This window comes from Anabrus simplex, chromosome 3, assembly GCF_040414725.1.
Source record: "Anabrus simplex isolate iqAnaSimp1 chromosome 3, ASM4041472v1, whole genome shotgun sequence".
NCBI lineage: Eukaryota > Metazoa > Arthropoda > Insecta > Orthoptera > Tettigoniidae > Anabrus > Anabrus simplex.
Genome location: NC_090267.1, coordinates 341,670,279 through 341,814,457, shown reverse-complemented (window position 1 = coordinate 341,814,457; position 144,179 = coordinate 341,670,279). Strand labels below are relative to the sequence as shown.

Genomic DNA, 144,179 nt, shown 5'->3' with positions numbered 1-144,179 from the left:
AGCGTGCTTGGTGATTCTAGTAAGGTGAAATTTCATAGATTTCACCCCAGCTTCCCAAAGACCTCCGAAATTTGGTGCTCGTGGAGGAATGAATTTCCAGGTAAATCCTTCTTGGATTCCAACATTATCAATTTCACGTTGGTGTTGCTCTGATTGGAATAATTTGTAAAGTTCTCGAAGTTGATTTCTGGCTCCGATGAATGATGAACCATTGTCACTGTGAAGTTGAAGTACCTTTCCTCTCCGGGCTATCATTCTCCTTAAGGCAGCAATGAAGGCTTCGGTGGTTAAATTGCTTACAAGTTCCAAGTGAATGGCCTTGGTGGCTAAGCAGACAAAAAGTGCAACGTAACATTTTACTCTCGTGTTACTACGTGGAGAACCTTGTTTAATGAAGAAGGGTCCCGCAAAGTCTACACCGCTATATAGGAAAGGACGAGTGGGTTTAACTCTTTCAGCAGGCAGCTGGCCCATCAATTGCGATGAGCTCTCGGCCTTGAACCTGTAACATGTCACACATTTGCGAATGACACCTTTGACAGTTGTCCTGGCGTGAGGAATCCAATACTTCATTCTAAGTGATGCAACTAGTAGCTGTGTGCTAGCATGTAGTAATCTTAAGTGTTCGTCACGAATAATTAATTTCGTGACATGGTGATGCGCTGGTAGTATAATCTGATGTTTCTGGTCATATGCTGCGTCTGCATTACGTAATCGCCCGACCACTCTGAGACACTCATCTTTATCAAGAAATGGAGCGAGAGATTTTAACTGACTTCTCTTGTCAACTTCTTTTTTCAGTTGAAGATATTGAATTTCCTTCTGAAATTCCTGGTGTTGAATATATCGTACACAGCAAAGTAGTGCATTGTTGCATTCTTCCGTGCTTAGATTTCCTGTAATCTTCGCATGTGAGTGCTGTAAATTGTAGATGAATCTTTTACAGTACGCAAAGACACGTTTCATTCTTGATAACGAGGAAAACCGTGTAGTGATGTCTTCATTATCGCAGCTGTTGATTGCACATGTAGTGGGTTTGGCTTCAAGTGCTTCTGAGGTACATTCTGCAGTACTGATTGGCCATAATTCTTCAGGCTGGCACAACCAGGACGGTCCATGCCACCAGAGGTCATGTGATTTTAATGCTTGAGGCTCGCTTCCTCGTGACAATATGTCAGCTGGATTCTCTTGTGTAGACACATGATGCCATGTGCAGTTTTCTGCCGTGTCCTGGATTTCAGAGACCCGGTTGGCGACGAATGTTTTCCACCTCGTCGACGGTGACGCAATCCATTGTAAGACAATTGTAGAGTCTGTCCACGCATGAATAGAACTTATATCCAGGTTGAGACTCGTGAACGTTCGCTTAAGTAATCTTGCTAACAGGAGAGCGCCGCACAATTCTAAGCGTGGAATTGACAATTGTTTAAGTGGGGCGACTCTTGATTTAGAACACATCAAATTGCATGAAATAAGCCCTTCTTCATCTGTGGTACGAATGTACACGCAAGCCCCGTAAGCACGTTCAGAGGCTTCGCAGAAACCATGTAATTCACAATTTACAACTTTAGTCTTACTTAAAATGTACCTGTCAATTTTGATATCGTTAAGTTCTGGTAATTGCGAGTAAATAGCATTCCAAGTGTTAAGAAGCTGACTCGGCAGGTCTTGATCCCATTTTAATTGAAAGGTCCAGAGTTGTTGCATGAAGACCTTGCATGAGAGAATAACTGGACCCAATAAGCCCAGAGGGTCAAAAATTGCAGCAATAGTTGAGAGTACACTTCTCTTGGTTGCATGGGAAACCCTTTTAACAGTTATGTCGAATTGAAACTGGTCCGTAGAAGGGTGCCATAGTATTCCCAATGTTCTTACTGTGTCTGCATTGTCGAGTTGAAGTGGTGATTTGGTTTCTCTATTTTCTTCTGGTATTTTTGACATGACCTTACTGCTGTTAGAACACCATTTCTTAAGTTCAAATCTCCCTCTTAACAGTAATGTCTCTAATTCTTGCTGTAAACGAATGGCTTCTGATTCAGTACTGGCTCCGGTTAGGAGGTCATCAACATAAAAATCCTTTCTAAGGACAGCTGCTGCTTGTGGAAATTCCTTTGACTCGTCATCGGCTAACTGTTTCAAACACCTCACAGCGAGAAAGGGAGCACTTGCCGTACCGTAAGTAACTGTCGTGAGTTCATAACACTGGAGAGGCTCGGTGCTAGTGTTTCTCCATAGTATTCGTTGTAGTTTCATGTCCTTGTTGTCAACTTGTATTTGTCGATACATTTTTGTAATATCTGCGACAAGAGCAATCTTGTGTGATCTGAAACGTAGTACAATAGAATGCAGGTCGTCTTGTATGGTAGGACCTACGAGTAACTTGTCATTCAAAGATACGCCACTGTCAGTCTTAGCAGACGCATCAAAGACAACACGAGTTTTAGTGCTGGTACTTGTTGGTTTGAATACGGCATGATGTGGCATGAAGTATCCTCCATCTTCAGTGCACGTGGGTACCGGTTTCATGTGGCCAAGTTTCAGATACTCATTCATGAATGCTGAATATTCTTCTCTTAATTTGGGATCACGATTAAGTTTCTTCTCAATACTGTAGAATCTCACTACTGCCTGAGGGTATGAATTCCCTAACTGCGATGAAGTCTGTTTAAGTGGCAGTCGAACTCGGAACCTTCCTGTAGCATCTCGCGTTGTGTTCTTAGTGAAGTGTTCTTCGCAATCTCTTTCTTCTTTGGTGATTAGTGGCATATTCAGTTCTTCTATTTCCCAGAATCTTTTAAGTTGTGTGTCTAATTGGTCTACCTGGATGAATAGTGATGTTGCATATTCCCCTTGGTGTTGTATGGGTGCCTGGCCAGCTACTACCCAACCCAGTTTCGTATTCTGCAATGTTGGATACCCATCACGAGTTTTCTTGCCCTCCAATATAACCTTAAAGAATATGTCTGCAGAGAGTAGCAAATCGATCTTGCTTGGAATGTGGAAATTTCTGTCGGCATATTTTATATTGGTGGGTAGATTCCATCTTGAAATGTCGATTTTTCTACTTGGCAAATTGTTTGTAATCTTTGGTAGCACTAAGCATGTGGCATCTATATTGAAAGGGCTGACCGCAGATTGCAAATGAACTGTAATGCAGTGTGAGGTTTGAACTCCTGCACCGTTAATTCCAGTTACTGGTGTAACATGTTTTTGTTTTCTTAGACGTAATAATTGAGCTAGTTCTTCGCTCACGAAATTTGTCTGAGAACCTGAATCCAAAAGACATCTAGCCTCATGCATATTACCGTGAATGTCCTTAACCTTGACTATCGCTGTTGATATCAAGACTGTAGACAGATCGGATTCCTTGACAGCGCAGTGAGTAACATCTGTTGAACGGGTTGTGTGATTAGCTACTGCTTGGCGTGAGCTGTGTTCTCTCTCTGTTTCCCGTGAGCTAAGCATTGGCCTGCTGCGGTCACGTCTGGTGTCATCATGCAATAGTGAATTGTGATACTTTCCGCACATCTTGCACGAGCCTGATTGGCACTGATTGACATTATGATTACTGCCCAAGCAGTTAAAGCATAATTTGTAATCTCTCACAACATTATGTCTCTCATGGACATTGAGCCTTTTGAAGGACTCGCACTTAAATAGGTAATGTGAGCCCTTGCAGAGTACACATTGGTAATTAACACTAGCATGCACATTGCTTACTTGATGTTTGGGTGTAGATCTAATCGACTGTTTAATCTGTTGAACTTGAGTACCTGGCTTGATTGCCTCAAGTGCTAAACATCTCTTTTCTAAAAATGTCCACAACACCTCCAGAGATTCTAACTCAGAACCTGAAGTGTGTATTTCCCATGCCTTCCTAGTCGCTGGGTCTAGTTTGTTGATTAACAATTGTGACAATAATAAATCTTCAATTGAAACATCTAAGTCAAGGGCTTGTAATGCTTTTACATTGGCCTGACTTGTGTTTATAGCCTCTCTGAGAGAACTGGCATTCTCTTTCTGGATTGAGTCTTGCTCTAATATCCGTTTAATGTGGATTGACGAAATTAATTTGTTGTTTTGAAACCTGTCTATTAACCTTTGCCAAACTATGCTGTAGTTTTCAGCAGATAGAGGGAGACTTTGTGCAATTGAAAGAGGTTCGTTTCTTAGACTGCTAATTAGGTAGTGAAATTTCTGTATATCATGCAAATCTTGATTGTTATGGATCATAGATACAAAGGAATCGTGAAATCCTCTCCAGTCTTCGTACTCGCCTCCAAATGGTTTCAGTGTAATAGTAGGTAATTTGATGTGCGCCCCATTGTAATTATTGCTTACTGAGATATTCCCTTGACTGGAGTGTCTGGAAAGACCTGTTATTTCATGCTGGGTGATTATTCTGTCTATGTCGACCTTTATCTGATGATATGTGTCTTCAAATATTTCTCTATCTGCTTCGTATGTTTCTCCCTCCTCACTGATTTCTAGCTGGGATTGAATGTCCTCATACCTTTGTTTCAATTCCTCTAAACTTTCCCTACGAGAGATAATAGCCACAATTCCCTGCTCACTGTTAAACCCATCTACGAAGTTTTTAATACGTGTTACGCTGCCCTTTATTACACCTCGTTTGCGTATTAGAATTTTAATACTCTCCTCTGCCATAATGAAAGGATAGGAATAAAGATATGAATTGGATCTGACCTTGTAAGGTGTGGGAAGTAGTTGTTGTCATCAAGGAGCCATCTTGATATGGCTCAGGGTTGCTACTGCCAACAGTCCACAGGTTGTATTCCACAGCGCGGAAGATTTGACCGGCGCGGTTGGTAGCTCTGATTTAGCGGCGTGAGTTCGCGCGTAAATCAGCCATGTGGCGAATTGCGTCATAAATTGCACCACGATACATCACAATATATTATCGGCATAATCCAGTCACTGTAAATGCACTATGTTTGTTGTCACATAAAATGAAAGCTCGAAGTATCCGGCCCGTTAGGACCAAAATGTTTGACCGAGATGAAAATGTTGTTTATTTTTTGATCAAAACCTTACCTCTGGAGGTCGCGTATGATAACCACACATAAAAACAATGAATTACACTTTCGGAGGACCACTTAAATGTTATTAAGGCAATACAGTATATAAAACATAAAAAGTACACAAGTCACATATATTCAGATGTACGTGAACTACAAAAGGCACTAGTACTGAACGTACTTCTTGTACATATACAATAAAATTTTATTTACACATGCGGTACGTACTGACACAAATTAACACTCGAAATATTCTTTACACTTGTGTTCCTAATTGTTATTGTGCCAATGGTTTGGCTGCACCTGAAAGGTTAGCACTGTTGTGCTAGTATTTTGTGAGACTGCTGTCTCTACATGTTACTAGCGGCATGTCTGACGCGCTACTCCCTTTTCTCTCGCCAGTCACTTGCGCCAGAAAACAGTCCCGGTAGCCAAGTGCTGCCCTCTATTCACAATTTCAAGAAATATAAATAAAACACTACAATAATGTAAGTTACACAAATAAGTCATAAAATCACTCAAATATAACTGTTAATGCGATATGCAGTAACACGTACCATTCTCTCCAGACTGGTTTTGTGGTTGTTAGTATTTTGTTTCCGTCTTAAGGACTTCAGGCACCGCTGGTCATCGATTTCGGGCACTGGAGGTGTATCGAATTGTCGATGTTAATGCTGGTTCTTTTGTTCTTACGTCGTTTAGAGGAGTGTGACATCTGTGGTCATCAGCCCCATTCTCTAATGAGTATGGAAATTTCCTGATAACCTGTGTCGGTGTGAGGTGTGTAAGGGCCTTTGATGTAATTTTTCGAGCGTAAGTTTGGGATAGGCACTCCGGGACGTAAGATATAGTACGATCCCCGTTTTGCATTGCGTAAAGGTAGAAAAAAAAAGACAAAATCGTGTTGACGTGTATGTAAACAACGTTTTTTACGTCAAAGAAAGAATGCATGGAATAGGATTTCCAAATGAGTAGTATCGGAATTGAATTATCTAAGCACATAAAATGTCTTGTTTCAAACGAATAATGGACATGTTATAAAACTAAATACATTAAACGTACCTACATTTCGTGCTTCCTGCCGAGCTGAGTGGCTCAGACGTTTGAGGTGCTGACCTTCTGACCCCAACGTCACAGGTTCGATCATAGCTCAGTCCGGTGGTATTTAAAGGTGCTCAAATACATCAAATACATACAGATAGATTTACTGGCACGTAAAATATCACTTGTGGGACTAAATTCAAAAACATCGGTTTGTCAAAAACGCGTAAAAATATTTGGTGTGACATAAAGCAAAATGACATTAAAAAGATGATTGGTGCAAGTAACCGACCTCTTACTATACCCATCCAAATATTAATTAATTGAGAACCGGTGCTGGAAGTTGCCTTGACGTACTGCGTGGGGATGTCCCACAGCCCATGAGTGAGTGTTATGCATATTGAACATACCTTGTCGTGTGAAAATTGCCTCATCTGTCACGAATACACTCGACGGAAAGTGTGCATTGCGTGCTAGATCAATTAACCAGCGGTAGAAATCCACTCCCGAGTGATCCATTGATTCTTACTTGATCTTACCTTCCTTCCTAACTTCCTTACGCAGACCTACTAATCTCATTCTTCACGACTAACCACTCTCCATATATTGAATTTCATTAAGCCTTTTAATCTAGTCCTTATGCAACATGTTCTTTAAAACAATTCCTCACATTCTTTCAACTTATCTAGATCCAATCTTCTTGCGTTCCTTTCTTTCTTCATGTTCTTCAACTTCAGGTGACATTTCAAGTTGTGGTCAGAGTCCACGTCTTGTCCTGGGAATATCTTGCAATCCACCACTTGGTTTCTGAATCTCTGCCAAATCATAATGAATTCTACTCGATACCTTCCTGCGTCTCCAGGTCTCATCCACGTGTACAGCGTTCGTTTGTGTTGTTTGAACGAAGTATTAGCAAGGACTAAATTGTGATCAGTGCAGAATTCAAGTAGCCATATTCCTCTTTCATTCATTCGCCCCTGTCCAAATTCTCCTACGGCATTACCTTTCCTTCCTTGGGCTACCACTATATTCCAGTCTCTTATCACAGATTCTCGTCTTTTACATATTGTATTCAGTCCTGTCGATTTTCATATATTTTTCGATTTCTTCATCATCTGCTGAAGTAGTAGACGTATAGATCTGCACTATTGTGGTGGGAATAGGTTTGGTGTCTACCTTGACAGCAATAATTCGTTCACTATTCTGGTCGTAGTAGCTTACCCGCAGCCCTATTTTATTATGCATTATTAAACTAACTCCTGCATTTCCCATGTTTGATTCTCTAGTTGCTTGACCAAAAATCCTGCTCTTCCTGCCAACGCAATTTACTTACATAAACTAAATCTAATTTTAGGCTATATATTTCTCTTTCCAGCCACAACGATTCAAGCTTCTAACATTCCACGCTCCGACTCGCAGAATATCAGTGTTCATCTTCCTGATGATTGCTCCCTCTCGTGCAGTCCCCACCCGGAGGTCCCTATGGGGGTCTATATTACCTCCGGAATACTTTACCCGGAAAGAACCTTTCATCCGTACATCATTCACTCATACAGAAAGAGCAGTATGCCCTAGGGAGTTAGTTACGGCTTTAGTTTCCCGTTACCTTAAACCAAGTAGCAGTATCAACACACCTAAGCCATGTTAAATATTATTACAAGGACATATCAGTCAGTCATTCAGAATGCCGCCCTAGAATAATCGAACATTTTCAAAATACCCTGAGGGGGCCTCGCTGGAAGTCTCAAATTTAGGGCTCAGCATAAGAACATAGTTGGATATATTTACCAAAAACTATAACCTATAAGTTTCATGGGCTTAAAAGTTTCCTGAAAATCCTAATTTTTAAAACTCCCCAATTCAAGATGGCGGCCATAATCTGCCAGACGACCTAGAAAATTTAAATATTGCATAAGTATACCTTTTAGCCTGTAACGGACGGAAAAATTACGAATTGTTTAAGTTTTTTCATTTTTAACCCCGAAAACTTTTGAAATATGAAGGCAATTTTAACGACGGTTCAGACCTTCATTTCAAGTTATTTGGTGGCTAAACGGTAAGGCGTATCACAAAACTGATGGCACAATTTCCGTTCAATTTGGAGTGATCTACAACTTTGGTCCTATGTCTTTTTGTCGTAGCTCTATCCCTAATACGTTAAAATTTGGCTCTATTTCTGGATTGTACGTAAATTTTGCACTTTTTACACGTGTAATTGGTAGTTTGATTCATTTATCCGAAAGGTAAGGATCATCAAATTCTACGCGAACATTGGCCCACCCAGTAGCTATATGTGAGCCAAATTCTATGTTACCGAGCTCGATTGCTGCAGTCGCTTAAGTGCAGCCAGTATCCAGTATTCGGGAGATAGTAGGTTCGAACCCCACTCTCGGCAGCCCTGAAAATGGTTTTCCGTGGTTTCCCATTTTCACACCAGGCAAATGCTGCGACTGTACCTTAATTAAGGCCACAACCGCTTCCTTCCCACTCCTAGCCCTTTCCTGTCCCATCGTCGCCATAAGACCTATCTGTGCCGGTGCGACGTAAAGCAACAAGCAAAAAAATATATATATGTGTTTGTAGCTGTCACATATACATCCGAAAAATAATGCACTGTGAGAAAAACTTACCCAATCGTCACTCTATTCAACGTTTCTAAATAAATCTTACCCATAAATAGATGAGATACCAGGACAAATCATAGGACCAGCCATTTAGACCGTTACATGTGGCATCTTATCGCACAATCCGTTTTTCGATATGTTGTACCGTTTAGAGCAGTTGATCTTTAAATGAAGGCAAAAATGCACATACTTTCGTGTGTCTATCTAATTTATTTCTTGAAGTTGATTTGTAGCGATCTAGAAAGTGGTGTGTGCCTTTGTAATTAATAGTTTACAAATCGATAATGACTCTCAGAAGGAGGGCCTCTGCTATTGTAATCAGTACTCCGCACATCGACTTTGACTGGCAGTATGAATGGGGTCCTACTCCAACTACACTACTGTGTACCATTGTAATGAATAATTTCCTTCTCGATTTGACTGGCAGAAGGCTAGTGTGCCCGCCATTATAAACAAATTTACCTATCTAAAAAGTGGCTGATGTTAGGCATAGTTGCCTGCTTTTATAATTGAAACTCACCAATTCAGTGTGACTGGAATTAAGCTGACTGGCATTAGGAAACGGGGCCTATCATTATATTGATAACAGCACAACTCAATTTTGACTGGCAGTAGGGAAGGTGCGTGCCATCATAATAAAAGTTCGTCAATTCTTGTCCGTCTGGAATTCGGAAATGCGGCCTGCCATTGCAACGAAAACTCCCCAAATCGATTGTGACCACGCAGCTGGCAATGGGGCCCGCCATTATAATGAAAATTTCCAACTCGATTGCGAATGGCAGTAGGCAAGTGGATCTGCCGTTTTCGTCAAAATTCCGCAACTCATATTTTACTTTGGAAACAACGTACGTGGACCTGCCTATGCTGTTTCTCGGATAACGCTAAGACACACGGAATTAAAAAAATATTTTTCACTGCATGTGCAGTAATTTACTTCGATATCCGTAACAATACTGAATACCGTAGCGAAGCACGGGTACATTTCCTAGTAAATAAATAAATAAATAAATAAATAAATAAATAAATAGTGCTAAGAAAGTAAACTCATGTCCTCATTCCTCGTGGTGAAACTGTTTTCGTTCACTCCCCGAAGTGGAAGCGACGTGTATGTATCATTTTTGAGCACATACTATCCCTCATGCAATTCTTAAATATCTGGCAGTATCGGGTATTGAACCCGGAACTGCGAGGACGGCAGCTATGCAGGATGCAACATAGATGATCATAAATTATGCTACAACCACTGAACAGACTTCTATAATTGATACCTGAAATAAAGACGTTGTATTTTAGTAGCAGTTCGAAAATTGTGTTCCAAAACGAACTCAAGAACTGAGTCAAGGCTTCTTCTAATTATCAGTTCAATGGCTTGACGTGGTCGAGTCTTAGAGAAAATCACATAATCACCCGATAGTTGGCTGTTTCACATCTAAGCGTTGGAAATTCCCGTCTCACACCTATTACAGGTCTAACGTCGGAGCACCAATTCCTGGTGCCTTGTTCCTGTTTAGAACACACAAAGCGTTGCCAAATTGTAATTTCAATATTGAGTCTTCCATCTCATTAGCAATAAAAGCTTCTCTTTGTAATAAGTGACCATTAGCGAAGTCAAATAGAACTGTAACAATAATATTTACCAGTTTTCGAGTCATTCAAACATGTTTCTAAACGTATTGTACCGATTGTCCAGCAATAATAGACCATAGAATTAAGTAATCAGGAATTGTGTAGGATCTTTCTGCAATTGTACATTTCACCCTGTTGAACAAAAATAGATGTAATAACAAATCCCATCCTGTAAAATTACCCAGAAAGTGAACATTTACAAATATTGATATTATTTCACAGGCTGCTGGACATGTGGAGAACTTTGATCAAATTGTACGGCCACTTGCGGAGGACTGTAAGAAATACGTAGGAGCTAGTCATGGTAAGTTATATAGTTAACACTGTAAAGTAATTTTAACATCGACATCTTAATCTTCATCTTGTCGATAAATATATTACTTCTTCAGTTAAGTTTCTTGTTGATCCACCTTTCAGTACTTTTTAGTTTTCGCCGGATATTCAGCGATGAACTATACTTTACCGTTCATATGGAGATAGCAGGAACATGAGTTTCGTTCTTCAGGATCGCTTACAGGCTCTTCATCACTTGCCGATATGTCCTAAGGTGTTCAGGATTTTCTAACTACTCGGAGTTATTAAATAAATAGAGAAGAAATTAAATTGTATTTGCTAACACATGATAACAATTTAATAAAGCTGGATGGCTTCTGGAGTTTAAAAGAATGAGGTTAAAGTATTAAAACACGTTGGAAATTATAAAAACGCTGGCTTGGTTCAGGAGGCATTTACTTAACTGCATGAAAGGTAAATTTAATGGAAAACCATTCTTGTAATTTAGGATTATCAAGAAAGGAAGTTCCTAATTTCGATGTCTATGTGAGACGGCATATAACACCATTTTGACACCTGGTAGTCCAACTCTTGTGACACGAGCTCGGGACTCTTGGTATAATTAAGGACATCCAATCGGCGTACGCAACGCGGCATGGACCCTTAGTTGAGTCGGCGTGACCTGCGCCTTTCATGGACAGTTATCTGTCAATATTTCATTAATCATTTAAGTCAGTGGGATTAATGAGCAAAGGGAAATACGTTACTGTTGCTGATGGACCAGTTATAAAGACACTGAGTTAATGGGCCTGATAGCGAAAGTATCTATTTAATAAATCCTCTGCACTTCTGGTGCTCAACAAATTCAAATATTAAAATATAAAGCAACAAATTCACAAAATCATAATTGGCAACAATGTTCCTCAAATTTGAACAGTTCCTCTTAATATTACTAAGTTACTTCCCCACAACAAAAATCTAAAACTTCCCGAATGAACTTCAAGGTAATTACATGGATTTACGTTATTATTCTAAACGCGATTTAATAAGATTTATTAGAACAATTAAGCTATTTGAATTCTTCTCATATTGGTTAAACAAAACTATATAATAAAGAAATGGTTTCCTTAGAATCTGTCGATTTTTCTAAATTGAAATAATCTTTTATATTATTCTGATCTTTCTGAATATGTATTGATAATTTCATTAACATACCTTTTTCACTTTGTCATAATTGTGCGTAACTGCTGTTAGTTTCTTGCAGTTCCTATAAAGAAGCATGAATGTGTATGACTACCCATTACTGGCTTTGCTACATATGTCACTGTTTTCCCTATTTACATCTTAAACAATAATAAAATTAATTATTACAACCTACATTCCCACCAAACTATTCAGACGTAAACAATCCTACACGAAAAGACTAATACATCAATCCATCTCAACTATGTGTAACTATTCGAGTAATCTTTGGACTAATCCACAGCACCCACGTCCAAATGGTTCCATATAGAAGAGAGTTAAGCCTTAGGATGCACCTCACCTAAAATCTAAGACGGGTGCACTTACTGCACTAATAACTTCTACGTTTAGGATCCACTACCGCAATGAACCAACAATATTTGCTTTAACTAGCCAATGATAACAAACATAAACAAGTCAAATATGTTGAGCAACGAAAATCACGTAAGCATCATTAATAGATAAAATATTGAGAATCATATCTGGAAATCCCTCTAATATAAAACTAAACACAAATGTAGCCACTTGGGCATCCCTCGAAACAAACAACTTAAAATAAAACATCACTGCGTTATCCCATTCACATCAAAATAATGAACACTAGACCCCAGACTAGTGCTTTATCCTACTAGCAATTATATTTCCCCATTAAATTACTGATGCGTAGAACGAAATAGAATCACGTTCCCCTATTAAATATTCTGTAAATGTGATATGGACCTCGAAGTCCCACTTCGCAAAGTTACAGAGATACAAACCCCCCCTCCCTACCAAAAGAAAAATGGTTAGGCTACCTGGGTTTCTTTAATCCCCGGTCTCCCAGCACGGAACCTGCTTCTTCCAATCTAAACAAATGACACTAAACAATTCCTAACTGTCACGAAATGAGATTCCTGCGACGGTTACACATAGAGTAGCTTTAAATAACATCAAATGAATTGTTGTATATGCGAAGGGATTCGACTTAAAATGTACACCATCACCCAGACCGGTCGGAACAGGCTTGAGACTGCCAGAAACTGAATTCGTGCCTCTTAAACTTACGAAGGGAAATAGAAAAGGCATGTACCTACAATAAAAGATTGGCATCTCAAGAATGGAGTTTATTAATATAACATGAGATACAAATTAATATGCAAACAGGAAAAGAAATAGAGGATACAGACAAAAAGGTATGCAAATTTACAGACTCAAAGAGCATTGTGCACGCAGAAATGCTTTTTTTTCCAAGCACAGGATTCTGCTTTGTAAACATCAGCGAGGCTGTAACAGAAGCGTTACGAAATGTGTTAACAATAGTGATCAAAATAGATCTATCTTGGAAAACTAAATTAACACTTGACGCACAGCATTCCTTTCTCCAGAGTGAGAAGTTGGACAAGCGTGAAAGAAACAAACATATACTTTAAAAGTCGCATAATCCAAGCATTCGGAAATGCTTCACTTGAACTCCAATCATACATACAAAGACGCGAACACAACAATTATGTCCAACGAGATAGCAACTCCAGAAATAAAAACACCGAGAAGTAGCCCAGCAAAGAAAACAAAACAAAACAAGGAGACTGAGAGGGTGCCATAGTTATGAGATCAATAAGCTTATCTAACAATTAAACAAATGAAACAGAAATAAAATCTATTAAAATGAACAAGTATTCGGGCATGTAAAGCCGAGAGTAAAAGTAATAAGAGGGATAATGATGGTTTAAAAATAACACCTGGGAATGCGGAAAAATAACATAAATCTAACCAGCCAATCCACACAAAGGCAAGCACGCACAACGTAAAGACCAGAATGTACAAGACTAAATAGTAGTGTTATCAAGACACGCTACGAGACAATCCGTACAGCATGACAAGCAAAATCAGAGGCTCCCGAGCTTGATTCAAATTCCCAGCTCGTAACCCTGGATCGCCGCATAGTAGGTCAGGCTCATCCAGTTACAATTGTGACCGTCAAACAGTATACGCGCTACATGACATATTCATATCGCATTGCCCAAGGCGAACATGAAATGCATTGTATTAGCGAACAATATCAGCACCCAAACAAGCTTAGCCAGTAGTAGACACGAAGAAAAATAAGAAATGGTCTCAAATCACAGGATCATGGCGTCACTAACGACCGTCAATAATTCATTCACACAGAACGATGTTATCCTCCGCTCTCACCTATGAACAAATGTACGAAAAACAGATGCACAAAACGAAATATACATAAGGTCTGCAGCAAATGAATAATGAAAAGCCTGCAGAGCTAGAATTTCAGAACAAAATGTCAGCATAACTATGACGAACCAAAAAAGTTATATAAATATCTTAAACCTCGTAAGATAGAACCCGGCGATTCTATATAAGTATGAACATTGATTCTAGATACAGAGTCGTGTAGGGCAATTAGTAAATCAATTTATAATACAATTTAGCATATTCATTTCACAGCCCGACCCTTACATTTTCTCGACACCAGTCATTGTTGACTCTCCCAGAGAGTAAAAAGCAAAGAGTAGCAAGAGAGATATGCTTCGTCAATCTCTGATGGCAAGAGGCGCTATTTCTCTAATAGAAGCGAATTAAATGTCACGTTCGAGAATATTACCTTATTATATGTATGTGACATCGCCAAAGAATGCGATGTTAGAATGGTGCAACACAAGGCAAACTTGGTGTGGTACAAATATCAGACTGGGATACTATCACGACTTAGACCAAATGACTACAGCTTCATATAAGAACATACACATAGCTACGTTGTACTCCCATACCGTTCGACACACACACACACACACACACAAAATCCTCCTCGGTTTATTTTCCAAATAGGATCCCGGCTTTACTACTACCTCAAATACATCAAGTTTCAACCTAGTGCCACATCTCATAAAAAACTGCAGGACTTAAATGTCTGAGCTACAACATCTCATCAACACAACAACTGCATGGAATATACAACTCACAAAAATCCGCTCTACTTGCCATGAAATACCTTGTGACGGAACACACTCGTTTCCCAACCTAGCATATAAATCTGAGAACCGAACCATGGAACTCACGCTCACTTCGCAAGAATCTACGTAATTTTCAACAAACCAAATTTTCAAATATTATCACATAGACTCTCGGATCACAACATCCCCCCTGAAATAACCCACTCTATAACATAAAATTTTATCATCGGAGACAATACAGCTTTCTCATTAGGCAACACATGAGCACATAGACTACGACGCGAGGACTTGAACCCGATCTCTGAAACAGTAAACATGGAAAATTTCACAAAATCATAACCTCAGAAGTGAACCTACCCAATGTGGATATCATAAAACAGTGAATTTGATTCGAAACATGAATAAAAGATCCCCAAATGTAACTACGGATTTCAAAATTTCTAAATAATTCTCACAGAACTTCACCTGCCTAATAAGGCCTAATATAAAGTACGGAGTAACACAGCTTTCCAATTACGAGGTAATCGTCCCACTAATGGTTAATATATATATATATATATATATATATATATATGCGTTAGGCCCTCTAAGGAGCACGTAGAACCATTAGTTAGCATTCTTCTTCTTGTTTCTCTTAGCCTCCCAAAACGTCTTCACCCTCGCACTGTGAGTCTGTCGTCTTTCTTGAGTCCATGCCTCCTGGAGTTTCAAGTTTCTTGTACATTGTCTGGCTGCAAAGCTGTGCAAGTTAATTTTGTGTCTAAATGTAGCCCGTGTAGTTGTCAGTGGTTCAACGCCGACTTCTGCGAGATCTTTTTGGGTGTCAGTAAGCCACCGTACTTTATTTTGTCGGGTTCCGCTGATAATGAGGAAGATTTTCTTGGTCAGTCGCGAGTCGTCCATTCGTGCTAGATGTCCATAGAATTGCATACGTCTTTTCCGGGCGATTGAAGTGAATCTTTCGGTCAGCGAGTAGAGTTCTTCCGAGCTTATTCGCATCCATATTCCACCTTGGATCTTTGGTCCAAATATTTTCCTAAGTATTTGCCGTTCCATTTTCTCGATGCCATTGATATTGATGGCCAGTGTTGATGTTTCAATCGCGTAGAGTGCTTCAGGAAGAACTACTGTATGGTAGTGACGCAGCTTGGCTTGGATGGAAAGGGATTTCTTATTGTAGATATTCCAGGTGACTGTGTAGGCTTTGCGTAATTTTCCGGCACGGGTTTTGTTGACTATCCTGTCGTTACCAGTGCTTCCGATAATTTCACCTAAGTACTTGAAATGTTTAACTCGTGTGATATTGCCATATTTGGTCCCAAGTGATTCCACACTGGTGTTCTTGGAGTCTATGTATTGTGTTTTCTCATATGATATTTGGAGGCCAGTCTTAATAGCAATCTCATGCAGATTCTCAAGAGCGGTTCTGGCTTCCTCGGGAGTGCGGGTGATTATTGCTAGGTAGTCAGCAAAGGCAAGACACTTAATATTGATTCGCTTATCTCTCGTTCCCATATTTATCCCGTGTACTTCTTTCTCCCATGTTCTAACGATCTTATCTAGTACAATATTATAAGTACAAAAACAGCTGCCTCTGTGGATCAGCGGTAGAGTGTCGGCTTCCGGATCCCAAGATAGCGGGTTCAAACCCGGCAGAGGTAGTCGGATTTTTGAAGGGCGGAAAAAAAGTCCATTCGACACTCCATGTCGTACGATGTCGGCATGTAAAAGATCTCTGGTGACACATTTGGTGTTTACCCGACAAAATTAATTAAATCTCAGCCATAGACGCCCAAGAGAGTTTCGGTTTACTCGGTCTGCCATCTAGCGGGGGCCTAGAGTGAAACGGAACGTCGAAATTGACGAGCAGACAGCCAGATGGCGTCACATTGAAATGCCTGCACACGGTAGCTGAGGCCGTACGATTATTATTATTATTATTTATTTATTATTACAAAAACACAAACACAACATCTTGCTGTTTCCGCGATAGATTACCCAAACATGAATAACAACGATAAATCACACATTTACATTACTGACGAAAGGGTGGCCAAAATAAGCCACAGAGAAGATGGAAACAGTGACCCTGCAAAGAAAGCATTATTTACAACATTATGGTAAGTCACCAACCTCCATTGTTGTACGTCCATCTCCATCGTAAGGAATAGTCAGCGGCCTCTATTTAAATTACCAAGCCATCCTGACAAGGTTAATGGTATTGGGATTTATTATCTCCCTCATTCGGGATTTCTATCACATAATTTTCTGAGTTTTGGTTTAAATTTTTATGTCACCTGAAAATCATCATCATCATCATCATCATCTGTTTACCCTCCAGGTTCGGTTTTTCCCTCGGACTTAGCGAGGGATCCCACCTCTACCGCCTCAAGGGCAGTGTCCTGGAGCTTCAGACTCTTGGTCGGGGGATACAACTGGGGAGTATGACCAGTACCTCGCCCAGGCGGCCTCACCTGCTATGCTGAACAGGGGCCTTGTGGAGGGATGGGAAGATTGGAAGGGATAGGCAAGGAAGAGGGAAGGAAGCGGCCGTGGCCTTAAGTTAGGTACCATCCCGGCATTCGCCTGGAGGAAAAGTGGGAAACCACGGAAAACCACTTCCAGGATGGCTGAGGTGGGAATCGAACCCACCTCTACTCAGTTGACCTCCCGAGGCTGAGTGGACCCCGTTCCAGCCCTCGTACCACTTTTCAAATTTCGTGGCAGAGCCGGGAATCGAACCCGGGCCTCCGGGGGTGGCAGCTAATCACACTAACCACTACACCACAGAGGCGGACTTCACCTGAAAATAATGACATAAAAATATACTCTCGCACGCAATTCTTGTCTCTTGAAGAAACGCACTCGGGTTTTATCAGGAATAGGTCGACACGAACACGGAATATCTCCCGTACAAGATACCTGGTGCTTTGACTGTTTCGTAGGATCATGGCGTTACTGACGACCGTCTATAACCTGACTGTTCAACGCCATGTACAGGCTTCAATTGAAACTTCTTGAAACTTCATTAGAGATTTCTTACCTTAAATTCCTGATCACGTAAATTTTAAACAGTTCTTTCTGCTAAAAATGACGTGTGCCGTTAACATGATCCCGATTAGCGTCAAATTGACGTCAAACAACTACCTATTTACTCTGGCGTTTTAATCCGCAATTGTATACTCTCACATTGAGATATCTCAAAAATTGTCCGACTCGTTGGCTGAATGGTCAGCCTACTGGCCTTCGGTTCAGAGGGTCCCGGCTTCGATTCCCGGCCGAGTCGGGGAATTAACCTTCATTGGTTAATTCCAATGGCCCGGGGACTGGGTGTTTGTGCTGTCCCCAACATCCCTGCCACTCACACACCACACATCACACTGTCCTCCACCACAATAACACGTAGTTCCCTACACATGGCAGATGCCGCCCGCCCTCATCGGAGGGTCTGCCTTACAAGGGCTGCACTCGGCTAGAAATAGCCACACGAAATTAAAAATTAATTAATCTCAAAAATTTTAAAAGTCCCACATTGACTCTCATTGTAAGTTTACTTGTATCGCATTTTTTGACTAGTTTCTTTCCTTGCGAATTGCCCAGGGAAATTCCCCAAAACTGGACTTAGCAAACAAAATGAGGTTTTTCAGCCTTATGCAACACTACGTGGGTTCACCTCCAAATCTCGGACAATACTGACAAGAAATCAACATGGCTCCCCTTGTCTTGTCAGCTCACCAACTCCCTTCAAGTCCAGCCAACGATGTTTCCGACGGACAACGAACAAATCTTTTCTTCTCGAGTTTCACGAATAACAAACATACCACTATCGTAGATAAATACAATATCCACAGCTCTGTTTTGGAAATAATTTAAGGGGTTGACTTTATGTGATTTGTACTTGAAAATGCATTGTTCTACGGACACTACCTTCTGTTCTGGTCAAACGGATGCCATAGAAATGCGTTGACTTTAGCGCGCAACATCGAAATCTTCTTTCTGTTGACAAGTTTGGGCCTAACCTTTCAACAGGCATTCGTAATAAATTACACTTGTAATTTTCTGAACTTTTTCCTTTCTAATTCTTCCCCAGATTCAATTACTGCCAAAATAGCTCCGCGCCAAATTCCTTTGTAGTCCTACATCTCCCACACGTGGCAATGACGTAAATTGATATATCGTGGGAGCATTTGATCTACCACCTGTTCACCACGATTCTCTCAGTCCGAAATAAATAAAATGGAGCTCCCAGTCTCAATATTCCAGCTCAGTCAATGTTAAAACTGTTCGTAAGTTTTGGCTCTGGTTCAGTTTGTACCAGAGGTTTTGTGTTCCCTATACATACATGTTTCACCCTCTTGAAAGGTTTCCTCAGCGTGATTCATTATATCAACCTCATATGAAATGCGTAGTACAGTCATTACGTCCGTGGACTGGACATGCACTGGTAGGTTGCACCATGGGATGCTGCAGTGGCAATACTTCACTCGGACCGGCAAGATGTGGTTGCGTTCATATAGCATAAGCAGAAACAGGATCAACTGTAAAGAAGGACAAGTAGAAGGCGGTCATTCACCATCTACGCGTCTTAAACCGTGGCGTGGGAAGAAATGTCTTGTGAACATGACGATGCCCCTGCACTCCGCTCTGTGCTTGTTGTGAAGAGTGGTTGGACACGAGCAGCGGAATGCGATAATTTCGCAGTCTGAGTAGAATTAGTCAAGTCTGCTAAGCGAAGTGTTTCAGGTGATAAAGCTAAAATCGCGCGTACCACCATGACTAGAAATCCCTAAACAAGACAGGCCAAAACGCAAGTGATACTTGAACTGTTTAACTAATAGGAAATTGAACCCTTGGAGTTCAATCGCAAGGAGCAACTGTAGAGAAGAACGGCCAACTACGCGATTGAATTCGCCGTAAGCACCCTAAGCTGAGGCGTTGTCTACTGAGCGTATGCTTCGAAGCAGTGTATCGATTCATTCAAATGTCCGGGTGAATAGAATCACAGCAGTGGCGAACTCACGGTACACGAGCCAGCTGACTCAAAGCAGACCGCGCTGTGTGGCGCACTCGCGGATCAGTGAGACACAACACTCACACGGTTCATAGTCGGAACACTGGACATTGGTGGGGAGCGAGACAAAGAGTCGTTGCTCACTGGAAGAATCGTAGACTTGTGGCTTTATTACGGACTCTCTCTCAGAGCTCATTTGAAAATAATACACTCACTTGAATTTCAAATTACAGGGAGGTTTAATAAATAGTCGGATTCTTTTGCAGAGTTGTAAAAGCGGCTAAATTATAATTCCGAAGTAGATGATCAATTATAGATTCTTCTATTTTCTTAGGTAAATTAATCTTGGTATTATAACTTAGTTGACATTCGACAGTTAATTCTACTCAAGTCTCTAGCCTCCACTATGACTGTCAGTCATGCTCATGACCACTCAGAAATACGAGGGCAGATCAGAAAATAAGTTGCACATTCCCAGTTATGGCCATTTATTACACCACCTATACAACAGCAACACGATTATAACGACATACACCCTAACGTTACTTTTCCACATAGTTTCCAAGAGACTCCAAAGATTTCTGCGAACGCACAACCAACTTGTCGATGCCGGATGCATAGAAATTTCCTCCAGCGTTCTGCAACCACTCGAAGACAGTGGCTTTCACCTCCTCATCGGTCTGGAAACGTCGAACACCGAGCTCCGGTTTGAGCTTACCGAACAGATGAAAGTCACATGGCGCTAGGTCGGGACTATAGGGTGGATGTTGCCAGACCTCCCACTTAAACGCTGCAGCAGGTCTCTCGTTTGGCGGGCCTTGTGAGGTGTTGCGTTATCCTGCAACAAAATCACACCGGCGCTCAATTTCCCCCGGCAATTCTCTTTATTCGCTTTACGCAACCGATGCAAATGGCAACAAATTTGTAAATAATGTGATTTTTACGGTCGAAGCAGAATATACTTCAATCAACAAGAGTGTTACAATAATAATAATACCGAGCTCGATAGCTGCAGTCGCTTAAGTGCGGCCAGTGTCCAGTATTCGGGAGATAGTAGGTTCGAACCCCACTCGGCAGCCCTGAAAATGGTTTTTCGTGGTTTCCCATGTTCACACCAGGAAAATGCTGGGGCTGTACCTTAATTAAGGCCACGGCCGCTTCCTTCCCACTCCTAGCCCTTCCCTGTCCCATCGTCGCCATAAGACCTATCTGTGTCGGTGCGACGTAAAACAACTAGCAAAATAATAATAATAATAATAATAATAATAATAATAATAATAATAATAATAATAATAATCACCGAAATAATAGGGAATACGTTTCGGACCGTGCATTCGGAAGATGTTCGGTTCGCTCCTTACTATCAGCACCTCTGAAGACAGCTAATGTCCGTAGTTTTCGATTTTCATATAAGGAAAATACCGAGGATGAGGCTGTACTTTAGATAAGACCACAGACGCTTCCTTCCCAGTCCTGGCTAATTTGCTATCCCATCACCGCCAAAAAAACTATCTGAGCTGTTACGAACCACTGGCGATAAAGGTCTGTTTTAATAGATTTTTTCCCTTGTATGTTTCAGTGGATGTGGAGAAAGTGTCCAGGCTAGAGGTGTTGACTTCTCAGAGCCAGAATGTAAGTAGAGGAAACGTCTATATTCTTTCAGTTTTTACCTCATTTGAATATTCCTCCTTCTATTCAACTGTGATGTATTTGTGCCGTGTTTAATTGGACAGGCCTACCTCTCAATCAGTCTCCACTGATTTGCATGTAGGACAGTCGCCCACGTAACAGATTACCCATCTGTTGTTCACCTACATTTTTCTTAAATAATTGCAAATTTATTGTACATAGTCCGAATGTACAACTCCTCTTGTATCTTGACTTTACAGCCCAAAACGCAACCCTGTTGGAGGCATCTGTGCTACCTCCAGAACAGCCTCTCCACACTTGAACCTTGATTCCACAGTGGACAATTCAACTTACGTTAATAAGTGTCATGCAACGAAAGCAAAGCGAACTCACGTCTGTACAGGGGTATCCGGACATTTGCGGTCACTGAGATAAACTTGTGCCTACTCACAGAAATTCCCCAGTTGTCACAGGACATTTGCGGTCACTGCAGCAGGGGGTGGGCCTCATTAGCTTACTATCGGGGTATCTCCGCTAACCTGCCCGAGCTCCTGCTCGCTCCTTGCAGATGAACTTTTTTTTTGTGGGCATTATTTAGAGACTGATACCTTCTGACACAAACACAATTCTATACCTATATCGAAATTCTAGTGTAAGTATTTACTGTTGTGTGCTGTAATGGATTTGACAGTACCCCCACGATAAGCGAGAGCAAAAACCTTAGGTATCACATCCTGAAAGAACATAGCCTGTGCGAGACAATAGAAGTAAATTAAACTGTTCTATTTCATGGGTTTCGCTTACAGTTTTGCAGAAAATCTCTTACGAATGCTAGATATATTTCAAAACAGAGTTTGTAAACAAGCCTTATCTAAAATGTGAAATATGGCCCATCACACAGATACTGTCTGCTCCGCATGAAATCTGTAAACATGAAGGTAAGGCTTTCGGCACAGAGTGAAAAGGGAACAGTTACATTTAAAGGAACATCTTGGCAGATACAGTTGAACTGAAAACTAGTTCACTCTTCGTCAAACGCATCATCAAGGCACTGAGAGGAGAATCCTTTGATTTTGTGTTTGGTAATGTGAATGATCCTCACAACTTTCTAAGATCCCGCAAATTTTTTGCAAGAAAGCTGTAGCTATTAACGGACATCTTTCGCGTAACCTAGGCTAGACAGCACCTTTGACCAAGTTAAGAGGCTCTACAACTTCTTTCTTCAAGGAAGAAATTTCGAACCAATCATTCAACTAAAATACCCCACAGGAACATAGAAAATAACCTGGAGAATTACATGTAACCAATGGTTACCCATACAATGACTAGTTTCAGTATATATAACCATGTGAATCGGATCCGTACTAGTGAAAAATTGAGGAGACACGAACAGCTAGTGTATGACAGATGTCCTCTATGTAATTTTGCAGATGCGTTGGTTCACTGGAGAACTACGTATGTAAATCTTGATGTAATATGGAAATGGACGTTGAAGGTCATGGAGAAAGTACACGATTCAGAGACTAATGATCTCCTCCAACGAGAGATCCTGAAATTTGACGATCCACAACAATCGAGCAAGAAAAGGAACGCAATCCTATGATTTCTAGCTGCTACCCTTCACTGCAATCTGTCTGGTTGCAATCAACCTATGTTCCGCATCCGAACTAGTCATCTGGACCATCCGAGAAAGGAACCATGGAGATTTTCCTGACATCTCTACGCAGCCTTTGGATGGCATATATGCTGACATGCCAATAATTATGATATACCGGTTTAGTGTCGTGTAGTCCCTCCTCTAGCTCGGTCAAATTCTGTAGCTCGACGTTGCACCGATTCCACAAATGGATGTAACGTGTCTGGTGAGATTACCATTTGCTTCCTGCTATTTGTAGCTGCATGTTTTCGGATGTGAATGATTCTCTCTTCCACGTCCCATGAATGTTTGACCTGGCAAATATCACGCGAACGTAGGGATGCGGGTGGGGGAGGGTACAGCAATCGTTGAAACTCTCCATAACGCTCCTCGGACCATTTCTCGACACCTTTGGCCCAGTGGGACGCTGTATTATCTTGCTGGAGAATAACATATTGTATGGTTGCGTGAAGCACACAAAGGGTTGCAAGTGGTCACGAAGCAGTTGAACGTAACACTTTGCTGTTCAAAGACGTGCTCGGGTGGATCAGTGGATCCAACACATGCTGCATCAGTACACCTGACACCATTACGATGCTAACACCAGGGCGTATGGTGCCTTGTTGACAACTGGGGTCCGAACTATACTATCAGCTATCAGCTCGAAAAAACTGGAACAGTGACTCATCGGACCAAGTTACATGTTACCAGGCTTCGAAGAAACGTTACGTTTCCAGGTCAAACGAAGTAACCGGTGCTGTGATTTTAACAGAAGGACTCTGGTAGGCCTTCTGCTTCCATATCCCATTGATGTTATAGAACGCTGCACTGACCTGCTGGATATGCATCTGGTACCTTCTATACTGAATGTGGGTGTGATCTGAGCCAGTGTGGCTTGTCTGTTACCATGGAGAATTCTAGCCATACGGTGCTTGTCACGATCATTGAGAATCTATCGTCAGCGACTGCGCAGTTCACTGTGGGTGGAAACGCCTTCCATGAAGTATTCTCGACATACATATGATGCCGTCGATCGAGGAATGTTAAATATCCGCACAAATTTGACAATGGAATGCTCCAACCACCTGCCCCTCTCTATAATGCCCCGTTTGAAAATCGATAAGTCACGTTGCCTTGCCACAACCAGCAGAGACGGTGTTTCATACCAAATGTTTGGGCACTTCTAAGACGTCACGAAATTATGGCGCCACAGACTATTATCCTTAAGTACGACTATCGCATGACTTTTGACATGTTAGCGTATATCGCCTTTGACATTCACAGCATTCCCTCGCGCACAGGCATTTCTCTGTTTAGAAATTGAACTGCATAATTGCCAAGTGTATGTTCTTGTTCTCCCCTTTATTTGTTTATTAGCTGTTTTCAAATTGATACTGATGTTGAAAGAAAAAAAGGGCAATTGAGAATTGTTGTTTTATTTTCTGTATCTATGAGTGGATGAATGTTCACCTTCGGAAGTTGCTTGCAATGAAATAATTATTTTCTTCGGTGTGGTTCATCATTGATATTTCATTTGGTCCATTGACTAATATAATATATTGCACCGTTGAAACTGCATGTTCTGTGGTGCAACATTCTCAGATTTCTGCCTCGGCTGCAAAAGAATAATGTACCTACCGCAGATGTCTCTCTTCTCAGGGCGTAACTCATCCGCTGGACTAGCCTTCACGGTGTGCTTAGGAAAAAACCGGACTCTAGCCTAATCTACTCCACAAAAGAACTGATGATGCACACTGGTTTTAAAAGTATGTATTTATTAACAAATGCCGGATCAAATAAACAAACTTAATGAAGACTGATTTAAAATCACTTAATACAGCATAATCGTGGAAAAATGTGCAGTTAACACGTATAGTGATGATGCCACAATAGAGTGCACCGGTGATTGTCATATTTATGATATCAATTGTCAAAAATATAAATAAATTAATCATAATAATTACTTAATTACATTATCATTCAGAGTAAGATTGTCTTATTGTTTCCCGTGTCACATAGCATCTGCAACGCTGTCACAAAAAGATCTCTTAAAGTAAGACTGATTTACCTAATTAGTCAACTGTAATTAATTAATTAATTGTTATTATAAAGACATGATTACAAACTGTAATATTTGAATATGTAATGGTATTGTAAAACTTCTCTATACTGCTATTTTTTGTGTTTATCGTCAGAAATCTCATGGCCATAGAGTCACTACTCCCATTACTATTATAATCTCACTCTCAATGTTTACATGACCTCTGTGAGCTTTCATGGTTTTGTCTCTGCATCTTACAAAAATTTACAAGAAATGCTAATCCAGTAGCTATGAGCATTTTAATTACATTTATCACACTATTAATATTACATCAGAAAAACAACATTAATCTGTGGAAACCTCCGTATCATTTCTGTAGACTGCCAAGGTCATTTACCTCGCTTTTTAATTTATACATTTGGCAACTGAACAGGCATTAGTTTACACATAACTATTACTGGTTGGTCCTATCTGGTCTAATCTGAACCTGAATATCTGAAATATATGACGACCGTAAATACACTTTTCCTCATGACCAACCATTCTGCAAGTTCGCACAGAATGAATTTCATTAATTGAAGCGTGTTGCCGAATAGGGGTCTATGTTACATTTTTACCCATGTTGATTATTTGGCGGAGTCGGGTCTATGGAGACGATTTCCACAAGTTATGTTAGAGAATTAGATTTTTCGGAATAAGTGTCTATGTGTGCACTTACACACCGCCAGGCATACTGAACCTCTCCGACCTTTTCAAACTCATAACTGGAACCACACCGGGTGTAACATAGACCCATATTCGGCAGCACACTTCAATTATGTACTGTTCAGTGACGATTACATTGTGATTGTTGCCAGTATAATAAGTGAAGCTAAGATGTTGTTTACCTAAGGCAGAGCCTCTCAGGGTGCATGCGCGTGGTGCATGCACTGTGCACGGTGCAAAAGACGACTTGGTTTGGTTGACCAGAGTGCAGACCCCCCACTCCTCGATTTGGAGCAATAGCGCTTACTCTCTCTTTCCTCACGCCTGTCTCGCTCGCTCCGCCTGTCTCCCTCTGCCCCATTTGCGCCGTAGCGCTCCAAATCCGGGCTGACTTGAGCCGAGCATAGGCGAGTTGAGCCGAGCTTAGCCGAGTAACCCAGAGACGAAGCGTTGATCCGAGCCATGCCGAGCGGCAGCGATGCACAGTGCACGGAGCTCTTGCGCCTCTATCTGCACGCGTGAGATTTTGGCCGTTTGAGAGGCCCTGACCTGAGGTATCGCTACTTGCCCTTTTCCATATTTTTACTATTTATTGTGGGTTTCTCTCCCACCTTCAATATTACTATAATGTACTGGCAGCTACAGTCAAATCATAGGCTATTTTAAACATCTAAAAAAATCAGACAGTTGAAACAAAATACATCCCAATATAACTTACTATGCTACTTTATTTAGAGAGGTATTCACGCATAGGTTTATTTACAAAAAACAGAGCATAGTGAACTATTTAATTACGAAATTTTTAGACGCCGACTAGTTTCAATGTCTATTAATTACCATCGAAATTGGCGTCGGCCATGACTTGAATAACACATCTCAATGACTCTCAATAGACAAGACCTAACTGATGAAACTATCGCAGTCTCCACTCCATAACATAAACATGATACAATACAATTTCCTAAAAACATAAAATTCACATTACCGGGGATTATTATTAAAATCTCTTACTAATTATTTCCTATAGAATGTAACTAGGTAACAATACGCTTGACGCGTTAACGCTGCGTAAGATACCTCTCAGCTTATTTTTAATATTGCATGTCAAACGTGATGGTGAGTTGCCTGTGGTTATCTTCCATTTATCTGGTCCTCTTTTAATGGCATTTGTCGTTGGACCGTTATATCAACCATATCTCCGTATTTATTCTCAATATCTCTACTTCATTATTTCCTTGTAGACTTACTTTATTTCATATTATTATTATTATTATTATTGTTATTTGGAGTTACAAAAATTACCAATAATAATCTAACAGTAATTTTCTTTCTTTCTTAATCAGTTTACACCCCAGAGTTGGTTTCTTCCTCGGACTCAGCGAGGAATACCACCTCTACCGCCTCAAGGGCAGTGTCCTGGAGCTTCAGACACTGGGTCGGGGATACAACTGAGGAGGGTGACCAGATCCTCGCCCAGGCGGCTTCACCTGCTATACTGAACAGGGGCCTTGAGGGGGGATGGGAAGATTGGAAGGGGTAGACAAAGAAGAGGTAGGAAGCGTCCGTGGCCTTAAGTTAGGTACCATCCCGGGCTTTGCCTGGAGGAGAAGTGGGAAACCACGGAAAACCACTTCCAGGATGGCTGAGGTGGGATTCGAATCCACCTCCACTCAGTTGACCTCCCGAGGCTGAGTGGACCCCGTTACAGCCCTCGTACCACATTTCAAATTTCGTGGCAGAGTCGGGAACCGAACCCGGACCTCCAGAGGTGGCAGCTAATCACGCTAACCACTACACCACAAAGGCGGACAGTAATTTTCTTGCGAAGTCAATAATACTTATCCTTCAAAGCGAAATTTTAATACGTTCATAATCTAAATTAGAGCTAATGTTGACCAATTCTTTAATTCATAATATTATAATTATTGTTACTATGCGTGAATCACAAAATCTATTATTTACATGATGAGCTTGACTGCGCTCCTAACCTACATGACTGACCTTTATTATTACAAAAGATAACGACGGACAACTTGTTATTTAGAAACACTCATTTCTACATTGCTAGGATAAACAACATCTTAGACTGGATCGCTTACAATGTGTTGACAGCCCTTGGTCCCATCGGCATCCAATTCCTGGGGTTTAGACCATAGTGAAGGATGTAGACAGCATTTTAAGATAGTTCGCGTATCCACACAAGGTTGTTTTCATTTAACACTTTATCGGGCGAGTTGACCGTGCGGTTAGGAGCGTGCAGCTGTGAGCTCGCATCCGGGAGATAGTGGGTTCGAACCCCACTGTCGGCAGTTCTGAAGAGGTTTTCCGTGGTTTCCCCATTTTTACACCAGGCAAAATGCTGGGGTTGTATCCTAATTAAGGACACGGCCGCTTCCTTCCCATTCCTAGGCCTTACCTGTTCCATCGTCGCCATAAGACCTATCTGTGTCGGTGCGACGTAAAGCAAGTAGCATTTAACACTATTTTTACACGACACACTATCTTGTCGCACTTACACACTACCTAATAGGCCTAAATTTTTTATCTAACACACTTAAATCAGATTCTTATTACTATCTGTGATACAATATTTTTACTCACATTTGTATGTCTCTGCGTCTAACTTACCATTCTTAATATTATTTCCTGTTCTAGTTTCGTACTTCACCGAGCTCGATAGCTGCAGTCGCTTAAGTGCGGCCAGTATCCTGTATTCGGGAGATAGTAGGTTCGAACCCCACTGTCGGCAGCTCTGAAAATGGTTTTCCGTGGTTTCCCATTTTCACACCAGGCAAAAGCTGTACCTTAATTAAGGCCACGGCCGCTTCCTCCCCACTCCTAGCCCTTTCCTGTCCCATCGTCGCCATAAGACATATCTGTGTCGGTGCGACGTAATGCAACTAGCAAAAAAAAAAAAAAAGTTTCGTACTTGACAAATATGCGGTGCGTCAGGCGGTGACATAACTACTGCCATGGGCTACATGAACGTCACCAAATGTTTATCTATGGCTGAAGGTCGTTCACCCTAGTATTTCTGGCCGAACTAGGACACTGTCTACCTGCAATTCTGTCTTACCTGCCTGTGCGGCTAACCTGCTTCAAAAGGAGAAGTTTGCTTGCCAACTACAATAATTGTTCCTTTATCTGCTTGGCACAAAGTTCCTTCTCTCAGTATTCATAAAATAACTGAATTTTCTTCCTCCTAATTTCTGGCTAATATGAGCTGCGTACGAATTGCCGAGATAAAATGTCTGTGTCATAACGGGCAAGTAAGGGTCATACATACTATAGTCATGAATACGATGGCTCATATCTAGTGTGCAAGTTCTGTTCTAAATAATAGAGTTCTTAGTGCATAAACTTACTCTGACCGTCCTAGGTTCACTCCTCTGCCACTGACATACTATCTAAATCGCTCGAGATTCTTTTATCAAGCCTAACAAAAAACGGTGTGGAATAACTACGTAACACATAATGACAGACTATTCACGGATGACACTCCAAGATAATGACACATACGAATGATCGGCGACTTTTCGAAGACTGAATGTAGACCGAATGCAGTCTGTATGTAGACTGATCGTAGACTGATGCTTGCTTCTCTCCTGCACTGTCTTTTACATCTTTGCCGGGACCACTTTCTTCACGCCACGAGTGACGCCTGTCGGACCTCTAACTTATGAACCATTTGTCACATCGCTTCACTAAGCATAGTCCTAGGTTCACAAAAATGTTCCAAATACACTGCTCACGCTTGATTTAATGTTCTCCGATCGTACAGATTTACTTAAACTGCCCTGCTTGGGTACCGCTCTGTCGACTTGTATGAATTGTCGGTGGCTGTTCCTAGGGCACATCTCGTCATCCCTCGGAAGAATACATTGATATGACGCACTTGCTATTATTTAATCACGCAGAACCTTATTAGACTTAGAACCTGTCTCTAAATTATACTAATTTTCACTCGAGTTCGGGGCACACCTCTTCTCCTCTAAGTCACGTCGAAATTCAAAAATGGACTGAATAATGTTGTCCGCTAATTTTAAACTGGGAAAATGGAGCATTTTTATTGGCTCCTGGGATTATCTTCATGGAGCAAACAATTTTTCAGGAAGTGTCGGGCATCATTTCATCCATTGTTTCTCATCATCTTTCTGTCTAGCCTTATTTGTCGTTACTCACCTTTGAGGCGACTTTCTCACCCTATCTTTCTGGGAGAAAGCCTCGCGCCCTAAATGTTGAGCGGTAGTTTTATAACTTAATATTTTTATGACCACAACAACTTGTGATTTTAACTGAGTTGACGAGCATAGCGGTTCTCCTTGTTCAGCCTTTGATCCTGCCCGCAAAATATGTACTGTGAATCTGCTTTGTTCTCAGTATTCCTGTTAGATATTCAATAAATTAAATATATCTTATCAAAATCGATCATATTCATGAAATATAAAGGTGTACAGTATATGGAGTTCAAATAAATATACTTAAATGTAAAGAAACTGAGCCCTCCTTCTAGATCTCAGTTCAGAATTAACTGAGTTTTTGAATGTGATCTAAATTGATGACTAATCGACTATTAAACAAAGTCATTTCCATACAGTTCTTCAACACTCCTGGGGAAGTGGAAAGTAAAGATTTCTGCTTTCCATGACCTGTCAGGCTGAGTAGCTCAGACGGTAGGAATGCTTAATGGCGGACAGTGCATAGACGCAGAATACGAGGCTCGTGGCGAACGTGGATTTAGCAGGTGAATATTCATAGTGTGGCAGCTCAGAGTGTATAACATTATCTCTACCAGTGCAGTGGTTCTGAGTGAGTGTTAGTGAAGTGATTGGGGAAAGTAAAAGGCAAGAAATCCAATAAATTAATAATGCCACGCAAGGTGAAGCAAGTGCCAATGGAAGCCATAGTTAAGCAGGCCGTACAGGAAGCGCTGAGCAGCAAGGAGACACTTGGCACGCTTGCCAACCTTATCCAGGACCAGGTAACAAAGTCAGTTGTTGACCAATTAAAAGAAACTATCAGTTTTAATACGAGTGTAATTGAAGAACTTAGGAGGGCTCTAGAGGAGCGGGACAAAACAATCAGTGATTTAAAAACTGAACTGCAGGATAAAACTGACTGTTTAGAACAGTATCAGAGAAGGCAGTGCCTACGTGTGTTCGGTATACCGGAAACTGCGGACGAGAACACTGACAATTTAGTTCTTGACATTGCGAAAGAAATCGGGGTCAGTCTTTCCGTGGATGACATTGATAGGTCACACAGGGTTGGGAAAAACCAGAATGGGCGTCCGCGACCTATAATCGTCAAGTTTGTGTCATACCGTAAGAGGAACGCTATGTTCACGAACAAAAAGAAACTTAAGGGCACGAATAAAACCATCCGCGAGGACCTAACTCCAGCAAGACTCCGACTTCTTCAGGACGCTGTCGCAAAATTCACCGTCCAGAACGTATGGTCTAGAGATGGGATCGTATACGTAAAACAAGGGAACCGTAAAATAGCCATAACTAATCGTTCAGATTTGAACAGTATTCGCTAGTCACGAGCAGACTCTGTGTAATATAAGGACCGCCATAGTTATTTTAGTTCACTTAATTTTCCACATAGTTGTAGTTTTGATTAGGTGATAATCTTATAGTTGTAGTAGGTACTTCTTACTATCAGTTGTCATCATTTAACTTTCAAGTTGGCAACATTTAGCAACCAGGAAACAAATGTCTCTAATTTCAGCCTCCTTTCACCACTGTCCCAGGCAGGTCATTACCCCGTTGTGCCAGCCCCCTCGCAGAATACCGCTAACCGTCTCAAAGACATTCTTGCGCCCTACCCTACTTCTCTACAAATAGCACATGTCAATACACAGAGCATTGTCCCACATTTCTCAGAATTCTCCGAAATATTTTCAACCTGTAATCTGCATGCTATAATGATTTCAGAGTCATGGCTGCGTCAATCTATACCTTCAGCGCTGGTTAAAATGAGTGGATACACTTTAATTAGGAACGACAGAGAGGGAAAGCCTGGAGGCGGAGTCGGAATATTTATACGCGATGATTTGAAATACAAGGTAATATTTAAATCGCCAAGTGAATACTCTCACAGAGCGGAGTTCTTGTTTGTAGAAATTGAAATTCGTGGTACGAAGTGTTTACTCGGTGTAGTGTACCGCCCACCGAAGACTGGAAACATCACAGATTTAGAAGAAGCGCTACAGGATTTAATATTCAGGTACGAACATATGATTTTAATGGGAGACTTCAACACTGACCTGAAAAATGAAACCACTGAGACTAGGCGACTAACAGGCATGTTTGAATCAATTAATATGACAATTCTGCCCTTGCAACCCACACACCATGTTGCAACCTCGCACACACTCCTCGACCTAATCATTGCAAACAATAATGACCGTATATTGACACATGGACAGATGCCTGTGCCAGGCCTTTCCCGCCATGACATGATTTACGCTGCATACTCTTTAAAATGTCCAAAATACAGGCCTAAGATAATCAAATACAGGGATTTCAAAAATTTGAACGACGAAGCTCTCATTGAGGACGCTCTGAGCACACCATGGCACACAATTCAGTATATAAAGGACATTGACGACAAAGTATCTCATTTTAACGAACTTCTCTGAACTTTATACGACAGACATGCCCCATTACGTACTGCTCGAGTAAAGCGACCCTCTAACCCGTGGCTCAATCAAGAAATTCGTGATAAAATGAAAGATAGGGACTCAGCCTATAGCTACTATGTGAAACATCCAGCGCAGGAAAATTTTGAGAATTATAAAAAACTTCGAAATAAAACCACGCAGATGATAAGAAACGCTAAAATACGCTACTCGTACGAAATTTTAAATACTCATGACTCTGCTGTTGCATGGAAGACTCTCCGAGATATGGGTCTAAGTAAAACGAAGACAAAGGACAGTAACTGTAATGTACCTTTGGATGATCTGAATGAGTATTTTAGCTCAAGAAACGTCCAGACGAACGGAAATACCAAGAGAGCCACTATTGACAGAATATTTTCAAAGGGAAAGCATGGTGGTGAAACATTCTACTTCTCTCACGTGACTCCAGGTGATGTAAAGAGCGCCCTTAATGACATAAAATCAAAGTCTACTGGACACGATGGAATAAACCTGTCCCTTTTAAGAAAAATTCTAGACATCATTCTTCCTACAATAACGCATATTATTAACACCTCTCTTATGACGGGAATCTTTCCTGGGAACTGGAAAAACGCCATCATCCGACCCTTGCAGAAAAACAGTACCCCCACAACCCTTGACGATTACCGCCCTATTAGTATTCTCCCTGTACTAGGAAAAGTACTGGAGAAACTAGTACACAAACAAATGACAGCCTATCTCTTACATCATAACTTACTCGACAGATATCAATCAGGGTTTAGATCGAACTACAGTACCAGCACAGCATTAGTAAAAGTAACTAACGACATTCAGCTAGCAATGGATAACGGACAAATGACAATTCTTATTCTTCTCGACCTTACAAAGGCATTTGATTGCGTAGATAAAGACATTTTACTAGCTAAATTAGAAATGATGAAATTTTCTAATAATGTATTATGCTGGGTACGTTCCTATCTCAGTGGACGTAAACAATGTGTGTCAGTGGGAGACAATGTGTCTAGGTGGCGAAATACTGAGATGGGGGTAGCACAGGGTGGGGTGTTATCACCACTTCTGTTCTCCCTATACATGAATGACCTATCAGAACAACTGACGAACTGTAAATATCACTTATACGCTAACGACATCCAATTGTTTATTCATACCAAGCCGAATGACATACAAGAAGCAACCATGAAATTAAACGAAGACTTATTTAACATTAACGAATGAACTAGTAGCCACTGCCTGAAAGTAAACCCATTAAAATCGCAAGCCATCATAATAGGATCTAGAAAAGCGCATGCCAAGTTAGAAAGCATCAACGTACCGGTTGTCAAGATCAATGAAACACCTATAGCACTGAAAGACTCCGTTAAGAACCTTGGAATAATTTTTGATAAGTATTTAAGTTGGTCAGAGCACGTAACAAAAATTTGTCAACGTGTATTCGGTTCATTACACTCACTATACAAACTGAGAGATTTTCTACCTGTCAAAACCAGGAAACTGCTCATTCAAGGACTAATACTACCAATATTTGATTATGGTGATGTAGTCTATAATAACATAAGTTGTTCACTTGGTTCTAAACTTCAACGGGCGCATAATGCCTGCATTCGATTCATTCTAAATGTTCCGCTCCATTCCCACATCAGCCCATTCCTCCATCAGCTGTCCTGGTTAAGATTATGTGATAGACGTAAATACCATGCTGTTTCTCTTCTTCACAAAATACTACGATCAGGTAAACCACATTATCTGAGAATAGATTTCAACTACCTCTCTCCGTCAGGCAGAACACCCTCAAGGTCATCAGTACAAACCCTGCTGTCCATCCCCACTCATCACAGTAGTACGTATAACAAGTCATTTGTACCGGGGACCATACGTTCCTGGAATTCTCTCCCGGCTGAAATTAGAGACATAAGCAACCTCAAGCTATTCAGAAGAATGTGCTGGAAATTTTACCTACACTCAGATTGATTTACTCTTAGAAGTACCCTTAAATTTTAGATTATTAAGTTAAATGAATAAAATGTCAATGTAAGGTTAGAAACATTATAGTTTATATTTTTCGTGATATAGCTTTAATAATAGTAAATATTATAAATTAATTTTAAAATGTTAAAATGATTTTTATGATGCTTTACATTTCATACAAATTACATTTCACATTAACTTTAAATTATAATTAACTTATTTTTAAGTAGTTATAATGTTCAGTATATTATGTTTATGCAGGTGCATAATTATATGGTTTGGCATAATAGCAGGCTTCATAGCCTGAGCCCCGCCATGTACAGAAAGACATTAATAAATAAATAAATAAATAAGTGCCAGTTGGCGGGCTCGATCTCGGCTCACAATCAGGCCGGTAGAATTTGAAGATCTTCATGTACGCCATCCTCGTCTCGGTAGACTTACCGGAATTTAAAGGAAGTACTGTGGGACAAATTTTCAGCATCTCCGTGTCTCCGAAATCTGAAGAAGTAGATCGTGGGACGTAAAATCATAATAATAATACATATTATATCTATAACGCCAGTACTAAGTGAGATAAAGCGGTTACAAAGCTGTCTCTTTGCCTGAAAATGGATTATTGGTTCTATATTTTTTCGACTTCTTACAGTGGAATCGAACCTCTTTCTTTAAAGTTGAACCAAAAATGTTTTTAATGTATGAGGTAGGGTGGAATCGAACCTCTTTTTTAAAGTTGAACCAAAAATGTTTTTAATGTATGAGGTAGGCAGTTCCCAATGATTAATTACCACTGAATATTGCCATAGATATAAACATTAATTAAACCTCTAATGAAACTTCACTAGCGATGTCCTGATTTCCTTTTTTGAGTTCATAAAGGTGGTGCTTGTGGATGGAAGTTAGTCTCTTATTATGTGGCTAATATCCAGACGACTATCATGTTTTAAGTTCTGGGCCTTGTGAAAGTCTTAATGAAATGTTATTTTACAGTGTTTGCAGTACTGCGCTTTCAATAAAGCAGGTCTTATGGATGGAACCACTTTTGCTTCCGAGGACGACCTTTTGAACTTTTTCAAATCTGTTCATAAAGATGAAGAAGAGATCCTCGCCCATGGTCCGGAAGTTATCAACGAATGTGTAGATGAAGGTAGGTTTTCAACTCTTTATTCACTGTTTTAAGTAGACGTACATGCAACCGAACAAATTTTGGCCACTAGCTAATATCAAAGAATCCGCGTTTTTAGAGATCTACCAATCAACGTAAACCTGTTCAGTAATAGCCATGAAACGGAAGCATACAAAGTGTCTGGCTTGTAAACATCACTGAGATCGGATTTCTAGATCAACGTGTAACACGTAAACAACAAATATCGCAGGAAATTGTTTCTTTTTTTTTTTTTTTTTTTTGCTATTTGCTTTACGTCGCACCGACACAGATATGTCTTATGGCGACGATGGGATAGGAAAGGCCTAGGAAGTGGAAGGAAGCGGCCGTGGCCTTAATTAAGGTACAGCCCCGGCATTTGTCTGATGTTAAAATGGGAAACCACGGAAAACCATCTTCAGGGCTGCCGACAGTGGGGCTCGAACCCACTATCTCCCGATTACTGGATACTGGCCGCACTTAAGCGACTGCAGCTATCGAGCTCGGTGGAAATTGTTTCTAGAAGGTAAAGAGTAGCTATTTTTCCTATAAAGCCCTTAATAACATGCATCATCACTGAGTGGAGGTTATGCAGCCGGCTTCGACAGTGGGATGTAATTGTTTGGTTGTTTGAGACACTGTATGTGGAAGATAGGGTAGCATTTAAATTCCAGTTGTTCGAATTCACACAGTACTCACTGCCCTTACTATAATCGCTAACTAGAACAACTTGTAAGCACAGTTGCTTTTTGGAAGATACTAACAATATAAACGAGGGACAGTTATCACATTTCTCTTCCTCCGTTTCATTTTTCTGTATAGAAGTACATACGATAGTATTTAGTCCATTTATAGCTTAGGTAAGAAATTAAGCTTAGACAGGAGGTGCATTTTTTTCTTTGTATTTTTGTTATTAATTAGACACTTTATGGTTTGGTGCAGAAAACGTGTTATTTCCTTGACACATTAAGCAAAACGTAAATAGCCTCGTTTTTTATTCTTATAACAATAAATTGAATGCGGTAGACAGATAAGGAGAAATGCTGTATTTTAGTAGATGTATGTCGATTTATCGACGGGATGACCAACAGAATAATACCTCAGCCTGTAAAACGGATCGTTAGTGTCAGATACTGTAGTGGTATATTGAGGTTCGAATACCAGTTTTTATCTTATTTCTGTGTTCTGATTTTCTGTTATAATGTTTGGCATTGCTAGCTATCGTGTGATTCCGTGTGGGAGGTGACCAAATGACCTCTAATGGAATAATAATATCTCACTGTACTGAGGTAACGACCGACGCCGATATTTTTCAGCAGCTGGAACATATATTTTCACGTGGAATCCAAACCACTCGTGAGTTCGCTTAATATGGTGCGCCCATGAGTTGAAAAATGTCTCAACATTTATACTGAGATTCATTATATGATGTGCGACATAAGTGACAAGCCCTGAGATTTATAATTCTCGATAATTATAGGAGTTTCTTTTATGCATCGCGTACTTCCTTGATCATTTGTCAAAGGAAAATGTCGGATCAAACAAATACATTCAATAATATTTATATTTGTGGTCCTATCTAGCGGAAGTGTACTTACACTAAACCTGCAGCTTTGTAAAGGGAGCAGGTATATCTAGGTGGGAATGAAGGAAAAACATGGTACTAAAGATCTTAGAGGTCGTCGCTAATTGGGAACTAATATTTAGAGGCCCCCATGAAGAAACGAAGAAGAAGATACACTATAATTCCAAACATGACAAATAATTTCTACGTACGTAAGTAAATACAGCAGTGATATAAATATCTAATGAAGTCACACACAGAGAGTATGAGTAATTAAAGCCAGTTTCTGATAACCCATACGAAGAACGGGTTCTTCTGCTAGTAAATGATAATAACAAAAATATATTACTGTTTTTATTATGGCTTCTAGGATTCAATTTTAGTTTCCGTTTTATGAAAATATTAAATGAATTCAACGCCGTATCACAATATGATCTTAATATGCTCTCTGACTTTATGCATTTTAGCTTCAAAACTGAAGACAGATGATTCCTGCTTGTTGGCTTATTTCTACCGGCAATGTGTCCTTGATAAGGTGAGTACGAATTGATTTTGTAGCCTTGAATAAGAAACAGAGGAGTACAGTCAATATGTCATTTACAATTTCTTGTCTAATGATCACTCCATAAACTAGGCCAAAATATATGTGCAATTAGTGAATAAGAAGTAGCATATTTTTGAAAAGCAATTATAATCTATCCGCTTATCCAACAGAATTGGACTTAAGGGAATTTCTTTCTATTCTTTGATACACATTTGTATCGGACTCTCTCATGTGAAAAACAATTAAAACCGTGGAATACTAAATAACATAGACCCTACTACGTTGTACAACTGATGTTACCTAAAAGCATTTTAAAACTAGCTGAAAGGTCTAATTATAATGTGACATCCCACGAAATTTAAATTTTACATTCATGAAAGCACATTTTTGGTACACATCCATAATTTCTGTTTTTGTTCCCTTCATGTTTCGGATGGCGTTTAAATTGTAGGGAAACTATACGATCGTGTATTTTTACTCGTGTGACTATTCTCATTTACTTGACGCCTTTTGTTTACCCTGTCAGCTTAACACAAGAGGACACTTGGACGACAGACAACGTTGGGTTAAACGTTTTTACATCGTCTTTGTATTTTACATATTATGGCATGTTTAACATTCAGGGATCAGTTCACACTAGTGTTGTTTCTTCTTGAGTTACCGCTACAGGTTTCAGTGAACACTTAAGTATCTATACGCGGCCCACTACGGATAGTATGACTGGTTTTAGGATGCAACACTCCGTTTGTATGTCTCAAAGCAGTATCCACGTTGGATGGCGACGTTAAGTCTAGAGCAAACCCCTGGTGTTATTCGACGGGAGTAAGGGCCTTTATGAAAATCGTAAGAGTTTCAAAGTTTGTAACACTGTGCTGTGGAGGCTGTGTACCTTATATCCTCGTAATTATCGCTGTTTACTTGTCTAATGTCTATTTCTTCAGTTCGAATCGTATTAATGAATACAGTGAATGGGAAGAGTACAGGGGTAATGAATTTCACTGGTGCAGGTGGGAGAAAATGTTAATATTTACTCTGAACGTTGCGTAATATATCTTTGCAACTATTCTTGTAGTAAGTCTGTGAAGTGATAACAAGGCGTGATGGTACTTATAAATATCAATGTTGGCAAAATGAAATTTGCTTAACATTCTCGTATTTCCCCTACGTTTCACTGAGAAGCTCATCATAAGACCATCCAAATTAATATTCTGCTTTTCAAAGTCGCACATTGTGCTAAGATATTTCACTATGATCTGCCCCTCAAATTCGCTGATATTCTCAAAACACCTTGAAGCAATTCTTTGGCTCGTGAGTCTTTACTGTATCACAGTTTCTCCCATAGTACACGCACTGAAGTGAGATTCTTCACAATTGTCTGCCAGTAATGGTGTGAAACTGGGATAATGCACTAACATCTCAGAACTGGTCAGTTAACTTCGCTCCAGTCCGTGTCGAACTCAACTAAGGCATGTAGCAAGGGCGAGACGCAAGGTCACTTTAATACCTGTAGTTAGCTCACTGATCATTTTTTCATCTAACGCACTCTTTCTGATCGTCGCAACAACTGTTATAAATATCCCCTTTTTCCCCATATTTTCATCACTTTTAGTGCAGAGAACTGTTACATGATGGGTTGAACCATGAAACACATACACACTGGGCAATCTCAATTTTCATGGAAACTACATTTTCATTACAATTCCCTCCCACACTTCATGCATTTTTCCTTAAACTTAGCAGAAATTTGTTTGGGGGAGAGTGATAGGGGAAGGGATGGGGCATTACAGTCAGAGTGCTTGTAGATTAGAGAATTCTGGAGTAACCGTAAGTGAGTGTTTGTACGTTTCATATCTCTCCAATTCGCTACCCCCGTGATGAACAGTGGTCTAACAAGCTCAACCTGAAAGTGTGCAGACTGCAGGTGACGCAAAGATAGGGCGATGAATCCTCTCGGCCTTTATTCTCGGTTTTCTAATAATAATAATAATAATGTTATTTGTTTCACGTACCACTAACTACTCTTTTACGGTTTTCGGAGACGCCGAGATGCCGGAATTTAGTCACGCAGGAGTTCTTTTACGTGCCAGTAAATCTACCGACACGAGGCTGACGTATTCGAGCACCTTCAAATACCACCGGACTGAGCCAGGATTAAACCTGCCAAGTTGGGGTCAGAAGGCCAGCGCCTTAACCGTCTGAGCCACTCAGCCCGAGTCTCGGTTTTCTAGACCGAGAACGCGTCTTATGTAGCTCCTCAACTGTCCACACGTAGGATGAGTGGATCTCGAACAAGTCCTCAGATTCCGTTAAATATCCCTGAACTTGCCGGGATTTAAAACACGGAGGCTCCTGGTAAGCCGCTGGATCGCTAACTCTAGACTGCGGGGACGGCTTCAGATCTGGATAGTTCATCATTCCTTCGTCAATACTTCTTAGTCTCTCTTTCCTTCTTATTCATTTCTCCGAAAACTGTTAAAAAGTAGTTAGCGAGAGGTAAAAACTATAACATTTCTTATTAATTTATTTTCCTCTTCTCCTTCTTCTTGTCCTTGTGCCACGTTTTTAATTATTCGTTATGGTTATTGGTGCAAGCCATGTCACACACCTATGGACTAGACCCAGTTTTACTTCCACATGCCCCGTCTGACTCCATCCCTATGCTGATCTATGTATTCATTCATTACGAATTTCCGTGTTGGTTGACAATCTACTGTTGTATTTTGTAAATGGAATATCTGTGTCATAGTAACTGAGATCATGTGATAAAGAATGACTAGCTCACACATCGACTCAATGGCTAAATGGTCAGCGTACAGGGTCCTGGGTCCAATGCCCTTCACTTCAACCGCAGTGGTACATATAAGTTAGGAAAGTTATTTAGGAGGGTTATAGAGAGGTACATTCAAGGAAACGGGGTGGCCTAGGGAGCGGTGATAAGGGGACAGGGATCTGGAAGTCAAGTAGAGATGACTTTCAAATGTTAGTGTTGAACTGCAGAAGTATTGTAAAGAAAGGAATAGAATGAAGTAATTTACTAGATGTATACTTACCAGATATTGTAACAGGAGTTGAATCATGGCTGAGAAATTATATAATGGATGCATAAATATTCTCACTTGAATTGGAGTGTGTATCGTAGAGATAGGATAGGAATTGTAGGAGGGGGTGTATTCATTCTGGTGAAAGAAGAATTTGTAAGCTACGAGAAAGTTAAAGATTACAAACATGAAATTCTAGGTGTAAGGCACATCTCTAAACATAATAGGCAACTTGATACCTTTGGAGTATACATACCGGGAAAGGGTAGCGCTGACACTGATTCAGAATTATTTGATAAGATAATCAGTTATGTATGAAACGATATGGAAAGGAATGTGATAGTAGCGGGTGATCTCAATTTAGCAAATGCCAATTGGGAAGGTAATGCGAACGACAGGACGCATTACCAACAAATGGCAAATAAGTTAATATGGGAATGGGAGCTGGTTCATAAAGTGATGGAACCAACTAGAGGGAAGAATATTCTGGATGTGGTCCTGGTAACACCAGATGAGCTCTACAGAGAAACAAAAGTAATAGATGGTATTAGTGATCGCGAAGCTCTTTTTTTCGTAGTAAAAACAAATGTGAAAAAAGGAAGGCATTAAAATGAAGACTATTTGACAGTACCATATGACTGATAAAACAGGCATGAGGGAGTTAAAAAAAAAGTAATTATGACCGGTCGGAAACGGTCAATAGGAATATAAACAGATTCTGGGATGGTTTTAAAGCAATTGTTGAGGAATGTAAAAATAGGTCTGTACCTTTTAAGGTGGTAAGGAATGGTAAAGATCCACTATGTTATAACAGAAATAAAGAGACTGAGAAGGAGGTGCAGGTTGGAAAGGAATAGAGTTACAAATGGCTGTGGAAGTAAGGAGAAATTGAAGGAACTTGCTAGGAAATTGAATTTAGCAAGAAGGTAGCTAAGGAAAACATAATTGGGAGCATAATGAGCGGTCATACAAATTTTTCAGTGAAAAATTGAAGAGTATGTATAGGTACTTTAAGGCAGAAACAGTTTCCAAGAAAGGCATTCCAGGAATCATTAATGAACAAGGAGAGTGTGTACGCGAGGATCTACAAAAGGCAGAAGTATTCGGTCAGCAGTATGTAAAGATTGTTGATTACGAGGATAATCTCCAGATAGAGGAGGTAAATAACACTAAAGAAGTATTAGAATTTACCTATAATAACAATGACATTTACAGTAAGATACAAAAGTTGAAAACTAGAAAAGCGGCTGGAATTGATAAGATTTCTGGGGATATACTAAAGACAATGGGTTGGGATGTAGTACCATATCTGATATATTTATTTGATAATTATTTGCATGAAGGAACTATACCAAATGAATGGAGAGTTGCTATAGTAGCCCCTGTGTATAAAGAAGAGGGTGATAGACATAAAGCTGAAAATTACAGGTCAGTCAGTTTGACGTGCATTGCATGTACCGGTAAGCTTTGGGAAAAACATTCTTTCTGATTATATTAGTCATTTTTACGAAATTAATAACTGGTTTGATAGAAGGCAGTTTGGGTTTAGGGAAAGGTTATTCTACTGAAGCTCAACCTGTAGGATTCCAGCAAGGTATAGCAGATATCCTGGATTCAGGAGGTCAAATGGACTGTATCACGATTGACCCTATCCAAGGCATTTGATAGGGTAGATCGTGGGAGGCTACTGTCAAAAATGAGTGCAATTGGACTTGACAAAAGAGTGACTGAAAGTGTGGTTACATTTCTACATAATAGATCTCAGAGAATTAGAGTAGACGAAGCTTTATCTGACCCTGTAATAATTAAGAGGGTAATGTCTCAAGGCAGTATTATTGGACCTTTATATTTTCTTATATAAATCAATGATATGTGTAAAAATCGGAATTAGAGAAAATGCTGTTTGCAGATGATGTTATTCTGTACAGGGTCATAAATAAGTTACAAGATTGTGAGCAACTGCAAAATGACCTCGATAATGTTGTGAGATGGACAGTAGGCAATGGTACGATGATAAACGGGGTTAAAAGTCAGGGTGTGTGTTTCAGTTTTAATTTCTGCGTTGATGTGTTGAAAGTTCCTTTTGGGGATCATTGTAAGTATCGGTACCTCGGTGTTAATATAAGGAAAGATCTTCATTGGGGTAATCACATAAATATAATTTTAAATAAAGGGTACAGATCTCTGCACATGTTTATGAGGGTATTTAGGGTTTGTAGTAGGGATGTAAAGGAGTGGGCATATAAGTCTCTGGTAAGACCCGAACTAGAGTATGGTTCCAGTGAATGGGATCCTCATCAAGATTACTTGATTCAAGAACTTGAAAAAATCCAAAGAAAAGCAGTTCGATTTGTTCTGTGTGATTTTCGACAAAAGAGCAGCGTTACAAAAATGTTGCAAAGTTTGGGCTGGGAAGACTTGGAAGAAAGGAGACGAGCTGCTCGGCTAAGTGGTATGTTCCGCGCTGTCAGTGGAGAGATGGTAAGGAATGACATCAGTAGATTAATAAGTTTGAGTTTGTCTTTAAACTCAAGAGGAGAAGTTGGGGCAAATATTCGTTTATAGGAAGGGGAGTTAGGGATTAGAATAACTTAGCAAGGGAGATGTTCAATAAATTTTCAATTTCTTTGCAATCATTTAAGAACAGTCTAGGAAAACAACAGATAGGGTATCTGACACCTGGGCGACTGCTAGAAATGCAGACCAGTAGTGAGTGACTGATTTAAAAAATGTTTAACCTTTGTTGGTTAATTCCGATGGCTCGGAACTACAAATCATCTTAAGTGGGGCCCCATCCTCACAGATGCGCAGGTTGCCTTTAGAGTGCCTAGTCGAACGACTTGCACCAGGCCTCTCCGGAGGTCACATGCCGTTATTATTATTATCATCTCACAAGTCATTTGTGAGATTTCATAGAAGATGGTCATTTGGTACTCTACTTAGAAATATTATTCTCAACAAATGTGTCAGAGATCCAGTAATGTGAGCTTTAATACGTCCTTTACTGTACATTTACGGAAACAAATCACAGGAGTATGTTATATATTACTAGCTTATGTACCCGCGCTTCGCTATGGAATTCTACATTGTATACAGAATTCTAGCTTAGGTAGTGTACACGTGAGTAAGAGTATATTAAATTGCATAGCTGTTAACGTTAATCTAGAAACACGAACGTTAAGTCACCAAGCATATTTTCTTATGAGAAGACTGGTTTATGGAGTTTTCATTGTAATGGTAGATCCTCTTGCCTATCACCAGTTACAATCAAGTTGGGACGTTTTCATCATAATGAAAGACACTCACTCTCCACCTGCCTTTTTAAATCCTCGGAAAGGCTGTCTTAGTGGTTTTCCTAAATGAAATCAGCATAGATCAGTACAATGACGCCAGCATGAATGTGACGATTAAAAGCAATGCTATCATATGAAATACTCGATCAAATGAAAAACAACACATTTTCTCACTTTTAACGATTAGTACTACGCTGCCGATCTAACAATTCAAAGTTCCAGAGCTGGAATGACCAGGCCGCAGACAGTCGTGATCCGTGAACACTCTTCACTTTCGGGGGGGGGAGGGATTGTGTAGAGTCACAGGGCAAGAACTATGCCCTCTTACTCATCTGTTTAATAGGAATACTCGATCAGTCGGAAAATCTCAGTTCACTACTTAAGTCAGAGGAGAAACTCCTTCTTCGCTGCTAATTTGAAGTGAAATGAATGTAGAATTTAATAAAAGTGAAGAGGAAGAAGCTTTTCTTAAGAAACGGCTCTTTTGAGGGTTGCTTTTCGAGTTATTTCGTGAAGTATTGCATCCGACAGGGGCATGATCCAAGGATCTGTGGTTAATACTTGTCTTTGAAATTACAGACGCAATGCTATTTGAGGAAACGAATAACGAAATTAATTAATATCCATAGCATTAATACAGATAAAATGAATCTTTTAATTTATTATACAGCAGATGCCAAGCCCATGGAGGCATGCGTGGGGCTAAAATCGGTGATTCACCGTGACGTAACTCGAGAGAAGTCGTCCCTTCCTCACGACTAAGAGAATGTGGGGAAGCAAACTTTTTCGAAACGAAATATGGGAGCCATATTTAATTCAGACTAGCCAACTTAATTATCTACGATGTGAATAAATAATGAAATCCGAATTCTTGAGTCGTTTCCCGATTTAAAAGAGATAACTATGAGTGGGACATTTATTTAGTGTCCAATGTCCTCTTACTTGTTAACTTTCGGATGGAGAAAGAATACTGTGTTATTTCAGCGTGGAAAATTACTGGCGGCCATATGGTTATCGTCAACGCACGTCCTCGGCACGGGAGTTTACCCTTAGCAGAGTGGGAGAAGCAGGACAAACTTTAATTAATTACAGGAGATCCTACGAAGAACAATTGTATGGAGATGTCTCGATCACGTCAGGTGAATACTGGACACCTGATAGTCGTACTATTAAACCTCTAGTGAGCCGTGGATAGGCTGTATGCAAATTTAGGGAAGGGGAAATTGCCTCCTTGTAAAAAGCACTGCCAAAGGGCCAGTGCGCCATTCGGGTGTCTCAGCTTACCGAGAGCGGAGCTATGTCTAGCTAAGCTCCTATCGATCCTTTGTTTAAGTGACTAGCTTAAATTTCAAGTGAAGTAATGTAATTCACGCAAATACTGTATAGATTTTATCTCCGTGACGCCAGTGTTAAATTTTTATAAAACTGTGGCATAACGCGAACACTCAGTGCGAATCGTAATATTATTATTATTACTATAGCGCGACGGTATCGGGTAGCAACAAAGGTATAGTGGCTGAGAGATAGACGGAATTCGGTACTGAACCGCGGATTACGATGTAATATCCGAAATCGTGAATGCCATTAACCAGTGTGAAAATAAACAGTGACGTGTTTGTGCACAGGATCACCGCCAGCGGCTTCACCAGCAAGGAACTATGGACTTCCAGCTTGAAGGAGGAATGGAACTACAGTGATCGCCGCGGTGCCAGTGGATCAGCAGTAAAAGCCAGGATGGACCTCCCGAGTTGACCAAGGTGTCGTCAAGTGATAGAGATGAGTATTGATTACATTCTATGGCCTGATTAGAGGGGACGGAAATTATTTATCATAAGCTGACGCTATAATCTTAGGGATGTAACGTCATTTGAATATGGAAGTGCCAGAATGATGCACGTAGCTCCTAATTCTTATTTTATTTAATAACGGGTCTGAGTGATTAATTGTAAATAAAGGGAAACCATCATCTTATAGATCTTCCATGCGATAGAAGATTTACTCATTTATTCTATCTTTAGAAGATTTATTCATTTATTTTATCTTGGGAAACTTTTGCTTAGTTATTGTGTCAGAAGACCAGTATTTTAGTGAATTCAGGGTAATTCAAGCTAGACTGTAGTTAATTCATTATTGATAAGTGCATGACTGGTAATTAGTATGAGGATGCTACGTGAGGGCACAGAGTTACGAGAGTTGTAGACAGAGCTGATACCCCAGGCCTCCTTTGAAACATTTATCTAGGAAGTGTTACAATTTAAGTTGGATTATTTGATCAGGTTTATCATAATTTAATTACAATTCGAGTATAAGATAAATACCTTGTGAATATTGAGTTCATTATTGTATTGCCGTGTGACGATAAAGTAACCAGGTGTTAACCATTAATTAATTCGGATTTAATTTTGTGTTAATTGCCGTTTGAATACGTAATTATATTGTAATTGCGAAGTAGATTCCGCACGATGATTCAGTATGATCTAGGTTACCAGGTAGATCACGTAGAATGACAGTCTAAAGATGAAAATAATAATAATAATAATAATAATAATAATAATAATAATAATAATAATAATAATAATAATAATAATAATAATTGTAGTCATGCAAATATTAGCATCGTAAAACCGGTGTCGTGTTGTAAGATTGATGTGATATTGAAGTCATGGTTTGGCCATGAAAAATATATGTGTTGAATCGAAGTGATTTATTGGAAGCTGATGTTATGTGATTCATGAGGAATAGACCTCAGCTTATTGTGGACGTACTTCAGAACAAAGTGGTTTTGTTTTTCTTAAGAAAGGCTTGTATGCCAGTGTAGGGCAAGGCCATTGACCGCCTGTGGTAAGGGGTGGAAACGCTTGACCTTGCAAACAGAAGTATTTTTTGTGTGGGTGTCCCGTCCCTGTAGGAGGGGGCTTTCAAACTAAAGAGAAGTAGGCCTGTCTGAACAGCTAATAATGTGAAATATTCAACACGCCAGAATGATGTATGCGGTGACAAGTGACACGGTGATTGATGTTAATATTTGCCAGATTATTACCTTTAATTATTTGAGTATAATTTATTTAGGGATTTCAGTACCATATGTTCATCCCAGGGGACCGTCAGTTCAATTCTTAACGCAGGCATTGGTATACCACAATGCTAAAATGAAGAATGGGGTGCCTCACGTGTTTAGTGTATATAATATGTGATTGTTTGTGTTGTATTATGTGACATGTTGTGACAATAATTAGCGTCGGCGGTGGTTCTACCCATCGGCACGGTGAGTTGTATTCCAGTGAGGGTCGGTTCAAACCCGGGTGTTTGATTTATATCTGCTTAATTTCTTTTACGGTATCTCAGTTGGGATATAATTGAGTGATTTAGAATAGGGATCGCTCAGACTTGTTGCATGAATGTTAAATTTATTGTGTTAGTAATGTGATATAGCCTCACTGTTTGTGGTAAATATTTCCGTTCTTGTCATGTCATGGCGTATTCCTTCGCAAATAACTCGGATCTATCGCAATCGACTACGAGTCAATAAATAATCCACAACAAACTGTTAATAATTGATGTAATTCATTTGTAAATATAGATGCGTCATTCCCCATCTTCATCAAGGCTGTATTCATTTAAACTTTAATTTGGATGTGTTCTCATTGTAGTTAAGTATGGCCCGTTTCTCCTACCCTGTATGCATTTAAGGTAATTTTAGATAAGCGCCTATTTTATTATATTTTCCGCCCGTTAACGACCTGTAGATATCTGATGCCGCAGCCTTCCTGGGTAGGGGCGGATACATTATGGTGCTGTAATTTGGAAAAGGATGAAATTGTAATTCTTGACCAGGCCGTAAGTCAGCCTTTGCCATTATTTCGGTAAGGTGTGCACACCGTTCATTCCAATCAGCGCGTCAGAGTAGGGATCGAATAGTTGGAATACTATGATAAACAAGTGTATTATACACGAGCAGTATCAGAAAATGTATGAACCAGAGGAATAGCATGCTAAAGAAGGAAGTTACCTAACTCCCCATATATTTCCCGTCAGTTTTCAGGCAGGCTGTTATTCTCGGTACGCAACAGTAATCCCATCTATCGGAGATGAGTTGGAGCATAGGACACAATATCACAACAAACGATGGTCAATGAAATGTTATTGTTTATGAGCTTTCGATATAGTAGGCCTTGATATTTAGCTTTCTTCGAACTCTAAAATACCGCTCTTATCATAGTCGGTACGATGAATCTGAATAAAACATAAATGATCGGAAATTGTATTCTCTATAACGTTTGTTATGTAGTACTTTTCGATAGGACCAATAACATAGGCATTTAAAAATTAAATTTTAGACGCCTCCCTTTAAACTACTATTTATTCCAGGGTGCAAAAATTTTTTATAGCTTGGACTGTAGTTTCTTCTCCTCCGACTCTATATACCGATTTTCATTCAATTCTGCTTACCTTTTTTCTCGTGGCTGGGCATTGATATGGGCTTAGCAACAAAAATACAAATCCTTGAACACCTCTGTTATAACAGCGGGTACGGTAAATATGTATAAGAAATAAATGATCGGTTATTTAATTCTGTATAACTTTAGTTATGTAGTATTTATCGACAAATATTAGGGAATTAAATTTTAGGCCTTCTCCTAAACTATCATTTCACTCGCTTGAATGAAATGATTTATAGCCTACGTTTCAGTGACTTATTTTCCGACTTTACATACCGATTTTCATTAAATTATCTTCAGCCGTTTTTTCGTGTTGTGCGAACATACATACATACATACATACATACATACATACATACATACATACATACATACATACATACATACATACATACATACATACATACATACATACATACATACATACATACATGCATGCAGACAGACAGACAGACAGACAGACAGACAGACAGACAGACAGACAGACAGACAGACAGACAGACAGACAGACAGACAGACAGACAGACATAATTTACAGAAGAATAACAAGCTCATATCCTTGTTACAATGGACATGACCAATACAGAAATACCATTCTTTTCAAATTCTGAGCAATGTACAGACAAAACTCTTATTTTATATAATGTAGATAGATATATACACAGTATGTATAGATGTAAAATATAATACTACACATTAAAAATATTAGACAAAGTGTTCGGCAGTGTGGTTGGATTAAATTATTTATGCTCAAAAATTAAATGTTATTACTGCCAACGATAATCCATTTCTGAAAACATTGATCTTAAGAAATGCAAAAGATAAAAACAAAACTGCAACATATTTTTATATGTAATTTTTTATCTGTTTTAGTCATTCAGCTTCGCGTACCAGGCCTGAATTAAATACATGGGGAATAAATATACATCCTGAGAAGAAGATCCTGGCAAAACACCTTAATTATTAAGAATACTTTTAATGAACTACGAGTAAAACCAATGTATACTGAATATGAATAAATATGTTTGTGAAATTCTGAAGTTATGATATTTACGGAATTATAAAATGAGGTCAGTCATTACTGATTATTCAGACTCCTGTACTATAGAGCGATTAATCAGTAAGTAGAGTCAAAGGTAGACACCGTGACCCTACAAAACGTACAATGAATGTTGGGTGCCTGGAAGGTAAACTAGCAAATAAATATAATTAAAAATACAACAAAGTCACAATTTATGTTAACAGATCGCAGGCCAAGTCTCATTGTAGACCTCACTTCACTCATACCTGAGAATCTGCTTCTAGGCTAATTAATAAAAAAAGAAATAAGAGAAATATCGAATATACAATTTATACAGAAAAACTTATGGCTGCTTACGACAGGAAGAGTTTTATATGGGTTTAAAGAACTGTGTTTTTAGCTTAAACAATGTTAGCAAAGTAGAAGGACCTGAATCCCCTCTACCTGCGTTCATGTGTCTCATTTTCCAATAGAATGATCCAGCAGTTTACTGACTTTTGCGTGTTCACTCTACGTGGAATGAGCTCAGTTTCAAGACTGGGTAACATCAAGCGACAACGTAAGCAGAGTAGTACCTAGAACCTGATTCTGCTCATGCTGCGTTCATTTGTCTTTTTCCAATAGACTGATGCAGCAGCTTCCTGACGTCTGCCTGTTCATTGTACCTGGAGTGAGCTCAGTTACAAGACTGGGTAAGTAACACATATGTTCATATTATGTTTCATTATTCTCACGAAACTTACATCTGTAGTTTCGGTACCGTTCTTGAGCGAGTGTGCATAACAAATTCTAGACAACATACGCGATGGCAGAGTTCAATATTCCATTATAAAGAGGAAGGGCCAATTTGTGACCTCGAAATTGCGTGATGCAGAAATGCTGCCATCTTGAGATACTAAAATCGCCGTTTCGCGCGGCCAACAATTACAACACTGAATGAACCCAGCCCAGCACACGTTGCTAGCGAGCCAGCCCAGCAAGCCAGCCAGAGCAGATGTATCCAGCCAGTGATTAATTTAAAAATAATTTAATATCTCAAGACTTGATAAATGGATATATCGTGCCTTCACTATAGCCTTCTCTCACCCTGCCACTGACCAATTTACCAGCCTTTTCCATTCCAATACTTTTAATTTCCATTTCACCTTACACCCGCCATTGTGTTTAATGCAATAATAGAACGTTCATCTTATAAATAAAATTCTAGGGGTCCGCTGTCTGTAATGCTATTTATTTCGCCGATTTTAAATATATTTTTCCGTTTTAGTTCAACCCGAGATAATGTCAGTAAAGTTTTTACCCTTCGCGTCTGTTTTTTTTGTTTGTCCGTTGATTGTCTGACTGCTTGTTTGTTTGACTGTTCCATCATCACGGGTAAAAGGCTGAATAGATCACAACGAAACTTCGTATTTGATGTCACCTCATTCAGGAACAGGTTTTGACATGCATATCATTTAAAAATCATTGACTAGACTGTGGGTTTATAGGAAGACTCGAAGAGTTTCTTCATTTTTATCTTACACTACTAATTATATGTCGATCAAACTTTATATTTAGAGTCTACTCATTCAGGAGTATGTTCCGATATGCACATCTTTTAAAAATCACTGAACACAGTGAGGGTTTATAGGAAGACCAGAAGAGATTTTATCAATACTATTATTGTATCTCTTGGTTCTGTTTCTAGTCTAACCAGTATTAATCTTCACTTAATTGGACATATCCTTTCACTTGTAAGCCTGTTCGGTAATAATTAATTAATTTGAAAATAGTTTAAATAAGTTAACTGTAAAGAAGTAGTTTGCGACGGATATATGACTTGTGTAGTTCCTAAATGAACTGCAAGCGACCATGTCAAGTGATGGAAACAGTAAGGGCGTGGATAGATAGGCCCACACAGAACACAATCAATAAGATATTCGTAGAGTATTTATAAATTAGAAAACCGAATTATGAGGCAAATAAACACAAACTGCCAAAAACTTTCCGATGGTGGAGCAGGTGATATTTCTATAAAGGGGTAATTATCATCATGCCCCAACACTATTTTACGAAAGGTAAAAATTTGAAACTGTAAAAACTATAATTGAGGATCGAACCACAATTTGAAGACAGAGTTAGCGCGAAGCGTTGCTGAGATAATTCCAGAAGGTCATCCGTGGTAAGTACAGTAATGACAAGGAAATAAGGGAGAAATAGAATAGTTAGGATAATCGTAACAACATGATTGATACCAAGATATATTTATAACATCATTGAAAGGAACAAGATCATTGCACTGAGTAAGATTCACTTAAGTTAAACACCTGGAAAACGGTGGGTTTGTTTTAAACATGAAAGTAAGAAATTTATATACATAACAAGGCCTCTTAAAATTTGATCTTATAGATCGTGACTAGACTTCAGGATAAAACATAAGTTTTATCGAACCAAAAAAAATATTAAAGACAACAATTTAACACCAAGAAAGTAAGCACAATTGATAAAAGCTTCTAACTTCGACAATGAAATGCCAAGGCCACTTTACAAATTTGAGACCACCAGGGTTACATTTAAAACATTAAATGTCTTATAAAAAATAATAACCGACAGTAAGTTTAACTAAGCAATGGAAGGGTGGGGATATTTGGAGGATTGGCGAGGGAAAAGGAAGGAAGAATGGGGTTGCATTAATTTTAGAAAGTAGTTACACAAGGCGTAATTAGTTCCATAGGTGACAGTCACTCATTTGATTAAACTTCAAGTGTTCGTCCACACAGAGAGTCTTGCAGCATAACTATTCGAGATTTAGAGTTATGTCTAAAAAGGTACTCACAATATTGAGCACTCGAATTGCCACACAGAGGCCTAAAGTTCCAGCTGCATATAATGCCTGTAGGTCACAATAAAACAAGTTTAAGTAGCAGAGGTCTGCATGAATATTTGCTCACCCAGCCTGTTGTTAACAGTTCAGATGTAGCATTGCGAAGTAAAGTAAAAGATCGTACGGACCAGCCGTTACGAACAGTACTGCTCGCTCCACACCAGTTCGTGACTCGATGCCTGACTGCCAGGTCAAAGCCAGCGCGCACGTTTATAGTCGAAGGTAGCGGAGTCGAGAATATACGAGAAGTATGCGTGACGCAGTCGTGACGTAGAAGAGGGAAGGGTAAGGAGAAAACCACAAACACGGTGTAGAATCGGCCGGGTAAGCAGACGGAGTGAAAGGTGCAGCATGAATCAGATGCAGAAGTAAACTGAGCAGCAGGCCGGCGAAGTTGACAGACGAAAAGGTAAAGCCCAGAAGCAGTTCATATGTTAGGGAGCACGTAATACACTGTTATGCCCATTTCCTTATTTAGGATTATTCCTACTCCTGCTTGACATGGTTTGTCAGGTGATGTTCTGATTTAGTTATTCTGATATCGCCACTCCGAAAGTCTCCTGCATCTGGCCATCTTACCTCTGACACTCCTAAAATGTCAATCGTCGTTCTTTTCATCTCTTGTTTCAAATCTTACAACTTTCCACACTTCATCATCGACTGCACATTCCACGTTGCTATTGTTTTCTCTCCTCCACTGTATTTCCTTCTCTTCATCTCTTCGGTTGTTCTCGCCCGGAGATCCGAATGGAGGACTGTTCCAGAATAATTTACTAAAGAGCCTTCCAACATACTGCGGATACTTGGGAAATATTAATAGATAATTAATGGAGTAGTTTCCCGTTGCTTTCTCCATCCTATGCCGTTGACCATCACTAAAGTGGCTCATCCGCCTTCAGAGGCCTTTGGTTTTTAGTAATGTTGGTCTCGCTATCCCGGGAGACATTCGGTCCCTGTATTCGTTAGCCGCTTGAATATTAAAAAAATGTATATTCAGACGTTGTCCCCTCTCTACAGTGTGTGTGGGGGGGGGGGGGGGGGGTGAATACCAGGAATTTCCTTTCATCGGGTTTAGGACCATTATGGCATTTCCTAAACTCTCAAGTACTTTTAGAGAGGGTATGTCATTGTATACTTTAAAACATGGCAGTAAAATGTGATAATAATGTCATGTTAAATGTGACATTAGAACGTGACATTGTAATACACTGTATTCTTTGAATCTTTACAATAAAACATGACAGTTAAATATCTCATACATGACATTGTACACGTTTAAACTAGGCAGTAAATTGTGACAATAAAATATGATATGTAAAATATGATAATCAAATATGGCATTGCATACATTAGGACATGGCAGGGTAAAATGTAACAAGAAAATAAGGAATCATAATATGACATTGTATACGTTAAGTCATGGATGTGTAATGTGACAGTAAAATATGTAATGCTCCATATGACAAGGAGAAATAACATTATATATGACACTGTATACGTTAAAATATGGCAATAAAATGTCACTAAAATATGTCATTTTGATGATGGCAAATAATAATGTCACTGCATACGTTAAAACATGGCTGTGTATGCGACAGTAAAATATATCAGGTTAAAGATGACAATGAAAAATGACATAAAATATGACACTGTTTACTGAACCCTTTAAGGCCCTTCGAAGGATTCCTACCTTCATTACCTATCAGCAAATCGGCATGAGATCTAACTCTTGGGTGGTTGATGGGATCTTCGTCACTTGCTGAGGTAAGAGGCGTTTTATAGTAATTTACACTCTTGTCTACTATGAGAGGACTCAAGTTAAAAGAAATGGATGCTTTATTTAACACTGGCGATGAAGTCCGACAACTTGTGACGTTACACAACACCTAATCAACGAACTAAACACTGTTCCTTTTTTAAAAACATCGATGATGGGAGACGCTGGCTTTGGAGATCTTAACTCAATTGCCTGGGGGGGCATCCTTACTAGAAACCACCGCCTTAATTTAAAAATAAAGTAAAGAAAGTCGGGAGATCCCTAAGTTCGGTTTCCATGTGAGACTGCATGTACCACCACAATGATTCGTGATGAGCCAGCCCCCGTAACACGAGCTCTGGACTCTTGGTATAATTAAGGCAGTCCAATCGGTATGTGGCACACAGCGGTTGTCTGGCATGGACCCCCCCTTTTTTTTGTTAGTTGCTTTACGTCGCTCCGACACAGATATGTCTTATGGCGACGATGGGACAGGGAAGAGCTGGGAGAGGGAAGGAAGCGGCCGTGGCCCTAATTAAGGTACAGCCCCAGCATTTGCCTGGTGTGAAAATGGGAAACCACAGAAAACCATTTGCAGGGCTGCCCACAGTGGGGTTCGAACCTATTATCTCCCGAATACTGGATACTGGCCGCACTTAAGCGACTGCAACTATCGAGCTCGGTGCATTGACTCTTAATTGAATCGATGTGCCTGCGACAATGTCATGGACCGACATCTATATTTGTGATTTAGCATACGTTAGGGTCATTGTGGATGATGACCGCAAGAGACATGATGCTATACTGGAAGATGGCCCTAATCTAAGTTACCGAGATTGATGACCCCATGACCATCCAAACTTCTAAGCTGGCGGCTGAACACAATTAAGTTAAAGTAGTTGATGACCAAGGTTTCCACATTAACAAATCTCCAGCACATTTGATGTTCACCAATTCAATATCAAATAAAAACAACAACAACAACAACAACAAACGTTCACAATACCTGTGGCAGTAAAGTCTCTTGCCATCGACATGTCCCCTTAATCGTTACGTTAATAAGTCGAAACTTCCCAGCAAGTAAAATTAAGATTTCCAGAATACATTTTCAAGTTAGTCACTTGGCTTTAAGCTAATTCTCGAAATACTGTTCCACTGAAGTTAATAAATTAATAAATGAAGTAATCTCATAATCCTAATTAACAACATATTCATCTATCCCGGACGAATGGTTTCTTTACACTCCCTACCTGTTTTAATTACATTTTCGTTATTACCTAGACATGTTACTAGAAACATTCTTTTGACGAAAATATTGATCTGCTATTGTTTTTTGCTCATAGTTTTCTTTACCGCAGCTGAAAGGCGGAACACATTGCCATAAATACCGGTACCATTTATTTATTTCATGATGTCACTCAGCAAGTTTACATTATGAGACTAGTAATTAAGAAACTAGCTTGGATAATCCTAACCTTAAATCCTATAATCCACATAAATTTACATACAACGCAAAATAAAACAACCCATGTCGAATCGCTTATAACGCCTACGGTCATCCCTTGGACTAATTCCGGCACTTCCTTCGACCTGATTACAGGCCGATGAGACTCAGGTGTCGTAGTGCACCTCACCCAACTCTAGGGTGGATGGACTACTGTACCCCATGTGCTCCACAAACATGACCTCATATCACATAAACCTACATTTGTGCCTTGGAAACCAACAACAACACACCACCATCATCCATCGCGAACTCTATGAGTTGACAGCTATCGTGACGTTCAAATAAAATAATAGCAAAACTATGGACAATCCTCAACATCACGGAAAACATCACTACAGATCCTCAAATGTTGACACCTTTGAAAATGGTTATTCACAACATAACATACCATCGTGTCATTTCCATCTCCTCGATAATGAATTTCAAGTCCTTTACTAAACGACTCTCTTCTAAAATAATGAAATCTAATTCCAAACATTTATTATAAATGACAAATTCTCAGTTACAATTTCTTTCTAACAATGAACTGGCTCGACCGCCCAACAGCTGGCTTACTACTTGCTATCTCTTAAAACAACACACATGTCATCTTAACCTGTATCGAATGAAAACCTCGCCTCGATGACAACTCGAATGAAATACACTTCTTGACCAACACATAATATGCGAAAGGATTTAATTTAAAACGTCACTTGAAATATTCTTATCCATCACGGTCCTACGGTTTCACGTTGGGGCTTAACTATGGAATGACCATATACCCATATCATTAAATTATACAAAACAAATCCTCGGGTTCCCTACAATGAAAATCTCGGCACAAAGTCTCTTCAACACTACAGAATTTCAACAACCCGATCCACATTACTTCCTGTTTCTGCAAGACTTGAACCACCTGCTACCAGAAATTCTCTACACGGCAATAATATGGAATATCTCTCTTACGTGATCCACTAAGTTGTTACATAAAACAATCTGTGACAATCTAACCATCTCTCTTCGCATATCTGAGTTTGGCAACATAATATTTCCAAAATCGAAACTTACAACTTGACTTACAAAAATTTTACCGTTATTTTCCTCTCATCAATTCTACACAGATTTTAACAGACCTTTGGAATATTTTTCCCTTCCACAAATCGCACAGAAGTCTCGGCTCGTAACTTCCCTTGACAAACTGACAGCGCCGAACACATGAAGGTGTGCGGTGTGCCTTCCCCAGCAGCTGACATACCATCATTATCGAGCATTCGCTCTAAATGGTAAACCACAGATTACACTTACATGAATTTTATCTTTACACTGAACAGAATTTCATGATAAATTAATGTCTTAACTTTGACACACAACAAATATAGGAAACAAACGTGTGGAAATCATACTTCGTTCCACACATTATATTCGTTTTACAGCCATCAAATTTATTCTGTGCTTCATTTCACACGTTAGTTTCGCAACTTTGCCGATTATCCAAGAAACAAAAAATTGACGTTTTGTTGTATTCCTCTGACATTTTCAAGAAATAAAAGGGTGACCAAATTGCGTCACATATAAAGTACACAAATAACATGGTGACATCATGAAATAAATAAAATGCATTTTATAAACATGGTAGTCTACATACCTGGAAGTCGTATGTTGCCTTACATCTTAACAGGCCCACCAGCCTCTCTCATTCTTTAACTAGCCATCTCGACATTAGTGGCTTTACAAATCACATTCTCTTCCTCGCGAATCGAACACGTTCGTCAAATCACCAATCCACACACGCAATGAAGTAAAACAATGATATTTTCTAATTCAACTGCAGGACTTCGGCATTATAATGACCGTCTGTTGCGTGGATGTGAACATACATGAAGGTTTCACATTTCGGAATACCGTTAATTTGATTTCTAATCTATCTCCACTTGGAGATGACGTTAGATAGCCATCTTTGACCAAACATGCCTTCCTTTCTGGGGACTTAGTCTCCACGAAACATTTAGTCTGAATGACGTGCGGTCTCCTCAAATTCACTGAAACAATGCGAGATTTGCAAGTGGCGCGGTGTGCTATTAAAAAATTTTCTCCCACTCTCATGCCATCTGCAGTTACCGCCAAAAGTTTACTGACACTGTTTTCACTTCACAGAAACTATTAAGTTTCTCTTAACAGACTGAGTCGCTAAATTAACTCATAAGCTAGGCCGATGTAACAGAGTTTAAACGAACAGGCGCGCCTTTCGACAATTTCCCCTCTGGAGCTATTTAGCGGTCTAAAATCTTTACCATTAACAACCAAATTCTTTTAGTTAGAATTTTCTGACGTTTACTACGGCAGTTTAGTCGCCAATTCTTCTTAAATGTACTTTTAACAAAAAAGTTCCGCCAAATTACTTCGTACCTCTGCACATTCTACACGTGTGGGCGACGTAATTTCTGTAGCGTGAGAATGATAATCAACCACCTGTCCTCCAAGTACCGTCTCTGGTCAGAGATAAAAATGCAGCTAGGGCTTCTCTTGATTTGCAATTCACATGAGGCCTCATGTAATGAATTTAGGACTCTGGCTCCGTATGATTCAAATGTCATGGGTTTAATACGTTAAAATATGGCAATAAAATGTGACAGTAAAATTTGTCATTTTAATTATGGCAATAAATCATGACACTCTATACATTAAAACAATGTCGCATAATGCGACATTAAAATACTCTATTATGTTCAATATGACAATCATATGGAGGGATCAAAACCAAAGCGGACCAAGTCCATTTAGATTAGTTTAGAGATATTGAATCCTAAAGTTTCTGACTCCTCATTAATTCCTGGAAATTTAAATCAAATTTAGAAAATGATTAATATTTAACTAAAAATTTGGCATATATATGAAATAACAAGTTATTAACCTTGGTGAATATTTTCACTTTGTAAAAAGAAAAAAGTGGACTTCGTTCACTCTGGTTGTGAATTTTAATTTATTGAATGAAACAAAATATTACAATTCAAGCAGTGTATTGTAATGTTCAATTTACTTTGTGATGGACACCAGAGTAACATAATTTAATACAAAATTAGAGATTTTTTTGACATTTTATCCACATAAACATATCAGCACAATTCAACTCAGTAAGTGTACACATAATTCATCATTGTGATCTTCTTCATTTTTTGGACTGTCGGTTAATCTTGAAGTAATCTCAACTGGGAGATTCCTAAAGTAGTGAAGAAATGGGGGTATACAGGGCAAGAGGTCCATCATATCCTTCTTTTTAGCTCTAGAGATCCTTCGTTGAATTCCATGTAGGGGCTCTTGAATAACAGGTGACAGTGATAATGATGATCATGCTGCAGTCTTTTTTTTTTTTGTGCAAGGTCTAACTCCAAGAAAGATACATATTTATTCAAGGTTTCCTTGAAAAATATTATGAAAAGGAAACCTTTGACCACTATTAACCACCTTATTTTTAGCCAATTGAAGCCTTGACCATCAGCAGTCTTGTTTATTCTTTTAAGTGCTGAGTTACCAGTTTACTGTTTGGCACCTCAGTGCTGTGTTTTTTTATTCCTCTGAAATAAATTAGAAGCCTCAATTATTAATTTACCTGTGCGGTTATTAGCTTAGCATATTTATAAATGTTGGTTCTTTATAAATTTAAATGCAAATGGAAAATCCTACACTTATGTTCAATATTATATTGAGAGGAAAAAAATTACCGTACACTTTTTGTGCCCATGGGTACATCACCTTTGTACACAGGAAAGAGCCCAAAATAAAATGATTTCCTAAAATCTGTAGGCAACTAATACATATGACGCCGTACAAGTACATAAGTTGTTATTTTAAAATATTTTCTAAACGTGGAAGGTGGTGCGAGTTAATGTTTTTCACCGGTTGTTTGAGATATCGATTTGTTAATCCAGCTCCACGAAGGTTTTCGGGTTGTCATCAATAGTCTGCCATACTTACTTGAAAGTCTGGTGGAGAAAAGTCATCCGCCCGCCACGAAAATAGTGATGAAATAGCTTTTGAACTCAGTATTTTTCTTCGTTCGTTTAGAAGGAGGCTCTATTTCTTTTTCACTTACAATAATTTCAGCACACTCTGTATCACTCACTCACTTTCATAATTGCTTAACAATTCATTAAAATCATCATCTTCATCATCACTTTCCGCTGTGGTTAATAACTGAAAGATAGGCTGGATGCCTGTACACACTCTCAGTTTTAATTGGCTAGAGACATATACACGAAATACCTGATTGGTTAATTATTAAGGAAGAAGGAAGCCGTAGGAGTGGTGACAACTTTAACACATGAAAAAAAATCTACAACAACTTAAGGTTTACAAACTTTGAAAGTTGAAAGTTCCCTTAAAAATTAACTGTCCCTAATCCCGCCAGAGGGGGCGCATAGGCCGATGGTAGAGACATCTAATGGTTGAAGTTCCAAGTATCTTGAGTTACATTAGTTCGAGATTCCTAGAACAGATGGCCTTCTAGAAGGCGTGCAGTTCAACGGGAAGGAGAAGTTGTACCCCCGGTACACTCAACATGAGTTTGCTTCCAATATTGTGTATATTACTTTATTGTATCGGTTTCTCTCTCCTTTTTCATGATCATATGTTTTCTTCTTTATTGATGTCAAGCTACAACAAGGAAAATTTAATCTCTGTGTATCTATTACCTTTCCATAATTTTAATCTCATTATAAAAACAGGTTTAACGTTTTAAAAATGGCGTCGCAGTGGGTCCCTGTAGTAACGTATAGTTAAAATGTCACAGTATTCTATACAATATAACACTGCATATTAAAAATATCAGACCAGTTGTTCGGCAGAGAAGTGTGATCGTGTTATTTATGTCCAAAATCCAATTTTATTTCTCCCAACGATAATCCATTTCTGGAATCATTGATCTTATGTGTATATTTATGTAATTTCTGAGTTGCAAGATCATGTAATGCAGGTAGAGCAGACTACGGATGGATAGATAACTTGAGTCATGAATCTGGAAGTCAAGAATTTGTCAATAGTGGTAATTCATATAGTGAGTATTAGTATTATTATCATTATCTTGTCATTGTTGTTACTATTGCTTAACCTAGATACTTGTTAAATTGCATGTAGTGGATCAGGGTCCAGTAGATGGAATGTTTCTTCCTCAGTTGATGGTGATCCGTAGCTGTAGGATGAGAACATTCATTCAATAATGAGCGGTCTCTCCGCAGTTACTTGTTATCCGTGGCTAGGAGTAAAGAGTTTCATTTGCTTTTCATGCATGCAGGAATCCTGTCCATTCATTCATTCATTCAAACAGAAGGGGATATACTCACCTAAGCTCCTGGGGTTTCAGAGCTATAGGCGGAGTGAATAAAATTCATCATTCAGCCATTCATTCATATATTCATCCAATTATGAATGCTCTCTCCCTAGTTGGTGGTATTCCTGTCTGGGAGAGAAGTGTTTATTTATTCATTCATTCATTCATTCATTCATTCATTCATTCATTCATTCATTCATTCATTCATGTATGCATGAATTAAATAATGAGGGCTCTCTCCGCAGTTACCGGTTATCCGTGACTAAGAGTGGAGAGTTTCCTTTTTTCATGCATGCATGGATTCTGTTCATTCATTCATTCATCCATCTAACCATTTACTCATTCACTCATTCATTCATTCATTCATTCATTCAGAAAGGTAATTCTCTCTCCGTAGCTGCTGGGGTTCCGTAGCTATAGACCGAGAAACTCCTATTCATTCATTCATCCATCGACTCATTCATTTACAAAGTGACTGGCAGTGAAGTGTTTATTCATTCACGAATGCATGAATACAATTCAGTCAGATAATCATTCATTCATTCATTCATTCATTCATGAAGTCATTCATTTAACCACTTAATGCATAGTGTCTGTTGAATGTGGAGGAGTGCTCTGTACATACTTATGGCAAATAAAAAAAATATATAATTTCTGATGTGTTTTAGAGCTTCGGCCTTGTGTACCAGGCCCGAAGTTAAATGCCCGAGGAATGGGTGTGCATCCTGAGATGAAAATACGGAAGAGATTCTGGCAAAACATCTTAATTCTTAAAAACCAATGTATCGAGAATGTGAATAAATATGTTTATGACTAAATCATGAAATGAAATGAGTCATACATTACTGATTATTCAGACTCCTGTTTAATCAGTAAGTACGAGACACTGTGACCCTACAAAAAGTCCAATAAATGTTTGCACGGAAGGTAAACTACCACATAGATATCATTTAAAAGTAAAATGAAGTCACAATTTACTTTAACAGATTGCAGATCGAATCTCATGGTAGACCTCACATCACTTATACCTGAAAACCTGCTTCTAGGAATAGGTAAACTAGTTGATAAGCAAAAAGAACATCGAAAAGTAACATACAATACATACAATACAGTACATCGAATATGCTACTTACGATGGTAAGAATTGCAAATTGTTTTAAAGAACTGTGTTTGTAACGTAAATTAATTCCGTTTTTCCCTTTCTTGCTAAAAAGTAGCTATACTTTTTTATAATTAAATAAAAAACTAGAGAAAACAGACTTTCCTTCAAATTTCCTTTTTTATTTATTTGCAAACATTATTCTGTTTGTTTTTGAGAATTACTGAACTTGATTTAGCCCTGTTTTATTTCTTTTTATAAATAAGTTTTAACAGGAACACTATTCTTGTTAATGCCATGAAGCCTTTGGTAACGGTAAGTGAAAATGTTAGCCGAGTAGCAGGAGCTGATTCTCCTCAAGCTGTGTTCATTTGTGTCATTCTCCAATAGACTGACGCAGCAGCTTACTGAGATCTAACTATTCACTCTACGTGCAGTGAACTCACTTACACGACTGGGTAAGTACCGCATGCACTCATGTTATGTTTTATTGTTTTGACGTAGCATACGTCTGTAGTTTCGGTACCGTACCTGGGCAGGGGTGCGTAGCAAAAACATGAAAGTACGTATGAAAGGGATATCTAGACAAGGCACGCGATGATAGTTTTCAATATCTCATCACAAAGAGGAAGGATCAATGTGTGACCTGGATATCGTGTGATACAGTAATACTGCCATTTTGAGGTACTAAAATCGTCGTGTTGCACGGCTAACAATTACAACACTGAGCGAGTCCAGCCGTGTCCACGTTACTAGCGGGCCAGCCCAGCAAGCCAGCCAGACCAGATTTACTCAGCCAGTCATTAATCTAAAAATAATTTAATTTCTCAATACTTGGTAATCTCATATACAGGGTTATTTACCTAAAATATTACGCGGAAATTACGTCTAAACCATTAAATACATCGGTATTCTGTTTTCATATTCGTAAATGATACCCTGGGGCTTGTAAAATAATGTGCTACTTCTTCCCATGGGGTGATTAATAACTGAGATATTAATACTAACTCCATATTTTAAAATGGAACATACAGCTTACCTAAAAGTTCAACCGCGTACAATTTGAAATATGTAAGTATTTTCAAAATCGGACAGTTACCTTTTGAGATATAAATAAAAGCCGCATTTGGGCTTTTGCATGCCCCATCAGACAGCGTGCGGTCGACCAAGGAAGTATTGGCACACAAGCTATTTCCTGGCATTGATTCCAGCCCCAGAATGGATACCAGGCATGTACTGTCAACTACAGTACACATTATGTGATGTACCGGAACATACCCTGGGTGTGCAACGTTATTGTATGACTGGCGAAGACAACGGGGAAGGGAGATGAAAGTTTCTTTGTTTTGTTTTGTTTTGAAATCCATGTATAACAGGTAGCACTCAGTTGGGCGTCTTTCCCTACGGATGGGAACGGGAAGGATTCGGAAAGGACGTCGGCCATGGCCTATCCCAAAGGTACCAATCTGGTATTTGCCTGGTGTTGAATATCGGGCACCATGAAAGTCACTTTCAAGTCGGGTGAGGCAGGACTTAAACCTAAATGCACGCTACTGCATTATTCATTTGCTTTTCTAGAAGGAGTTCTTCAGGTGTCCCGTGTTACGTTTATTTCTCAATTCTCAAGTCAAAGTTATTATTTTATTCCTTTTAAAAGCATCAACCCTCCCTGTCCTGTCATGAGTTAGCCTGTCATACACACTTTGTAAACCCATCATGCGATATGCTTACATGCCTGGTATCCATTCTGTGGTTGGAATCACACCCAGGAAAATGCTTCCGCGTCAGTATGTCCTTGCCCGACAGCACGCTGTCTGATGCTACAAGCTAAACCTCGCATGCTGTTCTCATTGATATCTCAAAAAGTAAATATCTGATTTTAAAAATACTTACATATTTGAACTTGTACGCAGTTGAACTTTTAGGACAGCTGTATGAATGTGTGCTGTTCCATCTATATATATAAAATAAGAGTTTTGTCTGTACATTGCTCAGAATTTGAAAAGAATGGTACTTCTGTATCGGTCATGACCACAGTAACAAGAAAGTGCATTTTTTACTTTTCCGTAATTTCTGTCTGTCTGTCTGTCTGTATGTATGTATGTATGTATGTATGTATGTACACGCATCACGAGAAAACGGCTGAAGAGAATTTTATGAAAATCGGAATGTAAAGTCGGGTGATGAACCGCTACAATCTAGGCTATAAATTATTTTAATCACGCTAAGTGAAATGGTAGTTTAGGGGAAGGCCTGAAATTTAATTCTGAAATATTTATGTTATTAGTGGTCGTGTCTTAATGACAATCGCTAGACAAAGATGGAAAATAAGTCGCTACAATATAGGCTATACACGCTGAGAAAAATGGTAGTTTAGGGGAAGGCCTAAAATTTTATTGTCAAATATTTATTTTATTAGGGGTCGTATCTTCACGAAAATTGGCATGCAAAGTCGGGGAATAGGTCGCTATAATCTAGGCTATCAATAATGTTATTCGCACTGAGTGAAATGGTAGTTTAGGGGAAGGCCTGAAATGTAATCTATATATAAAACAAGTGTTATGCCTGTACATTGCTCAGAATTTGAAATGAATGGTATTTCTGTATCTGTCATGTCCACAGTAACAAAGAAATGCATTTTTTACTTCTCCGTAATTTCTCTCTGTCTGTCTGTCTGTCTGTCTGTCTGTCTGTCTGTCTGTATGATTATACACGCATCAATAGAAAACGGCTGAATAGAATTTAATGAAAATCGGTATGTAATGTCGGGTGATAAACCACTACAAGCTCGGCTATAAATTATTTTATTCACGCTGAGTGAAATGGTAGTTTAGGGGAAGGCCTGAAATGTAATTCTCAAATAAGTTATTTATGTTATTAGTGGTCTTATCGATAAATCTATATATATAAAATAAGAGTTTTGTCTGTACATTATTCAGAATTTGAAAAGAATCGTATTTCTATGTCGGTTATGTCCACAGTGATAACGAAATGCATTTTTTACTTTTCCGTAATTTCTGCCTGTCTGTCTGTCTGTATGTATGTACACGCATCATGACAAAACGGCTGAAGAGAATTCAATGAAAATCGGTTGAAATGACGGGTGATGAACCACTGCAATCTAGGCTACAAATTATTTTATTCACGCTGAGTGAAATGGTAGTTTAGGGGAAGGTCTGATATGTAATTCTCAAATAAGTTATTTATGTTATTAGTGGTCGTATCCATAAATACTACATAACTAACCTAACTTTAGTTATGTCGTAAGTTAGTAGTAGTTATGTAAGAAGTTATTAAATTTCCGATCACTTATGTCTTATACATTGTTAGCGTACCGCATATAATCGGTGATATTCATGAATGTGGATTTTTGTTACTAAGTCCATATCAGCGCCGAGTCACGAGAAAATGGGTAAACAGAATTTAGTGAAAATCGGTATGTAAAGTCTGAGAATAAGGAACTACAGTCTACGATATAAATAATTTTGTAAGACACCCTAATATCACAGAGTCGAAAGAAAATTAATGTGAAGGCCTGCAATATAGAAAGCTCATAAACGTTATCAACAATAACACTACATTGACCATTGTTTGTTGTGATGTGCTTTTTGTCTTCTCTTTCCTCTCATCCCCGATGGATAGGATTACTGCAGCGTACCGAGATGTTTTTAATTTGCTTGACGTCGCACCGACACAGGTAGGTCTTATGGCGTCGATGGGATAGGAAATGAATAGTGGTGTGAAGAAAGCGGCCTTGGCTTTAAGGAATAGCCTGGTGTGACTGGTGTGAAAATGGGAAACCACGGAATACAATTTTTTTGCTTAACGTCGCACAGACACAGATATGTCTTATGCGACGATGGGATAGGAAGGGTCTAGGAAGTGGAAGGAAGCGGCCGTGGCTTTAATTAAGGTACAGTCCCGGCATTTGCCTGGTGTGAAATTGGGAAACCACGGAGAACCATCGTCAGGGCTGCCGACAGTGGGGCTCGAACCCACCATCTCCCGAATACCATCTTCAGGGTTGCCGGCAGTTGGGTTCGAATCCACTATCTCCCGGATTCAATCTCACAGCTGCGCGCCCCTAACCACACGGCCAACCCGCTTGGTCGTACCGACTGTAACAGCCTGCCTGTATATTGGTGGGAAGTAGCTGGGGTGTAAGATAACTTTCTTCTTTAGCATGCCATTGCTCTGGTTCATACATTTTCTGATATATCGGGTACGTAACACACTGGTTCATCATAGTATTCGAGCTATACAATCCCTACTCTGAGCCACTGATTGGATTGAGTAGTGTGCATATTTAACGGAATAATGACAGAGGAGTGTTCACGGCAGTCTACGGCCTGGTTATTCCAGCTCTGGAACTTTGGACTGTTAGATCGGCACCGTAGTACTCTTCGTTGAAAGTGAGAAAGTGTGCGGTTTTTCATTTGATCGAGTATTTTATATCATAACATTGCTTTCAATCGCTACATTCCTACTGACGTTTTTGTAATGACCTATGTTGAATTAAGTTAGGAAAACCACCAAGTCAGTCTTTCTGAGAATCCCGTAGCGAAGCACGGGTACATCAGCTAGTTTAAAATATGGAGTTGCTATCAATATCTCGGATATTAATCACCCCCATGAGAATACGTAGAACATTATTTGGATATTATTTACGAATATGAAAACAGAATACCGATATCTTTAATTGTTTAGATGTTATTTCCGTGCAACATCTTAGGTGAATAACCCTATATATCGTGCCTTCTCCTTGGCTCTAACAACATTCTAATCTCGACCTGCCACGCACCAATTTACCAGTCCTTTCTTTCCAATAATTTTAATTTCCAAATTTCCTTACACCTGCCATTGTGTTTAATAAAATATCAGTTATTATTATCTTCCGCAATCATCCTATATTCCACCATATTCCCAATATTTATTCCATAAATAAGCAGTGACGATTCTGACGTTTATAACTGGGAACAAACTCTCGGTAATATCATGTTCCAAATCAAGTCTCCTTCTTCTTCTAAATTTCTTCCTGAATATACAGATTCCGGTTCCCTTTCTCTTCTTTCTGAATATTTAAATAAATCCGTAGTAAATAAAACATTCCACACTGCCTCATGTACCGCTAACACAGACGTTTTTATTATTTTACCACCAAGTCTCATTTCTCATAATGCAATGAAAGAGAGCAGAATTACCTTTATATTCTTGGACCAGTTTTGATTCAAAATAATTGAATTGAAGATACAGTAAAGCATTTAATCATCCTAAACCCATCGACAACGATTATTTTTACTATACTAAATTACCGCCGGACCCGTGGCAGCGTGCCTGCCTCTTACCCGGAAGGTCCGTGTTCGAATCCCGACCAGGTCAGTGATCGTGAGTAATCGTGAGCAGTCCTCATTTAATTTAGGCTAATTCACACAACAAACTCTTCTAGAAAATTCTATTATCTCATATTTTTGTGCTAAAGATAATACTATTATATCCAATGCCTTAAAACACGTGGAAATTGTCTAGTGAAATTATGTTTTCACTTTCAGCACAATCTGGAAATTATCTGAGTCAAATTATTTAATAAATTATTCGGCTTCAAAATTCATTCACTCGTAACATAGAGAAATGATGTACACTGCACAACAAAACACAAATAATAATCTACTATAATCCTAATGTTCCCTTGCTTTCCATCTAGCTAATTATTTACACAAATAAAACTAAGCATGCATACCAATACTGTCCAAATTTACATTGAAATAAATATCAAATCAAGCAATTGCCGTTCGGGCTGATATTTACATTTACATAAAATAAATTATCGCTCACTAGCGGTTTATGTATAACAAGAATCCTGCACTAATTAAACATCTTATAGTTTCGGTAACCCACATATTTACTTGTTTCTCATTTTGTAAGAAGATGAATGACAGGTTTATTTCATTTACTGTTTTCTTAAATTTCGCAAGTGACGTGAGTCAACTTTCAGCAGCTTACAAGGCACCAGCCAACGGATTACATATACGCTATGTCTCGACCCTTTAGCCCATCATGGTCAAAGGCATCATACGCAGGTTGGTCCTGGATTCATCTCCTGGCGTTGAGTCGTCTTCTTGATCTCGTTCCTGGTGATATCTGGAAGATATTTGATATCTGAGTTCCCTCTTCACCGCTTAGAGTGCTCGATAGCACAATATCGAACCTAATACCGGCCACACTTGACTTAGCCGCCGTACGAGATATTTTATTAGCAAATTGTACGTTATTAGACACGAGGCGTTCAGAAATATCACTGTTTCTCACAAGCAAGTTCTCACAAAGAAGAACATTCCTCGCGGAGACCGTAACGCGCCACGTACAACCCTGTCAAAGTACAACGGAAGAATGGGGTGGTGAGCTCAAATAACCAACAGGAAGTTGGTTAGCTTCGGGGGTTTCCCATCTGTGTGAGACTACAGCCAATCAGAGACTAGTTCAACGACTTTGCATTTAAACCAAATACTATGCAAAAACGCCCAGTACTCGGTATTTTCACTCAACAGCGGACAAAAACTCTGTCCCTGATTTCTGGTTATTTCAGACCTGTGGATTAGTAGCTAATAACGCATTTTACTGAATGAATTCAGCACTATTAAATCGAAGTTGGCCAAACAGATATCCTTGTTATGGAGTTCCCTTCATCCGAATCTGTCAAGCCGCCAGCTCTTCATTGGCTATGTTTGAACGGTGGAGTGAGGCATTGGCTTCATGTAAAACTATGAAGCAGCTCGCATCGAGTGGAAAAGTACTGGAGAACCTCACCCGCTCGCGCGGTTCCAACGGGGTATCGGCCTCGCCTTCAATTCTCTGCATTTTAAATATATGAATACTGTCCACGTTGAATAAATGAAAAAATACATAATTGAGACATCTGCGGGAAGTCTCACTACTTCTTCGTGAGTTTAACACAAATATCTTATCCCCGACTTGGAAATCCGACCGAATCAGCAACCTATTTACCTCCGTCCACATGATGATCTTACCACTAGATGAAACTAATCATGTTCATACACTTAGATTGAGCTACACCAAGTTTGCATTGTGTTGCACCATTGTAACATCGCATTCTTTGGCGATGTCACAGTCATATAAAACTGTAATATTCCCAAACATGACATGTAATTCTCTTCTATTAGACAGATGGCGCCTCTTGCCATCAGAAATTGACGAAACGTTTCTCTCTCGCTACTCGTTGCGTTTTGTTCTCTGAGAGAGTCAACAACGACTTATGTGGAGAAGATGGAAGCGTTGGGCTGTGAAATGATAATGCTAAATTTTAAATGGTATTATAAATGGATTTACCATTTGCCCTACACAACTCTCCATCTAGAGTCAATGTTCATAATTATATAAAATAGTCGGGTTCTATATTACGGGTTTAAGGTATTTATATAACCTATTTGGTTTGTCATAATTTTGCTGACGTTGTGTTCTGAGACTCAAGTTCTGCGTGATTTTCATTATTCATTTGTTGCAGACGTTATATGCCTTTCGTTTTGTTCGTTTGTTTTTCGATCATTAATTCATACATGAGGGCGGAGAATAACATCGGTCTTTGTGAATGAGGTGCTTGCCTGTGGTTTTGATTTGAGACCTTTTATTATTTTTCTTCGTGTCTACTACTGGCTGAGCTTATTTGATATTGTTTAACGCTAATGCTATGCATTTCATGTCGCCTTGGGTGAGACGATATGAATGTATCCTGTGGCGTGCATACTGTTTGACGGTCACGAATGTAACTGGATGAGCCTGGCTACTATGCGGCGATCCAGGGTTACGATCTGGTTATTTGAATCAATCTCGCGAGCCTGTGATTTTGCGTTCCTTGACATCCACTACCTATTTGGTCGTGCACATTCTGGTCTCTACACTGTGCGCACGTGCGTTTGTGTGGATTGAAAGTTATATTTATGTTATTTTTCCGCATCTCACGGGTGTTATTTTTTCACACCATCATTATTCCTTTTGTTACGTTTGCTCTCGGCTTTACACGCCCGATTACCTGTTTATTTTAATATATTTTTCTTTCTGTTTCATCTGTTTAATCGTTAGATATGCTTATTGATCTCCTAACTATGGAAACCCCTCAGTATCCTTGTTTTGTTTTGTTTTCTTTGTCGGATCTACTTCTCAGTGTTTTTGGTATCTGGGGACGCTGTCTCTTTGGAGATAATTGTTATACTCGCGCCCGAATGTATGATTGGAGTTCAAGTCTAGCATTACCGAATGCTTTAATTGTGCGGCTTTTAAAGTATAGCTAGATTCTTTCACGCGAGTCCAACTTCTCACTCTAGAGAAAGGAAAACTTTGCGCCAAGAGTTAATTTACTTTTCCATGAAAGATCTTAATCACAATTGCAAACACGTTTCGTAACGCTTTTGTTGCATCCTCGTGAATGTTTGCAAAGCAGAATTCTGTGGTTGAATAGAAACATGACAGCGTGTACAATACTCTTTACGTCTGTGAACGTGAGTACCTTTTTCTCTGTATCCCCTACTTCTTTTCCTATTTGCATATTCATTTGAATTTCATGTTATGTTAATAAAAATTCTTGTAACCCCTATCTTTTATTGTGGGTATATGCCCCTTCTACTTCCTGTCATAAGTTTAAGAGGCACGAATTCAGTTCCTGGCAGTCTGTAGCCCATTCCGACCGGTCCACGAGGTAAGTATTTTGTGTGCGTTGGGGCTGGGTGGTGGTGTCGAGTTAAGATATACAAGCCATACTAGTATTGACCTCCTAATTAAAAATAACTCGCATAAAGTTCTTTTTTTTTTTTTTTTTTGCTAGTTGCTTTACGTCGCACCGACACAGATAGGTGTTATGGCGACGATGGTAGAGGAAAGGGCTAGGAGTGGGAAGGAAGCGGCCGTGGCCTTAATTAAGGTAGAGCCTCAGCATTTGCCTGGTGTGAAAATGGGAAACCACAGAAAACCATTTTCAGGGCTGCCGACAGTGGGGTTCGAACCTACTATCTCCCGAATACTGGATACTGGCCGCATTTAAGCGACTGCAGCTATCGAGCTCGGTCGCATAAAGTTCGTAAGCACGGTCAATTCCCTGTATCTGTCATCACAACTTATGACTTAATTTACCTGTGATACTCTCTACGTGTACCAAAGTACAAAGCGAAAACTATTTGTTATAAGGATTTGAAAATATCCATCTGCAACAACTCCAAAATGATGCGCACAGTTTACTACACGACACAGACATGAAAGTGACAATATTTAACTCTCTACTCATAAGACTATATGCCTTTCCTGGCGGGATCTAGTGTTTACAGTGTACTATGTCTTCTGGTATGGGCTAGGGCAATTTTTGTTACTTTCATTGATTTGTCTCTGTCTTATCCTTGGCTTTGACTATGAAAACGACTGGGGTACGAGCGATGGTAGTAATGCCATTCCTTCTGCAGCCAGTCTATGAATGTGTGAGAATGTTGCTCATAGGGTCGGTTGGTTCGTGCATTTCAGTGGGCTTGGCAGAATTATATGTGATAGCAACTTCTGGCTCGGTGAGGAAAAGTGCGGGAAACTACCTCATTTCCTAGTACGCCCCTTCAGTGATGCTTAGGCCATGTATGACAGCTGATGGCGGAGCCTTAGAGCTGAAGACTGAGCATACATACAAGAGTATATGACAACCATGCTCCAGTTAGGCAAGCTAGAGTCACTCGCTCGCCTGCACCTGGGTTAAGTAGCGTTATAAAAGCAACGATGGCTGGCCGTGACGCAATATTTCGCCGACACAAGGAAACAAATAATGAAATAGATTTTGAGGAGTATCGTCTTTTACGTAACAGAACAAAGCGATTAATTCGCAATAGCAAATGTAATCACATTAAACATATAACAATGAACTTAAATGCACGTGACACCTCGAACAAACTTCGAGCTATGAGAGATGGAAAATGTAAGGAGACTCACGTGCCAACTATATCTCTCGATACACTAAACTCTCACTTCGTAACTAACCCAATAAAGGAATCTCAACCTCAAAATCATATCCATCTAAATAAAAGAATTAGTGATCCTACAGAAAACGAAAATAATTTCTCCATTCACCCTGTCAGTGTAAATAATGTAAGGCGAATTTTTTGAATTCAGTTAAGTCACGAGCTAATGGAGCAGATACCATCCCAATAGGCTTTATAAAAAATATTATTGGCGCTGTTCTATCAATCATTACCCACTTTTTCCGCTACTGTCTAACCACAGGGACGTGGAAGGATGCTGTAGTAACCCCAATATTAAAGGAAACCACAGCAAATGGGCATTATGATTACCGGCCTATTTCGATTCTTCCCCCTCTCTCGAAAGTCCTTGAACGAGTTGTACTAGGTACTGGTTGTACACGAGCAGGTAGTAGAATTCTTAATCAGTCATTCTCTTTTTGACCCATTGCAATCTGGTTTCAGAAAGGGACGCAGTACTACGACTGCCCTTCTTCGGGTAACAGATGACTTCAGAATAGCAATGGACAAACGCCAGGTGACGATTCTGACACTCCTTGACTTCAGTAGTGCGCTTGACACGGTAAATATAGGCAAGATCCACTCTCTGCATATCGGCCCGATAGCCCTATTTCTTTTTAAAGTCGTACCTTATAAGTCGTCGCCAGTGCTTAGTGGTAAACAATAAAAGACCCAATGGGCTAGATAATCATCCGGTGTCCTTCAAGGGTCTTTTATAGGGGCCCTATTTTTCGTCTTGCATATTAATGAGATATCCTTCACACTTCAGTATTGTAACTACCACTTACATGCTGATGTCATGCAGATATACAAACACACCACTATAAACAATTTACATGAAACAGTTCAGCATATTAATTCAGATACTGAAAGGTTAACCGGCTATTCTAAAAACAACCACTTAATTCTAAATCCTCGTGAAACATAAATTATTTTCATAGAAAAACTCTAAATTATTACATGTAATAAGCAGTATCAATCCTCTTCCAATCATCATCAATTACATTGCTGTACCGTATCTTAAGAATGTAACTGATCTTGGAATCTCCATCAATGAGAATCTGACCTGGAATGAACACGTAACCAATCCATTTAGAAACGTTCATGCAACTCTATATCCCTTGAAACGTCACAAGAATTGTTTCCCGCAAAACCTTAAATTAAAATTAATCCAAGCACTACTATTCCCAATTTTAGGCTACAGTAATACGGTACTAGTCAAGCTAAATTTTGAGCAAGATTTGAGACTTCAACGAGCATACAACCCATGCATACGATATGCCTTCCAACTGCGATATGACGCTCATATTACACCATATTTCAAAACATTGGGATGGTTACGCATAAATGAATGAAGGAATGTTCACCTAAAGATACTTGTTTACCAAGTGCTATCCACGAACACTCCTACTTATCTATCTTCTAATTTTTATTTTCTTTCCTCATTCCATGAAATTAGTACCCGTTATGATTCCCCACTTGAAATTCCCCTCAAAAATTACTACCTTCATCATCTTCACTTCAATCATCATAATCATCATCATTATATATTATTATTATTATTATTATTATTATTATTATTATTATTATTATTATTATTATTATTATTATTAATAATATTTGTATTGTCACACTAAATTCGTATTGATTTGTAACCTAGTCTTAGTATCTGTCCGTAGTATTAATTCTTTGTAGAATTACTGTATCTTACTTTTATGTTTCTTTCTTTCTTTCTTTCTTTCTTTCTTTCTTTCTTTCTTAATCTTCTTACCCTCCAGAGTTGTTTTTCCCTCGGACTCAGTGAGGGATCCTGGAGCATGTGGAATTGGGTCGGGGGATACCACTGGGGAGGATGACCAGTACCTCACCCGGGTGGTGTCACCTGCTATGCTGAACAGAGGCCTTGGTGGGGGATGGGAAGATTGGAAGGGACAGGGACAGACAAGGAAGAGGGTAGGAAGCGGCCGTGGCCTTAAATTAGGTACCATCCCGCCATTTGCCTGGAGGAGAATTGGGAAACCACGGAAAACCATTTCCAGGATGGCTGAGGTGGGAATCGAACCCACCTCTACTCATTTGACCTCCCGAGGCTGAGTGGACCCCGTTCCAGCCCTCGTACCACTTTTCAAATTTTGTGGCAGAGCCGGGAATCGAACCCGGACCTCCGGGGGGTGGCAGCTAATCACACTAACCTCTACACCACAGAGGCGGACACCTGTATGTTTACCTTTTTAAATGTTATTGTTTAAAGTGGTTGTCTAAGAGAGGGCCGAGAGCCATAACTTTGCCACAAATGTAAGTCAGGAATAAATGAAATAAATAAAAATTACTTGGGATTAAATAATTATTGTTATCAGTGACGCAAGAGTGTTTGAAAAACCGTTCCTATGGAGTTATTGTCAGCGCTGATCAAACACTTAAATGTCATACGTACTGGGGCGAGATTACATTGTGCACATTTCTTCACAATTAAAATTTAGATAATTAATTGTTTTTATTGATTAGGGAAAGCCAGAGTAGCCAGAATATTTAACTATAGAAACATCTTAATCGGTTTGCGAGAAAATGTAGTTGGGAGTTACATCTGAGTGCATAACGTCACAAGCCACACCTCCTGGAAGACGAACACATGTGACGTTGCCTAGCTTGCTTCTCCTTCAACCTCAGGGTCGGCCAAAATCTACGCCCAAACGTTACCTTTTTTTTCTTTCCACCCGGGATTCTTCTGATCACGAGTCTACTGGAGGATAAATGTGGAGGCTACGCTGATGTAGGTGTTATTCTGAGAGAAAATCTAGTGTAGTATGCGGAAGAAATTGACCCAATAAACGACAGAACAATTGAGATCAGACTTGGATTTCAGATTGTAACAGAAGATTTCGTACAGGTGTATGCACATTAGATGGGAAGTGCAGAAGAGTGTTTGAGAGTGTTTTTGGAGGAACTAGACTGGTGCATAGAGGGCAAGGAAGTGGTAATAATGGGAGACATGAATACCCACGTAGGAACAGATATTTTTAAAACGGACTGACTTTCATTGAACAATTATGAAATTGTTCTGAGGATCAAATAAGGAGGGTTCACAGTCATCCAGTGTGGATGCTGTGAAGAAGTGCAAATGTGATCAGATGGTTCTAGATCAACATCAGTGTATGTATGTTGTGTATTCAGCCCGAAGGCTGGTTTGATCCTCTGCAACTCCGCCAACAGCTGTCATAAATAGCCTAGGCGTCACTGTATTAGATAAATATTCCTTTCTAAGTAGTAAAGACACCCCCATGGCACTACAGCCCCTTAAGTACCGAGCAACCGCTGTTCATCCCGAAAGCCTGCAGATTACGAGGTGTCGTGTGGTTAGCACGACGAACCACCTCGGCCGTTATTCTTGGCTTTCTAGACCGGGGCCGCTAAGTCACCGTCACATAGCTCCTCAATTCTAATCACGTAGGCTGAGTGGAACTCGAACCAGCCCTCAGGTCCAGGTAAAAATCTCTGACCTGGCTGGGAATCGAACCCGGGTCCTCCCTACATCACGGGGCCGGCTAAGTAGTAAAGACCAGTGAACTGTAATTTCGCGAAACTGGATATTCGCAGTCGCAGTGTTAAATAGTAAATTGAGTACTTGTTTTGAGAGCAGAAAGTTCCGTGGCTCAGGCGGTAGCGCTCCGGATTTTCACCGCTGGGTTCCATCCTCAGTCTTGCTTCCAATGCGCTCTCAAATATCTTGATTACATGTGAAATGAGGGTATTTATCTACAGTTGTTATATTCGTTGTTATCATCTGTCTTGTATAAGGAGATTATTAGACACTTCGATCTTTTGGAAGTTCCTTTTTCCCCTTTTTCTTTCTTCTTCTTCTTTATCTGTTTACACTCCAGGGTTGGTTTCTTCCTCGGACTCAGTGAGGGATCCCACCTCTACCGAATAAAGGGCAGTGTCCTGGAGCTTTAGACTCTGGGTCGGGGATACAACTGAGGAGAATGGCCAGTACCTCGCTCAGGCGGCCTCACCTGCTATGCTGAAAAGGGGCCTTGCGGGGGATGGGAAGATTGAAAGGGATAGACAAGGAAGAGGGAAGGAAGCGTCCGTGGTCTTAAGTTAGGTACCATCCCACCACTTCCAAGGTGGATGAGGTGGGAATCGAACCCACTTCTACTCAGTTGACTTCCCGAGCCTGAGTGGACCCGTTCCAGCCCTCGTACCACTTTTCAAATTTCGTAGTAGAGCTGGGAATCGAACCCGGGCCTCTGGGGGTGGCAGCTAATCACACTAATCACTACACCAGAGAGGTGGACCCTTTTTCTTCCATATCCCTTTTAATAGTCTATACAACCACGGTACTCCTAATGGGCCCATGTCTTTATCATCTCCGTACATACCTGATCTACAATACTTCGGGTGCTTCACCACACCGTATCTTCACTGTTACTTTTTGTATACATAGCATGGCTCTGTCTTTCTCTCGTTCTTCTTCAAACGTTATTTTTAGAGTGTTAGTTCTGTCAATCTAATATTCAGTAATGTTGAAGAATACCTTTTCCGTTTGAGAGTAGCGGTATTCCCTCTTTCTGCGACAAAACTTGCCCTGATTTTGTCTTTGCAGGCTATGTACACTCGTTTATTTTTACTCTGTTCTTAATCAATCCATAACTCTTATTACTTCCTTTAATATCCTTCTAAAAGGTTGCTTCACCTCAGGGCTTCCACTGAAGGTAGGGAATGCTGTATACCGCCGGTATTCCCTGTGTGTTGCAAGAATCAACTGTAAGTTGTGACATCCGATGGACTCTCTATCCGAATAATAATAATAATAATAATAATAATAATAATAATAATAATAATAATAATAATAATAATAATAATAATAATAATAATAATAATAATAATCCCAACAGGAAGAGATTTAAAACTAAGAAATTCAGGGACGCAAAAATAAGACAGGCCTAAATTAATAAGAGGATGAGCTAGTTTTGTGAACATAAGAAGGATAAAAAGAACAAGGAAACCAGTGCTAAGTAATGCTTCATAATAATAATAATAATAATAATAATAATAATAATAATAATAATAATAATAATATTACATGTGAAATGAGGGTATTTATCTACAGTTGTTATATTCGTTGTTATCATCTGTCTTGTATAAGGAGATTATTAGACACTTCGATCTTTTGGAAGTTCCTTTTTCCCCTTATTATTATTATTATTATTATTATTATGCTGCGTTTACGTCCCACTAACTTCATTTACAGTTTTCGGAGTCGACAAGGTGCCGGAAATTTGTCCCGCAGGGGCTCTTCTACGTGCCAATAAATCTACCGGCATTGGGCTGACATATTTGAAAACCTCCAAATAACATCGGACTGAGCCAGGATCGAACCGGCCCATCGCCCTAACCTCCTGAGCCTCTCAGCCCGGCTGTTTCATAATGAATAATGTTATTTGCTTTACGTCCCACTAACTACTTTACGGTCTTCGGAGACGCCGAGGTGCCGAAATTTAGTCCCGCAGGAGTTCTTTTACGTGGCAGGAAATCTACCGACACGAGGCTGTCGTATTTGAGTACCTTCAAATACCACCGGACTGAGCCAGGATCGAACCTGCCAAGTTGGGGTTAGAAGGCCAGCGCCTTAACCGTCTGAGCCACTCAGCCCGGCCCTGGCTGTTTCAGTCTGAGGTGGTGAGCATGAGGTGTGCCACTGAGTCTCGCATTGTTTCTACTTGTTTTACCTCTAACCTCACGAACTTCCTTGCTCCATTGTTCCTCTTTTCCAATCCTGAAGGTACAAAGTTTGCGAAGTCGGGAGTCTTCCATTTTCGTACCTCTCATTACCTTCGAGTTTCTCTGCCTGGTATTTCGTTCGTCGGACTTCTTCATGTTTCTATTACGATCACTGGCAATAGGTACCGATTATCCCATCTTTTTTACCCTTATTAATTCCTCTGTTGGTGGGGACCGTAGAATGCACCCACGGTATACCCCACCTGTCATAAGAGACGACTAAAATGGTAAATTCTCAAGGACTCTCAACTTATTAGCCATGGAGTCCCTAGCTGAGCCTGCCATTGCTTCCATTTACTTGTGCCGGGCTCCTCACTTTCATCTTATATGGTCACTACCATCTTAGCCATATTAAAGCAACAATTAATATCATCATGTGACTTTTGGCTAAGCATATACTTGAATTAGTTTGTTTAATTCTCCAAGTTGGTACTCTTTTTAAAATAATGTGGAGAACCAACTATACAAGTTAAGATGGTACGTTGTGAATGACGTTATGTTTTATCACTTGTGCCAAATATATGAGAATACAGCTTACGCAGTTTTTACCGTATGAACAATACTAATTATAAAGTTAAACTAAACTAAAGTTAAACTAATACCAGTACAAAGGATTTTAGATCCAAATTTGGTACCTTCAATAGGATGTGGTTTAGTATAAATTATGCCGTCCCATGATGTAACGAGATAGGGAATTGGAACAGTAATTAATACGGAGTACACTCTTCCAAGACACACACACACGCGCGCGTTCGCGTGCGCGCCGGAAGTTCCGGAATTTAGTCCTGCAGGAGTTGTTTTATGTGCCAGTAAATCTACCAACACGACGCTGATGTATTTGATCAGCCCTTCAAATACCACCGAACTGAGCCAGGATCGAGCCTGCCAAGTTGCGTTCAGAAGGCTAGCGCCTCAACCGTCTGAGCCACCACTCAGCCCGGTGAGAGAGAGAGAGAGAGAGAGAGAGAGAAAGAAAGAGAGGGCTCACAAGATGACATTGACTCGAAAGATATGTCTAATGAGTCACGAGTTAAAATAGCAATTATATTTGGCCGTCAGAGATAACACCGACATTACCAAGGGCAATGCTCGTAGACCAGATAGTGAAAATGTACTTTACAATTCTAAGAAAGGGGATAGGTGTCAAGAAACATTGACAGAATATTGTAAGCTACTATAAGTCTCTAGAGTTGGTATCTATAAGCACGAAATGTTAAAAGCAAAAATTCAGTGTTCCAAACACTGAAAACCAATAGCGAGTTACGCATCACTTTACACGCTGGCGTATTGGACTCCGCAGTCGCTTAGCTGCGAGCCTCAAATGTGCTCCCATGAATAAATCATATGTAATACGCCTTACACCATCTCCCTAGTACCGTTAATACAATGTGTGTAGCAGCCATCTTGTGCCAAGTTCAACTCCAAAAGCCCCCGGACCATGTCTCATCTTGTCTAGTTAGATTAAGCCTGGGATAGGATCTCAAACTTGAGACTGTAACGCCCTTGTAAGGTTAAGACTGGCGTCAAATGCGTGCCTGTTGGGTTAAGCTAACCCTCATGTCCAAAATCAATTTGGCAGTTAGGTTAAGCAGGCATTCTTGGTATTAATCTTGGGACTGTAAGGCTAACGCGCTTGTAAGGTTACGTCTAGGGTCGAATCCAAGGCCTGTGAGGTTAAGCTTGGAGTCGAATCCGTACCTGTTAGGTTAAGCTTGTACTCTTGACCATAATCATGTTGGCAGTAGGGTTCAGTTTGCACTTTTTGGCATCAAAGTTCGATCTGTAAGGTTAACGCCCTTAAGCCTTGGAATGAACCCGGGGTCTGTGATGTTAAGCCTGAACACGTAGCCAGTGTAACATCATGTGAGGTTAAAAGCGCGCTCTTAGCTAGCAGCCCGCATCGCGCTGTGACGTCACCCACCTGTTCAGACCTCGTCATGGAGTCACTGGATACCGCATGCCGCCGAACTCTCCAAAAGTATCTAATATGACAGTGAAATACGATATTGTGTACCTGAAGATATGGCAGTAAAATGTGACGAGGGAAATGATACGTTAAATAAGAAAATAAAATATGGTTAAAACACTATTTTATGCATTAAAAATTGCTGTGACGTATGGCTATGATATATGACGCGGTTATGTTAAAATGTGATAATACAATCACAATATTACGAAACAATATTAAATTTGCTAGTTGATTACGCCTACTCACCATCCTTATCGTAAACTGACAAGGAAATTATAGGTATGCTGTACCTTAGTGATATCTTTAAGATACTATGTATTCCTGTCTTCAGATAGGCTAATTGTTATCTCCTACTGCTGTTAGTATAAATGAGCTACCTTGTAGAAGGTGTATTACAGTTCTTTCTACGAAGTTGGACACATCGTCAATAATGGTGAACACAGGGACACTTTCCATATTCTTGGCACTCCTGTGCCAGTACGCTGTAAGTGATTTCATTGTATTATAGATTATTGTTGTTGTTAAAGCAACAGCTCTAATGAGCGTCACCTCACAAGAAGTCGAAGGGAGAATAAAGCATGAGAAACGTGAATATTTAAAAATTCACAGGAGTATTAATACCTTAAATAATAATAATAATAATAATAATAATAATAATAATAATAATAATAATAATAATAATAATAATAATAATAATAATAATAATAATAGATTGAATTGCTGTGGTTCTCCCCAGTAAGATATTCATTGGTGGCCATGATCAAATTCCAGCGGAGTCGATCGGAATTTTAATGTCTTAGCTTTCCCGAGTAGAGCTTCCGTGGCTCAGGCGGAGCGTGCCACTCTCACCGCTGGGTTCCGTGGTTCAGATCCCAGTCTCCCCATGTGAGATTTATGCTGGACGAAGCGGAGGCGGGACAGGTTTTTCTTCGGGTACTCAGGATTCGCTGTCATATTTAATTCCAGCAACACTCTTCAATATAATTTCATTTCATCTTAATCATTGCCCCAGAGGAGTGCGACAGGATTCGGCAGTAGGCACAATTTCTATCCTCGCCCCTGGATGGGGCTTCATTCATTCCATTCCTGACCCGATCGAAAGACTGGAAACAGGCTGTGAATTTTCATTCATTTTCTTTCCAGAGTAAAATTCCTATGTGTGTTAAGACGTTAATAATAATAATAATAATAATAATAATAATAATAATAATAATAATAATAATAATAATAATAATAATAATAATAATAATAATAATAATGATAATAATAATAATAATAAAAATAATAATAATAATAATATTTCCGGCTCCATGGCTAAATGGTTTGCGTGCTAATCTTTGGTCCAAGAGGTTCTTGGTTCAATCCCCACCCGGGGTGGGGATTTTAAATTATATTTAACTTTCCTTTGGCTTGTGGCTGGGTTTTTGTGCTGTCTTCAGTTACAATCCATCATTGGCCTCATCCTCATAGACACGCTGGTCACATAGAGGGTGTCAACTGGAAACATCTCCACCATGCCTCTCCGATTATTATTATTATTATTATTAATGCTATTTATTTTACGTCCCACTAACTACTTTTTCGGTCTTCGAAGACGCCGAGGTGCCGGAATTTAGTCCCGCAGGAGTTCTTTTCCGTGCCAGTAAATCTACCGACACGAGGCTGACGTATTTGAGCACCTTCAAATACCACCGGACTGAGCCAGGATCGAACCTGCCAATTTAGGGTCAGAAGGCCAGCGCTTCAACCGTCTGAGCCACTCAGCCCGGCATTATTATTATTATTATTATTAATATTATTATTATTATTATTATTATTATTATTATTATTATTATTTATTATTATTATTCACAATATTACAATTGGTGAGCGTTTCAACTAGACGTGCTAGCCTATATATTTTATAGACCTTCGGCTGGTCCAACCCCGTCATTTTCATTGTGTTGTCTGCTCTGTTGTGGGAACCTGGCGTGATGAGGTCTCTGACGCACGGTGTTGAGGCTTGTCTACAGTTACTACTGCACTAGGCAATGGTAGAGTCTCGTTCTTACCTAGAATACGTTTATAGTTTCGGAGCAGTTGTAGTAAGGATGTAAAGGAGAGGGCATATAAGGCTTTGGTAAGACCCCAACTAGAGTATGGTTCCAGTTTATGGAACCCTCGCCAGGACTACTTGATTCAAAAACTGGAAAAAATCTAAAGAAAGTAGCTCGATTTGTTTTGGGTGATTTACAAAATAGTTGCAAAATTCGGGCTGGGAAGACTTGGGAGAAAGGAGACGAGCTGCTCGACTAAGTGGTTTGTCTCGTGCTGTTAGCGGAGAGATGGAGTGGAATGACATTAGTAGACGAATAAATTTGAGTGATGTCTTTTAAAGAAGAAAAGATCAGAATATGAAGATAAAGTTGGAATTCAAAAGGACAAATTGGGGCAAATATTCGTTTATAGGAGGGGAGTTAGTAATTGGAATAACTTACCAAGGGAGATGTTCAATAAACTTCGAATTTCTTTGAAACCATTTAAGAAAAGGCTAGGAAGACAACAGAATCAGCCACCTGGGTGACTGCCCTAAATGCAGGTCAGTATTGATTGATTGATTTATAACCGAACTTGGGCCCCTGAACGATACAAAACCGTTCATAGAATAGAAAACTCCCACCCCCTAGTTCTGAATCACCTGGAACTGGGGACAGAGCAGCCATTTATTGCAATTCATTTATTTCATTCAAAACCAAAACCCCCAAATCCCATGGTCAACAGCCCCGGAGGCCCATGGCCTACCAAGCGGCCGCTGCTCAGCCCGAAGGTCTGCAGATTATGAGGTGTCTTGTGGTCAGAACGACAGATCCTCTCGGCAGTGATTCTTGGATTTCTAGACCGGCGCCGCCGTCTCACCGTCAGATAGCTGCTCAATTCTAATAACGTAGGCTGAGTGGACCTCGAACCAGCCCTCAGATCCAGTTAAAAATCCCTGACCTGTCCAGGAATCGAACCCGGGGCCTCCGGGTGAGAGGTAGGCACGCTACCCCTACACCGCGGGACCGGCTATTTATTTGATCCATGCATTACATTTTCCTTGTTACAACTATGCCTCTATTCTTCTTCTTCTTTATCTGTTTACCCTCCAGGTTCGGTTTTTCCCTCGGACTTAGCGAGGGATCCCACCTCTACCGCCTCAAGGGCAGTGTCCTCGAGCTTCAGACTCTGGGTCGGGGGATACAACTGGGGAGTATGACCAGTACCTCGCCCAGGCGGCCTCACCTGCTATGCTGAACAGGGGCCTTGTGGAGGGATGGGAAATTTGGAAGGGATAGGCAAGGGAGAGGGAAGGAAGCGGCCGTGGCCTTAAGTTAGGTACCATCCCGGCATTCGCCTGGAGGAGAAGTGGGAAACCACGGAAAACCACTTCCAGGATGGTTGAAGTGGGAATCGAACCCACCTCTACTCAGTTGACCTCCCGAGGCTGAGTGGACCCCGTTCCAGCCCTCGTCCCACTTTTCAAATTTCGTGGCAGAGCCGGAAATCGAACCCGGGCCTCCGGGGATGGCAGCTAATCAAGCTAACCACTACACCACTGAGGTGGACCACTGCGATAAGTTTCGGAATTTAATCTAGGCTTTTGGTACGCAATATAGTGATTAATAATTGTATTTTGCCAACTCTCCTACACTGCCGACCAACATCCTAGCGGTAATTTTTTTTCCAATCAAAAGGACTCGAAGCGGCTAACCACAATATCACACTTTATTATACACTTGATAACTTAATGGCCATGGCCATCAGACGCGCTGTGCATTTTGATAGAAATAATGTGTCCTGATATCCCAGAATGGGAAAAAATAACTAATTTCACTAAATCATAGTCTTTTTTTACCAAACAGTTCATATAAAATGATGGTTATCATTGCATTGTTCTGGTAACACATGCCTGGTACCAGTTCTAATCTTTCGAACGTTTACGTTCCCTCCAAATACAATATGGAAGGTAATAGAAGTCACAAACTACGTAGTTCGAGCTCATGCCGTTAGATGTAGCTGTGTACCTACACCATCATGACAACTTCGCTGAAAGAAACGTATATTTTTTAAGTGCAAACGTCGTGGTCTTGAGAGGTTCTTGTAAAGTAGACCTCCCCTCAAATCTAATCGGGTTTATATTCTCTCTACATATTACCACATTTGTTTATGTTTATATTTTATCCTATATGGTATACATATAGCTGGTACCAACATCTGCTGCTGAAGCCTTCACGTTTGCTCAATATCGCTGTGAATGAGAGGCAGAATTAGGCATTATATATATAAAACTTTATTTGTACATCCATTAGGTACATTTTTACTAAATTTGGTTTAATTTATCATAAAATAGTGTCACAAAGAGTGTTTTCCCTTTTGTGCCAAAAATGTATAAAACGAAGTATAAATTCAAAACCAAATAAACTAAATGAATGAAATTTAGTGAACATCTTACTAGTAAGCGTCTATATACGTGACATAAATTTCATTATAATAGCTTGAAAATGGTAGAAGTACGAAGTTTCTATCGTACCTCCCCTCAAATCTAATTGGGTTTATATTCACTCTCTACATTACCACATTTGTTTATTTTTATGTTTTATCCTATATGGTATACAATGTTACATATTCTAGGACAAACATGTATCCTACTCTTCATTATTTTCCCTAGTATCTACTTTATTTTTTCTCATTTTCTTTCGCCATATATTTTTTAAATAGAGAAACACATCTGTTCTTCCCGAAGCAATATACTATGTGTTTAGTAATTTTAACATTGTGTGGAATTCATTCCATTTTTTTGTTTTGTTTTATATTCCTACCCAGATATTTCACTCTAAGTGAGTCGGTCTTCCTACATACTTTCAATAGATGCGCGTCTTCTACTGTTTCTCCACAGAATAAAATATGAATTTAGTCATGGTTATCTCTGTAACCCTTGATCTTATATATACATATTAGCCACCACACCATACTATTCGCAAGCCATTTTTCTTTCTTTCTTTCTTTCTTTCTTTCTTTCTTTCTTTCTTTATTTCTTTCTTTCTTTCTTTCTTTCTTTCTTTAATCATTTATTGACTGCTATTGGATTACTTCGCAGAATTTCAGTAGTGCTCTGTCGTAATAATATGTTTATCAATACACTTCATTCTCATCGTGATTTACTTGCTCATCTTCTTATCTTCGTTCTGAATCTCTTTATATTTATTTTATGTAAATGTGCCACAAACAGAGACTTCTACCTTCCCTACAACCATACAACCTTCAATATCCTCACACTTCTCATTCAGCAAGTATTCCTGAGCTGACCTGCACTTTCTACCTACTTCATTCTGTAATTGCCTGTATTCATGTACATTTTTCCCTTGATACAATTGTTAAATACATTCCTGCCATATTTTTTCCTTATCTCCTTTCCCTACAAGCGGTTTTACATCTGAGCTCTTAATATTCGTACATCTACTTTTCCTTTTTTGCAAATGTTTACTTAATTTTCCTGTGCGCAGCGTCTACATTTTCTACAACCATACAACGTTCAACATCCTCGTATTTATATTTCAGCCATTCTTCCTTAGCACACCTACACTTTCTTACTGATTCATTTTTAATCGCCTGTATGATTTTCTGTGCTTATAATTATTTGTACTGTTTTATTTTCGCCGTTCGTCAATCTGGCATAATATATCCCGAGTTATCCATTGATTCATACTTGAACTTATCTTTCTTCCGAACTTACTTCAGCAGTCCTATTGATCTCATTCTTCACAATTGTCAACTCTCCATCTATTTTGTTTCATTATGCCTTCTCATAGTCCTTGTGCAACATGTTTCTTGAAAAAAAAAATCCCTCACATTATTTTCTTTAACTTCATCTACATCACATCTTCTTGCATTCCTTTCTTTCTTCAACCTCAGATGATATTTCAAAACCACTAAGTTGTGGTCAGAGTCCACGTCTGGTCCTGGGAATTTCTTGCAATCCAACACATGGTTTCTGAATCTGTGCCTAATCAATGAAGTCTGTTTGATACCTTCCTGCGTCTCCAGGTCTTGTCCACATACACAGGCTTCGTTAGTGTTGTTTGAACCAAGTATTAGCGAATACTAAATTATGATCCGTGCAGAATTCAACTAGCCAACTTCCTCTTTCAGTCATTCATTCATTCATCGCAGTCCAAATTCTTCTACAGCATTACCTTGTGTTCCTTGGACTACCAATATATTCCAGTCTCTTACCACAACTAGATTCTCGTCTCCTTTTACATATTGTATTCAGTCCTCTCTCTTTTTATACATTCTTTCGATTTCTTCATCGTCTCCTGAAGTAGAAGGTGTACAGACCTGCACTACTGTGATGGGCATAGGTTTGGTGTCTACCTTGACAGCAATAATTTGTTCACTACGCAAGTCGTAGCAGCTTACCCGCAGCCCTATTATATTATTCATTATTAAACCAACTTCTGCATTTCCCATGTTTGATTCTCTAGTTGTCTGACCAAAAATCCTGCTCTTCCCGCCAACGCACTAGACTTATACCAACTACATCTAATTTTTAATATTCCACGCCCCGACTCGCAGAATATCAGTATTTATCTTCTTGATGATTGCCCCCTCCCGTGCAGTCACCACCCGGAGAACCCAGTGGGGGTATATTTTACATCCGGAATATTTTACCCGGAAAGAATACTTCATCCGATCATCATTCACACAGAAAGGGCAGCATGTCCTCGGGAGTTAGTTATGGCTGAAGTGGAAGCGACGTGGATGTATCATTTTTGAGCACATACTAGCCCTCATGCAGTTAATAAATATCTGGCAGTATCGGGTATCAAACCCGGGACTATAAGGATGGCAGCTATGCAGGATGCAACATAGGTGGCCACAAATTATGCTGTAACCACTGAACAGACTTATATTATCGACAGCTGAAATAAACACTTCGTGTTTCAGTAGCAGTTCGAAAATAGGTTTCCAAGAATAACTCAAGTACTGGGTTATATATACCGAGTCAAGGCCTCTTCTAATTATCAGTTCAATGGCTTGACGTAGACCCTGAGGTGGTCAAGTCTTAGAGAAAATCACGTAATCACCCGATGGTTGGCTGTTTCAAATCTAAGCGTAGGAAGTTCCCGTCGCACACCTATTACATGCTCAATTATATTTATACGGCTGTTTCTCCCACGACAGACAGTAATTCTAACGGCAGAGCATCAATTCCTCGTGCCTTGTTCCTGTTTAGAACATACAAGGCGTAGCCAAATTGTGATTTCAATATTGAGTCTTCTACCTCATTAGCAATTAAAGCTTCTCTTTGTAATAAGTGACCATTAGTGAAGTCAAATTGAACTTTAACAATAATCTTTACCAGTTTTTCGAGTCGTTCAAATATATTTCTAAACGAGTTGCACCGATTGTCCAGCAATAATAGATTATGGAATTGTGTATTCAGAAAATGCGTAGGTTTTGTAATCTATATTAAAGTTACCTCTTGTTGCAATTTGTACATTTCACCCTGTTGAATAAAAAGAGATGTAATAACCAATCCTGTCCTGTAATAGTTACACAGAAAGAGAACATTCATAAATGTTGATATTATTTCACAGGCTGCTGGATATGTAGAGAACTTTGATCAAACTATACGGCCACTTGCGGAGGAATGTAGAGAGTACGTAGGAGCTAGTGATGGTAAGTTATCAAATTATTACTGTAAAATAATTTTAACATCGACATCTTAATCTTCATCTTGTCGATATATATATTACTTCTTCAGTTAAGTTACCTTTTGATCCGACTTTCAGAATTTTTTCGTTATCGCCGGATATTCGGCGATAGACTATATTTTACATTTCATATGGGGATAGCATGAACATGAGATTCCTACTGCGGGATAGCTTACAGGCTCTTCAACACTGATATGTTCTAAGGTGTTCAGGATTTCCTAACTACTCGGCATTAAATACTGAGATAGGCTAGTTGAAATCATTTTATTAAATAAATAGAGAAGAAATTAAATTGTATTTGCTAACACATGATAACAATTTAATAAACCTGGATGGCTTCTGGTGTTTAAAAGAATGGGGTTAAAGTATTAAAACACGTTGGAAGTTATTAACACGCTGACTTGGTTCAGGAGGTATTCATTTAACTACCTGAAGTGTAAGTTTAATGGAAAACTATTCTTGTAATTTAAAATGATTATGAAAGGAAGTTCCTAAATTCGGTTTGCATGTGAGAGGGCATATAATACCATTTTGATTCCCGGTATTCCAGCTCTAGTGACACGAACTCGGAACTCTTGGTATAATTAAAGCCGTCCAAGCGGCGTATGCGGCGCAGAGTATATGTTGCCCGGCATGGACCATTATCTCTCAATATTACATTAATAATTCAAGTCAGGTGGGCTGATGACCAAAGGGAAGTACGTTTCTGTGACTGATGGCCAAAATGTAGATTTAAAAAATCCCCAGCAATTCTGGTGCTCAACAAATTCGAACACAAAAAAACCAAATGCACAAAATCATATTTAGCAACAATGTGCCTCAAAATCGAACATTATTTTACTAAGTTACTTCCCCATAGCAAAAATCTAAAAAATTCCAGAATGAACTTCAGGATAATTATTGGATTTACATTCATATTCATATCACGATTTAATTTATTAGAAAATTAAGCTATTTGAATTTATCACATTAATTAAACAAAACTACTTAATATCAAAGAAATGGTCTCCCTAGAATTCTGCCAATTTTCTTCAAAGTTAAATTGAAATAATCTTTTACCTTATTCTGACCTTTCTTGAACATTTATTGATAATTTCATTAATATATCTAGTTCAATTTGTTATAACTGTGCGAAACTGCGGTTACATTCTTGCTTTTCCTGTAAGGAAACATTGCATGATTACCAATTACTACCAATTACCGACTTTGCTATGTCACTCTTTACCCTATTTAAATCTGACACAGGTTTCTTAGAGAAAGAAAGAAAAGTGAATAATGTTGTATTTGCACCGCTTGGTAGAGAAATAAATAGAAAAACAGGTGGACTTATAGAAGACAGTCATTTGGAAATGTAACATTGAAAGTTGTAAAGGGTTGTTTTTATTATTGTTGGGTGATATTTTGTAATTTTGTGAGATGTCGATTCTAGAAAGACGTTCTATATCTTTAAGAGCTTCGTAAGACAGAAGGTTCTTGACAGCATTTACGCTGGAGAAAACAGGAGTTTTGATTGGTGAGTCTGGGTGGTGAGAGGTAAGCTTCTGTGGTCTGATTGATTACCTCGTGATCGGCCAGGGGCCAGCTTCGCCCTCCTCGATAGAGCGAGGAAAACTTTCGACGTCTTTTCGCTTCTCACCTGTCCAGCGAGTCAGACGTACTTCGGCGATCCTCCCGCCCAGGATGGCCTGCTTTGGCGTAAGCGCTGTTGGTTTTATTTACAACTTAATTTAAATTCAACGTTAATTTTCTTTTCACATAGGAGTTTGCCCCTACTCGCCCTGACTCACCACTCAATTATTAAGATGCCTTAGCTTTCAGCTGGGCGTGTCTGTTTGATTTTGGAGGCATTCCCTTTCCCTTTCGGTTTTGAAAACTGAATAACTAATAGACAAATATTATTTCCCTCAGAGTTTGCCTCCTGTATCTTCGTGTCACTTGATGTAAGCTAGTTTTTCCTCTGCACCGCAACAGAAGTGTTTTTGGTGTGGGAGTAAGTTAAACCCGGCTCTGCGTCAAGTTTTATAATTTCTGATTTCCCTCTTGTTTACATTATGTAGCGCGATAATCAGAAAGCGCAGTTAGATTTCAATCAATAATGTATTTTTCATATCATGTTTCTGATTACCTTTAAACTTAATATTCTGGAAGTCGCATTATGCTAAAGTATCTCTGTACCTTAGTTTCTTTGACTTAAAGAAAAGTCCTTGGTAAATTACAGTTAATCTTGTTCATGTTGAGATATGATAACCTATTTTGGATGGATGAATTTTATTTTGTAACTTTTACTTCGGAAAATAATATCGCAGAACAAGGGATCACCGTTGACTTTTCTAGAAAACCGCAACCTACATACCCCAAAGGCCCCGGTAAGTTTCCCACGCCTATCCACATCCTTCCGTATAGTTGTCAAGTTGAACAACCTGATGTTCATTTGATTATTTTCTCAACAGAGTTTCAGCTGGTGTTTTAGTTTGTCTTACAGCTGTCCAAAAGCCACGTAATTTAAGATTTATTATTATTATTTCTTTACCATGTGTCGCATAACTGGATTCCGGTTACATATTGATTTATTGTTCTCCCTTCATCTGTTAATATCCCATCACTAGTGGGAATAACTGACTAATCCTACGCGATAACGCCGCTGCATTTCGCTTTGTTGTTGTCCAAGAGGAATTGGATTGAAAACAAAGCTACATGGTGGTTGATTTCATTTCGCCGATGAGGTCATCACTTCCACAAGAGCAACCGTAAAGGATCTTTCTGCCAATATCCCTCAGCAGTGCTTTCAAATCCTGCACTAACCTTGGCAAACTTGCACGGTGTCCAACGGAGCTATTTTGAGGGACGATTGGGAGGTGTGTAAGTGATCACTGTGTTGCATTGCTGCCTACACTCTAAACACAAGTCCATGCAGTTGTTTAGTGTGGCAGTATCATACCATAGACCTCCATGGACAACGAAATTTTCATATGAACCATAACAAACATCAAAGGTAAATTAAAATTAAAATAGAGTACTGAAGGACAATTTTAATCACTATTCAATATCCTAGGCTGAAGTTACAAATACACTGGCAGAAAAAATATCCAAACACCATAAAGGGGCTGTGCTAGGTTAACGAACGTTGGTAGGTGTTTTCGTACACATAAAACGTTGATGCAAATTTCCCGCAATTCGCATTAGCGTGGGGCTAGTTGAACATCAGGTTTGTTTTAAATACGGGATGTACTGTGCGAGAGCGTTGGTTGCCTTTGAGATTGCACGAAGTGACTGTGATTGGAACAGGAGAACCTTCATGACGACGAAGAGACCAGTATCAACAGCTCACTGCGGTTGAACGAAGCCGTATATTAGGGCTACGTGAAAGTGGATTTCCCTTCCGTGCTATTGCAGAGCGACTTTGCAGGAATGTCTCCAATGTGCATGCGCGCTGGCAGCAGTGTTCAAGAGAAGGTGCACTCGCAAGAAGACCGGGCTAAAGACGTTCCCGTGGCACCACTTAGAGGGAGGAACGCCATATTCGGCGTATGGCTGTGGCGCAGCGGACTGCGTCTGCAGCAGAAATTCGAGTGGCAGTTGGCTCCATAGTGACGTAACGAACTGTTCGAAATCGGTTACTAGAAGGACAGCTCCGCGCCAGACGCCCTGCGGCGTGCATTCCGCTTACCCGAAACCACCACCGTCTTCGACTCCAGTGGTGTCAAACTAGAGCTCATTGGAAGATGGAGTGGGGTCTGTTGTGTTTTCCGATGAAAGTCGGTTCTGTCTTGGTGCCAATGATGGCTGTGTATTGCTTAGAAAGGGACCAGGTGAGCACCTGCATTCCACCTGTCTGCGGCGTCGACACACTGGACCTACACCAGGAGTTCTGGTCTGGGGAGCAATTTCCTATGAGAGCAGGAGCACTCTCGTAGTGATCCCACGCATCCTGACTGCAGATGTGTACGGCCATCTGGTGATTTGACCAGTTGTGCTGCCATTCATAAACAGCATTCCCCGGAGTGTTTTCCAACAGGATAATGCACGCCCCCATGCCGCAGTTGTAACGCAACGTGCTCTACAGTGTGTCGACATGTTGCCTTGGCCTGCTCGATTCCCCGATCTGTCCCAAATCGAGCACGTACGGGACATCATTGGACGACAACTCTAGCGTCATCCAGAACTGGCATTAACCATCGCTGTATTGACCGACCAAGTGCAATAGGTATGGAACTCCATCCCATACTTGACATTCGGCACTTGTACGGCACAATGCATGCGCGTTTGTATGCCTGCGTTCAACAGTCAGGTGATTACACCGGTTATTAATGGACCAGCATGGCACATTTGCGATGGCTTTTCTCGCACGGATATTAACCCGTAGTATTGTACCTTTGATCAATTAAATATGTTACTTCGACAAATATATTGCCAAAATTTCCGTATTTTACTCATACATTCATTATTTCATCATATTTGGATACTTTTTCGCCAGTGTAGTTATGTTAAAATTTGTTATCCAAAGGTGAAATGTCTAATTTGAATTTAGAATACTGTACGCTGAAAAGTGTGGGACGCCGAAAAGTTAATGCATAGCCTTTAACAGATGACGAATATTTACTATATTACTGTGCTTTAGGTTTTAAATTATTTTAATGGTCCCCAAAAACAAGATATCAGTAACTTAAAATGATAATTATTTCTGCTAATATTTGTTGTTTTATTAATGTAGAGATACAAAGAATAATTCGACCAGGTACTTCATGGTACTAATAAGGTTCTTGTCTCCTAAAAATAATGAAAATAACGAAGGGGCTTTAACCTAGAGACTAGGGTTGGGCAGACCGGAACATTCAATTGTTCCGTAACATTAGGAGGTTGAGGCGGAGTGTTTCGGTCCAGAGTGCCTTCACACGGGACACGGGACTGCAACTGCGTAGTTGAGAGAACTTGAGAGGCAACAGGACATGCTCTGCGTCAGCTGAAATGTGCCTATACCGAACGTGCTGTGTCAAGGCCGCACTCGTTCGACTAGTTGGCCTTGGTTGTGTGCAATGGGCAGACGGGACACGGGACTGTAACTGCGCAGTAGAGAGAACTTCGAGAGGCAATATTACATACTCCGCGCCAGTGGGAATGTGCTTGTACCAAACGCACTGTGTGTAGTTATGGTCATGGCCAGCATAAAGTGGCACGGAACGTGAACGAACAGTCGGAACACTGAAATTCGCGCCCAATATACACGTTTAAATGCTGTGTTTAGGTTAAGATGTTTTCGGTCAATATGAAATTCAGATAATACGGTTACAATGGCAGTACAAGTGCTTAAAAGTAACTAATCCATGGAAAGTTTCACCAGTTAAATGAATCGGGCGGTATTGTGAGTAATTTGGGCCAGGATAAATTTTCACGGACGTGAAAAACCGTTCGGAAACCTGAAATATGCACCCAGAAATATCATTTCTAAAATGTTGTTTATAGGATAAGAATGTTTTCATTCATTCTGAAATTCACCTGTCATAATTACACTGGCAGTAGGTGTGTTTACAAATGGCACAATGTTATTTTCACTAATTAAACATATACTCGCACAATTGAAAAAATATTCGTCAGTACCGGTACTCTATTTTCGTACACAATATTCAAAGAGAACATTAAAATACAAATTAAACAGTATATACTGTACAACGAGAAATGGAGAAAGGAAAATTAAACACTGTATACTGTACAAGGAGAACACGAAAATAAAAATTAAACACTATATTATTCTGTACAAGTAGAACACGAAAATAAAAATTAAACACTGTATACTGTACAAGGAGAACACGAAAATAAAAATAAAACACTATATTATTCTGTACAAGTAGAACACGAAAATAAAAATTAAACACTGTATACTGTACAAGGAGGACACGAAAATAAAAATTAAACACTGTATACAGTACAAGGAGGACACGAAAATAAAAATTAAACACTGTATACTGTACAAGGAGGACACGAAAATAAAGATTTAACACTGTATACTGTACAAGGAGGACACGAAAATAAACATTAAGTGAAACTACCGACCGATGTTAATCTTCCAATACTACACTTTAAATGGTGCTCAAAAAAGTTCACGGCATATTTGCATTCAGGAACATGATTTGGAAACTTTGTCACATTTTAGACGTGTACGGTTTTCTGTGATGGTCTGTCCCTGCTTCGAGAACACTCCTTCACAGAGAACTGATGCACCATAATGCAAAGTCTCTTCTTCATTAAGTCGCGGATGGCTGGCAAGGAATCTTTGTTGTCATTCCACCATTGAAGAGGATTCTCTAGCCTATGCAGAAGAGGCATATTTAAATACTTGTCCATCTGTATGACACTTGCTGCTTTTGGATTAACAGTTGGCGCTTGAACGAGATCTTCAACGGCTGCATCAAATGTTTTGCATAGTATGCTCGAAAATGATACTGTAGACCCATATGCCTGATTCTCATTTAATGAAGGCTCTTGTGTTCCACATGATGTGTTAACAGCTGTCTGTTGGTGTGCAGTGCCAATAACTGTAGCAGCACCATTAATATTTTTTTTCCTTTATTTCTTTAAGTTTGCTTTCATCCTTCATAAAACCATACGTCTGAAGTCTTGGATCTAAAAGTGTTGCTTCCCACAATATATTTATATTGCGGTACGTGTTGCATATTTTACTTGTCAATTCTTCATATATCTTGCCAAGGAGTCGAGAAATTGTCAGACTGTCATATTCCATCTCTCACAGCTGTTGATAATGAGTTCGAAGGTTCCTACTCATCAATCCAATCTTTGAAAGGGTAACGTGCTTTTCACTGCTGACTTCCCTCGTCATTTCATCGAAACATCGTAGAATTTAAACTGATTTCTCAATTATGTACTAGTCTTCATGGTTTAAAACTGCCACAGAATTAGTGTTCATTATTGCAAGAGTGCTTTGTAGTGGTTCCTTGGTCTGAATAACTTTATTGTTTTATTTTTTTGCAAGTTGTTTTACGTCGCACCGACACAGATAGGTCTTATGGCGACGACGGGACAGGAAAGGGCTAGGAGTGGGAAGGAAGCGGCCGTGGCCTTAATTAAGGTACAGCCCCAGCATTTGCCTGGTGTGAAAATGGGAAACCACGGAAAACCATCTTCAGGGCTGCCGACAGTGGGATTCGAACCTACTATCTCCTGAATACTGGATACTGGCCGGAATGACTTTATTCGTCACCTCGTATGTCCAGTTCCACCGTGTTGGAAAGTCCTACTTTAGAGTCAGAACAGGATAGCCTATCTGTTTTTGAGTGCTGTGAAGTTCCTCCAAGGACTGTGGGCTCCTTTTAAAGAATTCGACAATACGTTTTACCTTCTCTCTCGGTAGTTTTATTTCTTCCAGGCTTGATTGTGCTACTAGATTCAAACTTTGCGCCAAACACGAAACGTGCCACCAGTTGCACTTCTGATCCGCATTAACCATATTTGAAGCATTATCTGTTGTGCAGTCCACGATTTTGTTCTGAAGATCCCATTCTATAACAATTTTGTTGAGTTCTTCGGCAATGTTGTCTGCTGTGTGTCTTCCTACAAACTTCGATCAGAACAGAAGCTTTGAAGAGAGTGTGCCAACCCTTTTACATATGAAATGAGCGGTAACTGCTACATAGTATTCATTTTTCAATGAAGTCCACCCATCTGTTTTGAGGGCTACACATGAAGCCTTTTATGAACGTTAGCCTTGACATCTTGCAATGTTGAGTCATAGAGTTTATTCAAGAGACTATTCGAAAGTGTTTTATGGCTTGGGAAACTATAATTAGGATTCAACATCGATAAAAACTTCTGAAATTTCTCAGCCTTAACTATATTGAAAAGTAAAAAATCTTTTGCAACCCATTTCAACAACTGTCCGTAAAGTTTCCCTCTCTTAGCTGTTGACATATGCCTGGTTGAATAGGCTTGTATTCTATTTTGTTTCAATCATTGTACCTTCCTTCTGCTTAATGTGCTTAACTCGAGTGTATGGTCGGTCGTACCTGTAGTAGTAGTAGTAGTGTTGGTGGTAGATGATGATGAAACAGCTTCCATTAGCGACAGAGGAAGATAGGTTTGTCCAGTTTATACTTGAACAGATGTGGCAGGCACAGGACTTGAAGCTTTGGTTGTTGCCTTTTTAACTTCTGAGTCATGATGCTCCGATACGAACCTACGTTGATATATGTCTGTTGTGGGATGTTTAAGTGTGAAATGTCTCGTCATTATGCTGGTTGAAGATCCCTTTGCACACAAAATAGAAAAACATATATTACATTTCACTCTGTCTGGCTTTATTCTAGTAAAAAGGTCCCAAACAGGACTTCGGTGCGACATAATGGAAAGTTCACCGTCTTTTGTACGGTATATATTCCTAGGCTTCAGTGAAACATTCTTATAGAACAATTGAACACAAAAGAGAACACATTAAGTTATTCGTATGTACCGAAGGCCAGTGGCCGGTGCAACGGAACTCACAGAACAAAGAGGATATGGCCGAACACGGTACACACCAACACGAGCAGCATGTGGTGGGACTGGCGGCGGCACAGTCAGCTAGTAGGCGAAGGGTAAGGGCAGTGCGTAGTGGCGCTTCTGACGGGATAGCAAGTCACTATCTCGGTCTCGGTTGAGAATGTTTCGGAACAATTGACACTCCGTGTTCCGGAACAGCGAAACATACCTGTGCAGCGGCACAGTGTGCCAAAACAGGGCCATAGTGCCCAACCCTACTAGAGACTCACTTAGTCTTCTTGAAGTTGGGAAGAACATTCGTTCTTACTGTCAGGGAAGTACTATGTCAGGTTTTAAAAACACTGAGAGAAAGGTTGGCAGCAGTTGCCGAAGAAGTGATAATAATATCTACTGCCGAAGGTCGATGTTCAGCGTGAGATATTAGGGTAGGACTGTCGTCGTTGAGTATAACGGAATGGTAGTCGTCCATCATATCTTGAAGGGCTGTCGCAGCACGGTCTGTAAAAGCACATCCCCAAGCTACACTATGCTCGTTAAGGTCTTCACATGTTATAAATGTACGTTCCAATTGGTGAAATAAATTGCCCCATTCAGGTGGATGAATTACAATACGTGATGTACAATAGATACATATTAATGTACATTCAGCCATAGGGAGACAAATACGAGCAGAAACTTGTTGGAATGAAATACCTCCTGGAAAAACAAAAGATATTTCGCTGTAACGAATACAGTTGCCTATTAGCAGATTCATAATCTCTATCTGATCGCAAAACAGTATACCCAAGAAAAATAACGGCTATACCAGCATAAAACTAGGTTTAAGATAATGCTGCTGAGGAGATGTGTCGATCGTGTAATTCTTTATGAAGGCTATATTTATAAGCTAGTGCTGACTATCTTTACCACTGCAATATTTATTGTTATAGAAGAGATCTTGAATGCTACGTGTTATCATCTCACAAAATTAAGAAGTTGGAGAGATACCCCTATTAGATAGAAGAATACGTTGTAGAAAATGTGTAACTAGGTTACTGGTGCTAGAAAGTACGGATAGTGGAGGCGTCTACTTTACACCCTTCCCAGGGGCTTCATGGCCTGCAGGGAGATGACTCTTCCAGATGAATCTTTCAGAAGTTCTTTTCACATTTAGGAAGTAATCACATCTTCCTATCAGCTATCAGGCGGAAATAAGGTTGTTTTAAAAATCACCCTGTTCTTTGAACATTTGCATTGTTAACATAGGCCTGTCTGAGTAGCTCAGACGGTGGAGCGCTGGCCTGAACACAACCTGAGGGGTTCGATCCTGGGACAGTCTGGTGATATATGAAAGGGCTGAAATAAGTCAGCCACCTTCCGGTAGATTTACTGGCACATAAAAGAACACTTTCGGGACAAAATTCCGGCCCCTCTGCATCTCCGAAAGCCATTAATGTAGTTATTGGAACTTAAAACCAATTGCATTATTATTGATAACAATAGCTTCTGTACGCTACGTTTAAAAGCACTTTTCTTATAGCAGACACAACAAGACCGTGGCTAGATGGTATTAGAATGATACTGAAAACAAAAAAACAAAAAAAAAAAACTCATCTGCCAATTTTGGATTCCGTATTTCAACGGCCTGCAAATGCATTTATACACACATCAAATCTAACGGCACTGGGCCTACCAAGCGACCGCTGCCCATTCCGAAGTCCTGCAAATAGCGACGTAAGACGTGGTCAGTACGACGAACCCTCTCGATCGTTATTCTTAGCTTTATAGGTCGTAGCCACTATCTCACAAATAGCTCATCAATTGTCCTCACGTAGGCTGAGTGGACCTCAAACGAACCCTCAGATTTAAGTAAAATTAACTGATCTGGCCGAGAATCGAAGCCTGGGCCTCCATGTAGAAGGCTGTCTCATTAGACGTACGCTGTATTTATATAAAGCATGAATAATTTTAAAATGATTTAATTGCAACGGATGAAGCAGAATATAATTCATTCAACAAGAGTGTTATAATAATAATAATAATAATAATAATAATAATAATAATAATAATAATAATAATAATAATAATAATAATAATAATAATAATAATAACCGAGATAATAGTGCGCACGGTTCGGACTATGCATTTGGAAGATGTTCAGTTCGCTCCTTACTGTCAGCAGCTCTGAAGACAGTTATCCGTAGTTTCCCATTTTCACATAATGCAAATACTGACAATGAGGCTGTACTTAAGACCACCGACACTTCCTTCCTCGTCCTAGATATCTCCTGTCCCATCACCGCCAAAAAGTCTATCTGAGCTGTTACGAACCACTAGCGAAAAATCCGTTTTAATAGATCTTTTCCCTTGTCTGTTTCAGAGGATGTGGAGAAGGTGTCCACACTGCAGGTGTTGACTTCTCAGAGCCAGGCTGTAAGTACGAAATAGAAGAGACGTGTACATTCTTTCAGTTGTTACCTCATTTGAATATTCCTCCTGCTATTCAACAGTGATATATTTGTGCCGTGTTTAATTGGACAAGCCTAGCTCTCAATCAATCACCACTGATTTGCATGTGGGATAATCGCCCAGATAACAAATCGCCCATCTGGTGTTCACCTACTCTTTTCGTAAATAAGTGCAAATTTATTGAACATAGTCCGAATGTATAACTCCTCTTGTATCTTGACGTTACCGCCCAAAACGCGATCCTGTTGGAGGCACCCGTGCTACCTCTGGAACAGACTTTCCACACTTGAACCTTGGTTCCAACAGTGGGCAATCAAACTTAAATGAATAAGTGTCATGCTGCAAAAGCAAAGCAAAGTCTCCTGTGTACAGGCCATGAAGGCCTTGGAGGGGTGGATGGTAAAGGCTGTCAATATTCGTAACCTCGAAACTTGATGGGATAGAGTGGTTAGCTCTACGCCCAGCCACTTTTGCCCCCAGGAATTAATCTGGTACTCATTTTTTGTGTAGGCTGAGTGAACCTCAGTGCCATGTGCACCTACGAAATTGGAACTCGTTTCTGAAATTTTTTGACTTCCTGACGGGAAATCGAACCCCCATCCTTCCGGGTTAACCGAGCACGCCTTTACTGCCTTGAACAGGCAGCCCCTGAGTTCATGGGGCACTATTAGCAAAGAGACAAGGCAGCCTCGAGTCGGGGAGTTTGCTCGAAGAAGTCATCGGATGGTCTCGAGCGTCACTTTTGACCGGGGACTCATATATCACCCGCACAGAAAACAAACTTCAACCATCGCCCACACAAAGATCCTACAACATTCTTCCCCTCATATTACACAGTGAAAATAGCCTTGCGACAGAAATTAGGTTCCTCCTGTATACTTCAGTTGTGTATCTACTATTGGAGTACGTCATTAAAAAAATTGCTACATGGCTACATGCTCTCCAAAACCGAGCACGTTTTGCTTTCATCATCATTATCATCATCATCATCATCATCATCATCATCAACATCATCATCATCATCATCATCATTCATCCTGCTTATGTAACATGACCTTTCTAATCCACTGCTCGATTCTTATTTATACAGACACTGTACATGATTCATAACTTTATAATTTTCCTACTACCCTCTAGAGCCTCCTACTCAGGTGCCGACACGTGTAGCCGATATTAGCTGCGATGGTCACATGGACACTCATCAGGATATATGGAGGGAAACGGCTGCCAAACATGTATAAGGAGTGAAAACAAAAATCCATTAATCCAGTAACACATTAGGAAACTACGGGACTCAAGATTTCAAATTTAAGAAGACAAAGGACTAAACTCCTGCATCTACGAGGGAGTTTGTGTTAGCAGCGATTCATATTACAAGTAAGCTGTGCCGGGCTGAGTAGCTTAGATGGTTGAGCGTTGTCCTTCTGACTCCAAGTTGGCAGGTTAGATCCTAGCTCAGTCCGGAGGTATTTGAAGGTGCTCAAATACGTCCGACAGGATAAAATTCCGATACCTCGGCGTCCGCGGAAACCAGATAAGTAGTTAGTGCGACGTAATGAAAGAACGTTAATAATCTGTGATTCATGTGAAGGAAATAACGTGCAGATTACAACCACTTGATGTTCCAATTACAAGCGATTTTGGCTGCATGTCTTAACTTCTGCCCGTTTAGGCACTGAAGATATGTCGACGGAAGCTGTTTAATAATAAATTTGCTGTAGTTGACATGGACCACTTGGCGAACTAACCGATGCACTTTATAGTCTCAAAATCTAGAGCATGTGGTCTCGAAACCGGGTCTAACCGCGAAACAAATCATGGCACAAATGTTCGAGATGCCTTCTTCCCACATATAACGATATACTTTTCTTTTCTGGTCGACTCGCTCGGAAGATACCCTGATAGAAGCTATATAGATCTCAACAGAAACGGTGAGGATCATCGCTCATCGATGGACGCATGACTTTCAGTCACACGACGTGGTATGATGCTGAAGTGGATTGAAATCCACGTCATCCTTAACAAAGTTCATTTCACGTCATCGACAGTTTCACTACTAATGTGTAGAGCATATAATCAATTCTCTACTCCTGTCTTATAGTTCCGAACTGTAGCTGCATATGAAGTTTTCACCGTCAGACTAGAGAGGTTTTAGACACCACCCGAGAGAGGATGTTTGACGTTGAAAACCGGTATGCTTAGGAAAATTGCCGCAACTAGCATTCTTGAAGTGCGTATAATGTGATAAGGAACTCTGTATCCAATCTTCTACACTTCTTGGAGATGTGGACCTCGTAATCATTTACCAGGAACCATCAGAAATCCATTTTATCAACTCTATGAGTGAACATGCACATGTCTGCCACTACAATATAATTGACGATTGGCACATACTGTAATGTATACGGCAATCACGACCGCAGAAATCGCAACTCAACAATCGCAAGCGATTTGCGCTCCCTTCCTCATTAGCGTTAGGTCGCATTCTGACCAGCCTCAATTTCTCAATGTAACCCCTGTACGATCAGGTACTCTATGTATATATAAAAGAATATGTCCTGACTGACTGACAGACACATTCATCATCGCCGAGCCAAAACTACTGGACATAAAGATGTGAAATTTTGAGGATACATTTATATCACAATGTAGGTGCTCGCTGATGGAGGATTTTTTGATATTCCACCGCTAAGAGGGTGAAAAGGGGGGTGAACTGTTAAAAGGAGTGTATCCATACCTCAAAACTTTAAAAGTTTACAGATGTAAAAATGTGTATTTAGAATCTCCTTTAAAAATAAAGAAACACCAGGAGGGATGAAAAAGGGTGAAAAAGGGGTTCACTGCTTTTAATGAGGATACTTATATCTCAGAAACTGAAGATACAACCTGTGACAATAAAGGTCGGTGAATAGTCCTGTACTATCAACATAGATAAACAACGCAAGACAGTGACCTTACTGTCCTTCAAAATGGTCCCCTCCCATAACTATGCACTGCTGAGATCGGCGATACATATCCTGGAAACTTAGCAGGAAGGCTTCCTTTGGGATGGTGTTCGAAAGCCTCGTCACGTTTCGCTGGATGTCTGGAATATCGTCAAATCTCTTTCCTTTCAAAGTGAGTTTTAGTCATGGGACATTTTTCGGACGAGGGAATCCCGAAGAACGCCATCCCATGCTTTGCCGTTTCGTTTCAGTGTCGAACCTGAGACAGGTTTCATCGTCAGTGACAATACAGTTCAAGAAATTTGGTGTCGCATCCGCCGTTTCGACAAAAACCTGTCTTCTGATCGTCAGTCTAGTGATGTGGCACAAGACGAGAACACGTTCTCCTCTTCCCTAACTTCTAGGTAACGACTCACGGTTAATCTGTAGTTCATCCGCTATCATGCGCACAGTTAATCGCCGATCGTTCGTGATTAATGTACTCACCTCAATGTTATCGTCACTGACGGTGGTCGCCGGTCTTCCGCTACGGTGGTTGTCGGAAACACTTTCACGGCCTCCTCGAAAACGAGCGAACCATTCGTACACACACTTCAAGGACAGTGCTTGATCTTCATAAACACGTACCAGCATCGCATGCATTTCTTTCGGTGTCTTGCCAAGCTTAAAACAAAACTGTAAGTTGATCTTTTGGTCGTTCATGTTCCTGTTAGCAATTCAGAACCAACGCACTAAATACGCACTGTGTCAAAAAGATCTTAGACGGCACACACACGATACTCAATTGAACAACGTTGGGAGCAGGTGGTCAAAACCTGTTGCTACGCAGGTTCAGCGTTGTGTGTCGCCAGTATTGCCGGATCGACCGTTCTGACTTCATTCACTAACTTTATTGTCACAGGTCGTATTACAGATCTGAAAATTGGTATTTGGAATCTCCTTTATAAATAAAGAAACAAGTATTTTTTGTTTCTGGAAAATTGAATTAATGGGGGTTGAACAGGGTTGACAAATGAGGTGAATTTTTTGAAATTTTTTAATGGGTGTATCTATATTTCAAAACTTTGAAAGTTTACGGATGTAAAATTTGGTATTTAGAATCTCCTTTAAAATAAAGAAAAACGATTATTTATATCGTAAAATCCCACTGGGAGGGGTAAAAAAGGGGTTAAATGCCTTTAATGAGGATACTTATATCTCAGAAACTGAAGCTATTACAGACCTGAAAATTGGTATTTGGAATTTCCTTTAAAAATAAAGAAGCATTTACTTTCTGTTTTTTTTTTTTTTTTGGAAATCCAATTAATGGGGGTTAAACAGGAGTGAAAAATGGGGTGAACTTTTGGAAAGACTACATTTACAGTATATCTCAGAAAGGTAAAATGTTACAGACGTAAAAATTGGTTGTTGGAATCTCGTGTAAAACTAAAGAAATATAGGTGATTTGTTTTCGGAATCTCCACTTATGGGGAACTAAAAAGGGGGTGAAATTTTAAAATGAGCACTTCTACAGTATATCTCAAAAACTTAACGTGTTATAGATATTAAAAATGGTATTTTTAATAACAATAAAAAATATAGAAACATGTACTTTTTTCGGAAAAACCACTTCGGAGGGGGGTAAGAAACATTGAAAATGGGGTTGAATTCTTTTTATTAGGATACTGATATCTCAAAAATTGAAGATGTTACAGACGCGAAAATTGGTATTTGGAATCACCTTTAAAAATAAAAAATACGTATTTTTGTTTTCGGAAATCCACTTAATGGGGGGGGGGAGTAAGAATTGAAAAATTAGTTGAATATTTGTATGAAGATACTATTATCTCAAAAACGAAATATGTTGCAGACGTGAAGATTGGTATTTGGATCTCCTTGAAAAACAAAAGTGCATTTTTGTGGGAAAATCTTCTTTAGGGTGCGGGGGTGAAAAGGATTTGAATTCCTTTTATGAGGACACATATCTCAAAAACTGAAGATGTTACAGTCGTGAAAATTGGTATTTAGAAGATCCTTTACAAAAAAAGGAAACACGAATATTTTCCGGAAAATTCACTTAATGGGGGGGGGAGTGTGAAAGGATGTGAAAAAGCGAATTATTTTTATCGGGATACTTATATCTCAAAACGGAAGGTAACAGACGTGAATATTGGTATTTGGAATCTCCTTGAAACATAAAGAAACACACCTTCTTTTTTTCGTTTGGTGGTGGGGAATCAAATTAACGGCGGTGGGGTGAAAAACAGTTGAGACCAATTGATTTTACTGTTCATAATGTACTTGATTCTGATCATAAGCCGATCATTTTTTATCTTTCCTGGCTTTATTTTCAAGAGCCATCTTTTCCCTTGGAGAACTTAAAGTTAGATTACACTAGATTCTCATGGCATATAAATAAAACTTTAAACACATTTGAAGTAAACTATAGGAATGATTGACCGTGCAATTGTTCACCTCTATAATAAGATCAATAATGAACGGAAGTATATCATTCGTACGGTATCGCCAGAAATCCTTCGCACTTCCCTACGCGCTACAATGGTGTTGGTCACATTGTCAGCAATGACAATGGTGTCAGATGTAATTTACTGCCAAGTAGCAGTCTTGCTTCTTTTGCGGGGTCCAGAATAATAATAACAATAATAATAATAATAGTAGTAGTAATAATAGTAATAATAATAATAATAATAATCATGTTTTGGACCGTCGTCAAATTGTGCTGACCCCCTGGAAACGAGTCCGGGCCGGGTAATGAATACGAATGCAGTCCTGCCACGGGTTCAGTACCACCAAGGCACCCAAGACGATACCACGCCGGATCTTCTCAAGGATTTGATCCATATTAAACATGCTTATAGGAAAAGATGGCAGAGATTTAGGGAACCAACTGACCGGGTGGAATACCTGGATTTAGCCCGGGAAGTACGAAATCGATTGCTGGAAAAATAATGAAAAATGGGAGGAACTTTTCCGTAATCTCTCAGAAAACGAGTCAGATCGCGAATTTCGGCGGATCATATATAAAACGTTAAGCATTCAGTTATAAATTTCAGTGTAATACCGGTTCTAAGCACGGGTATCCTGCTAGTCTATATACGAGAAACTGAAGATTTTACAGGCCTGAAAATTGTTATTTGGAATCTCCTGTAAAAGTAAAGAAACATAGGTGATTTGTTTTCGGAAAATTCACTTAATGGGAAATAAAAAGGGGGTGACATTTTAAAATGAGCATTTCTACAGTATACAGTATATAAAAACTTAACATTTTACAGAAATGAAAAATGGTACTTTGAATCTCTATTAAAGATAAGGAAACATTTTTTTTTTGTTTTCGGAAAAATCCACTTGGGTGGGGGAGGGGGGTATTTCAGATGGTGACATAACTACTGCCTCGGGCTCATTAACGTTGCCAAATCTTAATCTGTGCCTGAAGGTCGCTCACCCTACTATTTCTCGGAATTCATCTGGCCGAACTAGGACACTGTCTATCTGCATTCCTGTCTTCCCCGCCTGTGCGGCGAATCTGCTACAAGAAGAGAAGTTTGTTTGCCAGCTACAATAATTGTTCCTTTATCTGCTTGGCACAAAGTTCCTTCACCCAGTATATACAAAATACAGTAACAATTTTCTTCACTCCTAACTTCTGGCTAATATGAGCTGCGTCCTGTTTGCCGAGATAAAATGTCTATGGCATAACGTGCAAGAAAAAGTCATATATACTATAGTCATGAATACGATTGCTCATTTCTAACGTGCAAGTTCTGTTCTAAATAATACAGTTCTGAGTGTATAAACTTACTCTGACTGTCATAGGTTCATTCCTCTGCTACTGACATACATTATAAATCGCTCTACATTCCTTTATCAAGCCTAACACAAAAAGTCTAGAATAGCTAGGTAACACAGAATGACAGACTATTCACGGATGACACTCCAAAACAATGACACTTATTGATGATCGACGACTTAACGAAGACTGAATGTAGACCGAATGTAGTCTCTGTGTAGACTGATCGTAGACTAAATATAGACTGATGCTTGATTCTCTTCTGCACTGTCTTTTACACCATCGCCGGGACTACTTTCTTCCCGCCACGGGTGGTATCTCTCGGATCTCTAACTTCTGAACTATTTGTCACATCGATTCACTAAGCATAGTTCTGGGTTCACAACAATATTACGAATACACTGCTCACACTTGATTTAATATGCGATTGTACAGATTAAAAAAACTGTCCGGCTTGGGTAGCGCTCTGTCGACTTCAGTATAACGGTCGGTGGCTGTACCTAGGGCATATCTCCTCATACCTCGGAAGGATATATTCCTATGACGCATTTGCTGTTATTTAATCACGTAGCACTTTATTACACTTAGAAACTGTCTCTAAATCATATTAATTTTCACTCGATTTCGGAACACACTACTTCTCCTCTAAGCGACGTCGAAATTTAAAAACATGGACTGAACAATGTTGCCCGCTAATTTTAAAACTGGGAAAATGAAGCATTTTTATTGGCTCCTGGGATTATCTTCATGGACTGAACCATTTTTCAGGAAGTGTCGGACATCGTTTCATTCCTTGTTTCTTGTTTCTCATCTTCTTTTATCTAGCCTTCTTTGTCGTTACTCATCTTCGAGGCCACTTTCTCACGCTATCATCCTGGGAGAAGGCTTCACACGGATCTGCACCCTAAATGTTGAGTGGTAATTTTATAAATATTTTTATGACCATAACAACTCGTGATTTTAACTGAGATAACGAGCTTAGGGTTCATCTTTGTGCAGTCTTAGATTCTGCCCGCAGAAGATGTACTGTGAATCTGCTCTGTTCTCAGTATTCCTGTCAATAAATTAAATATTATACCATATCAGACTCGATCGTATTCATGCAATATAAAGGTATATATGTAGTTCAAATAAATATACTTAAATGTAACAAAAACTGAGCCCTGCTTCCAGATCTAAGTTCGGAATTAACTGAGTTTTCAATGTGATCTAAATTGATTACTAATCGACTACTAAATTAAGTCATGCCCATACAGTTCTTCAACACTCCTGGATGAGTGGAAAGTAAATGTTTCTACTTTCTATGACCCATCAGGCTGAGTAGTTCAGACGGTATAAATGCTGCTAGTTGGCGGGTTCGTTCTCGGCTCACAATCCGGCCGGTAGCATTTGAAGATCTTCATGTACGCCATCGTCATGTCGTTAGACATACTGGTGCTTAAAGGAACTACTGTGGGATAAATTTCCAGCATCTCGGGGTCTCCGTAAACTGAAAAAGTAGTTCGTGGGACGTAAATTATTATTATTATTATTATTACTATTATTATTACTATTATTTTTATACCCCCAGTACTAAGTGAGGTAGAGTGGTTTCAAAGCTGTCTCTTTGACTGGAAATGGATGTATTAGTTTTAAACTTTTTCAACTTCCTACAGTGAAATCGAATCCCTTTCCTTAAAGTTGAACCCAAAATGTTTTAATGCATCAGTTAGGCAGTTATCAATGATTAATTACCACTGAATATTGTCATATGTATGAAATTAATTAAGCCTCTAATGAAACTTCACTAGCATTGTCATGATCTCCATTTTTGAGTTTATAACGGTGCTGCTTGTGGATCGAAGTTTGTCTCGTATTATGTGACTAATAGCCAGGTGACTATCATGTTTTATGTTCTGGGCCTTGTGAAAGTCTTAATGAAATGTTATTTTACAGTGTTTGCAGTACTGCGCTTTCAACAAAGCAGGTCTTATGGATGGAACATCTTTAGCTCCCGAGGAAGACATTTTGAAAATTTACAACTCTATTCATAAAGATAATGAAGAGTTCCTCGCCCAGGGTCCGAATGTTGTCAACGAATGTGTAGATGAAGGTAGGTTATGAAGTCTTTATTCACTGTTTTACAGTAGACGTGCACTCAACCGAACAAATTTTGGCCTCTAGCTAATATCAAATAATCCGCCTTATTAGAGATCCACCAATCAAGTTAAACCTGCACAGTAATGGCCATGAAACGAAAACATACAAAGTGTCTGGCTTGTAAACATCACTGAGATCAGATTTCTAGATCAACGTATAACACGCAAACAACAAATATCGCATGAAATTGTTTCTAGAAGGTAAAGAGTAGCTATTTTTCCTATAAACCACTTAATAACGTGCTTCATTACCGGCTTCGATAGTGGGCTGTAGTTGTTTAATTGGTTGAGGCACTATGTATGAGAGATAGGGTAGCACATAAATTACAGTGGATTGCAATGCTCACTGCCCTTGTTTTAATCTCTTAGAACAACTTCTAAGCACATTTGCTTTTTGGAATACACTAACAATATGGACGGGGAACAGTTATCTCATTTCCCTTATTCCGTTTCATTTTGCTCTATAGCAGTACGTACGATAGTGTTTGATCAATTTATAGCTTAGGTAAGAAAGTAAACACATACAGGGGGCGCATTATTTCTTTGTATTTTTGTTATTAATTAGACACTTTATGGTTTGGTGCAGAAAACATGTTTGTTCTTTGACACATTAATCAAAACGTAAATGGCTTCGATTTTTATTCTTATAATAATTGAATGCGGTGGGCAGATAAGGATAAATGCTGTATTTCAGTAGAAGTATGTTGATTCATCAACGGGATGACCAGCGGAATATTACCTCAGCCTGTAAAACGGATCGTTAGTGTCAGATACCATAGTGGTATGTTGAGGTTCCAATCCAAGTTTTTATCCTTCTTGTTCAAAATTTTTATTATATTATTTATTATAGCATTGCTAGCTATCGTGTGATTCCGTGTGGGAGGTGGCCAACTGACCTCTAATGGAATAAAAATATCTCACTGTACTGAGATAACGACCGACGAAGATATTGTTCAGCAACTGGAACATATATTTTCATGTGGAATCCAAACCACCCCGTGGGCTCGCTTAATAACTCGTATAAAGGCCTTCCGTTTCGATTACAGCTTAAGGTCGGCGAGGAACGGAAGCTATGAGACGAGCAATTCATTTCCAGCTCTCCACAACCTCCTCCCAAATATCAGATCCTAGATCCCAAAGGTCTTCTTGGATCTTGGGGTGGGGTCGGGCTAGTTCTCCCTCATGACGACCTTTAACTCAACCCGAATGTTTTTGACTGGAATGAGATCCGCAAGGAAGCCAGTCTGTAAGAATGATTTCACCCTGCTCGACAAACCATCTCTGGACCACCTTTCTCATCCGCGTGTGATTACAGAAGAAGCTGAAAATTATATTGCGATAAGTACACTGTTTCACTCAAATTCACAAAATTCGGCTATCGCAGAAGATGGTTGTTCTAGATGAGTACAGCACTATCTAAAACGGTGTACTACGAAACGAACAAATATGAAGTTAATGTTTAAAGAACAGGTCCAGCTTCGGATTCGAACACAGATAGGCAAAGATCTCATCCAACAAGCCACGCCTAATCCTAAGAGTTCTAGGTCGCTGGAGGTGTAGAGTATCGCAATACTCGAACGGACTAACCCGAGTATTCACGAATGTTTACGAAAGAGTATTGATTCACCATCGAGCCTGTCACAGATATCATTCTAATATTATGCCTCATCAACGCCAGTCCGTCCGCGAGCAAGTTACAGCAACTGTAGAGGAGGGTCAAATGATGGCGTCTGCGGCAGGTGTGGGATGTGGGATTCTTGTCAGGACAGCTAGAAGGTTAGATCAGCTGTACCGCGAAACAGGACATTCCAGTAGACACCGTGGTAGATGACTGCGGTGTGTTTCCACAACAGCCCCACATAGTGAGCTGGTGAGAGCATCACGTCACAATCTGTTTGTGAATGCGGTGCACTTAAAACATAATACTGGGTTTCTTGGGTCCGGGGATACTGTTCGGCGACGACTCTGTCCCCCTGCTGCGGAGCAGGAGTGGGCCATCAAGCCGAAGCTCTCCGACGAACATCAGCTCTACCGCCTAGCATTTGCCGAGGAAAATATCGATCGCGACTGGGAAAATTGTATTTTCTCGGACGAATATTGGTTTTTCCTCGGTGAACGATGGTCTGATAAACGACACGAGCCCCTTTCCATAGTGGTCGCATATCTTTACCGGTAAGGGGATGAATATCCGCTTGAGGACTTGGAATGATCTTTAATATCATGCACATCATTCTGTATAACCCGCCGTACGAGTCTTTGCCGTTTACGTGTGAGCGCGCTTGTGTCTCTTTTCTAAAATGTATTGACACGCCAGGGGACTAGCGGTGAGAGAGGTATACTCCGTATTGACATCAGGCACACATTCGTCAATGTTGAAATCAGTATAATAATAAGTAATTGAAACCATTTTAAATAAAATTAAATGGCTTGTACAAACATTTTATTGAGTAGTTTCTGAAGACGAACCTGTAATTTCATTACTCGTGTAATTTTCGTCTTCTGCCGTATTTGTCCAGCTACTATCCCATATTTCATTAGTGCATCACGGCGCCAGTATACTTTCTCAATATCCTTAACTTTTCTACATTCTTTCATAAACTCTGCACCTTGGATGAAACCTATTGAATCACAATAGCTCCTTGTCCTGCACCATGGTTCACCATAACCCCTTGAACGTCTTTGTGCTCCTAGCACTTCTTTACCATGTAGTGGGTATCGATGAATTCCTCACCTGTGTACACAAGATCCCTTTTAGGTACATTTCCATTCTGTACTAATGCACCAACAAGTGCTGCGTGTCGTGCAAAGATACATCTAACCTCCAGCAATTTACAGTATTTACGCATATTAAATTTAAATCATATACTTTTTATCTCTATAAATGTGCTTCTTTCCTCTAAAGGATAACTTTGGGATTATAAATAAGTTACCGTAAAGAGGGGATTTCAAATTTGACACCTCCTGCGGATTGTTCACACTATCAATATTACGCACAGTTCTTTTACTTCAGCCGAGAGCTTTTTCAGCCCTTTCCACGGATTTCCGGCGAGAGATAAGGAGACTTTTCCTCCTTAAAAAAACTACAGATGATTATATTACATTGCTGCCCACAGATCAAAGTACTACGCGTGATTTCTTCGGGGGGCGTCGGCATTCTAAATGCAATGCAATGGCATGTCATATTCTCAAAATGTTCTGGAATATTTACAAGCCTGCTAATATGGAATAACAACTTGCAATCGAGCTTAGTGTTAGTGATACAGCGATATACGCATGGAACTGTACATTGCGCTGCGATTCAACTTACTGCGCCACACACAGCTGTTTGTTCGCTCGAATCCCGCTAGCAATGATTCATACAACTAGTAGTACGTATCAAGTTTCCTGATCACGGTACCACTGCAAGCGAAGGTCCCGATGTTGGGTCGTTAAGGGATATACATACCATGTGAACAGTTCCCCGTGCACGCGGCGGGGGCTAAAAGTCGCGAAAACTAAACTCACGGTCGAGTGGCACCTCGTGTTCACGTTTGCACGAACTACGACTTCATTGCTAGAGTCAGTCACTAACACTGAAATGAAATGCCGTATGGCTTTTAGTGCCGGGAGTGTCGAGGACAAGTTCGGCTCGCCAGATGCAGGTCTTTTGATTTGACTCCCGTAATCGACCTGCGCGTCGTGATGAGCATGAAATGATGATGAAGACGACACATACACCCAGCCCCAGTACCAGCGAAATTAACCACTTAAGGTTAAAATTCCCGACCCTGCCGGGAATCGAACACGGGACCCCAGCGACTAAAGGCCAGCACGCTAACCATTTAACCATGGAGTCGGACAGTGACTAACACTATTGCACTTAAAAAGACAAGTACTCACCGGTGATGACTTCAGTAACTTCGAGGCCGTTCCTACAGAGCTGTAGGAAATTTCCCATTGCAGAGGACACCGAACGGATTTTTAGAGGATTCTTTGGGGTGCCCAATATCACCGAGAATGTTTTATGTGAGCGATGTGCGTCATCGTCTTCACTTATTATCTGGAGCAGTTTTAGTTTTCTTAAATTATTAAAAACTTTATATAATTGCATTACGACTTGGCACTTGATCAGCAGGGAGTTTTTCTTGAGAATCTCCTGACAGCACGAGCCGATCCAAAATAAACGTTCATGTTGAAAAGAAAGGGCTATTATTAGCCACTGCTTAGAACAGTACCGTAAACATGCGGTTTCAACAGCTGTTTAGCACAGACTATTAAGCACCCACAGTTCCCATACACGTTCGGGATTTACGTCTTATCAATCATGACCTCAGCGATATCGCAGCTGGACTGGACTCCCGAAGAGCAAGGACAACTAATTCTGTTCACGCAGTATAAGGAACCTTGCGATTGTAGTTATGTTTCTGCCTGTCTCCCATCTGAGAGGGATGTTTCGTGGTCGCTGAATTGTTCCGTGAACGACTTCCCGAAGTTACTAATGAACTAAAGGGATGAGTGGATACAGAACTAGCAAAAAGTCAAGACAGTGCGTTCCTGTGTTCACTCATAGCGGAAAATTTTTGTATTTAGCTGCATTAAAATGCTATTTGTAGCGGATTTGAAAGTTTCTCCCAGTCTTCCCGATATAACTGGCGTCACACTGGTTACACGTCAAATTCTTTTATAATTGTATCTTAGATAGCTTTTCATTGTTAAGGTAAAAAAAGACATTTGAGTCTGAACGAGGTTAAAACTTAAATACGAATGCCTATACTGATATTTATATAAAAATAAAATTGAAAGCTATGAACTAGATTCGTACTGTGAATCACTAGGGTTGCTGATATAACCTGTGTCCTACAAGGTCACATGCAAAGAAATACTTCTTTATATCCACGACGGGGCCCTGAAATCAATGCTGGAATCCTACGTGGCCAGACGGTAACAGGGCGCAGCTGGACATCTCTGGCGGGATGTCTGAAGCGTGACTCACGTTTTTCTGCTCGCCGAGCCGCTGCTGGATTGCCCATAGCGAGGGCTATTCAATCCAACCCGCGGCGACTAGTATCACTTTCCTGTTCCTTACACTCTTTACCAGCACCTTGCAGTAGAAATAGGTGGATAATTCTTTGCATCTGGTCTTCTCTGAGGATATTGGTTACGTCACCATTCAAATTAGGTTCTGGCATAAAAGGTGTGACCCTTCCATTGTAAGATTAATGTTAAGAAAGGTACTAATCAGTATCAACTTTTCCTCTTAAAACTACAATAACGATCACATTACATTCAATTAAGGGGAATATCTTCTGGAATATGCCTGTATCATAATAAATTATAACAAAAAATATGTTACTGTATTAATTATGGCTTGTACGATTCAATTTAACACATCATTTTATGAAAATATTGAATGAATTCAACGCCCGTTCAAAATATGATCTTAATATGCTCTCTGGCTTTATGCTTTTTAGCTTCAAACCTGAACACGGATGATTCCTGCTTGTTGGCCTATTTCTTCCGGCAATGTGTTCTTGATAATGTGAGTATGAATTCATTTTTTTAGTCTTGAATAACAAATAGAGGAGGAATATTCAATATTATTTCATTTACAATGTAATGTCTAATGTTCAGTTCATATACTAGGCCACAAGATATGTACACTTAACGAACTAGAAGTATCATATTGGTTGAACAGCAACTGTAATCTCTCCCCTCATTCAACAGAATTCGACTGAACGGAAATTCTTTCGGTTTCTTGATATACATTTGAACTGGCCTCTCTCGTGTACAAAATGATTAAAAATCGTGGAATTCTAACTAATATAGACTCTCTTATGTTGCACGATAACTGACGTTACCTAAAAGCATTTGAAAACTGGCTGAAAAGTGTAATTATAAAGTGGCATCCACGAAATTTAATTTTGATATTCTTGGAAGAACAATTTTCGGTACACATCCGTAATTTCTGTTACTTTTTCCTTCGTGTTTTGTATGACGTTTAAATTTTAGATGAACTGTAAATTTCTACAGTAGTTGATGTCTCAAACGTGATTGTGTAATTTTACTCGTATGTATATTCTTATTTATTTGAAAAACTTCTGCTCGCCCTGCTATCTTATCACAAGAGGACACATGGAAACTGATGGATGAGAGACAACGTTAGGTTAATCGTCTTTACATCGTCTTGGTGTTTTACATATTATGGCATGTTTAACATTCAGGGATCAACTCACACTGGTGTTGTTTCTTCGTGAGTTACCGCTACAGCTTTCTGTGACCAATTAAGTATCTATACACGGCTCACTATGAATCGTATGACTTGCTCTTACGATGCAACACTCCGTTTGTATGTCTCAAAGAAATATCCACGTTGGATGGCGACGTTAAGTCTTGAGCAAACCCCTGGTGTTATTCGACGGGAGTATGGGCATTTATGAAAATCGTAAGAGTTCAAAGTTTGTAACGTTGTACTGTGGAGGCTGTGTATATTATATCATGTAATTATTGCTACTTAGTTGTCTAATGTATATTTCTTCAGATTAAGAATCGAATTACTAAATACAGTGAAGGGGAAGAGTACAGCTGCTTTTACAGTTTCTAACTTTTGTATCTTATTGTAAATGTCGTTATCATAGGTAAATTTTAATACTTCTTTAGTATTAGTCACCTCATCTATCTGGAGATTATTCTTGTAACTGACAATATTTATATACTGCTAATTGAATATACACTCCCCTTATTCATTAAGAGCCATGTCCTTCTTTGAATCTGTTTCTTCCTAAAAGTACCTATACATATTCTTTCATTTTTAACTAAAATTTGTATGACTGACAATATTATGCTTGCCATCATGTTATCATTAGCTGACATCTTCGCTAGTTTCAATTTCCTAGTAAATTCCTTCAACTTCTCCTTACTTCTACAGCCATTTCTAACTCCATTTCTTTCCAACCTGCACCTCCTTCGTAGTCTCTTTACTTTTCTATTATAATATAGTGGGTCTTTACCATTCCTTATTACCTTTAAAGGTGCTTTTAAAGGACCCTTTAATAACTAAGAGGAGAATTCCTCAAGGCAGCATTATTGGACCTTTATGTTTTCTTATACATAAATGATATGAATAAAGAAACAGAATCATATATAATGATTTTTGAGGACGATGTTATTCTGTATAGAGTAATACATAAGTTACAAGATTGTGAGCAAATGCAAAATGACCTCTATAATGTTGTGAGGTAGTTATTAGGCAACGGCTTGATGATAAAAGTGGTTAAAATCAGGTTATGAGTTTCAAAAATACTAAAAGTCCTCAGTTTTAATTACTGCTTGATGGGGTGAAAGCTCTTTATGGGGGTTATTGTAAGTACCTAGGTGTAGGAAAGATCTTAATTGGGGGTAATCACATAAATGAGATTGTAAGTAAAGGGTGCAGATCTCTGTACGTGGTGATGTGGTGTTGTAGCAAGGATGTAAGGGAAAAGGCATATAAGTCTCTGGTAACACCCCAACTAGAGTTCGCTTCCAGTGTGGGACCCTTACCTGGATTAGATGATTGGAGAACTGGAAAAAATCCAAAGAAACGCAGCTGGATTTGTTCTGGGTGTTTTTTGACAAAAGAGTAGCGTTACAAAAGTGTTGCAATGTTTGGGCCGCAAGACTTGGGAGAAAGGAGACGAGCTGTTCGACTAAGTGGTATGTTCCAAGCTGTTAGTGGAGAGATGGCGTAGAATGACTTCAACAGACGCATAAGTTCGAGTGGTGTCATTTTAAATGTAGGAAATATCACAATATGAAGATTAAGTTCGAATTCAAGAGGACAAACTGGGGCAAATTTTCGTTTATAAGAAGGGGAATTGGGGATTGGAATAACTTACCACGGGAGATGTTCAATAAATTTCAAATTTCTTTGCAATAATTTAAGAAAAGGCTAGGAAAACAACAGGTAGGGAAGCTGCCACCTGAGCGACTGCCCTAAATGTAGATCAGTAGTGACTGATTTCAAGAGTGCAGATGGGGACAAACTTTAATATTTACTCTGAACATTGCGTAATATATCTTTGAAGCTATTCTCGCTTTAATCCTTTTACAAGCCCTGTTGGTACCCCAAAATATCAATGCTGGCACCTGAATGAAATTTGCTTGGCGCTCTCGTATTTCGCCCCGTCCTACTGAGAAGCTTACTTTAAGACCAAATTAATATTCCGCTAAAATATGTCACTATGACCTGCCTCTCGGATTCACTGGTATTCTCAAATCACCTGCAGTCATTTCTTGCCTCGTGAGTCTCAGTTCAAAGTTTCGTTGCTACTTCACACTTTCGCTCATAGTACACTCACTGAAATGAGAATGTTCACAATTGTCTGCCAGTAATGGTGTAAAGTATGGATAATGCAGTAAAATCTCTGAACTGGTCAGTTAACTTCGCTCCAGTGTCGAACTCAACAAACCAGAACTAATTCATGTGGCAACGGCGGGACACGAGATCACTTCAATACATGTAGTTAGTCCACTGATAATTTTTTCCATGTAACGCAGTCATTTCGATCGTCGCATCAACTGTTATAATTGTCTTTATATCCCTTGGTTCCCATATTTTCATCCCTCACTACAGAACACTGTGTTACATGATGACTTGGACCATGACATACATGCAGCCTGGACAATCTCAATTTTCGTGGAAACTCCACCCTCACTGTTATTCTCTCCAACACTCCATGCAATTTATCTTCAAATAAGCAGACACTTGGTTTGGATGAAAGTGATAGGGGAACGAAAGGGGCATTCCAGTCAGTATGTGCTTCTAAATTGAATTCGGGAGTAACCGTGAGTCAATGTTTGTACGTTTGAGATCAAGAACACCTCCTTGCACATGCGGTACATGTCTACCAAGAGACCGCTGCTCCACCTCATTACAGATGACGCGTAGTCAGGGCGATGAATCCTCTCGGCCTTTATTCTTGGTTTTGTGAACCGAGAACGCTTCTCATGTAGCTCCTCAACTGTTCACACTTAGGGTGAGTGGACCTCGAAAAAACCCTCACATTCAGATGAATATCCATGAATTTGCCGGGATTTAAACACGGAGTCTCGTGGATCGCTACCCCTAGACTGTGGGACTGGCGTCAGATCTGGATAGTACATCATGACTTCGTCAATAATTCTTAGCATTTCTTTCTTTTTTTCTTTCTTATTCATATATTTTTCCCTTCTGTTCTTTCTTGTCCTACTGCCACGCTTTTCATTATTCAGTAGGGTCATCGGTGTGACCTGTGTCATGCACATATGAACTCGGCCTACTTTAACATCCAGATGCCCCGTCTTATGCCATTCCTATTTGGATGTCTTCAATCACTACGTGTTTCCGTGCTGGTTGAGAATCTCCTGTTGTACGTAAATGGAATGTTTGTGTCTTAGTAACTGAGGTCATAGGATAAAGAATAAATACCTCACAGTCTGGCTCCATGGATAAATGGTTAGCGTGCAGGCCTTTTGTCCAAATCGTCCTTTGTTGAATGCCCGTGCGGGTCGGGGATTTTAACCCTTGTTGTTTAATTCCGATGACTCGGGGGCTGGGTGTGTGTGCCGCCTTCAGCATTACAAATCATCTTAAGTGTGGACACTTCCTCATAGCTGCGCAGGTCGCCCTTAAGGAGCCTAGTCGAAAAAACCTGCACCAGGCCTCTGCGGAGTTCACACGCCATTATTATTATTATATTATTATTTTTATCATCATCATCACTCTCTCACAAATTACTTGTGAGATACTCTAGAAGACGGACATCCAGTACTCTACTTAGAAATAATATTTTCAAAAAATGTGTCGGAGTTCCAGTAATAGGAGCTTTAATATGACTTCTAGTGTACGTTTACGGAAACAAACCACAGGAGTATGTTATATATTATGTACTGTACAATATAATATTAGACAAAGTGTTCGGCAGTGACGTTTGATTTTATTATTCATGTTCAAAATCCAATTTTATTACTGCCAACGATAATCCATTTCTGGAAACACTGATCTTAAGAAATGTAAAGGAAAAAAAGCGTAAAACAAAGTTTTATATGCAATTTCTTATGTGTTTTAGACGTACAGCTTCGCGTACGAGGCCAGAAGTTGAATGCATGGGGAATAAATATACGTCCTGAGAAGAAAGTAAGGAGAAGATCCTGGCAAAACACCTTAATTCTTATGAATACTTTTAATGAACTAAAACTAATGTATCCTGAATATGAATAAATATGTTTCTGCAATTATGAAGTTATGATATTTATGGAATTATCAAACAAAATGATAATTCATGTTCCTGAACTAAAAGTGTTTAACCACTAAGCACAGCAAAATACGTCATATGGACATGTGCCCTGTTCCGAATGCTTACCGAGATTGAACACATTTGACGTACATTTGTTTTCGGGCAAGTGGCGTGCACGTACTGTATGTGTCTCACCCATCCAACCTACTTGTCCTTTTACTTTAGTCCAACCTACCTCGTTGCTTTCAATCTCTAATTCGGGATGTCCTTCTGTCTTTAATCTAGCCTGTTGAACGCGCAGTTGGCTATGGTGTATTGTGAGTGAAGTAGTGCGCGGGATTGAGACTGTATCAGAGAGGAACATCGGTTAACTGTGTTTGTACACGGACTGGCTCTAATGCCACACATCTGCACTGATGAAGAATATGCAGATATGGCGTATGTTTACGGATTCTGCTGTTGTCCAGGATTACCGTCGGCGCTTTCCGACACGTCGATTTCCTGATCGTAGAGTGTTTACCAGAGTTTTCAGCACAGTGCATGAAACAGGAATTCTTCCATGTCCCCAATTTTCTTCCGAACGTGTACTTCAACGAGCTGTGCAGGAACAGCAACACATTGTTTTTTTTTGTTTTTTTTTTTTTGCTAGGGGCTTTACGTCGCACCGACACAGATAGGTCTTATGGCGACGATGGGATAGGAAAGGCCTAGGAGTTGGAAGGAAGCGGCCGTGGCCTTAATTAAGGTACAGCCCCAGCATTTGCCTGGTGTGAAAATGGGAAACCACGGAAAACCATCTTCAGGGCTGCCGATAGTGGGATTCGAACCTACTATCTCCCGGATGCAAGCTCACAGCCGCGCGCCTCTACACGCACGGCCAACTCGCCCGGTCAACACATTGTTGAAATAGTGCAGCGTAGTCCTACTAACAGCACACGGTGACTTTCTGTGCATATCAATGTCCCAGGAACACGTGTGTGGTGAACATTAATGCGGAAAACTTGTGCCCATTTCAAAACGTCAAAGAGGTTGGGTGGGCAAGACACATACGTGTGCACCACTAGCCCACATCTACTGTACATTAAACGTGTCCATATGAAGTTTTTTGCTTCAAATGATCGTACCTGTCATATCCCTGTATATTGACCATTCCTCTTGAGACACCCTGTATGTGTACAATGTTCTTTACCGAGAGTTGGTGATATTATAAACAAGTAATAACAAATAATGATTGTATTGGTATTCAACCTTCACCTTATTAACTTATACAAAAGTTTCTGCACTTAACTAAGCTGCTAACGAGAAGTTCCTCGTCTTCAATTACTGCTTCCGGACTGTTAAATGCTTGGGGAATAAATATACATCCTGAGAAGAAAATAAGGAAGAGATCCTAGCAAAACACCTTAATTCTTATGCATATTTTTAATTAACTAAAACCAATGTATTCTGAATAAGAATAAATATGTTTATGACTAAACTTTGAAACGAATTAAGTCAGACATTACTGATTACTCCGACTCATGTAATATAAAGAATTTCATCAGTAAATATAGCTGCAGGTATACAAAATGTACAATCAGTGTTGGGTGCCCGGAAAGTGAACTACCAAATAAATAAAATTAAAGAATTAAAGTCACACTTTACGTTAACAGATCGCAGGTCAAATCTCCTGGTGGTCCATACCTCACTCATATCTGAAAACCTACGCCTAGGAATGGGTAAACTAGTTGATAAGTAAGTAAAACAAGAGGAACATAGAATAAACAATTTAAAAAGAAAAGTAGTGCACAGAATATACTGATTACGACGATAGGAATTTTATATTGTTTTAGAGAACTAAATTTATCGCCTAAAATAGCTGTTGTTCCTTTCCCCTTTCTTGCTAGAAAGTAGGTATTATATTAGAATTTAATAAAAAACTAGAGGAAACGGTGTTTCACTCAAAGTTCCACGTTTATGTAATTGCAAATATTACTCTGTTTATTTTTGAAGAATTCCTAAACTTCATTTAGTTGTGTTGTAATTCCTTTCGTAAAGACGTTATAATAGAAACACTATCCTCTTTAATGCCACGACCGTGCGAGTTGGCCGTGGGGTTCGAACCCAATGTCGGCAGCCCTCAAAATGGTTTTCTGTGGTTCCCATTTTCATACCAGGGAAATGCTGGGGCTCTACCTTAATTGATGATGATGATGATGCTTGTTGTTTACAAGGGCCTAACATCGAAGTCATCGGCCCTGTACCTTAATTAAGGCCACAGCCACTTCCTTTCCACTCCTAGCCATAAGACTTTTCTGTGTCGGTGAGACGTTAAGCAAATTGTAAAAAAATTAATGCTATGAAGGCCTTGTAACAAGTGACAGTGTTAGCAGAGTAGTAGGACCTGGTTCTCATTCTCGTAAACCTGCGCTCATTTGTCTCATTCTCCAATAGACTGATGCAGCAGCTTACTGAGGTCTAACTACTCTATGTGCTGTGAGCTCACTTACACGACTAGGTAAGTAACACATGCACTCATGTTATGTTTTATTGTTTTGACATAGAATACGTCTGTAGTTCCGGTACCGTACCTGAGCCGGGGTGCGTAGCAAATACATGAAGGTACGTACGAAAGGGATTGCTAAACAAGGCACGCGATGATAGTTTTTAATATCTCATTATAAAGGGCAAGGACCAATGTGTTACCTTGATATCGAGTGATGCAGTAATGCTGCCATCTTGAGGTAGTGAGGTCGTCGTGACGCACGGCTAACAATTACAACACTGAACGAGTCCAACCGAGTCCACGTTACTAGAAGGCCAGCCCAGCAAGCCAGCCAGAGCAGATTTACTCATCCAAACATAATTTCATTTGTAAAGACTTGGTAAATTGATATATCGTGCCTTCTCTTTGGCCCCAACAAGTTTCAAATCTCGCCCTGTTATGGACCAATTTACCAGTCCTTTCCTTTTCAATACTTTTCATTTCCAAATCTCCTTACACCTGCCATTGTGTTTGATATAATAACAGTTACCGTATTATGATTATTATTGTTCCGGGGTATCTGTGGGACGCAGAGAGGTGAAAGAAGGTGTGGGCTTGAATGGGTCTAACTACAATATCAAAAATTAATTTTAAAACTTTAAATGAAAGTTATATTTCCTTTCAAAAAACAAACTTAACAAATTTTTACTTATTGAAATAACAATGACAAATTTGGATATTAAAATAGAGAACCCCAGAATAGGGACTTAACAACTTTGGGCTTCAAGTCCCTAGTTTACACATTTACAATTCAAAAGTGGTATTATTTAGACAAGGATAGAAATTCCCAAATTCAAGAGCACTTTGCTCCAAAAGTTACAATCTATGGCCTTCCAGAGGCACCCCTCACTATTACAGAAATCTCAGAAAAGAGCTTACATGATCTCCAGCATTAATCAAGGAGACGACGCTCAAATTCTTACTCAAGGCAACATTTCATAAAATATCTTATACATTTCTGACCTCTCTAGGCCCATCTTACACTTTTACAATATTTACACAGGGGTATCAATTACCCAAACTAATGGGCCTTTGTGGAAAAAAGAACAGGTTAAATTACTGCCCCGAACACAAAATGAATGGAGGCATACCCTTGCACTCCTAGAAAATTAAAACCCTAATTGGGCTCTCGGCCCGATGATGCAGAGGCTAATCCCAAACTACTGAGGCGACTAGAATGTGGATTCATTTAATACTTTACAGAAAAGAGAAAAGGTTACAAAATCCTAGTTACCTCAAATTAAATCAAAGGGAACTCAAAAGGGTAACGCACTCTCTATCCCCGATTTACATTTTAAAGAATTTATGAAATTTTACATTAGCGGAAAAAAAGGTTTACATTTTAGAAAACAGGAGGTTACATAATTAGAAATTTGAACCTTCCCCTCGTGTAAGTCTGCGGATGTAGCTACAGAAAAATTAGACTGGTGGTCATTACCTTGGCTGATTGACTGCCTGGCGAAGAATGAAGCGCCTCGCCTCCTGTCTTAACACACACACTCTCAGAAATACGGCGATCAAAAGACAAGGTAGCCAGAAAAGCCGCAGCTTATATACCCAAGGGGACGGTTCTAGAGGGTTCTGGACTAGTCCGGACACACCCTCTCAATTTTATTGGCAGAATCAAAAGTTACACCCAAAAACCAACAAGAAGCCTGTGATAGCCTGAGAAACAATTACAAAAAATTCCTTATTGGGCAGATTCAAAACTGGAGGAATGAGAAAGAAGTGTTGCAAACCTTGAAATAACAACATAAATGAAAGTTAATTTAGTTTGTGTGTCTTTAAAAGTAGGAAAGATCACAATATGAAGATAAAATTGGAATTCAAGAGGAAAAATTCCTGCAAATATTCGTTCATAGGAAGGGGAGTTAGGGATTGGAATAACTTACCAAGGGAGATGTTCAATAAATTTCCAATTTCTTTGCGGTCATTTAAGAAAAGGCTAGGAAAACAACAGATAGGGAATCTGCCACCTGGGCGACTGCCCTAAATGCAGATCAGTAGTGATTGAGTCTTTTACCTTGCACCAGAGTGCATTACCTCAGCGTTTTGTAATGGCATATAAGGAGAAAAGTTCAAACTTCTTGAAGTAAAAAACACAAAGCAAATAAATCCAATCAGTTTAGGCAACTTCACAATAACACAGTTACTCAGTACTTCAATGGTGACATTTTCAGGTCAAAGTCCTAACTACATGCCGTAGGTGTTTCGCGTTTTGTTAGAGAGATAGCGTTCCTTAAGGCGCTTCTTTTAAATAAGCGGAGTTGAGGTGTACCTCCCGGTACAATTATTATTAATCGTAATCATCCTTTATTCCATCACATACCTAATATAATGCCCTATTCATTCCATGTGTGTCCATTGATGATTAATAAGTTCATAGTTGTGAACAAACCCTCAGTAATATCATTTCCCGACTTCAGTAATTTTCTTCTTGACAAATATCGATTCCAATTCTCATAACATTCTTTCCGAACCTTTAAATATATCCCTAATAGTTAAACTATTTACACTGCCCCATGTACTACTAACACAGACTCATTATTTTCCAACTCCCATTTCTAATAATGCAATGAAAGAATGTAGGAAATTATTATTCGATATTCTTGGACCAGTTCTGGATCAAAATGATTAAATCGAAGGGACAGAAACGCATTTAATCATCCTAAACTCCACCGACAATGATTATAAGGAAGAATTTATTACTATAAAAATCACCCCTGTCCATCAACTACAGACTTACCGGCAGTCCACAGAATTACCGTACCCTCTTATTCTAATTTTCATCAGTCATTCCAGATTGATCTTCCTGTTAATATACTGCTACATCTGTTATAAATTAATCTCCACAATCTGAAACAACCGGTACTGAAAATGAATCCCAAACCATATCATGATTAAATTTATTTTAGTTCAGATCATGTAAATTATTGGACTAGAATAAATTACTGTGTGAAAAGTTAAAAGTAATTTCCCATTATTTGCAAAATACGTCGCGGTAGCAGAAAACCTTAATCTAAGTCAAGACATTGAAAACCAATATTTTGTTTTCATAGAAGAACGCTGACAGTAACTTCCTCTATCCGTTAGTTGGGGGCTTTGTTAATTACTTTTTTATATACTGGCTTTAAATAGTTATTTTTGTATATCTCAAAACTCTATTTTTTTGACATGTTGTGTTTTAGAAAAATCTATTCAATTGTCACATCGTATCAAAATAAATAATTTTGGAGGAACAGTGTGACTGTGAGCATGATTTTAGTGGTGGATTCCAGTTTTATCATCACATCACCGAAGTTGGTTTTTCGTGGTTCCTCATTTTCACACGAGGCAAATTTCGGGGCTGCTACCTACCCAGTACTACTTCTTTTCCGTCTCCGTGCCTGTGAAATCCTCTGTTTGCTAGAATGTCAAACCACTAACCAAAATATTGTATGGCCAGGGATGTTGACTTCATATTTCTACGTATCTCAGTTTTCTCTATTTTAGATTGTATCAGACCATTTTCTCTTCTTCTGCGCGGTTTGATGGTTCAGATGGTTGAGGCGCTGGCCTTCTGACCCTAACTTGACGGGTTCGATCCTGGCTCTGTACGGTGGTATTTGAAGGTACACAGATACGTCAGCCTCGTTTCAGTAGATTTACTGGCACGTTAAAGAACTCCTGCGGAACAAAATTCCGGCACCTAGGCGTTTCCGAAAACCGTAAAAGTAGGTAGTGTGCGACATAAAACCAAAACCATTAGGGCTATTATTAAGCTATTAGTCCTTTCTATTGTTGGCGTTCCACATGCGTTCCCAGAGTGACAACAAGCGGAACCAGTGCGAAACTACCTCGATCTCACCGTAGATTCCTTCTATCATTAAAATAACGCAAGTGAAAGTGAAACACAAGACTTGTCACAGTGGTTCTCTTTACCCACTCATTAGTGAAGTAATGGAACCTTTTTAAGTTTATAATTTCAATAAATTACACACAGTTTTTCAATTAATATTACACATTCACCTGAAATATCAACACTAAAACTTCACGGAAACTACTGTGCTAAAGCACAGAGTTTTTTCCGTTTTAATTTAATGGGCTAAACTAAAATTAGGAATGTTTTCATTCAGAATTCTATTTAACAAAGAGCAATGTGTACACATTCTACCGTGTTACAAAATGTGAATGGGAAATTCATTTTTAGTTTGCCTGGGGTCATATGTGCGTAACCAAATAAACAACAGCATTCTGTTGTTTGTAAATGCTTTCGAAACGGGAAAGAAATATCAGTTTTTCTGAAAGTGATCTAATCTATCTTCTCTCTCTGAAAAAACGAACCATTTTCGTTCACAGGTTATTCAATAATTTGTGCATACGTTCTACACCATAAGGATTAAGAAAAATAACTGAGAAGAAAATGCAGGTGAATTAATGGCGTGTGGACTGTTCGGATGCAACTTGCGCGTCTATGAGGATACGGCCCTACCTATTCTGAATTAGAATATTTTATTAACTTGTTTAATAGACGGTGGACAGTTATGAACATTAAGAGAAAGTCAATTGGAAGCAGAAAGAGAGAAGTGGATGCTTCTCCATTCACATCAAGAGATGATATCAGATTACAGTTTCTTGAAGAATTCGTGAATTGGTTGAGGACATGGTTTAGTATGACCTTGAAATACCTTTCGCCTTTTAGTAGACACTTTCAGGGCTCTCATACAAACAACAAGTATCATGATTGAGTTTATAAGCTTTGGTTTAGATCTACCTTGAGAAGAGATTTAGTTCTTATAGACAGTTGTGTGTTGCCAATTATAATGTATCTGTTTTACAAGTTTTTGAAGCTGAGAAGAAGATAAGAGTGCAGTGTTTGTTAGTATTAAGGTCCGCAAAATATAAAGAAATACATTTAAGCAAGAACAAGTTTGAATTCGATCAAGATTCATTGAACATAACTGATGAGATACAGTAGATATATGCAAAGAATCTTCCAGTGTGCTAGTTAAAGTAAATGAAACAGAAGTAGACTTCGATAACATGTTTCTTGTCATTTACATTTCAGATTAGGCAGCTTTTAAGGTAGCCAGTAATCATAATTGCAGGTACTCTATCTCGAACATACCAAATGAAACAGTGGAAAATGACATGTTTAATAGCTTAAACAGAGGTAGTTTATCGGTCCCATCAGAATTGCTCTTAAATGTGTGTACAAGTGTATATAAGATCATGCAGATTTTAATCTCTGAGGAATATCAAGTAGCATTCCTTCAGAGTAAGAATCAGAAGTGTGTACCTATTTATTCAGCTTGCTAGGCTAAGTGTAAGTGTTACAAGGGAGTGCTGTTCATATTGTGAAAAACCCCTATATGAACTTCTCTGCCCATTTTTACCCTATTATGCAAATATTTTGATACAACTGCACAAAACATGTTAATGATGCTGATGCTATGGTTAAAAGTTCTGGCAAAAAAAAAAAAAAACTGATTTTGTAAGTTGATTCCCAATGTAAAAAAACAAAAGGATTTTGATAGACATAGGATTGTATTGTTTTTTTCTAGTTGTAGCCATATGTTTGTTTATTCCCATATTTACATTGCCGAATTTATTTCAATTTTCACCTTGTTTTATATGTATCCAATGAAAACTGCTCTTCCACCAACGTTTTATTTGAGAAAACATCATTGAATGTTGACTTCCCGTATGTTACAAGTAATACGCCAAAGAGAAGCAGAACAGTGTTGCCAAGTTTCAGTGTCATGGCCTTAGTGTAGTCTGGCCATGGACTCACACCAGGACTCTTTGATACGAGAAGTGGAAAACATCAAAGGGAAAGCAACACGATTCTGGGTGATTTCCAACAAAGGAGTAGTGTTACGAAAATGTTGCAAACGATGGGATGGGAAGACTTGGGAGTACGAAGGGCCAGGTGCTCAACTATGTGGTGAGTTTCGAGCTGTCAGTGAAGAGATGGATTTAAATGACATAAGCTTGATCGGAGATTTTAAAAGTCAGAAAGAGATGAGCCAAGAAACCTTTTCTTGACACTTTACTATCTGTTTTGTCCTACTAATGTTCTTGTGATAACCGTCATCTCCGTTAGAATATCTTTGATCTCCTGCAGGAATGAGCTATTCCATTCTGTGAATTTCGCTAACCTCATTTTTGAGTTTTACTATCCCGACTAAGGATTGTGTTCCTTATATTGAATGTTACAGCTCATATACTGATTAGGATGCATCCTCTAATTACCTCCGTATTTGCATGGTATCTAAGGCATAATTCTAGGTTCGATTCAGAATTGACAAAATATGTTGCAAATACAAACAGCAAGAACGGATTCAAAGGCTCTAGCCAAAGCAGAAGCTCAACAAAAACAACAAAATAATTAACAAAATTGTAAAGAATTCAATGGAAATGTAAATATGTACAAAACAAAGATTTCAATAAACGGAGGATAGCAGGGAAAAACTATGGGGGGAGGGGTGCGGTGCGGGTCCTCTCCCTGGGTTGGTCCCCTTGGTGGTCCGGTGGTCTCTGCGCCAGAGTCAACAACAATTAAAACGTATGTACAACACATACAAACCCATTTAAAAATCAAAACACTAATAAAATCAACAATAAAAGGCCCCTAAGAGCTACTGTCAAAGGACAGGAGTGAAATAACTTCTATCGTTCTTTCGATTCAGACCACCTCCCAGTACTCATGACCCTTTCCTTCCCTTCCTCTATCACGCCTCTATACATCCCACTTTTCAATCGCAAAACTAACCGGCTTCACTTCAGAGAGTACATAAACACTCATATACAGTAAATGGCAATCCCAGTGTGAAAGATCCTGAAGAAATAGATGCCCTCGTGACCGAAATAATCAACACCATTATTTCGGCCGCTGAATCAACCGCCGTGGGACCGGCAGTGGTACAGTCCAGAAAGGACACATTGCCCAAAGAAATTCTGGACCAAATTAAAATAAAAAAACAATACCAGGAAACTCTGGCAGAATACTCGCGATCCCTACATCAAAGTCAAATGGAACAGGAAAAGGAGAAACCTCCTTCTACTTATTAAACATCAGGAGATAAATGCCTGGAAATCCAGACTAGCTGAGTTGAACGTGGCTGACAACTCTCTTCATAGGATGACTAAGAAATTCACTAGAAAACGGACTGGCATCCCCTCTCTTCATGGACTACTAGGATTAATTGGCCTAAACAGACCTGGACAAAGCAAATGCACTTGCTGACACACTAGAAAACACATGCGTCCCCAAAGATCACCCTTCTGATGATGAATTCACACATCAAGTTGAGGATGAGGTCGGAGAGCTTGGGAACACCAGTCTTCTCTTCAACTTCAAATTCATTTCACCCGTGAACTTCATTCAGCTATTCTTAAACTCAAAAACAGAAAACTCCAGGTTTGGATAACACCTCTGCATCCTTTCCGAAAAAACTTGCAAGAAAGTCACTCACATTCATCACCAAACTCTTCAATACCATATTCCGATATGGCTTTCTCACTTCATGGAGAACAGCCAAGGTCATCCTGATCCTCCTCGCAGACGCGGCGTTCTCACAAAACTACAGACCAATCTCTCTTCTATCCATTTTATCAAAATTATTTGAAACACTCCTACTCAGCAGGCTAAACACCATCATTGAAGATAGTAACATAATCAACGATGAACAATTTGGCTTCCGAAGTAAGCACTCTACGGTCCACCAACTCATGACTCTTACAGAGGAAATCACTAAAACCTTCAATGATAGAAGGCACAAGGGAGTCTGTTTTCTAGACATATCGCGTGCGTTTGAGAAGGTATGGCATGAAGGTCTCATATTTAAACTTAACACATTAGGTATCCATTCTTACATGATTCAAATATTCAAAAGCCATCTTTCAGACCGGAAATTTCAGATCCAAGTAGACGAAACCCTGTCGAGCCCCCGCAAGATCCTGGCGGGTGTTCCCCATGGTGGAGTTCTCTCTCAGATTATTTTTAATTTGTACATGGCTGACATACCTAAGTCAATGCACGCGAAGGTCTACATGTATTCTGATGATACGGCGATTTCCTCTGTCTCTTGGCAACCACCTAGAGTACTAAATTACATCCAGGATGCCCTCCCCATTCTCGAACCATGGCTTCGAAAGTGGGGAAACAAATGTTAATAAGAATAATGCAACCCTATTTCCCGAACGTACTAGGACTAACCCTCTCCCACTGGTCTTTTTTGGCGAATTGATCCGGTGGAGAAATGCTACTAAATACTTAAGTGTTATCGTAGACAGAGGACTCACTTTCAAAGAACACATCAATTCCATTTCGGCTCAAGCGAATAGACGCTTATCTGAAATTATCCCTATTATGAAAGCCGATCAAGGCCTAAATCTAAAAAACAGGATCAGGCTGTATAAGACATCCCTTCGAACAATTTTAGAGTATGCCAGTGCGGTCTGGGGAATGGCAGCCAAAACCCACCTGGATAACGTGCAGCGCGTCCAAAACCGTGCGCTGAGTCTCATCTCGGGTGCACAATGCATTGGAAAGAATCAGGACATCCATCAATCCCTAAGGATTGATGAGATTAGAAACATAATAATGAAGACGTCCCGAAAATTCTATTCTGGACTAATCCGCAAGCCCAATCATCTCATCTCTACGTTGGACAACTATGATACCCCCTGCCCCCGCTACACGGAAACCAAGGTAACGCTAGATTAGTCGCCCCTAAAAAGGGCGCAGGTAACACTGTGACCAGTTCCGATTTCGTTCCAACATTTCCCCTCACCCCACGCCAATGGAGTTTAGATAATCTTGTTAAGAGATAGCACTCCAGACCTCAATAAGTCGGCGCTCTAAAATCCTCAACAGAACCGCCACGTCCAGATTCTGTCTGAGACGTGAGGCATGGCCGACAGAGGAGCTCAATTAAGCGAACCGGTATCGGTACGTCACACACCACCTATGAGAGGTGGCTCATACCGATCACCAGGGATGTTGGTAATATCTTATCCTCATGCAAAGTTAATGTTTTCTTTTACGTATATGCGGATGTTTTGTCGGACATTATAACCTGAATTATTGTTTTCCTTTTGCATTCTTTTATGTGAGGTGTTTTAATCATTCTTTCATTATTCAGCCAGCCCCTTCCGAGCGGCAGTCCTCCTTTTCGATTGTTTTTCTTTTATGTTCCTTGTATCTTGATTATAAACAACGCGAGATATTTTGATAACATTTGGTTCTGTGCCAGTTTCTTTTATTTGCCATGCCTTACTGGAGACTTTTTTCTGGTACGTACTGTTGGTTCAATCGTACGTGCTTCCGCTGCATATCGGTCCATACATTTGGGCGCTGACTTCGGAAAATATCAAGATCGTATTTTGCTCTTTTCTGTCTCCTTTCCAAAACTTGTCATCACGTGAGATTTCCACTTTTCATTCCTGTGGTTTCCAAATTCTTAAACCGTGTTCGATCGATTTAGGCAGTAAGCTCACATCCAATTTTTTTCAAATTTACAAACATTTTGAACCTTTACAGTCCAGGCTTCGTAAGGAGTTCGTCCACCTAGTTTACTTGTAGGACATCTGTTCCTAATATAATTTCCTTTTGCAACAGCCTCTGCCCAGAAAGAAGGAGGAAGTCTGGATTGCATTAGTAAACATCTGGCCATGTCTACGAGTGTACGTTTTTTTTTCGCTACTCCATTTTGTTCCGGGTTACATGGAATCGTCAGGCGTCGTAGGATCCCGCAGCTCTTCAATAGTGCGTCGAATTGGAAATTCACGTACTCCGTACCATTATCAGACTGCAAAATCTTTATCTCCGTGATTCCAAATATTTTCTGAAGTCCTGAAACTCATTAACGACTTTATTGTTCTGACGAAGGCACTTCACATCATCCAGTCGCATCGTCGACGAATTTGAGGAGTTAACGCGCGTTTCCATTCCAAGAAACCCTCATAGGGCCACAAATATCGGAATGAATCAATTCCCTGGTCCCATTCTACTATCGAACTTCTTCGGAAAAGGGGTACGTGTCATCTTTCCCTGGAGACAGATCTCACATTCGAAATCCTCTTCAGTGTCAATGACTTCGATTCCCTCTATCCTTTTATTCTTCACTGCCTCGGGTAGATCCGTTATGTTTAGATGTCCCAAACGAATGTGCCAGTCCATAATAGACCCTTTACGCGTATATTCAGCTCGGGAAATCTTTCCCTGTTCTTCGGTGTACTACCAATTAACGAAATAAATTCCGTCGTTTCTATGTGGAACGAACAAGGTACTATCGTTCGCATCTGTAATTCGAGCGGATATTTTGTCAAACACTACGCAGTGGTCCCTGTCTACGATCGTTCCGACTGAGAGTAGATTAGTATGCAGATGAGGTAGGTATAATGTATCGCACAGGTTGAAACTTTTATCACAACCATCAAGCTCATCGACATTGTCACAACACATTTGGCACTTATTTTCGTTGTAGAACTGTTCGCTAACTTTAAATCGTCAGAAACATCGGATTCTACTTGTGAACAATAGTCCAGATGTTTACACATGCGCGATGTACAGCCGCTGTCGAGGCACCACACTGTATCAGCGTCGCGGTCCGTCACGAACTTGCACGAGTTCAGTTCTGATGTACAGTAATATACAGCGAGGCACTTCCTTCGGCCTTGTGAGCATTGTCATGATCATTTTACTCGATTTTCACTCCTTCCCCTTATGGCCTATCTTTTTACAACGATAACAACGAAGTGATCTGGATCCTCCTTTTTCGCCTTTATCGACTTTGCTTGTGGGCTTTCTATAATTCTTATTCCTGTGTTTCCGTTCAACATTCACACAGTTTTGCATCATGTTGTTCCGATCACTGCTCCTCGCGTCACTTTCTTCGACAATTTTTATGCGCAACACCTCGGGCTTTGGAAGTTCGTCGCGAGATTCTATCGCGCACTGAAAGTATTCGAAACTGACTGGCAAGCTATACAGAAGTTATATGGCTAACAAATCATCGTCGATTGCCACGTCTATACCATTGAGCTTGTCCACGGCGTCTTAAAATCTCCGCAAATGGTCGCGTACATCCCCATCTTCACTCATTCTTTGAAGCACGATCTGCTTTCCGCGCTGGGCCCCTTCGATTGGTAAACCGACTCTAATTTCAGCCACTGTTTCAGTTCCGAGGGTTGAATCGCCAAGATGATATCTGACATTGCTTCTCTGTCACGTTCTTCCCATTCTGCAATTGCGGCCGCGTTCTCGCCGACCGGTTCAGGCTTAACCTTTATCCCAGCTACGTACGCCCACGTACGATTTTTTACTAACACAGCCTTCATGTGAATTTTCCACGTGTCAAAGTTGTCCTTTGACAACGTCTCGATGCGCAGCATACTTGAAGTGTTCATCTTCACACACTATTTCTTCGCAGAAGACACTTGGCTAAATATTTAGTTCAACCTCGCCAACAACGCGCGACGCGATGTTTTCACGCGTCTATTTTTCAGTGTATTTTATCACTACGCATTTAATCACTTTCCAAACGCGCATCCTGGGCCCATAACCTGTAGAAAAGGCACGATTTTTCGGAAAGTAATAAGGTCAGCACGGTTTATATTAGAGTGACACTATTTATTACACACGTAAATCACAGATGGATGCAGTGAAAACAATAGACGTGAAGATTACAATCGTGACGTGTCAGAATGGAAAATAAAACCGTAGCGTGTAGATGGCGCTACTTGATGGTGGCTCAGCCAGAGTCATATGAATATATATAAATATTCTCAACAGAAATACATGATAAAACTGTTAGAATGATATTTAAAACATCATTTTGAATGTTTCAAAATAAATTAAGGTGCGAGATTCCTCATTCTATTCGCTCTCATGAGCACATAACCTGTTGCCTTAGTTCTGAAGTGGTGGACAATTTCTTATATTCAGCACGCCATGAAAGGAAAGTACACCCGAAATAATAATGTTATTGGCTTTACGTCCAACTAACTACTTTTTTACGGATTTCGGAGACATCGAAATGCCGGAATTTAGCCATGGATTAGTTCCTTTACGTGCCAGTAAATCTACCGACACGAGGCTGACGTATTTGAGCTCTTCAAATATCACCGGACTGGACCACGATCGAACCTGCCAACTTGGGGTCAGAAGGCCAACGCCTTAACCGTCTGAGCCACTCAGCCCAACTACACCCGAAATGATTATCTTAAACCAATGAACGGCCTTGGTAATGCTAACATAATATTGACATATGGCATAGCAACGCTTGACACAACGATGTTAACCTTAGTAATGAAACGTTCAGACACTAAACATATAATAGTTTTGTACACATTGAAGAGCATGAGTGCAAAATCTCTATTGACTCTAAACATTGATATTTAACAACATGGACGAGCTTCAGTTTGGTGTTGTCTGCTTGATAACAGATAACCACAGCATGAAGCGGAAGGTGTTGGTATTGTAAAACCCTGAGTTACAAACCCAGCTAAGCCCTCCAAGTCACTATTTCTTCTGTGCAACAGTATACAGATTGTTCCACTGGCACACTTATAAGTTTTGTTATTCTCCAAGATCCAGCCAAGCATTTTCGCAGGCAAGTACATATTATTGTAAAATACGCTTTCATCTAAATCACTCGACATTTTAAAACACATAGATACTGACGGAATATCACAATATCAATTACATTCTATCTAAATTCATATTTTTTGAGGAACACGAATAGGTTCACAGTTTGGACCTAGAGAAAAGTCTTCCCTAACCTCAGATTTATTCTCAAAATGACGTATGCACACTATAGTTTTGTCATCGACTTCAAAATAATCACGATGTATATTCCAAACCCATTTCTCTCTTAATGTTTTATTCAGTAGACAAATCTATATAAATAAAATTGTAGGGGGTCCGCTGTCTGTAATTTCTTTTGTTTTGCCAATTTTTGAGATATTTATCCGTTTTAGGTCAACGTGGTTTTTACGTTTCGTGTCTGTTTGTTTGTCTGTTTGTCTGTTTGTCTGTTTGTCTGTTTGTCTGTCTGTTTGTTTGTTTGTATGTTCCACTATCACGTCGAAACGGCTGGATAGATCTCAACCAAACTTCATATTTAGAGTAAACTCATCCCGGGGATGGTTTCGATATGCATATCATTTTAAAATCTTTCAATACTCGGGGGGTTTATAGGAAAACCAGAATGGTTTTTCCACCATCACGTTGAAAAGGCTGGATAGATCTCAACTAAACTTCATATCTAGAGTATACTCATCTCGGGGAAGGTTTCGATATGCATATTATTTTAAAATCTTTGAATAGACCGGGGGTTTATAGGAAAACCAGAATGGTTTTTCCACCATCACTTCGAAACGGCTGGATAGATCTCAACCAAACATCATATTTAGAGTATACTCATCCCGGGGAAGGTTTCGATATGCATATCATTTTAAAATCTTTGAGTACACGGGGGGTTTATAGGAAAACCAGAATGGTTTTTCCACCATCACGTCGAAACGGCCGGATTGATCTCAACCAAACTTTATATCTAGAGTACACTCATCCCGGGGAAGGTTTCGATATGCATATTATTTTAAAATCTTTGAATAGACGGGGGGTTATAGGAAAACCAGAATGGTTTTCCTCCATTTTCTCTTATACTATTGATTTTCTGTAAACTTCGTTTGCCGTAGGTGAAACGTCTCTTCATTATAAACAACTTTCGTTATGCTCATAATTTACCTTACTCTTCACATGACGGAGAAATTTACAATTTTCCTCTGGTATCATGCTCTGCATTGAGTGACCGACGGACCGACAACGAACCTACAGGTTACCATGGCAACGTCTCTGACTGCATGCCAGCAGGCAAGTAACGTATTGCCATTTTCCTCAACATGCTTTTAAATTCGTGGTTGTTCCTTGGGTAGAAGGCAAGAGAGGCGTCAATCGGCCTATCTGCGGGATATTGGCGGAATCGTTGGATGTTATAACCACCCTCGAATAGATTAAGTAATAACACCATTAGTCATATTCTTATTATTCGTTTACATAAGGATCACTGGACCTAAATTTCTCCTCTGTTACCGCTTTATTATATCCATAACTCACACTAGCATAATTTATTGAGGGGCATTTAATTTTCCAATACATTCACTTGGCATTTACACATGTGTCGTTATCCGGCTGTCCTCAGTTATAATCCATTTTCTATTACTTTCAACTTTCTTAACTGCATTATTTTCTTCCTTAATTACGCCGTATGTACGCGAGTGCTACAAACTACAGAATGTATTTCCACCAAGACTCATATTTAGAATACACCTGCCCTTGATAGGTTTTAGGGCAAATATTGTTTCTAAATCCCTGAACTGACTGGGGGTTTATACGAAATCGAAACAGTAATTTTGCACTTCCACAAAATATACACAACCAAACTTAATGGAAATCCACCTACCTTTGTAGAAATTAATTTCTAAACCTTTTTTCTCATGTGCATCATTTCGATACGTGGATTAATAAGGGAGATATCATTAACGGACCGTTTTTCTGTACAAGTCCCATCGGACTTAGCTCACGAGCGGGTGCGTGTAAAGCGTATTCCTTACAACTTGAAAACTACTGAAGACATTCGAACCAAAATGTATATTTACAGTAGCATCCACCTGTCCAAAGGTAGGTTTTAAACGTAAATAAACCGAGCTCGATAGCTGCAGTCGCTTAAGTGCGGCCAGTATCCAGTATTCGGAAGATAGTAGGTTCGAACCACACTGTCGGCAGCCCTGAAAATGGTTTTCCGTGGTTTCCCATTTTCACACCAGGCAAATGCTGGGGCTGTACCTTAATTAAGGCCACGGCCGCTTCCTTCCCACTCCTAGCCCTTTCCTGTCCCATCGTCGCCGTAAGACCTATCTGTGTCGGTGCGGCGTAAAACAACTAGCAAAAAAAAAACGACGTAAATAACATTTCATATTACGGAATGGACTGGTGGTTTATAGGGAACCGAAATGGTGATTTTACTCTCCCACAATACATACACAACAAGACCAACCTGACTGGAAAATCGACCAAACGTGATGGAATACCACCTCTAAATTTTTTTTTATGTGCATTTTTTCGTCGGGAGGATTAATAAGGGAGATATCATGAATGGTCAGTTTTGCAGGTTAAGTCCAGCGGACATAGCCCAAAAGGTGTTTTACATGGAGCAGATTCCTTATCTATATAAATCAAATCGTAACGACTATGTGCCTCTACACTGACTATATTGGCGAAATTTACGTACAGCTTTCCGTTTAAGGGCTAATAATGACCATCTGCATAATTTTTGGTTTAGTTTCCTGAAAGTCCTAATTTTTACCCGCCTCGCCCAAAATCAAGATTGCGGCATAATCTGCCAGAAGGAAAAGAAGATAATTGAAATTTGACAAAATTATACGTTTTAGCCTGTAAAGAACGGAAAACATCCAAGATCATTAAATTTTTCACTTTTTATCCCCGAAGAATATCGAAATATGCAGGCAATTTTAATTATGGTGCAGACCTTCGGAAATTACTATCACATAACAGATTACACAATCTCCGTACAACCTTGGTCTTATGACATTTTGCCGTATCTGTATCCCTTTTACGTTTGATTTTTCTCTATTAATCGATGTTAAGTCAATTTGGAATTTTCACATGCATAATTCATACTTTCGATTACATATATGAAATACAGAATCATCAAACTCTTCACGAAAATTGGCCCACCCAGTAGCCATATTTGAGCCAAATGCTATGTATGTAGCTGTCACATAATTATCCGAAAAGTAATGTAATGTGAGATAATCTTACAAAAACGTTACCCTGTTCCATGTTTCTAACTCAATCTGACCCAAGAATAGATGACATATCATAGGACCAGCCATTTAGGCCACTAAATCCGGCGTGTCTTTTGGTATAATCCTTTGTCGATATGACGTACGTTTTGTAGCAGTTAATCTGTATATGAAGGTCTTCAGTATTGTAAACACGCATATACTTTCGTATGTCGATCTATATATATTCACTGATGTCGATTTGTAGCGATTGAGAAAGGGTGGGTCTGCTATTGTAATCAGTACTCCCACACCGACTTTTTAGACTGGCAGTATGAAAGGGTTCCTTCTCCAACTCCTGTGTAACTGTCATTAGTAAGGAAGGCCTACAATTGTAATGAATAATTCACTTCTCGATTTGACTTGCAGAAGGCATGCAGTTTTGTTTAAAACTCCCCTACCCGATTGTGTTTGGCAGTAGGCAAGGGTGCCCGCCATTATAAAGAAATGTCCTCATCTAAAATGTGACTGGCATTAGGCATAGTGGCCTGCTATTTTGATGGAAACTCACCAACTTGGTGTGACTGGCAGTAAGCTGGCTGGAAGTAGGAAAATGGGCCTGTCATTATAATGATAACTGCACAACTCAATTTCGAGTGATAGTAGGGTAATTGCCTGCCATTATAATAAAAACTCCTCAACTGTAATCTGTCTGGAAGTAGGAAAGGGGGCTGCCATTTTAACGAAAATTCCCCAAATCGATTCTGTCCGCGTAGTAGGCAATGGGGCCTGCAATTATAATGTAAACTTCCCAACTCGATTGTGAATGGCAGTAGGCAAGTGAGCCTGCCGTTATATCACAAATCCGTAACAAACACTTTACATTGGAAACAACGTACGGGGACCTCCCCATGCTCTTTCTCGGGTAACGCTAAGAGACATGCAATTTTAAAACAATCTAATTTACTGCATGTTCACTATTTACTTCGATATTCGAATACAATGTAGAATACCGTAGCGAAGCACGGGTACATTCGCTAGTCTGCAATATATCACAAAAACCTAATATGAGAGGCATTGCCTTAGTTACAGTTAAATCTGGTTTACAACATGATCAATACTAACACATTATCACATACTGCGTATAGTTACAGATCCTAAGTGTTCACTGCCTCATGTCAATACACTTGCACACTTATATTCTAGAAATAAGCTAACATTTGTCGCAAAACGCCATAAAATTACACAGACTACATACAATAACAACAAACCAAAACAAACCCTCATTTACAACATGTCCGGCTACTCGATTCGCCATCTTTGAACGATCAAGAGTAGCATTAAGGTCTGAGGATTGGAGTCGGTCTTGGTTATGTCAAAATATTGTTGTGAAGTTTTAATATGGTGGTCAAAATAGATGGCAGTGACATCGCTCTTGTGATATCCGTCGTCTCTGTTAGAATATGTTTGATCTCCTGCAGGAATGAGCTATTCTATTCTATGAATTTCGCTAACCTGATTTTTATTTTCGCTATCCCTATTGTCGATTGTGTTCCTTATATTGAACGTTACGATTCATAATCTGACTAAGATGGATGCTCTAATGACCTTTGTATTTGCATGGTATGTAATGCATAATTCTAGGTGGAAGTTCGTAGTATCTTAACCTCATACATAGTTAATGATTTCCTTCACATCTATGCAGGCGTTTCGGCGGACACGATATACTGAATAGTTTCCTTTTTGCATTCCATTATGTTAAGTGTTTTAGTCATATAGATTTTATTTATTCTTTCATTATTCAGCCAGCCCATTCTGGGCGGTGATGTCCTTGTTTTCTTAAATTTTCCTTTTGTGTTCCTTGTATCTTGATTATAAACAACGTGAGATATTTTGATGACATTTGGTTTTGTGTATGTTTCTTTTATTCACAAGGCCTTACTGGAGACCTTTTCTGGTACGGACTGTTTTCTCAGTCGTGCGTGCTTTTGCTGCATGTCCGACTACACCTTCTGCCGAGGTAAGGTATTATGAACCCAAACTCTGTTCATTTACCTGTCGCAAAAATATGTGTATTTGTACGGCAGTTAAGTGATGAGATTCTCTCGTCGTATGAGATGATATGAAGAGCTACTCAATATTGGTGCTCTATTTACGTGATTTCCTAGTACACCTCTTCAGTGATGCTTAGGCCATGTATGACAACTGATGGCAGAGCTGTTGAGGATCCAGCCAGCCTTAGGGCTGAAGACTGAACATATATACAAGGCTATATGACAAGCATGCTCCAGTTAGGCAAGCTAGAGTCACTCGCTCACCTGCACCTGGGTTAACTAGCGTTATAAAAGCAACGATGGCTGGCCGTGACGCAATATTCCTCCGACACAAGGAAACAAATAATGAAATGGATTTTGAAGAGTACCGTCTTTTACGTACCAGAACACAGCGATTAATTTTGCAATAGCAAATTTAATTACATTAAAAATATAACAAGGAACTTAAATGCACGTGACACCTGGAGCCAACTTTGAGCTATGGGAGATGGAAAATGTAAGGAGACTCACGTGCCAACTATATCTCTCGATACACTAAACTCTCACTTCGTAACTAACCCAATAAAGGAATCTCAACCTCAAAATCATATCCATCTAATTAAAAGAATTAGTGATCCTACAGAAAACGAAAATAATTTCTCCATTCTTCCTGTCAGTGTAAATGATGTAAAGCGTATGTTTTGAATTCAGTTAAGTCACAAGCTAAAGGAGCATTTATAACATCCCAATAGGTTTTATGAAAAAATATTATTGGCGCTGTCCTATCAATCATTACCCACTTCGTAAGCTACTGTCTAACCACAGGTCGTGGAAGGATGCTCTAGTAACCCCGATATTAAAGCAAACCACAGCAAATGTGCCATCTGATTACCGGCCTATTTTGATTCTTCCCCTTCTCTCGAAAGTCCTTGAACGAGTTTTACACGAGCAGGTAGTAGAATTCTTAACCAGTCATTCTCTTTTTGACCCATTGCAATCTGGCTTCAGAAAGGGACGCAGTACTATGACTGTCATTCTTCGGGTAACATATGACATAAGATTAGCAATGGACAAACTCCAGGTGACGATTCTGACACTCCTTGACTTCAGTAGTGCGCTGTACACGATAAATATAGACATACTATTATCCAAGCTCCACACTATGCATACCGGCCCGATAGCCCTAAATTTTTTTAAAGTCGTACCTTATAAATCGCCGCCAGTGCTTAGTGGTAAACAATAAAAGACCCAATGGGCTAGATAATTATCCGGTGTCCTTCAAGGGTCTGTTATATGGCCCCAATTTTTCGTCTTGCATATTAATGAGATATCCTTCAAACTTCAGTATTGTAACTACCACATACATGCTGATGTTATGCAGATATACAAACACACCACTATAAACAATTTATATGAAGCAGTTCACAATATTAATTCAGATACTGAAAGGCTAACCGCCTATTCTAAACCAACCACTTAATTCTAAATCCTCGTGAAACACAAATTATTATCATAGAAAACTCTAAATTATTACATGTAATTAGCAGTATCAATCCTCTTCCAATCATCATCAATTATATTGCTGGACCATACCCTAGGAATGTAACTGATCTTTGAATCTCCATCAATGAGAATCTGACCTGGAATGAACACGTAACTAATCTATTTAGAAAGGTTTATGCAGTTCTATATCCTCTGAAACGTCACAATAATGCTTTCCCGCAAAACCTTAAATTAAAATTAATCCAACCACTACTATTCCCAATTTTAGGCTACTAGTACTAGTCAATTTAATTTTGAGCAAGCTTTGAGACTTCAACGAGCACAAAACCCATGCATACGAAATGTCTTCCAATTGCGCCATGACGCTCATGTTACACCATATTTCTAAACATTGGGATGATTGAGCATAAATGAATGAAGGAATTTTCACCTTAATTAAGGTACAGCCCCAGCATTTGCCTTTTGTGAAAAAGAAAACCATCTTCAGGGCTGCCAACCGTCGAATCCGAACCCACTATCTTCCGGATGCATGCTCACAGCCGCACGCTCCTAACAGCACGGCCAACTCGTCCGGTAGGAAGGAATTTAAAACTAAGAAATTCATGGACGCAAGAAAGAAGACAGGCCCCAGTTAGTGAGAGGATGAGCTAGTTTTGTGAAGATAAGAAGAACAAGAAAACCAGTGCTAAGTAATGGTTCTACCTCCTTAGATGGTGAAACGAAATATATAATAATAATAATAATAATAATAATAATAATAATAATAATAATAATTTTTTACGTCCCACTAAGTTCATTTACAGTTTTCAGAGACGACAAGGTGCCGAAAATTTGTCCCGCAGCGGTTCTACGTGATAATAAATATACCGGCATTGGGTTGACATATTTGAAAACCTCAAAATAACACCGGACTGACTCAGGATCGAACCTGCCGACTTGTGATCAGAAAGCCATCGCCCTAACCTCCTGAGCAACTCATCCCGACTGTTTCAGTCTGAGGTGGTGAGCATGAGGTGTCCCACTGAGTCTCGCATTATCTCTACTTCTTTTGCCTCTATCCTCACGATCTTTCTTGCTCCATTGGTCTTTTCCAGTTCTGAAGGTACAAAGTTTGCGAAGTCGAGAGTACCTTCCATTTTCGCACCTCTCATTACCTTCGAGTTTCTCTACATCTTCGTTCGTCGGACTTCTTCATGTTTCTATTACGATCACTGCCAATAGGTGCGGATTATCCCGGTTTTTTTTACCCTTATTAATTTCCCTGTTGATGGAGGCGGTAGAATGCACCCACGGTATCCTTCGCCTATCATAAGAGACGACTGAAATGCTAAACTCTCAAGGACTCTCAACTTAGGAGCGTGGGTTGGCCGCCATAGAGTCCCTATCTGAGCCTGTCGTTGCTTCCATTTACTTGTGCCGGGCTCCTCATTTTCATCTTATATAGCCACTACAATCTTAGCCATATTAAAACAACAGTCAATATCATTATGTGGCTTTTGCCTAAGCATATACTTGAATTAGTACTTCTTGAATTCTCCAGGCGTGTACCATTTTTAAAATAATGTGAAGAACCAACTATAAAGGATAAGATGGTACGTTGTGAATGAATTATCTTTTATCACTCGTGCCAAATATGTCAGAATAAGATTTACGCAGTTTTTACCGTATGAAGAATACTAATTATAAAGTTAAACTAATACCAGTACAAAGGATTTTAGATCCTATTTTGGTACTTTCAATAGGATGTGGTTTAGTATAAATTAAGTCGTCCTATGATGGAACGAGGTAGGCAATTGGAACAGTAAATAATATGGAATACAGACTCTTCCATGACACACACACACACGCGCGCGCGCGCGTTCGCGTGCGCGCCGGAGGTGCCGGAATTTAGTCTTGCAGGAGTTGTTTTTATGTGCCAGTAAATCTACCAACACGACGCCGACGTATTTGAACACCCCTTCAAATACCACCGAAGTGAGCCAGGATCGAACCTGTCTAGTTGCGTTCAGAAGGCCAGCGCTTCAACCGTCTGAGCCGCAACTCAGCCCGGTGAGAGAGAGAGGCTCACAAGACGACATTGACTCGAAAGATATGTCTGATGTCTCGCGAGTTAAAAAAGCAATTATATTTGGCCGTCAGAGATAACAATACTGACATAACCAAGGACAATGCTCGTATCGACAGAATACAAAAATAGTAGACCAGATAATAAAAAATAAAAAATTAAAAAAATTGGCGTATGGCTTTAAGTGCCGGGAGATCCCAGGACGGGTTCGGCTCGCCAGGGGTGCAGGTCTTTCGATTTGACCACCGTAGGCAACCTGCGTCGTGCTGAGGATGAAATGATGATGAAGACAACACATTAACCCAGCCCCCGTGCCATGGAAATTAACCAATGATGGTTAAAATTCCCGACCCTGCCGGGAATCGAACCCGCGACCCCTGTAAGCAAAGGCCAGTACGCTAACCATTTAGCCATGGAGCCGGACGACCAGATAGTGAAAATGTATTTTAGAATTCTAAGAAAAGGGATATGTGCCAAGAAACATTGACAGAATATTGTAAGCTACTATAAGTCTCTAGAGTTGAAATCTATAAGCACGAAATGTTAAAAGCAAAAATTCAGTGTTCCAAACACTGAAAACCAATAGCGGGTTACGCATCACTTTACACGCTAGCGTATTGGACTCCGCAGTCGCTTATCTTCGAGCCTCAAAGATGCTCCCCAATATTACACCCCATGAATAAAGCATATGTATTACGCCTTACACCATCTCCCTAGTACCATTAATACAATGTATGTAGCCGCCATCTTGTGCCAAGTTCAGCTCAAAAAGCCCCCAGACCATGTCTCCCCTTGTCTAGTTAGGTTAAGTCTGGGATTAGATATCAAACTTGTGACTGTAACGCCCTTGTAAGGTTAAGACTGGCGTCAAATGCGTGCGTGTTAGGTTAAGCTAACACTCATATCTATAATCACGTTGGCAGTTAGGTTAAGCAGGCATTCTTGGGTATCAAACTAGGGACTGGAAAGCTAACGCGCTTGTAAGGTTAAGCCTACGGTCGAATCGAGGGCCTGTGAGGTTAAGCTTGGATTCGAATCCGTACCTGTTAGGTTAAGATTGTACTCTTGACCAAAATCACGTTGGCAGTTGGGTTCAGCTTGCACTTTTTGGCATCAAACTTGGATATCTAAGGTTTACGCCCTTAAGCCTAGGATTGAACCCGGGGGTCTGTGATGCTAAGCCTGAACACGTAGCCAGTGTAACACCATGTGAGGTTAAAGGTGCGCTCTTAGCAAGCAGCCCGCACCGCGCTGTGATGGCACCCATCTGTTCAGACCTCGTCATGGGGTCACCGGATACCGGATGCCGCCGAACTCTCCAAAAGTATCTAATATGACAATCAAATACGATATTGTGTACCTTAAGATATGGTAGTAAAATGTGACTAGGGAAATGATACGTTAAATAAGAAAATAAAATCTGGTTAAAACACTCTTTTTTGCATTAAAAATGGCTATGACGTGTAAAATATGGCTATGATATATGACGCGGTTATGCTAAAATGTGATAATACAATCACATTTAAATTAACTTAAAAATAATATTACGAAACAATATTAAATTTGCTAGTTGATTACTACTAGTCACCATCCTTATCGTAAACTGACAAGGAAATTATAGGTATGCTGTACCTTAGTGGTATCTTTAAGATACTCTGTATAATAATTCCCGTCTTCAGATAGGCTAATTGTTATCTCCTACTGCTGTTAGTATAAATGAGCTACCTCGTAGAAGGTGTACTACAGTTCTTTCTACGAAGTTAGACACATCGTCCATAATGGTGAACACAGGGGCTCTTTCCATATTCTTGGCACTCATGTGCCAGTACGCTGTAAGTGATTTCATTGTATTATAGATTATTGTTGTTAAAGCAACAGGTCTAATGAGCGGCACCTCACAAGAAGTCGAAAGGAGAATAAAACATGAGAAATGGGAATATTTAAAAATTCACAGGGTTATTAATACCTTAAATAATAATAATAATAATAATAATAATAATAATAATAATAATAATAATAATAATAATAATAGCAGACTGAATTGCTGCAACTCTCCTCAGTAATATATTCATTGGTGGACATGATCGAATTCCAGCGGAGTCGATCAGAATTTTAATTTCTTAACCTTACCGAGTAGAGCTTCCGTTGCTCAGGCGGCAGCGCGCCGGCTCTCACCGCTGGGGTCCGTGGTTCAAATCCCGGTCACCACATGTGAGACTTGTGCTGGACGAAGCGGAGGCGGGACAGGTTTTTCTCCGGGTACTCCGGTTTCCTCTGTCATATTTCATTCCAGCAACTCTTTCCAATATCATTTCATTTCATCTTAAGCATTGCCCCAGAGGAGTGTGACAGGCTTCGGCAGCCGGCACAATTACTATCCTCGCCGCTGGATGGGGGCTTCATTCATCCCATTCCTGACCCAGACGAATGACTGGAAAAAGACTGTGGATTTTCAGGGGATTTTCATTCATTTTCTTTCCAGAGTAAAATTACTGTGTGTGTTAGGACGTTAATAATAATAATAATAATAATAATAATAATAATAATAATAATAATAATAATAATAATAATAATTCCGGCTCCATGGCTAAATGGTTAGCGTGTTGATTTTGGTCCAAGGGGTTCCTGGTTCTATCCCCGGCTGGGTTGGGGATATTAACTTCCATTTAACTTTCCTTTTTGTTGTGGCTGGGTTTTTTT

General features: G+C 39.6%; 1 protein-coding gene across 1 annotated transcript; it reads left to right on the top strand.

Moving 5' to 3' along the window:
• The first annotated feature begins 80,199 nt into the window (after positions 1-80,199).
• LOC136867312 (general odorant-binding protein 19d-like) lies at positions 80,200-117,552 on the top strand. Its single transcript, XM_068227072.1, has 6 exons — positions 80,200-80,273; positions 87,409-87,490; positions 98,372-98,424; positions 107,128-107,284; positions 112,781-112,848; positions 117,395-117,552. Exons 1-6 carry the CDS (start codon positions 80,220-80,222, stop codon positions 117,425-117,427), a joined length of 447 nt encoding a protein of 148 aa, XP_068083173.1. The 5' UTR covers positions 80,200-80,219; the 3' UTR covers positions 117,428-117,552.
• The last annotated feature ends 26,627 nt before the right edge of the window (positions 117,553-144,179 follow it).

Bases quoted from the DNA above. Each gene is read 5' to 3' on its own strand.
- LOC136867312 (XM_068227072.1), top strand. From the start codon at position 80,220: ATGGTGAACACAGGGACACTTTCCATATTCTTGGCACTCCTGTGCCAG. The intron at 80,274-87,408 runs GTAAGTGATTTC...ATTATTTCACAG, and splicing joins CACTCCTGTGCCAGTACGCT to GCTGCTGGATATGTAGAGAA. The intron at 98,425-107,127 runs GTAAGTACGAAA...GTTATTTTACAG, and splicing joins TGACTTCTCAGAGCCAGGCT to TGTTTGCAGTACTGCGCTTT.